A 141,564-nucleotide genomic window follows, 5' to 3' on the forward strand; every position below is an offset into this window, starting at 1 on the left:
CCGCGGAAGGGAAAACCAGTGCGATCTGGAGGCTGATTTGCTTGAAGAAAAAGGGACGAACTGGAACAGATGCTAAACTTTCAAGCCATGTAACATGACGAGAGACAGGGAGCACAGGAGGAATTATCTCTTGTCGGGATCAAAGCATGCATTTCACAACGTTGAAAGCCTGACGGTCCTACAAGCAGAGTCAGCATGCTTCAAAGATTTATTTAACTTACTGGCAATCGAAAGAATGCAGAAACACTTTGGAGGATGATATGAACAATCGTGGAATGTGTATATATGTGTGTGTCTATGTGTGAAAAAAAAATGGGATACGATTACTAGGCTAGTTCCAAAACTAGCTGATGCTGTACAGGACATAAAATGGTTGCCTCTGTGATTAACTAAAGCAGAGAGAAATCATTTTCATCTCTATCAGGACAAAGTGAAGTAAGTCAGACAAAGACAAATATCATATGGTATCACTTACAGGTGGAATCTAAAAACTGAGACAAATTAATCCACAGAATAGAAACAGACTCTCAGAAAAACAAATTTATGGTTGCCAAAGGGGAAACGCAAGAGGAGGCGGAGGGATAAATTAGGAGGTTGGGCTTGGCACAGACAAACATATATAAAATAATCATCAAGGACCTGCTAGACAGCACAAGGAACTCTACTCAATATTCTTTAATAACCTACACATATGGGGAAAGAATGTAAAAAAAGAATGGCTATATGTATAGCTGAATCAAGTCAGTGCACCCCTACAACAAATGTCACATTGTAAGCCAACTATACTCCAGTGTGGAAGAGAAAAATGTTTAAACGCCTCCCATACCCCTCAGTCCCTGGTGACCCAGGCTGGCGTCACAGCCCTGGAGCCTTGGGTCCCAACGATGGACCGTCAGGAGACTCAGGGAGCCGGGGAGGGTGTGCCAGCAAATGAGCCCCGCTTGGGCATGGAGTGCACAGTCCTCTCTGGTGGGACCACAGTCTCCAGATTCAGGCGGGCCCTCCTCCAGCTATACCAAGCCAAGGGCACCCTCCAAATGGTGGATGCTCTGGGCCGGAAGAGCTCTGAACAGTCACCCCGTCTCCACGTGACCTAGCGCCAAGTTCCCACCTCCAGCCTCCTTCCCTAGAGCGGCCCCACCTATGGACAACCGTGCCGTAAGTGTAGCAGCTTTACAGGGGTTGCAGTTTGTCTACAAAAGGGTGAAAGGGGAAAAGGTACTGAGACACATCCTTGGGTTTTTGTTCTGGCACATGCCACCCTAACTGACAACCCAGAAACTCGACTTTTCCTAAGGCTCTGACTGCCCCAACTGACCTGAGTGGGCAGAAGAAACGCTTCTGCCTTGTGGCCATTTCCCATCATTGTTCAGTTGCTCAGTCATGTCTGACTCTTTGCGACCCCACGGACTGCAGCACACCAGGCTTCCCTGTCCTTCACTATTTCCCAGAGTTAGCTCAAACTCATGTCCATTGAGTCAGTGATGCCATCCCAACCAACTCATCCTCTGCTGTCCCCTTCTCCTCCTGCCTTCTATCTTTCCCAGCATCAGGGTTTTTTCCCTGATGAGAATGAGTCAGCTCTTCGCATCAGGTGGCCAAAACTAGTGCTTAGGGGCACTTCCTATTCACAAGGCCTGTGGGGCTGGAAATGACACCTGCCCTCAAGAAATGTCCTATGGTAGGTCACGAAAAGCAATTCAAAACAGGGCTGACTTTCAAGAAGTAAATTTCACTCATACTTATTGAAAAAAAATTTTTAATGGAAAATATGCTCCACACAGCTATTATTAAGAGACATGCGAATCAGAACTGCAAGGAGGTATCACATTGTGCCAGTCAGAATGGCCGTCAGCAAAACATCTACAGACAATAAATGCAGAGACCCCGAGGAGGAAAGGGAGCTCTCCTTCCAGGCTGATGAAAATGAAAATTGGTAACATGCAGTCTGGAGAACAGTGTGAGGAGGTTCTTCACAAACTAAGAATAAAGCTAGTTGATGATCTAGCCACCCCAGTCCTGGACCTACCATCAGAGAATCTGAATCTGAATCAGAATCTGAAAAGGCGCACCAACATTCAGTGCGGCCCTGTGTACAACATCCAAGACACAGGAGCCACCAGTGTCCACTGACAGAGGAACCGCAGAAGAGGGCGCGCCACATGTACCGGAGGCGGCGATGGCAGCCCACTCCAGTGCTCTCGCCTGGAGAATCCCAGGGACGGGGGAGCCTGGTGGGCTGCAGTCCGTGGGGTTGCTGAGAGTCAGGCACAACTGAGCGACTTCACTTTCACATTTCCTTTCATGCATTAGAGAAGGCAATGGCAGCCCACTCCAGTGCTCTCGCCTGGAGAATCCTAGGGACGGGGGAGCCTGGTGGGCTGCTGTCTATGGGGTCGCACAGAGTCGGACACGATGGAAGCGACTTAGCAGTAGCAGCAGCTACATATATACAGTGGGATACTGGCCATAAAAAAACAGATCAAGTGATGCCATCAGCAGCCACATGAATGGACCTAGACAAGATCATACTTAGTGAAGTAAATCAAACTGAGAAAGACAAGCATCACATGAGATCACCTACATTCGGAATCTAAAAATTGATACAAATGAATTAGTTTATACAAGAGAAAAAGACTCACAGAGTTAGAAAACAAATGCATAATTCTCAAAGGGGAAATCAGGGGCGGGAGAGATGAGTTAGAAGGTTAGGGTTAACAGATACACTGTCCTATATACAGAAGAGATAATCAAGAAAGACCTACTGTATAGGACAGGGAACTCAACTGAACTCTCCTGTAATAACCTATATGGGAAACGGATCCAAAAATCGAGACATCTACACGTGTGCACAAGCGAGTCAACCGGCAGTGGCCCTAAAACAAACACAGCACTGTAGACCGACTCCACTTCATGTAAAAGAAAAACTAAGACAAGCAGAGCCAGCCACACTCCCCACAGGCCTCAGGGACCCAGGTGGGCGTCACATCCCTGGGGCCGAGCAGGCCTGCGTCTGGAGGCTGGACTCTCATGGGACTGACGGAGGATGTGCAAGCAAATGAGCCCCCTTGGACCTGTACTGCCCGCTCCCCTCTTGATGGGACCACAATCTCCAGAGCCAGGCAGGCCCACAAAAAGCCACAAGAAGCCTACTTCACCCAAAGATCTGTGGATCCTCCCGGGCTGGAAGAGCTTTGTAAAGTCACCTGGTCTCCCCTCCTCCTCGCGTCCTGATGCTGGGCTCCCACCTCCACCCTCCGTCCTGAGTCCCCACACCTACAGACCACAGCACCCTTGGCAGAGCGGTGTTGCAAGGCCTGGCATTTCTCCATGGGGGGAAAGGTAACAGGGAAGGAGGAATGACATGCAGGCACCCCCTGAGCCTTTCTTCCCACGCATTCCGCTCTCCTGGGCAACCCGGGAACGCGACTTTCCCAAGCGTCTGGCTGCCCAGGTAACCAGATCTGTATGTGGGAAAGTGCTGCCGCCTCGTGGCCCTTTCCTGTAACAACACTTTAAAACCTGCAGTTCATGGGCACTTCCTATTCACAAACCCTGGGAGGCTGGAATTGGCACCCACTCTCAAGAAATGTCCTGCGGTAGGTCTTGGAAGAATAATGCAAAACAGGGCTGACTTTCAAGAAGCCAATTTCAACAGGCAAATTTCATTCACACAGTCTGAAAAGAAAAGTAGTGAAAAAGAGAACCCACTGGCTATTAACGTGCTGTGCTTAGTTGCCCAGTTGTCTCCAATTCTTTGCAACTCACCAGGCTCCTCTGTCTGTGCGGAGTCTCCAGGCCAGAGTAGTGCAGTGGGAAGCAATGCCCTCCTCATGGCTGTTAACAGAGAAACAAAAATGAAAACCACAAGGCCAGGCCTTCCCTGGTGGCTCAGGGGTAAAGAATCCGCCTTCCAATGCAGGAGACGTGGGTTCAGTTTCTGACCTGAGAGGGAATGACACCCACATGCCACAGAACTGGGCCCATGAGCCACAACTACCGAGCCTGCATACCTCAACTACTGAAGCCCGTGCACCCCAGAGCCTGTGCTCTGCAACGAGAGAAGGCACTGCAATGAGAAGCCCGTGTACCACAACCAGAAAGCAGCCTCCGCTCTCCACAGCTAGAGGAAAGCCCTCGCAGCAACGAAGACCCACAACAGCCAAAAATAAGTAATTTTTTAAAAAGAGCTGCAAAGATGCATCACCTCACATCAGTCCCAATGGTCATCAGTGAAGCATCTAAAACCATCAAAAGTGGAGACAGCATGGAGCAAAGGGAACCCTCCGGTGCTGCTGCAGGGATGTAAGCTGGCAACAGCCACTATGGAGAGACCTGCGAAGGCCCCTCAAGACCTAAAAATAAACCCAGCATATGGTCCAGCAACCCCACACCCGCACATACCTCCAGAGGAAACTGTAGTTTTGAAAGATACATGCGCCCCACTGTTCACTGCTGCACTATTCACAGCAGCCAAGACACGGAGGCAGCCTAGATGGCCATCAACGGACGAATGGACACACACACGCGCGCGCACACACACACACACACAGGCAGCCTAGATGCCCATCAACAGACGAATGGACACACACACACACACACACACAGGCAGCCTAGATGCCCATCAACGGACGAATGGACACACACACACACAGACACACACACACACACTCACGAATATCACTCAGCCATAAAAAAGGGACGAATGTGAGTCAGTTCCAGTGAGCTAGATGAATCTAGAGCCTGTTATCGGAGACGGCAATGGCAGCGGCAGCAGAGCCTGCTACAGAGAGTGAAGCAAGTTAGAAAGAGAAAAACAAATATCATATATTAATGCATATATACAACATCTAGAAAGATGATACTAATGAACTATTTGCAGCAACAGAGATGCTGACAGAGAACAGACCTGTGCACACACTGCAGGAAGGAGAAGTGAAGTGAAGTCGCTCAGTCGTGTCCGACTCTTTGCAACCCCATGGATCGTAGCCTACCAGGCTCCTCCCTCCATGGGATTCTCCAGGCAAGAGTACTGGAGTGGGTTGCCATTTCCTCCTCCAGGGGGTCTTCCCAACCCAGGGAGCATGGGATGAATTGAGAGAACAACACTGAGACATATATATACACACATGTATAACCACATGCAAAGGAGAAAGTGGGAATCTGCAGTCTGACACAGGGAGCTCAACCCTGTGCCCTGTGACAACCTAGAGGGACAGGATAGGGGAGGGGAGGGAGGCTTTAGTGGGAGGGAATATATGTATAATTAAGACTGATCTGTGTTGTTGTACAGCTGAAACCATCACCATTGCAAAGCAATTTTCCTCCAATTAAAACAAAAACAAAAACTAGCCTAGAGGCTAAGCAAATCATATCGTCAATCTCATTTCATTTACACCAGCAGAGGGCTGCAACGGCCAAGGAATGCTGCTGCTGCTGCTAAGTCGCCTCAGTCGTGTCTGACTCTAGGGGGACTCTGTGTGACCCCCTAGATGGCAGCCCACCAGGCTCCCCCGTCCCTGGGATTCTCCAGGCAAGAGTACTGGAGTGGGGTGCCATTTCCTTCTCCAGTGCATTAAACTGAAAAGTGAAAGTGAAGTTGCTCAGTCGTGCTCAGACCCCAGGGACTGCAGCCCAACAGGCTCCTCCGTCCATAGCGCTGCCTTTTTCTAGGGCTTCCGCATGCCTGTACATGCACTTAATTCCTCCATGGTGTTTGGGGGGAAAAAAGACTACAAAACTCAGCCTCCTTGCTCCCGTATCAGTTGGGTATTTAATTTAGGACGGTTGGATTACTTGGGAGGGAGATGTGATGGAGAAAGGTAAAAATCACACCATACCCAAAAATAAACTCAAAACAGATTAAAAGACCTGAAACTATAAAACTCTTAGAGGAAAACATAGGCATAACACTCTCTGACCTAAGTCACAGCAAGATCCTCTATGACCCACCCCCCACAGTAATGAAAATAAAACCAAAAATAAACACGTGGGACCTAATTAAACCTAAAAGCTTTTGCCCATGAAGCAAACTATAAGCAAGGCGAAGCAACAGCCCTCAGAATGGGAGAAAATAAAAGCAAATGGAAATGAAAGATGAAGAATTACTCTACAAAACACACAAGCATGTCATGCAGCTCAACACCAGAAAAACAAACAACCCAATCAAAAAATGGGCAGATGAATTAAACAGACATTTCTCCAAACAAGACACACAAATGGTTAATACATAAGATGCTCAGCATCGTGCATTATTACAGAAATGCAAATCAAAACTTCAGTGAGGTATTCTGATATTCTGACCTCATACCAGTCAGAATGGCCATCATCAAAAAATCTACAAAAAATAAATGCTGGAGAGGCTGTGGAGAAAAGGGAACCCTCTCACACTGTTGGTGGAAGTGCAAAATGATAGTCACTATGGAGAACAGTAGGGAGAGTGCTTTAAAAACTAGGAATAAAACTACCATATGACCCAGCAATCCCACTTAGGGCATATACCTTGAGGAAACCAGAACTGAAGAAGACATATGTACCCCAGTGCTCAGCACAGCACTATTTACAGTAGCTGTAAATAACTGGAAGCAAGCTAGATGTCCATCGGCAGATGAATGGACAAGGGAGCTGTGGTAGTTGTATACAATGGAGTATTTTGCAGCTATAAAAAGGAACGCATCTGAGTCGGTTCTAATGAGGCGGATGAACCTAGAGCCTTTTATAGACAGTGAAGTCAGTCACAAAGAGGAAGACAAGTACCGTACATTAACACATACGTATATATGGAATCTAGAAAGATGCTACCAACGGTCCCGCATACGGGGTAGCAAAGGAGACAGATGTGAAGGACAGACTTTTGGACTCAGTGGGGCAAGGAGAGGACGGGATGATTTGAGAGAACAGCACTGAAACACATGCATTCCACATGTAAACCAGAGGACCAGAGTTTAATGTATGAAGTAGGGCACCCAAAGCTGCTGCTCCACAACAGCCTAGAGGGATAGGGTGGGAAGGGAGGCAGGAGGGGGGCCGATTCATACTGACGCATGGCAAAAACCATCACAATACTGTGAAGTCATTATCCTTCAATTAAATAAGTTTTTTTTAAAAGCTTTGATTGCTTAGGGAAAAGAGAAGTCCAACCTGGCAATGTGAATTACAGGGCATCTCTGCCATTACAAGGCCACCACAGACTTGGCTCGTACTGAGAGTCAGTACAGAGTACAGAACACAGGTTTCCACTCATCATCAATTAAATCCTAGTGTTTGAAAATGGGAAGCATTAACAGAGGTTCCCAAAGCAAACACACAACCGCAAGATAGCCACTCTCTGCAGGCCACATTTTGTTTCATCTTCCCTGTGTTTCTGTCGTGGAAAGAGACATATGCTCTCCTGGAGCTGCTGCATGTCAGTTTACAGAAATCAGCCTCGTTTTGTGTTTTAAATAATTACACTGAGTGGCCATACCTCAGTTCATCTACCCCATTTCCCATGAAGAGGCCTTTAGGTTGTTCCCAATATTTTGCAATTAGCAACAATGTTGCAGAGATTAACTGCGTGAATTTTATTTTCGTATCCTCAGATATATACCTTTGGGGTAAGTTCCCAGGTTAGGTGGTTACTGAGTTTGCATAGTTTGGTTAAACAGTGCCAGTTTCCCTCACCAGAGGTTGTACTGTTTTGCACTCCCAGAAATAGTGCAAACACCTGTTTCTCCGACATCTCCCACAAAGTGCAATCTCAAGCTTTGAATTTTTTTCATTCAGATAGGGAGAAACAATATTTAGTGTAATTTTAATTTGCATTTCTTCCTGAGAAAAAACTGAATGTATTTACATATGTTCAAGAGCTACTTTTATGTTTTACTTGTCTGTTCATGTTTCTTGCCTGTTTACATCCTACAGGGATTCTGGTTCCCCTACCTCTATTTTAAGAATTCTTCAAATATTAGGTATATCAGCTCTTTCTCTGTGGTATAACTTCTTTCTCTTAAGCTTTCTGCCTGCTTTTTGCTTCTATTTATGGTGTTTTTTCCCATCATGCTTTTTTTCCAGGTTATTTTTAGATAGCTGAGTATACAATTTTTCTTTAATTGCATGTATACTGAGTTAAAGTTAGAAAGCCTGTCCCCATTTGGATACAAAAGAATTTTAAGGTTTCTTTTAGTACTTGTATGGGTTCATATTTTACATTTAGGTTTGATATACCTGGGAGTTGATTCTTGTGACTGATATCAGGGATGGCTCTAATTTTACCTTTACAAACAGCTAGCAGTTGGTCTAATACCATTTTATACATGTGTATGTATAAATACATATTTATATATATGCATGTGTATGTTTATATATGTAAATATGTGTATATATACACACATATAAACATATAAAACTGTTTTCTTGTAGAAACAAGCACACAAGACAGTGGGCTTTTCAGAAATGGTCAATTACACTAATACATTTAGAGCAGATAGCCAAAAGTGCTTGAATAATTGTGGGACTAGTATTTAATGACTTTATGCAAACTAAAATTCCTTCCCTGGTGGCTACTAACATTTAATTTACGTAACACTTTACAGTTTAGAAAAGTACCCCCACATCCTCAATCTGGTTTACCCCATCGTAACTCTGATCCCGAGCAGGTTGTCCTCAACACACAGAGGACGGGGCTAAGGCTACAGAAGAGCAGATGACTTACAGAGGCGTGCACTCGGTGAGCGCAGTGACCCAGCTCTTCTCCCTCTTGCCATGGTTCTCCACAGAACCGGCACCACAGTGCTTTCACATTAAGATAGCTGTGGCTTTACAAACTCCATTAAGAAGGTGGTGGTTAAGACGCTCAAGTATCTCTTGCAAGCCAGGGTTGGATTAAGACTTTACTTGAAGGTTACACCTCTCAAAATACTGAGCATCTCCGGCAGCTAAAGAGCAGCAAAGTATTTGGGAGTATAGCAAAAGATGTGGCTATCCAGCAATTCCACTCCTGGTATGTATCCAGAAAAACCAAAAACACTCATTTGGAAAGACATATGCACCCCAGTGTTCACAGCAGCATTCCTTACAACTGCCAGATATGGAAGCAACCTCAGAGTCCATCAACAAATGAATGCATAAATAAGATGTGGCACATAAACACCATAGAGTATCAATCATAAACATGACTGAAATTCTGTCATCTGCTGCAATATGGATGGAGTTGGAGGGCATCAAGCTAAGTGAAATAAGTCAGACAAAGACAAATACTGTATGATATCACATATATGGAACTTTAAAATGACAATAAACTAGACATAGAGAAGCTGTAACCACGAGAGAAGCTAGTGGTTACAACAGTGGGGGAGTGGGAGGTTCAAACTAGCGGGTGTGAGACAGGCCCAAGGATGTACTGTACAACATGGGGAATGTAGCCAGTATTTGGTAATGACTTAGTGGAAAAGTACTCACTCAAGATGTATTAAAATTTTTTTAAAACTAAAAAAAAGTTGTGGTTATTATCTACCATCTTAATAGTACTTCCCATCTGCACAGAATTTGAAAAGTGCACACAGACACGAAACAGAGGGGCAGCCCAACCCAGTGAACGATGGTGAAGCTGTAGCATTAAAGACAGAACACACCTTAATAAAAGATGCTTGGAAGAGCCACATCCTACAGGATGCCAACTCAAATTTCTGACCCAAAACCTGGCTTTAAATTCTACGGCAACAAGGGGGAACATCAAATGACTAATTTGGCTACTGAGTTATAACAGCAGTTCTGAGAGCGATCAGAGGACCCCTGGAGGTCTTGAGAACTTCACAGGGATTCTGTGAGGTCAGAACTACCCTCCCCCTCCTCCTAAGAGGCCATCCGCATTTTTCACGGTGTGATTATCGGTTTGCACTGCATATGGACTGCAACCAGGAGCACTCTAGCACAAGGCAGGGCAGTGGAAGCGAGCTGAACCTGTCGTCACTCTCCTCTTCACCACTCTGGGAAAACACAAAGCAAATTCACATAAGAATCCCCTCGATGAAGTAGAATTTTATTAAGTTGCACCAACCAGTACCAGTTCTTGCAGCTCTGTGAGGAAATGGAAAGACACATGTACATTTCTGCTGCTTACTGAAGTGTTTCTGTACTACTGAGTGATAAGCTGATCTAGCCACTTCTTTCACCTACTTGAAATAATTACTTGAAAGAATTACTTATAGACCAGCTGGTACTTCAGGCATATCTGGGAGACATTTTCTCAATAATGAATGAAGTGATCCTATCAGTACAAGCAATATAAACTGATAGTATCTGTTGCACTGACAGAACCTGAACTTTCCAGAAAAAAATTAGAATCTTGGAAAATTTGTATTGGCCACTGAGCCTGACAGTTTCCCACCACTGTAAACTTTTCTAATGAGATTTAATAATAACTAAAAATATGTTTTTTGGGGAGGAGACATTTTATAATGGGACATGTTAGAATTTGGAAGAACCTGGAGTTCACCAAACTGATATTTTCTAAATGCAATGAATAATGTTACAGAAGTCACACAGGGGTAAAAACCCACTCCAGGTGATAGACAGACCAATGGTTTTCTCCTGCAAAAAACAGTTGTCAAGTCTTGGCATCGAAAGAGAAAATTCACAATTCTCTGGAAAAGCTATTAAAATACTCCTACCTGTTTCCACCTATGTATTTCTTTTTTAAGTTTTTTATTTTTTAAATTTTAGTATCTTTAATTCCTACTTGCGTTCCCAAACATGACACCTATGTATTTCTGAGGCTGCATTTTCTTCCTGGAATTCAGACAGCATTTCAGATCAGAAGGAACACAGTAGATGGGAGAACCCAGTTGTCTTCCATTAAGCCAGACACTTGAGAGTTTATAAAAATGTAACACAATGGCACCCTTCCACAGACTTTTTTTTAGTTTCACAGAGTTGTTTTCTGTAAAGTTATGCTAACATAAAATGGATTTACTATCGCTACTTATAAATGAAAGAATATTTTTAAATTTTCAGCTTTTATTTACCACATGGCAAATACAGATAAGTCACCACATTAAAAATAATTCTTTGGCATTCTTAGTAAGTGCAAATATAAAGGAATCCTGGGAATTCCCTGCCGATCTAGTGGTTAGGACTCCACGCTTTCACTGGCCCAGGTTGGGGAACTAAGATCCCACAAGCTGCAAGCAAAAAATAAATAAAATAGAAGAGGAATCTGTGACCAAAAATTTTGAAAATCGTTGTATGTAAATTTAAAAAAAATAAATTTTATACCAAGACAGAAAAGAATTGTCACCAACTAGTTCTAAAAAGTTTTGGTAATAAAACGAGACCAAGGTACAGCTCTGCCCCAAACCTATGTGTGGTAGTGTGTGTGTGGGTATGTATTACTCTCCCTCCAATTATATATAATCGTATTTTGAGAAATTGGAGGCATCATTATTTTATTGTTTCTTAAAAATATAACTATCTCCATATATGCTCTATCTGAAAAATCTTTTAAAATATCCTTGAATTTCATGTACTTCTTCTCATTAACCACTTCCTGTATTTTTTTACTTTATGTGTATATTACAGTTCTTCCTGTAATTCTCCAAAGTGATCATGATCACAGGATAAATCCCACACATACAGTGAGAATTTCCTATCACCGTCTACAATCCTATTTCAGCATGGGGAACCACTATTTGATAAACACATTAACAACAGTGCTACGTGAAGGAGGAATTCCCATATTCTGGCATTTTGCCAACTTCAGAAGCAAGTACTTTCTGTAAAGCAAAAGCCCACATAAAAAACTGTAAAGGATACTACCATTTGGGCTACTGTTGAGTTCCATACTGGGCCTCATAAATTGGTATCCGATAGCTTTAAAGAAGCAAAACTAACAAGTTCTACATCAATCTTGGGCTTCCCTGGCGGCTCAGTGCCAAAGAATCCGTGCCTGCCAAAGCAGGAGACGGGTTCAATGCTTGAGTTGGGAAGATTCAAGTGGCAACCATTCCAGTATTCTTCCCTGGGAAATCCCAGGGACAGAGGAGCCTGACGGGCTGTTACAGTCCATGGGGTTGCAAGAGTTGGACTCAATTTAGTGACTAAGCACCACCACCACCAATCTTACATAAACTCTTTACAATGAATACAAAGAGGGAATACTCCAAAACTTGATTCATGATGTCAAACATAAACTTGATATCAAATACGGACAAGTCCATGAAAAGTACAGGCCAATTTTTCTCGGAAGCATAATGTAAAATCCGAACAAAAGATGAGCAAACCAAATTCAGTTTTATCAAGTTAAATCTATTTCAGAGACACAAAGTTGGCTTAATATTTCTAAGAGGTAATGTAACCAATAATCATTAACAGCAAAATTATCTCACTGTATAAAAAATGTTTTATAAAATTTAATACCTGTCCATGATAAAATTTTATAATATAAACTAACTAGGAAAGAAGAGAACTTTCTGATAGAGCATCTACAAAAGGCACGCAACAAATAAACTCAACAGTGAAATACTTAAAGCTTTCACTCAGGAAGCAAGATAAAGATACTTCCACTTATTGGTCCCAGAGAATCCTACATTGGAGCGTGGGTGTCACAAAGCAAAACAACTTTAGAAAAGAAGAAATAAAACTCGTTATTTACAGATGACATAATTGTACTAGAAAAATGTAAACGACAGATGGTGCACCTTTCCATAACCCAATTTGTAAAGCAGAAGACTGTAGACCAGATGCATGTATAATAAACTACAGATGAATTATTATTACATTAATAAATGGATTTTAGCAAGGTAGCTAGGTAAGATCAATATAAAAAAAAAAGTGTATTTCTACATATCAGCAACAAAGTAACATTTTAAAAGGATGCCATTTAAAATACCATCAAAAAGAGAATGCTCTGGCAGTCCAGTGGTGAGAACCCCTGGCTTTCACTGCTGAGGACCCAGGAGTCTGGGAACTAAGATCCCACAAGCTGTACAACGCAGCCAAAATAAATAAACAAGTAATAAAATAGCATTAAAAAATAGCTGGAAAAACATCTACTGAAAGAAGATGCAACCTGAAATACAAGTGCACTCGACACTACAAACACCGCGAGGAGAGACTGGAGACCTATATAAACACCAAGACGCTCCTCTGCAAAGTCTTGGAGGATATAAAAATCATAATCATCCCCAAAAGGATCTATCAACTCAATGCAATCTCAATCAAAATGCCACTTTTTTTGCTGTGGCAATGGACTAGTTGACTCTGCAGTTTATATGGAAATGTAAAACGTCAGGAATAGCTAAAATAATCGTATGGAAATACATTAGAGGAGGGCTTGGGCTGCCAGCTAAAGGCTTCTTTTTTTAACTACAGAAATTGAGAAGGTAGTACTAGTACAGGATAGACAAACCGGCATTATGGATAAGACAGAAAGCCCAGAAGCAGACGCGTGCAGCAGGACGGTCCAATTACGACCAAGGTGACACTGCGGTTCAGAAGGACGATGCCCTCCCCCAGCCAACGGAAGGAAGGCTGCGACCAACCCAGACAGCATGCTCAAAAGCAGAGACACGACTCTGCCAACAAAGGTCCGTCTAGTCAAAGCTATGGTTTTTCCTGTGGTCATGTATGGATGTGAGAGTTGGACCGTGAAGAAAGCTGAGCGCCGAAGAATTGATGTGTTTAAACTGTGGTGTTGGAGAAGACTCTTGGGAGTCCCTTGGACTGCAAGGAGATCCAACCAGTCCATCCTAAAGGAGATCAGCTCTGGGTGTTCTTTGGAAGGAATGATGCTGAGGCTGAAACTCCAGTACTTTGGCCACCTCATGCGAAGAGTTGACTCATTGGAAGACTCTGATGCTGGGAGGGATTGGGGGCAGGAGAAGGGGACGACAGAGGATGACATGGCTGGATGGCATCACTGACTCGAAGGACATGAGTCTGAGTGAACTCCGGGAGTTGGTGATGGGCAGGGAAGCCTGGCGTGCTGAGATTCATGGGGTCACCAAGAGTCAGACACGACTGGGTGTCTGAACTGAACTGAATGATAACAAATTAACTGAACACATTAAAAAAAAAACCCTTATCCCCTACTTCACACCACGTACAGAAATCAATCCCAGATGAACTGATGAACTGTAGAGAAGTAAAACAATAAAGCTTCTGGGAGAAAAACAAACCTAAGACTATCTTCACAACCTTTAAAAGTGAAGTCACTCAGTCGTGTCTGACTCTTTGAGACCCCATGGACCATAACCTACCAGGCTCCTCTGTCCATGGGATTTCCCAGGCAAGACTACTGGAGTGTGTTGCCATTTCCTTCTCCAGGGTATCTTCCTAACCCAGGGATCAAACCCAGGTCTCCCACATTGCAAGCAGATGCTTTACCGTCAGAGCAACCCCTGAGGACAAGCAATAACGTCTTCAGAACAGGTACAAAAAAAATAGTGAAAGGGCCAAACCACAGAATGAGAGAAGATATTTGCAATGCATATCTGACAAAGACTAGTATTCTGAGTATGTGAAAAATGAGTCAGAAAGAAGGCGAATATTTCCCTGTTTTTCTGAGAAGGGGAAAAAAGAAAAGAGTCTTAAGAGTCTCAAACAGGTACATTACAAATGAGGATAACCAAATGGCCAATAAACATGAAATGTGCTTAGGTTCATTAGTTATCAAGGAAGTAAAATTAAAATCACAATGAGATTCTACTGTGTAAACAAAAATCCCTCCAGAATGAGAGACAATATCAAGTGTGTACAAAGATGGAGAGCAACTGGAACTCTTGTATATTGCTGGAAGTAACGCAAATTCCTTTTTGAAAACTGATACATAACTCGCGTATTATAATTCACCCTTCTGAAGTGACAAGTCTTTAGTATATTCCCAAGACTGAGGACTGTATCATTTCAGAACTACTGTTATAACCCTCAAAAGAAACCCTATACCATTAGCAGTCAAGCCGCACTGCCCTCTCTTGCAACCACTAAGATGTCTCAGAACTGGCTTATTCTGGACATTTCATATAAACGGAATCACACATTCTGATTTTTTGTGACTGGCTTCTTTCACTTAACATGTTTCCAAAGTTCATCCATGTTGTAGTAGATATCAATACTTCATTCCTTTTTTTTGTTTTTCTGGCCATACCACCTGACTTGTAGGATCCTAGGTCCTGGAGCAGGGACTGAGCCTGGGCCCTCGGCAGTGAAAGCACAGAGTCCTAACCACTGGACCACCAATTCCCCATTCCTTTTTATAGCTGAAAAATACTCCATCGTATGGACAGGCCACACTTTGTTTATCCATTTGTCCACTGATGGATGTCTGGGTTTTTCTCCCCTTTTAGCTATTATTACTAGCTGTAATACCTGTACTGTTATACATAACGCCGCCATAAACATCTGTATACAAATGTTTCTAGGAGGACATGCGTTCTCATTTCTGCTGGGTATACATCCAGGAGCGGAAGTGCTAGGTCTTACGGTAACTATATGCTTACCCTTTTGAAGAACCACCACACTGCTTTCCGAAGTAGCTGTGACACTTTACATTCCCAACAGCAACACACAGGTGTCCTAATTTCTTCACGTATTTGCCAATTCTTACTTTTCATTTTTGGCTCTGAGGTGGGATCTCACTGTGGCTTTGTTTTGCATTTCCCCAGTTATCAATACTAATGACATCAAGCGTCTTTTTATGTGCTTGTCATTTGTGTATCTTCTCTGAAGAAGTATCTACTCAAGTTATTTTGTTCATTTTAACACTAGGCTGATTTCCTATGAAGTTTTAAAAGAGTCTTCCTATATTCTGAATACTAAACCCTTATCAGATATATAATTTGCAAACATTTTCTCCCAGAAATGCAACCTCGTGTAACTTTGGAAAAACTGTTTGGCTAAACATTTAGTATCTGCTAATGTTGAACACACACACAGCTTATGAATCCAGCAATCCAGGTCGACACACACCCCCAACAGAAAGGAGGACACATTTTCCACAAGACACCCTGAAGCCTGTTCATGACAGTACAAGTCCTAAGAGCAAGAGGAAAACTGAATAGCCACCCAGGTATCTGGCAGGAAGCGGATGCCGGCCCCCGAGGATGCCCCTGTCCTAATCCCTGGCGCCTGTGTACACTACTTCTCTTGGTAAAGGGGCTCCACAGGTGCAATCAGGATTCTGAGAGGGGGAAATCAGACTTCCATATTCTTGGAAGTCATCCCTCCATCCTAATAAGTAAAAAAGCTGAACACACTGAGAAAAATAAACAAGTCTCCTTGGATCTGTCAGAGAAGTGAGGGGATAGGGCCAACGGCACTCCCCCAAACTGGAGAGACAGGTGGGTGGACACAGAGAACCACAACTTACTGAAGCACAAACTTCCAGGCAGAAACCTCTAAGGGAGACAACACTGGGGTGAGAGGGCCTGGACTGTGACTAACAGATTGCTGGAGCTCAGCATGGACAAACCTGTGAGTTAAACACTATGGGGATCATAAGGGGATCCCCACAGTTTTGAGTTTTACGTCCAGGAATTCTACTAGAGTCTCAGAGGGAAATTCAGAGAAAAATCCCCTGGTGCTTCCGGCAGGGGAAGGAAGAAAGTAACCATTTTGAAAAAAGTCCAAGTCATCTGTTTCTAACAAGGCCTGCCCTCAGCAGAAATTACTTTATTAGAGGCTGAACATACTGGTAGGGAAATCCCCAACTCCAGCTCCCCCTAGAGAACCACTCGTGAAGTTCAGAGCCCAGGGACACAGGCTTACTGAGAACTGATCACAGGACTACAGAAAGCTTTCCCCCCAACACCTCACCATCACAGCACTAAAAGGTCTATTCACTGGAGCGCCTTTTACCCAGTACATCACGTTCAGCTAACAACAGAAAATTACAAGGCAGAGCAAAAGGCCAAAAAAAAAAAACAAACCACATCACAGTCTGAAGAGACACAACAAGCATCAGAATCACATTCTAATATTTCTTGGTAGAACTATTAGAACTATTAGACCGTGAATTTAAAACAACTGTGATTAACATGTTAAGGACTTTAACAGTAAAAGCAGACAACACACCAAAACAAATGGGTAATATAAGTAGAGAGATGGAAATTCTAAGGAATAATCTTTTTAAAAACCAGACAGAAAACTAACAGAAATGATTAATGCTTTCCATGGGCTCATCAGTTGACTGGACTTGGCTGAGGAAGAATCTCTGAACTGGACAACAGGGTAACAGAGACTTCAAAAACTAAAAAGCAAAGATAAAAAAAGACTGGAGGTGGGGTGTGGGAAAAAAAGAGGAAACAATACCCCAAAACTATGGGACAACTACAAAAGATGTAATATATACATGAGAATGCTGAGAGAGAAAAGGACGGAAAAAATATTTGAAGCAACAGTGACTAAGAATTTCCCCCAAGTTAGTATTATTGAGAATTTCCCCCTAATTAATGTCAGATACTAAACCACAGACCCAGGAAGTTCAGAGAATACTAAAGATAACCACTCATTCACCCCCACCCCTAGGCATATCATATTCAAGCTGCATAAAATCAAAGATTTTTAAAATCTCAAGAGAAGTCAAAGGGAAAACACCACCTATGGAGGACCCAAGGCAATAAAATAACACTCAATTCCTCTTCAGAAACCACGCACGCAAGGAGAGTGAAGCGTTGGGGGAGCTTACAGCGGATTACTCACGTGGGCCAAGTTTAATCCCATGGATGCTGATATGCAGAAGCAGCAGGGTCAGAGCAAGAAGCGGTGTGCTGGAAGCAGAGACCAGAAGATGCAACACCGTTGCCTTTGAAGATGGACAGGGGGCCAGGAACCAAGGAATTCAGGCAGCCTCTAGAAGCTGGAAAGGAAGGAAACAGACGCTCCCTGGAGCCTCCAAAAGAAACCAGACCTGCTGACACTTTAACCTAGCACAGCTGGTTTCGGCTTCTGCCCTCCAGAATGGCATGATAGCACATTTGTGTTAAACCACTAAATTCTGTCAGTGTCTTACAGCAGCAATGGGAAACTAACATACCCTGTCAACAGCATACTAGAGATGTGAGTGTTTTTGCACGACCAAGTGTGATGTGATGAGAATTAGTAACTATTGGTACAGGCAACGAAATGGAGGCACCCCAAAAAACTGAAAGAAGCCTGACGCAAAGAAATATAAATGTTAAGAGTCCATTCATATACAGCTTAAATACAAGTAAAACTGATCTATGGCTTTGGAGGAGAGGGCAGGAGTAACTTGGTAGGTAGGAGGACTGCGGGGGGCACGCAGGAAATACCAGTAACGGTGTCTTTCTTGATGCTGGTGCTGGTTGTATGTGGTCACTTTGTGGTATTTCAAACCATACACCTGTAAGTTGTCTACTTTTCTGTACTGTGTACTTCAGTTAAAAACGGCTAAAAAAAATTAAGTAGTTTAAAAACAAATTTCCTTGCAAAAATTGGGAACAAAAAAGGTTTAAATTCTAACCACAATAAACAAAAGATCTTCAATTAGTTAAAACTGAACCTCATATAAAGTGAACAGTTATAATTAATTCAGGTAACAAAGATATTCTGAGGGTTTTCTAGTATATCTCCAATGTACACAGAAAAAAAAAAACCCATGAGTTGGTCTAGACATGCAAACACGGTAGACCACGGTATATACCACGAAGCACAGTCTGCAATCTTCATCGGTTTCACTTACTTCAAGTACAACTAGTTTAGAAAAACTGGCCTTTACAACACCAGAATTGCAGAATCATTAGGATTTTACCAGCGGCATTTTCCCCCTCATATTTTATCAATCAAAATGTTTTTGCAAATTAATTTTTCCATGCCCACAAACATACTAAGTTTTTCCCACAATGAAACAAATTATAACCCTCTCATATATTTTAGTATTTACATTCAACCATTAGGAGCCAAACACTACTATAAAACTAAACAGATTTTAAAGTTATAATGAAAGAATTACATTTGAAAGTAGAGGTATTGTCCTCAAATATTTTGTGGGGAAAAAAGTCTTTGGAATTATAAAGTTATAACAAAGACCAATGTAAATAGTAGTAACCATTTTCCTTCAATTATCTGAAATTAAGCAATAGGTCAAATGTACGTATGTTCTTTAGTTGAACATCAGTAGGAAAATCTAACTGTTCTTACAAATGTTTCAAAACTGAGTATCAAAAGGTGAAACTACCCCCAGGTGGTCTGACCTGGAAGGACCGGAAAGAGTAGCCGTATGAATTTGCCGAACTTTTAAAACAGTTTCTGCCCATTAAATAATGATAAAAAGGGCTTTATTTTTTTCTACTAGGAATGCTGACATAAGATTTGATAATTCAAGACATGCTGATAGGGAAGATGTACTAATCAAGGTAAATTCCTAATTTAAGGAGACTTACAGGGTAGTAATCTCAGGTACTTACTTGTCTCTTAGAAGAGTAGAAAGCTTAATAATCCTATGAAGTTAAATAAAATACTGACAAATCTTATTCATTGTATGATAAATATAGATTTACATATAAAAGAACGCAACAAGTTATTTGAACCTGAATGCAGAGAATAAATACTTTATTAACTGATTACAGTTGAAAGTCACAAACAAAAAAGGGGTATATTAAGGCAGTGTCATATATATATATATATATATAGGTAAATATATATATATAGACAAATCCAGACTGTTATACCTCTTTACATTTTAACCTCTGCATTTTTCTTTTATCCATTTAGGCAGTGTGCTTTCTTTTTCTTCTCAGTTAAAGAAACAAATCTTGACCAATGTTTCTAAATCACGTTTTGATAACTTATAGGACCATGGATTAAGACAGTGACTAGTGTGTCCAATGCTGACAGTTTTCTCAGCATATTCCATGTGTGGTGGTATAGTTACGGTGGTGTGGAAAATCTGACAACTGATCACCTCCTCTTTTCCAGCAAAACTAATACATAATTTTTTAAAAGATTTCTTAACAGTCTTAACTAAAATAAGCTTGGAGTTCCAAGTCAGTCAAATGCCCAAAGCGTATTATTTTTCTGTCCTTCCCAAACCCTCCTAGGTGTTTTAAGCAGCCTTCAGAATATGATCCCATGGCTGTATTTCAGATCTATAAATTTGAGTTTTTCAAAATCCAAAATTACTTTCTTATGCAAAGTGGCGATGCAAATAGCAATCCTACATAGTGTAGAATAATTTTTTCTGTATAGTTCCCTTTTATTAAAAAATGGGCAACCACACACACACAAAAAGGACATAAATTTAGTCCATCTGAAAAAGCACTCCAGCTCCCTAATTCTGCTTTTGAAGGAGAAGGCAGAGGCAAGTTTACATTATCCCAGAAAACTGAATAGATGGCTTTATTTGGCATCTTCAAGAAGCTTCTCCTTCTGCAGGAGATGGAGGTGTTGTAGCGGAAACCGTCACTGGTTTCCGTGCAATTCTGTCCAGTTCCGCATGAACATCTGAGAGGACGGGCTTCTGGCCTACAGTGAAGGAAGGAAACTACGATTCAGACACAAGGCAAAATATCTCTGACACCAATGCATCTTCATGTAACAACTGCCCATGGTTTCATTAACTCTATCTAACACACATACAAAAAACATACATAAACATATATTTAAAACACAAACATATCTCTAAAACTTTACACATATATATCTAAAACTTTATCTAAAGCATATATATATATATATAAACATCCTAATTTAAACACAAATTCCCTCATTTTCTTTTTTAATTTTTTGGGGGGGGGGTCACATGGCATGTGGGATCTTAGTTCCCTGACCAGGGATCAAACTCACAGCCCCGGCAGTGCAAGCAGAGTCTAAACCACTGGACTGCCAGGGAGGTCCTTACAGTCCCTCGTGTTCAACTGCAGGGTCTGTGACCAAATGAAAGGAAGACTAGCACCTACCATTCCATCTCATAAAGGTTTTTCTTTTTAATAAAAAGGCACAGAACAAACATAGAAAATAGCTAACAAAATTTTGTAATCTGGAAAGATGCTGCTGCTATTGCTGCTAAGTCACTTCAGTCGTGTCCACCTCTGTGCGACCCCAAAATGAGTGTGTGGTAACTAAATTAGCAGTCCTGAGACAGGTAATCTTTTCCACACTGAGGGTGACAGAAGCCAGAAACTAATTCAGTTTATCCTCAGAAATCTGTAAGATTAAAAACGGTAGCAGCAGGTACCTGAGAAAAGGGTGGCAAGACGGTGTGATTAAAACAGTAGAATAGGTTAAAGTCTGAAGAGCACTTATACAAACAAAAGGAAAAAACACTTCATCAAAATTTAAAAATTCTGTGTTTCACAGGACGCTCTTAACAAAGCGACCGACACAAGAATACTTGCAAATTCTATGTCCTTTACATAGGGGAGACAATACTTGCAAATTCTACACTTGAAAAATGTCCAATAAACAGAATATATAAAAAACACTCAGAACTCAATAATAAAAAGAAAAACAACCCCATTTTAAATGGGCAAAGAATTTGAATAGACATTTCACCAAAGAACAGATAAAAGTGGTTATTAAACATGTGAAAAGATTTTCAAAATCATTAGCTATCAGGGAAATTCAAATCAAAACCACAATGAGATACAACTTCACAGCTGAAATGATGTCTCTAACCAAAAAGATGGACAAGTGGTGACCATTTTGTAATGTATAAAAATATCAAATCAGGGACCTCCCTGGCAGTCCAGTGGTTAGGACTCTGAGCTTCCACTGCATAGGGCAGGGGTTCGATCCCTCGTTGGGGAACTAAGATCCCACATGCTGTGTGGTGTGGCCAAAACAAATCAAATCACTAGGTTGTATACCTGAAACATAGTACTGTTCATCAATTATATTTCACTCTAAAACACAGACACACATGCAAAAATACTCTAACAAAGAGACATTCTGGACTTGGTTAAGCAAAACCAAAAGAAAAAACAACGAAAACCTGAAGTGGTGCAGCATTTTGGAAACTTTAAACGCAGAGGTACTACGTGACCCACCAATCCCACACTTAGACACATACCCAAGAGAAATGAAAACGTGTGCGCGTGAACTGAAGAACGGATAAATAAAAGATGTATGCAGACCCACGCAATGGGATTTTTTCAACAGTAAAAAAGTATTGATACGTATGCTACAACATGGATGAAACTCAAAAACATTACTTTAAGTGGGCATATACTGTATGACTCCCATTTATATGAAATCTTCAGACAGGCAAATACAAAGAGAAAGAAAACAAATCACTGCCTAGGAGGACGGCAGGGGAGGGAAGGGTAACTGCTAATAGGTTGGATTTTTTTTTTCTTTTTTTAATTTTTACAATGTTGTGTTGGTTTCTGAAATTCAACAACTCAAATCGTCCATAATTATACATACATCCCCTCCCTCCCTTACCTCCCTCTTCTCCCGCATCCCACCCTTCCAGGTCACCACAGGGCACCAGACCGGGCTCCCTGCGCTCCCAGCAGCTTCTCCCCAGCTGTCCGTGCGGCCTGCTGGTGCGTACATGTGGCTCGTGCGTACGCACGGCTGCTTCCTCCACTCGTCCTACGCCCTCCCCCCATCACTGTGCACACGGCTCCATGCTCTGCAGCTCTTTCCCTGCCCTGCAAGTAGGTTCATCAGCATCACTTTATTCCAGAGTCCATATATATGCGCTAATATAGTGTACTGGTTTTTTCTGACTTACTTCACTCTGTATTATTAGGCTCTAGGTTTAACCATCTCACTAGAACTGTCTGAAATTCCTTCTTTTTGATGTGGATTTTTTAAGGAGATGAAAATGTTCTAAAATTAGATTAAGGTCATCTACGTCATGTTTTGCGTGGATTCCCTGGTGGCTCAGCAGTGAAGAAGAATCCGCCTGCCAGTGCAGGAAGAATCGGTTCGATCCCTGGGTTGGGAAGATCCCCTGGAAAAGGGAATGGCAACCCTCTCCAGTATTCCTGCCTGGAGAAGCCAGGGACAGAGGAGCCTGGGGGGCTATAGTCCACGGGTATCAAAGAACCAGGCATGACTGAGCAACTAAATAACACTACCACAAAGGTTTGTGTAAGTCTGTAAATACATTACAACACTGAAATGCACACTTTAAATGAGCAATACCGCTGCTAAGAAAGGAAAGCCCCAGTAAGTACCTGACTTTTTGGCAGACGGTGGTAAACTGCCGCCTCCGCCTGCAGCCCCACCTCCAGGGCTACCACCACCAACACCAGGGCCTCCTGGGGAGCCAGTCTTTTTACTCAGCAAACTGTTAAAGAAATTTGCCAGGACACCTTCACTTGTAGCTCCAGCTATTAAAAAAAAAAAAAAAAAAAAGGATAAAAAACATACTCAAAGCTTTCAACTTTTCTATAAATTATTACAGTAATGATACACAGAAAATGAATCACACACAGAAGATGTTCCAAATCCAAGCCAAGTTTAATCTTTTGAGGCTGGGTAACTTCTCTAATCAATCATATATAAAACAAATATGAGTCAGTGTTAAGAATGTAATTATTAAAAACTTAAGAGTGTTATTTTTTTCCTTACATTTTATTTCTTTTTTTGCTGTGCTGGGTTCATTGCTGAAAGAGGGTAGAGTGTTATTTTTAAAAGGCCAAAAGCATTTAAAACAGATGCTACTTGTGAATATATATCCCCTTTGAAAGGGGTTCTTCAAAAATAAAAATAGTTGCTTCAAGTATTACACAAAGCTGTCCAATCTGATATGAAAATCAGCAGAAGCTCTAAGAGATTAATGGACAAAGGAGGGCAATAAACAATTCACAGAAAAATACAAACAGGAAGGAAATACTAGGGGCGGTGTGAGCTCTTATTAGTTAATATTTACAGAATGCTGATTAGGTGTAGGCAAACTGCAAGGCTCCATGTTGATGACAGGTAACCTGACCAGTTGAGAAACATCAGGAAAGGGCATAAAAAGATACGAAGTCTCACCTACTAATCCCACGCAGGGCAATTATTCCTGTAGAAATAACTATAATGCATACAGTTTTTTTCTGCTTGTTAACTGCAAATAACCCATTTCAGGTAAAACATGAATTTCTCCAATGACCTATAGGTATAGTTTAGCTCAGTCACTTAGTCGTGTCTGACTGCGACCCCATGGACCGCAGCACGCCAGGCCTCCCTGTCCATCACCAGCTCCTGGAGTCCACCCAAACCCATGTCCATTGAGTCGGTGATGCCATCCAACCATCTTGTCCTCTGTCGTCCCCTTCTCCTGCCCTCAGTCTTTCCCAACATCAGTGTCTTTTCAAATGAGTCAGCTCTTAGCATCAGGTGGCCAAAGTATTGGAGTTGCAGCTTCAAAATCAGTCCTACCAATGAACACCCAGGACTGATCTCCTTTAGGATGGACTGGTTGGATCTCCTTGTAGTCCAAGGGACTCTCAAAAGTCTTCTCCAACAACACAGTTCAAAAGCATCAATTCTACGGCCCTCAGCTTTCTTTATAGTCCAACTCTCATATCCATACATGACCATTAGAAAAACCATAGCTTTGACTAGATGGACCTTTGTGGACAAAGTAATGTCTCTTTTTAACATGCTGTCTAGGTGGTCCTAACTTTCTTTTCAAGGAGTAAGCGTCTTTTAATTTCATGGCTGCAATCACCATCTGCAGTAATTTTGGAGCCCAGAAAATAAAGTTAGCCACTGTTTCCACATCTATTTGCCATGAAGTGATGGGACCGGATGCCATGATCTTTGTTTTCTGAATGTTGAGCTTTAAGCCAACTTTCTCACTCTCTTCTTTCACTTTTATCAAGAGGCTCTTTAGTTCTTCACTTTCTGCCATAAGGGTGGTGTTATCTGCATATCTGAGGTTACTGATATTTCTCCCGGCAACCTTGATTCCAGCTTGTGCTTCTTCCAGCCCAGTGTTTCTCATGATGTACTCTGCATGTAAGTTAAATAAGCAGGGTGACAATATACAGCCTTGACGTACTCCTTTTCCTATTTGGAACCAGTCTGTTGTTCCATGTCCAGTTCTAACTATTGCTTCCTGACCTGCATATAGGTTTCTCAAGAGGCAGGTCAGGTGGTCTGGTATTTCCATCTCTTTCAGAATTTTCCACAGTTTATTGTGATCCACACAGTAAAAGGCTTTGGCATAGTCAATAAAACAGAAATAGATGTTTTTCTGGAACTCTTGCTTTTTCGAAGATCCAGCATGAGTAAATATAACACAAAGCTTTTATAAAGTGCACACCATAGAGTGTATGTTAAAACTACACTGTAAATGGTTCACAGTCTAACTCACTCTGAGTTTCTATCTCTATAGATACACAAAGACAAGATACTACTGCATAAAAAAGAAAATAGCTAAGGCAAAAGGTGGGATGACAGTAGGAAGATTTCTACTGTGAAATACGTTGTGTTGTTTACTCTTAAAAAAAGAGAAATGTACCTTTCATGTTTGGATCGATTTTTTTTGACCCAGCAGGGATGGGTGACACGCTAGCAACATTGGATGACACAGATCTGTTTGGTGTTCGAGGGGAGCCTCCTGGGACTCTTGGTGAGGCGTCCTAAGTAAAAAGATGAAAGCCATATTTATAAAACCCTGAAAGCTCAACTTCACAAAAATTATCATATAAACAACTCCTCTACAACTGCCCCCCATCTCTTCTACTGGTCCCTTCATACTGCAAGCCCTGAGCAAAAGTGTTTAGCAATCGTGTCCTCATTATTAGAATACCAGGGACCCCTCACATTTTAGCATACAAATTTTCCTTTCAATGGAAAAAGGGAAACACATAGAATAATGAAGTGTGGTTATGAAGAGAAGCGTGGGAGTCAGATCCAGACTCCAATCTGGACTTGCATCCCATTTCACCAACTGTATAATCTCAGGCAAGCCATGATGTCCTAAAAAGCCTCCATTTCCCCCCCTGCAAAATGGGGATAAGGATAGGACTTGCTTCATCCGGCTATTGTGAGGATTTATAAAACAACACACAAAAATGGTTCAGCCTAGTAATGGATACAGGACAAATGGATCTTTATGATTTCAATATTCTAAAAGGAAATGAAAGTTTATCTTTTAAAATCTCACAAATTCCAGGGGCATTCTTAATTCAACTTTATATCCAAGTACACCCGTAAGAGACAGACATACAATCAAAGACATTAAAGAACTGAAACAAGATGCACTGATTTCAATCACTTAGTCAAGATCTGCAATACTGACCACAGGCCTTCCAGCTGCAGTTGGTGGCTGCTTTGCTAAAAGGGACTGAAAAACACACAAAAATTCTAGGTTAGACATTCAGTCATGTATTGCTGCTTTTAAAGAAAATGTGTACAAGAACCGTTTAATCATTAACCGTACTAAGTCTGCTTCTGATGTAATTTCATACCTGTAGCTTCATAAGAAACACTTGGTCATCTTCCGCCACAATTTCCTTCTCATGCACAAACTGAAATGAGCAATGTATAAATGAACAAGTCATTATGCTAAAGTCATTCATAACTCACTCTCTAGGTTAGCACAATTTTTAAAAACACCGAGAATATGAATATTACCTGTATCACATGTACATGGGTAGACTGCCCTCCCCAGGGCCCTTCAGCAGAGCTGTCCAATACCGATCTGCACTAATATAAATGTCCTGTATCTGTGCTGTCCAACGTTAGCCTGAGGCTACTGAGGAGCTGCAATAACAGCTAATGTGACTGAGGAATTGAATTTTCCATTTAGTTGCACTTAATTTATACTTAAGAGCCATATGTAACTAGTTCCTACTGCTCTGGACAGCACAATCCAAGAGCCACACGCATATAAAATCTTATAAGATTTACACACGCTTGTAAAATCTGCGCGACTCAGTGGTAAAGAATCCTCCTATAATGCAGGAGACACAGGTTCAATCCCTGGGTCAGGAAGATCCCCTGGACAACAGAATGGCAACCCACTCCAGTATTCCTGCCTGGAGAGTCTCATGGACAGGGAGTCTGGTGAGCTACAGTCCACAGGGTTGCAAAAGAGTCAGACAAAACTTGGAGACTAAACAACAACAAAAACAACAGTTAGGTGTTTTAAAAGGGCCAATAATATCCCAGTTGAGAGAAGAGCAACTTGCTCCTGGTTTCCTGAAATAAAAATACAATATCTCTTCTATCTGCTGAATAATTAGGAAAAAAAGGCGGGGGAGCTGCCCATGCCTCCTGCTCCTCCTTTTCCTCTGCAAGGCAGGCCTTCGCCCAGCAGGCAGGGCGATCCTTTGGAGAGGTTAAGGCAGACTGGACCCCACCCTCACTCCAGCTTGCCTGCCAGTCACTTTCCATCCCACTGAGCATGAAATCCAGAGTCCCGCCTGCAGCCTAATGCTGAGGCCCCGCAAGACCCTAACCCTGCCTTCTCCCCTCTGCTCTGGCCCTCCAGGGGGCTCTTCCCAGCCTCTGCAGCCGCCCTACACACTCCTGCCTCAGGCCACGTGCACGTTCTCTTCCTGTGGCTCTACATCCCCCCCTCTCGTCAGACCTGCCTTCCCCATTCTGGACTGTAACCTCCCACCCACCCACTCTCCCTCCCTCACTGGGCTTCCTTCCTAGAGCACAGATCACCACCTGAGTGATGGCATGTACAGATTCACTACCTCATCATGGTCCTGTTTAGCACCTAATGCCTAAATGGCAGCGCAATAAATATTTGTGGAATGAATAAAAAACCGTTTGAAGCACAATCTCGCTGTTAAGAGAGAATGGGGAAAAAATTGTTTTTAAAGTGTGCGTTTCTTTCAATAGACATTCAAACCGAATAACGCACCGAGTTTTCATTTGATGCTATATTTCTTATTTGTAACTGCTCTGTAAATGTTTGGATTTTTAATTAAGAATCTTATTCTATGCTGAAACAACATTACTTTTTCCTGAAGCGTGTTCAAATTAAAAGTCAGTGAGAACGTGCTAAAAGCGAACACAACTTCATACAGCTTTTCAGGAGTGTCTATACTATCTAACCATAAAACACCATCCTTAGCGAAAGACATATGAGAGCAGAGTATCATCTGGAATCAGATTTTAAAATCTTAAGGATGACATGCAACAATACAGAATAAAGCGGAACCTGGCAGCCCCTGGATCTGCTGTGTGCTAGTATGAGCAACTAATGACCAGGAAGAAGAGGCAAGGTCTGTCTCAAGAGACAAACGCTACTACTACTTATTATTCCACCAAGGTGTTCTTGGCTTCTGATGGAGCCCCAGGTTGTAAAGTTCACAACTTGCCTTTACCTTACTCAACCCCTTACCTTTCTACCTACAATCTTAAAATAATGGACTTCCCCCTCAGTTTAAAAGACTAGTAAGACTATACGCTAAAATTTACCTTCCGGACAGGTGGTTTAGTTATGATGTCTTCAAAATTATCTTCTGCTTTTAACGTTTGAAAGTTTTCATGTAATATTCCTATTTTCTTATCATTATCCCACCCTGCTGGACTAGAAAGAAACACAGATGATAAATTCTCAACCATTTATACAGTCATTCTTTCATTCAACCCATGATCAGATTAAAGTGAACATTTTTTATGAAGTTAAATTTGACCAATTATGGAAAATTAATCTATTACAATACTCAAGTTAAAGTTTACTAATTTCTACTTAAACTTATCAACTTTCTTGATTTTAGAAAATCAAGGTTTTTTTTATTTGAGAGGAAATAATCATTAGTGTTACCTCCCAATTTATTCAGATAACTTTTCAAAGCATATCTAGGTTATACATTGGGTCCTTTATGTACCATAATCAATTAAAGAACAGGTACACTGACTGATACATGCCCCCAGTAGGTAAGTTAGCTATAACAGCAGCCTTTCAAAAAGGCTCAGGCCAGCAGTAAATCTAAAAGGCAACAGTAATAGATCAGAGCATGTTATAAATAAAATAATCTAGGAACAGATTCTCACCAACTCTTGATGGAAAAGTTTACTGGTCTCATTTCAAAACCGAAAATGATATCGCATCAAATTGCAGCAACAGTACATGACAGAACAATATACTCAGGAGTACAGCAGGCCTTTCCTGGTGGCCCAGTGGTTAAGCCCACGCACGTCCAAAGCAGGGGGCAAGGGTTCGACCCCTGGTCGGGGAACTAAGATCCCATGTGCTGCATGGCACAGCCAAAAAATTAAAAAAAAAAAAAAAAAAAAGGCATACTTACATAAATACTGCATCTTTTTCCACAACAACAGCAGGAATCTTATAAGGAAATCCATAGAGTTTCTGGACGATGTACTTATATACTAAATCTATATTTTTATTTTCTTTTACTGAAGTGTATATAAGTGCTGCACCATCTGAATTAACACCGTTAAAGAAATTTTTGGACAAACTCCATGAAGAGGTACTGTTAAAGTCTGTGTTCTCAGCTTAACATTTATACATATTAGTTTCAAAAATAATTTCCACGGATATAATTACATGGTAACCAAGAATTTCAAAACCATAGTATTTCACACAGGTTAAATTCAAATAAAGCAATCTCTACATAACTGATTGAACTCGGGAGGGAAAAACTCTCGTTAGCCAAGAAAGTAAAGGTAATTAACTGAGTCGAATATTCACAGCACATGAAGACAAGATTTGGTTTTGCTTTTTACCTTCTTTAACTTCATGAAGGAGGGATATTATTTATCAAAACAACTGTCTTGCCTTTTCAACAAAGGTAGTCGGCAGTAGCATCTCTTATAGTTTTTACTAGTCTCAGGAATCAGGACTTTGGGGAGAAAGCTCAGGAAAGCCACCGAACAGAGAAGATGAACCCTCAAGAACCATCAAGGAGCTTTCAGGAACAATCCACAGCAACCGTGACCAAAATGTGATATAACGCAAGCCTACATGAAGACGCAGTAAGCAACGCAGATTCTGACTCTGACCTTTATTCAAATGACCTGGTGGACCAAAAGATCAAGAGACGCCTGTGGAAAAAGGGGCCGTGTGACTCCTGGCGGACACTGTGGTGGGAGCGGCTGACGGGATTCTGACCACTGCTGAGGGGCACCTGCTAGCACGTGATGCTGTCCCAGGAGAGGCGGTGACTCAGGCCAGGAGGGAGCGATGAGGCTGCTCTACCCTCTGAACTGCGACATTCACATTTTCTAGGACACGAACCAAAGCTTGAGAACCTTACAGTACGATTGCTAAACATACTTCACTTGTCATAATACTTAATTTGGTAGAAACAAACTTCATAATCTTAAGTAAAAGCTTAACTGTGTGAACTTGTCAACGATCTTTCTCACAACGAGAACCAATTTAGAATAATTTGGAAGATTTACACAGCTGGAAAATTTGCATTATAATGAAAAATTTTTTAATTTTAAAGGAAACATGATTTTCACTCCCTGGTGGGTTGGACAGTAAAGCGTCTGCCTGCAGTGCAGGAGACCCGGGTTCAATCCTGGGTCGGGAAGATTCCCTGGAGAAGCAAATGGCAATCCTCTCCAGTATTACTGCCTGGAAAATCCCATGGACGGAGGAGCCTGGCAGGTTACGTCCTTGGGGTCGCAAAGAGTCAGACATCACTAAGTGACTTCACTTTTCACTTCGGTTCACTCACTCACACAGACACACACATGCACACACAACTCACTCTCCTGAAGTGCCATATTTTGTATCCCTTTAAAATCAGCCAGCTTTACTACAGGTCTGTCACTATTTTAGTGGACAATCTTCCTGATTACATCTCTCTATATACATTTTCAAGTGTAGTTTTAAATAACCATTTAAAGAGAGTGCTTGTTCTCAAATTTTCTAATCTGCAAAGATAACAAAAAAGGCCATAAACACCTAGCTTCAATTCTCCCACTTTTCGTTTTTTTTTGGCAGGCCAAGGCCCTTTAATTGAACCCAACTAACCATCATGCGGCAGGAGAAGAGAAAGGCAGCAGAGGACAGAGTCCTGAAGGAAAAGGGGGAAAGGGAGGCTCCCGGTGTCAAGCGGTCTTATTCACTATTCGGCCAGGCTTTCTCCAAGCGGTCTTTAAGTCAGCGTCCACTAATGACGATGAAAACCTTCGGACACTCTAGACATGTGTCCGTCACCTACTCTTCCTATCTAGTCCTAATACCTATCATTTAGTCACTTTTCAGACCCACAAGCTTTGATTCGGGAATGCAACTGCACAACAGCCCAGGGAGGGCCGAGTGAGCACACTGCTCCAGGGCTCTAAGCCGTCTGAAGCTTTCGACAGGAAATTCTAAGAGCATTCACTCACTGATGCACTGTATCCTTTGCTCAGCTGTGACTGTTATTCACTGGCTCATCTAATCCTTGCAACCTAGACTACACAAGATTCCTATGACTGGTTTTCTAACCTTGTGATCATCAAAATCACCCAGAAAGCTTTTTCAGAATTTAGCACAGATTATCCAGCCTTCCTTTTGAATGGTCCAATTCAGTTAATTCTTAGATGGGCACACCCAGATTTAAAAACCATTTAAAACCATTGTATCAGACTATGCAACGGAGATAAATGCATACTCTGGAGATGATTAACATACTAAACATATTAAAAGTAAGAACACACAAACCCAAACACTGATCTTGCCCTACCACCCACCCCCAAGTAATGAACACTAGTTTTAAATGAGAACATTTACAATGCTAAGTTGTTAGAATTTTCTGCGTAAGTCTGAGAATTATTTTTCTTAATCACAGTACTTTAAACACATCAAATCAAAGTTACATATTTCAGTACTTGCTTTTGTATCTCAAAATACCAAGATACTTGGGAATTAAAATGAAATTTCTGACCAGAGGTAAGAAGGTAAAAGTTTATGGAATTTCTAAGTTCACCAATTTACTCAACTTAAATAAACAAACAAAATATTGCACCAACCAATGTATTAAAAGGATACACTGTAAACAAAACTTCCGGATATGTGACTGAATAAAATCAAAATGCTCATCTCTGTAGTCATGTTCTTTCTCCAACACACTAATGGCATCACACTAATGAGTTAAAATAATTTTTAAAAGAACAATATTAACTTTAAATAATAATATAATGATTTAAATTCAATTTTGGGTGGGAGAATATCACGAAACTACAACTCTGACATGGTGACGGATTGGTAGGACCTAGCATATCAATTACTCCTATCTGTCTAGAGACTTTTAGTCAGTCTTGAGACTAACGAATACTTTCATTACTTAAAGAGGTACTTTCATTACTTAAAGAGGTACTAACTTCTATGATATACTCATCTCTTTGGTGATAAGAACACCAAAGAGAAAGTTTTGGTATATAAAGGAAGAGTAACAGGACAAGCTTATAAAAGGCGGTTATACTCATTAACTCAATGACTTACATTCTAGAACAAGTCCTCTAAAGCACTCCGTATATCCAGGGAGTCTGTACCGCACACCATTTCCCCTTTGTTCTGATTATCTGACAACTCTAAATTGACCTTCATTACTTTTCTGGTGCTTTTATTCACTCTCACTTCAATTTTACCAACAGCAGAAAAGGGGAATTACAGGGTATTCCTGAAATGTCACCAGTACAGTCAATGAAACAAATCTGATTTCTACTTGCAACAAAAGAATGTTAGGAAGAAAATTAAAGCATGCTCCAAACATGACATCCAAGTAACGTCACCAAAACTTCTGAATTGGAAGCTTATGAAATCGAAAAATAAACAAGTATTAATTTGGGGTCCAACCCGTCATTTTTTGTCATGCATATATAAAATATATCATAGAACGGTTTCCTTTATAAACACCATTTAAAATGTGGCATATCTGTCCATTCTATAGAACTGAGAGCATTTCAAATTATTAAAGATGCATATAATTTCTATGACACTTGGCAAAGCACAACAGTTTACTAAAGATATTTTTAACTGAGCTATGAGGATGTGGCAAGTAACAGTCTGAATCTCAATTTCCAGGGTCTTTAAAACGAGCTGAGTAACCCATCTAATCTGAGACACACATTCTCCCACACCCACATACTTTAAAAGCTCTTAAACTCAAGTAGAACTGATGGTGCCTTAGATTCTATGAAATACTATAAATGATCTCTTCTGGCTTGAAAATTTTATGAATCTATGACTCATCTGATAACTGATTCAGGTCCCTTTCAAACTTAACATTTTTTTCATTCAAACATAAGAGCTTTTATGAGGCAATCTGCAGTGTAAAAACAGGAAAATATCTGTCGATAAGCAGCTGTTTGCCAAACAAAATCAAAACAAATCACACACAAAAGGATTCTATTGGGAGAGCTTAAGCACAGATTTATAGAAAAGGTATAAGAAACACTTCTAACTACACCAGAATCACCATTTGAAAAGCAGGCAACAAATTTTGACTTAATTCTTTTAAATCGTATCCCCATTCCTTTGTTATTGATAATTTTTGCAGTGTTTAAAGTAAAACTTAAATTATATTTTAAATTTTATCATTTTTATTCCAAAGATGAATTCCATACCCTCTTTCAATTATATGCACAAATTTCACATTACTTTTTGATAATTTTAGATAGCAAAAGCATTTATATGTTCTATAATTTTCTTAACTAGTCCATGGCTTACTAAAGTAAAAACACACTACTTAAGACCAAACAGGGAGAAGATGAAGTATAAATTATTTTTTAAAGGAAATCTGATTTTATTATAAAGTGTATATATCCAGTGACAGAATGAAATTAACAGAATTTTAATAACAGCAACCCTACCAGAATCTCTTTAATAAAAGGCTTTTGATAGATGCGTATCAACTTTATATAATGAGCACTGATGGGTCTTTAAAACCAAGTCTATTTTATACACATAATCTCCTAATATATCAAGATATCAGCATATGAAACTCAAGGCAGGAAAATATTTTACAAACTTGATAACCATCATCTTACCTGTAATTCTTTCTATTAAACTGACTACACAATTTGAAGTCTAATCAGAATCAGGAAAATGAAACTCCATCACAACAGAACATCTAAAGTAACTTTCCTTCAAAGAAAACTACCATTTAGATCACAAAGCGAACATGTGAACAGCATTCAATATTTTAAACTGTTACTTCTGGTTTGGAAGTTACCTAGAAAAACTAATGCGTCCGCTCCACAAGGAGCCTAGAAATAAACAGTTGTTCATCCCGGGTCAACATCAGCAGCAGAGTCTACAGCAAGCAGACTAACCTTTGTGCAAACCACCAGTACTGGAACGCCCAAGTTGTGTGTGAGTGTATCCGCACCCAGCGGCAAGAGCACACTGTCATCTTTGTCCTCCTGCGACGTGGTATTTCTTCTCTGAGGGGAAGCTGGGAAATCTTCTCCTGGTTCTACATATTCTTGAAAATCTCTAACCACTGAAAATCAAAGTGAAGTAATTTAATACATAGTTTAGAAACAGCTTTTCATTTCAGTAGGTAGCTTTTCCGCCATGATCCAGACACGTATTTTTTACTACAGTTCATACTTGGTCTTGTAAGAAACAAAAAGAGTTTGAGAAATCTGCTTCAAAGACAGTACATAAACACTGGGCGGTGGACCCACATTAATTATCAGGTGGCAGAATAAACGCTGAGTGGTTCCAAAGAGTGGGGTTCAATGCAGGCCTGGCTCATCTGGGCAAATGGCTGTGGGCAAGCCACAACTGAGCTTTGTCCCTCTTCCTCTCCACCTCACTTGACAGGATACAGGAGAAGATGACTGTGTGTCGGGGAGGGGGGTCCGCAATTTAAACGATGGTTCCAGGTGACTTTCTAATAGTAACTTCTCTCTAAACATTTTATTCGTGTCTTTCTATCTAGGTGCAATCTTGAGCCATATTTATTCTATCACTCCCATAGGAACTAAAGAGGTATTACCAAAACTGATAAATGTTTAGAACTCATCTGCAAAACTATCAAACCTTCACTAAAAGAAAAGCTACGGTGAATATACCAAGGGCCTTAACAAAGTATACTTTGATTCAGTAATTCCTTGTCGAAGAATTCTTAAGGAACCAATGATAGATACACAAAGGGATTTCCACATGACTGATTTTCATGTTTAAAGCCAAACGACAGCACAGGATAGTAAGTGTATGACGGAATATTATACAGAATCACAGAGGAGGGAAACGCTAACAGACATGAGGTCAAAGAAGAGGGTATCCTGAAGAGCTCATCGTGGCTCCTGCAGGAACGCAGGGGCACGTGCACACCTCTGTGCATGCGTGCTCAGCTGCTTAGTCAGGTCCGACTCTGTGCAACCCCACAGACTGTAGCCTCACAGGTTCCTCCATCCGTGGGATTCTCCAAGGCAAGGATACTGCAGTGGGTTACCACGCCCTCCTCCAGGGGATCCTCCCGACCCCAGGGATCGAGCCAGCGGCATCTCCTGCATCACCGGTTACTTCTTCACTGCTGAGCTACCCGGGAAGCCCACGCACACCTGTACTGCCCTCCAAATCAGAGGCTGCAACCTCACAGTGGTTCTCAAATTTGAGCACGCACCGGAAGTTTCTCACTCAGCAGTCTACAGTAGGGCCTGAGAATGCGTGTTTCTAACAAACTCCCAGCTGTACTGTTGCCGGTCGTGGGGCCACAGACTGACAACCACCTTATGGCAGAAACTTAGAGGCAGGAAAAAGCTCCATAGGCAATGGCCAAAAAGAAAAGAAAGGTATAGATTAAAAGCAGTTGGATATCTTTCCCAATGATTCAGGATATACATTCTCTTAAGTTTGTACTGTTTCCATGCATATAAATTTCAGTAAGATGTCCAATTTCCCCTAAAAGTTATCAGCTAAGGACAGCAAACAGCAGCAGCGTACCATCTGTATATTTCCTTAAACGAAGGGCAACATTGACCTATGAAGCGCTCTCAGTGAAATAAAGAATTGTGACTGGCCTACAGCTTGTCAGAAATGACCCATATTATTTTCATCATTTCCATGAAAATTTCCAATTTATGTGGGCACATACAAAATATATTATGTACTTCATAAACCATAAAAACAGCTTAACATCTTTATGTTATAGTGCTAGCGTCCTTGTGGACATACTTCATTTTGACAAGGTTAAGAAGATTGTTCCACTTATCAAGAAACTAAACTACTGAAAATGAGCAGCTGCAGAAAGACTCAGAATTTATCCTGAAATACTGCTCTTCAAATGAGCACATACGGCCTTTTGGCAAAGAAGAAAGGGCGCCTCTTCAGAAGAGTCTGCCATCATGCGTATGTCTCCAGTGTAAAGCTATATTAAAACCTAGCACGTCATCCAAACTGAATTTCAAAGGCGGCACTCACATTATGTTTCCCTTCGTCAAACCTTTTTCAAACTCAAGAATTCCTAACAATCACGAAAGTCAACTGGGAAATTTTGTCTCCGAAATCTGTATTGTCTAGACTACTCACACTTTTGTTCCATTTCTTTCATTTCTTCAGGAGGAACTTTCAATTTGTCAATATGTTCTCTAACAACACTTGCCCATTTTTGTAAAGAATCCAAAGCAGTCCATGGCTTTGACATGTCAACAACCAGCATAACTAAAGTGTCCTTCAGAGAAATGGCATCCAATGAGAATTTAAGGAGGCCTTTGTGATAGGGGTCTCCATCCAAGATCCATACATTACATCTTGTTTGATCTGCAAAAGACGAAGAAGGTTACCAAGGCAACAAGATAAAGTCATTTCATCATCCAACTCACAATACTACTTGGCATTTTAGGGAAGCTCCACAGGAGAGGTTTCCTTTGGCAAGGTTCAACTACTTAGGTGACATCTACCAATTCAGTTAATTCCTAATGAATACTCAAGAAAATGATTTAACTGCCAACACAGAAAACAAGCATCCTCTCCTTCGAATTTCTCAATCCCAAGCCACAGACTGAATCGCTGTTTCTATTCTCACCATCAGAAGATAGAGCCATGCATATTCAAGACACTATATACAAAAATGAGAAAGCAGACGCAAAAAGCTGGGAAACAGGCGACATTCTCTCGTCAGAAAATGAGAAGACAGAAAAGCGAGGGCAGAACGTTCACAGAAGACTTATTTCACTAAACAGGAGAGAAAAGGAACTGAAAACGGATTATTCAAGGTCAGCGAGAAAGCTAAAGTTCACATACCAATACCTTAAGATGTTTAAAAATACCACCCTATGAATCCCAATCCCAAACCAATAAAAGTATGCCCTAAACTATTCACAGACTGGCATGAAATACGGATCCTGGTAAAATAAATGACGCTAAGAAAAGTCGAAGACTAATCTTCACATGGACAGCAGCGCAACCTGAAGAAAGACACCAGGAAAATCAATTACAAGTGAACGACACTCACCGTCCCTGTCTTCATCATGAACATTTAAGTACAAATATTCCAATCCTCTTCCTTTCTTGTACTCCTCTATTCCCTGAATTTTTCTTATTAAGCTTGTTTTTCCAGCTCCATCTTCACCTGTAAAAAGGATAGATCTTTAAAATTATAATACGGACTATTTAAGGGTGCTTCCTAGTGTGATGAGTGAAAAACCCAATTGGAACTAGCTTCAACCAAGAGGGTGATTTGCCAGAAGATGAGTAGGGAACTATACAGGAGAAGATGCAGACTTCACCCCGTGATTCTCTGTCCATTATCTCCACTCTTCTTGCTAAGCCTCTATTTCTTCTATTACAAATGATCTCCTCTGTGGCCATATTTTAAGAAGCTTAACTTTTACACCATCCTCATTCAAGCTACAAGGAATAAAACACTCTCTCGGTCAGCTTTCAGTCTGAAGACTCTCAGGTAAAGATGTTTAGTTGGTCCAGTTGGCATCACATGCACACACCCAAGGGCCACTCATGAAGGAAGGTAATAGAAAAAAACTGACCAGGACAGGGACCTGTGACTGGCCTCAGCCAAATCATGAAGCCCTAAGAAATAAGTAGCAAAGGAGAGGGGTGAGTAACTTGAGGGTAGTGAGGTGAGCAAGAACAAGGGCAGAGAGAATGTAGAATAGATAAAAACTGCAGGCTTAAAAAATATTAATAGCAAGAAATCATGCGACTTAAACCTGGCACAAATTTCAGAAGCTTAAAACCAGGCCAGCTATTTGATGGTTTGGTGGGAGGTTTTTTTAAAAAGTTTTTTTTAATATTGGGGCTTTCCTGGTGGCTCAGATGGTAAAGTGTCTGCCTGCAGTGTGGGAGAGGCAGGTTTGATCCCTGGGTCAGGAAGATCTCCTAGAGAAGGAAATGGCAACCCACTCCAGGACACTTGCCTGGAAAATCCCATGGTTAGACACAACTGAGCAACTTTACTTACACTTTCTTTAAATACTACATGTTACTATTTCATGGACTTCTTTTGTAATTGCCAATATCATGTTATTAGTACTTAATAAAAATGAATTTCTTGGATTTAAGGACTTATTTCTACAGATTCGTGAGTTCTCTGAGAATTTCAAAATTATTTTCAATTTTCATGTTAAGCATTTAAGAAACTATTTATCTCCTGGGTCTTCTAACTATCTTTAGCTGTCAAAGCTGTCAAGAAACTGCAGTAGCCACCTGTGCATCGGGGTTCACCATCCTACTGGTGCCAAGCTAAGGCCAAGTGACGCAGACAGAACAGAGCGGAGTGGCCACAGGGGCAAGCCAGACTCACAAGAAAGTGGCCCAGGGAAGTCAGTGCTGCTTTCAGCTGCACTGCTCCTCTTGGTTTTACACCATTTCTCAGCACTTCACAGCGTAAGTGTGGCCTTTGCTATTGTTGTTCACTCGCTTCAGTCACGTCCGACTCTCAGGGACCCCGTGGACTGTGGCCCGCCAGGCTCCTCTGTCCATAGGGTTTTCCAGGCAAGAACACTGGAGTGGGTTGCCATTACCTACTCCAGGGCCTCTTCCCCACGCAGGACCCAAACCTGTGTCTCCTGCATTGCAAGTGGACTCTTTACTGCTGAGCCACCAGGGAAGCCAGCATTTAAACAGATGCTTGGGAAAAAACCTGTATTTAAACAGATGCATGGAAGAAAACTATTTTCAGGAGAGCAGTCAGTGTAGCCTTAACTAAGCAATAAAGAACTTGCCATTAAAAAGAGTACTTATTTTTCAGTGCTATTTTTGCAATACACTATTAAAATGATCCACCAAGGGAATCTCCTGGTGGTCCAGTGTTTAGGACTCAGTGCTTCCCCTCCTGAAGCTGGAGTCAATCCCTGGTCAGGGAACTGAGATCCCATAAGCCACGTGGTGCAGACGAAACAACAAAATAAAGAGTCCATCAAAATAGCAGACTGGGTTGGAAACAGCATAACTATGATAATGACATGCATTCCGTGATGATCACACTTAAAAATCATAAATTCAATCAGTGAAAATGAAAACACAGACTTCAGTTTACTATGAAACTTATTTAATTTCAGCAAAACATCGTTCGTTATACTGATTACTAATTTGAATGTTATCAGTTTTACAGTTTTTATGGCATTTACTTTATATACATATATTTTTTTGGTTGCATCGTGCATCAGGGATCAAACCCACACCCTCTGCACTGAAAGTGTAGAGTCTTAACCACTGGACCGCCAAGGAAATCTCTATATATACAAATTTGCTTTTGTAGTTCAAGAACTATAAAACAAAATTTAAGAATTTATATCTAGTCAACTAAGTGGGCACGAGCAATAGACATAAAGCAGCCTACATCACAGTGAGATCTAGGAGAACTTGCTTTAAAAGAGGGTCCTTGGCAAGATCAGCAGACTTTCAAGGCAGTGAGACTATTCTGTGTGGCACTGTAAGAGTAGATACAAGTCATCAGGCACTATATTTTCAAAGTACATAAAAACAGGCAGTAATTAGTGAGGTAAAACTTCACTTAATATGACCCAGGATTTAGCTTATCTCTTTAATTTCCATTTTAGATGTTAGAAAGTGAAAGGGTATGTTTAGAAGGGTCGAAAAACTTGAGTTAGTTTCAACTTTTTTTAAACATTTCAAATATATATAAACATTTCTGAATAAAAAATACATATATGTACTTGTAGATGATCTTAAGCATAAACAAAAAGAATAAAACCACAATAACATCAGTTAGAAAGAATCACTGATAATTTGGTCATCTATGGTGAGATGATGAGTGATTCCTTAAGTTGTAAGTTTTTGTCTTCCTTTTAGTTTATCTAATTCTAACTTTAAAGGCTTGTAAATAGTATCAGGTCAGAACTCCAAATTCATGATACTGTTAGGTAGTCAGAATCGGAAAACAGTCCAAAACGGCGGTGGCTAAAAGACGAAGAAAGGAAAGGCCCAAGAAAATGAACGGAAGAAACTCCGAGGACCAGAGTGAGAGCCTCAGGTGGAACAAACAGCCCTCCTGGCTAGGCCACTTTCACACAGCAGGCTCGGGGGAGAAGAAACATATACACAGAGGCGCCAAACTGAGCCCCTCTTCTGGGTCGGCCCACCTCACACCTCAAGGATGTATGTTCCTCTGCTTACCAAATAAAACTGAGCGGTAACTGAGCTGTAACAGTGGTCCGCCAAATAAAGCTGAGCTGTAACCGAGCTTTAACACCGGTCAGCCATTTCAAATTTTTGGTGCAGTGAGACAGACCCGAGGAAATTACACACTCTCCCAACATATCAACAATATTATCAATTGTGGGATTTTCCCTAACAGTCTATTGGTTATGAGAAGAGTGAAGATACCAAGAATCGACTCAGTGGAAAACACCCTGATGCTGGGAAAGACTGAAGGCAAAAGGAGAAGGGGATGACAGGGGATGAGATGGTTGGATGGCATCACCGACTCAACAGACAGGAGTTTGAGCAAACTCTGGAAGATAGAGGAGGACAGAGGAGCTTGGCATGCTGCGGCCCACGGGGCTGCAGAGTCAGGCATGACTTAGCAAGTGAACAACAACACCTAGTGATTAAGACTCTGCACTTCCGATACAGGGGGCACAGGTTCGATCCCTGCTCAGGGTACCAAGATTCCACATGCCATGCAGAGAAGTCAAACAAATGAAATAAAAATATACACACACGCACATACATATACTGTCAATCATAAGGACATATGCTTACAATTCTAAGTTCTTGCAGCCACTACTATAGTGTGACTGCTTCCTTTTTCTAAGGTCTGTATAAAAGTGGAAGGGTTCAGAGTTTGTTTACCATCATTCACTTCACTGGATTAATGGTTCTTAAAAATGCATCAGACTCCCTCCCCTGGGGGGCTTGTTAAAACACACTGCTGGGCCTCGCCTCCTGGCTTCCTGGTTCAGTAAGCCTGGGGTGGGGCCCACACATCTGCATTTCCAACAAGCCTGGGAGCTTGTTGCTGATGCTACTGGTCCAAGGACCACACTTTGAGAACCGCTGCATAGACATTCACTACACTAAGCCAAGCACCAGGAATACAAAGATCCACAGGTCAGAGCTGCTGTCCCACGAGCTCATAAACTGGAGAGGGAAAAACAAACAGAAGAGGATTTCAAGACACTGTCACCAGGACTACACCAGAGATGGGCAACCACCAGGAAGCCAGCCCGAAGAAGACTCTGGTTTTGCCTAGAAGTCAAAAAGGGTTTTGAGAGAAGGTAATATTTCAGTCAAACCTTGTAGTGTTCATGAACCATACTGAGTTACTCATTCCAAGAAGTAGGGAAACACATGCTGAGCCTGGAGGCAAAGAAGTGTCCTCCTAGAAAAGACAGATAATTTGAATGCAAGAAATGTACGATGTGAGAAAGAAAGGGGCCAGAAAGTGAGTACAAAGAGGGAATGTGAGATTATGAAGGGCATCCTACGCCAGTCTGGTAGTTAGACTTTATCGTGAAGAGTCCCTGGTGGTATTTAAGCATTTTAGAAAGACTGCTATCGGAAACGTGTGGAAGGGTGACTGAAAAGGTAAGTCTGAGAGTAAGGAGACTAGATACAGTAACCCCCCTACATACAAACCTCCAAGTTGCAAACTTTCAAAACTGTGGGTGTGTCTTCCATCAACATCAGGCTGAGTGAAACTGCAGCCTGCTCCCTGTCTCCCATCGCCAACATTCTTCAGCTCTACCATCTCCCACCTCCTCTCCCTCCTCCAGCCAGTAACTCTTACTGCCTCCTCACTCAGTGCCAGACCCTGCACTGCACCACTGTACAGGGGACAAGGATTAGTCAGTCGCTCAGTCGTGTCCGACTCTGTGCAACCCCATGGACCGTAGCCCGCCAGGCTCCTCTGTCCATGGGATTTTTCCAGGCAAGAACACTGGAGTGGGCTGCTGTTTCCTTCTCCAGGGCATCTTCCCAACCCAAGGATTGAACCTGGGTCTCCTGCACTGCAGGCAAGGTACTGTACTATAAGATTAAACGTTTTCTTTATTTTGTGTGTTTATTTTTTCCATACATATAATTTATGTGAAAAGTATTATAAACCTGTTACAGCGCAGTCCTCTATAGACAACTTTGTTAGCTGGGTACCTAGGCTAACTCTGTTGGACTTAGGAACAAACTGAACTTATAAACGAGCTCTCAGAACAGAACTTGTTCATACGCAGGGGACTTACCATACTGGACCATTAGTGGAGTGCTAGCGAGAGGCGGGCGGGGGTGGGGCAGCTGGACCCAAGGCTGCGCTGGCGGGGCGTTGGCAGAGAGAAGCAGACGCAGAAGGCAGAGAAGCCTGTGCCGTGCCCCCCGCTGCTCTTGTCCCACCTGCCTTCAGCGGTCGGCCCTACGTTTGTGTTTCCCAGGGTTCCTTCTTCAGAGCCCAGTTCTCCTCATTCTACATACAAGTCCAAGAGAATCTCCACACAAGACTTCAATACCACCTATAATCCAGTGACTCTCAGATTTCCTTCCAGTCTCAGCTGCTCAACTACGTATTGTTCATCCCCATTTAGAGGTCCCATGAATAACTCAAGGGGCAATATGCATAAAAGCAGTATTCTTATCTTGCCACCTAATTATTCACGTAACATTCCAACCTCGAGGCTTTGATCCACTGTTCCCTCCTATTCAGAACATACTCTTCAGAAATTTATGTTAAGTTTGTTACCTAAGCTTCCTCCCAACCTCCCTCAAATATCATGTCCTCAGGTAAACTGTTCCTAACCACTGTATTTAAACTCACAACCTTAGGGGGGAGAAATTACAACCTCTCAACACTCCTCCTGTGTTTTATTTTTCTCCACTGAACTTACTCACATAATATAGGTTGGGTTTTTTTTTGCTTAGTCTCTCTCTCACCCAAAACTCCAGAGGACCAGGCATTTTTGTGTGCTGACGACTGCCACGTCCCCGGTACGTACTAACTCGTCACAATGGAAGGTATATTCCTGAGCCGCCTGCAAAGCAGCCACTGACAAATTGTCACAAACAAGAAAAAATGCGGCAAAATAGTAACACAACTTTCACAAACCCGAGAATGAAAGATACAAATTTTGTCCTCTTAACCACAGGGAGGGTTTTTAAACTTTATTATGTACTGAAAGTGAAAGTCGCTCAGCCGTGTCTGACTCTGTTGCGACCCCACAGACTATACAATCCAGGGAATTCTCCAGGCCAGAATACTGGAGTGGACAGCTCTCCCCGTCTTCAGGGATCTCGCCAACCCAGGGGTCCAACCTCAGTCTCCCACACTGCAGGCAGATTCCTCACCAGCTGAGCCACAGGGAAGCCCATGTATTACTATTTACTGTGTATTAATGGCTTTGAAATGCAAAAGCCTCAGAAGTTAGGATAGAAAAGGGGTGAAATTTCAAGCTCATCAACACGCTCCTATGTAAGAAAAATTAAGACTGTCATTCACCTTTGTTCACCCACATCCTGAGCAGTCAGAACCATCAGTAACCTCTGCCTCCGTCTCCATGGAAGCAGCAGCGGCAGCAAACACCGATGGCCGACTGTACGCGTCTCGGTCGGCTCAGTCGCTCAGTCGCGTCCAACTCTGTGACCCCGTGGACCGCAGCACGCCAGGCCTCCCTGTCCATCACCAACTCCCAGAGTTCACCCAAACTCACGTCCATCGAGTCGGTGATGCCATCCAGCTGTCACGCGAGTGTATGCTCCTTGATTCTTTGTCTCGTCACAACAAAGATTTGGAGGGACGGACATTAACGCCCCCTCGGCGTGTCACAGCTCTCAGGTCTTGGATAGACCGTGTTATAGCTCTCAGGTCTCGAATGGACCATGTTATAGCTCTTAGACAAATCAGTGTTACAGCTCAGTGTTACAGCTCTATTTTATTTAGAAGATGGCAGGAAAATCCATCTTCGAGGGGTGAGGGCACGTCAATCTAAAGACACGAGGAGAAGAGGGCCCCAGCGCGCGGAAGAGCGAGCTGGCTCTGGCTCCTCTATTTATATGTTCATCTCTCCCTGGGCCTGTCCTGTGTAAATTGGGCCAGCCAGGAGTGTTGTCTGTTTTACCTGAGGTCCTCACTCCGGTCCCCGGACCTTCTTTTGTTTCATTTTCACGGGCTTTTCCCTTCCTTGTCTTATAGCCACTGCCATTTCGGACTCCTTTTCCCTGTTCTACCTACCTAACACAACTATCTCATCCTCTGTCGTCCCCTTCTCCTCCCGCCTTCAATCTTTCCCAGCATCAGGGTCTTTTCCAGTGAGTCAGTTCTTCGCATCAGGTGGCCAAAGTATTGGAGTTTCAGCTTCAGCATCAGTCCTTTCAATGAATATTCAGGACTGATCTCCTTTAGGATTGACTGGTTGGATCTCCTTGCAGTCCAAGGGACTCTCAAGAGTCTTCTCCAACACCACAGTTCAACAGCATCAATTCTTCAGCGCTCCACTCACTTTATGGTCCATCTCTCACATCCATCATATGCATTTAACCAACAGTCTAATTCCAACACAGCCACATCTCTGGGGGCATGATGGTTACCTCCCATCTGAGGATGCTAGGGTTCAGAACTATTAAATGTCTTATCCAAAGTCTCAAATAGTTAGGAAATGACAAGGTCAGGGTCTGAAGTGATAAAAAATTGAACTCCAAAACACCCTCTTTCCTTGGGACTTCCCTGGTGGTCCAATGGCTAAGACTCTGCGCTCCCAGTACAGGGGACCTGGGCTCCATCCTTGGCTGGGAACTAGATCTCACAAACTGCAACTAAGAGTTCACATGCCAAAACTAAAGATTCCAAATGTCACAACTAAGACCCAGGGCAGTCAGATATTTTAAGTGTCCACTTTCCAATATACTACACACACACACACACACAAACTAAATCTTCAGAAAACAATTAAACATACTGCTTATTATTTGTCTCATGACAAAATAATAAGGTATTCCTGCTTCCAGGGGCCATTTATTTTCAGAAGAAAAGCAATTTAACGCATTCCTCTCTCTCAACTGCCTTTGAGTGATGGGTGGTTATGTTCCCACTTTCCTGATTCTACGTCTAAGGACCAGGAATGACGTTTGTTTTACTATACTGGTAATTTCTTTTCTCCTGTAATTTTAAACCTTGGGGATTCATTTTAAGAAAAATTTTACATTAAATTTGAAAAAGAGAATACTGTCAAATAAACGTACTATGGTAAATATGGTAGAGATTTCCCCACCACCCCCCGACCCTGGATTCTGAAATGTCTCATTTCTGGTAATAAATTACAAGTGCTCACAATGAGAATAAAGAACATTAAATAAACACACACAGGCTATAAGGAACTCCAATGACATCCTCTCTGCTTACATGAGGAACAGGCCAGCCCACAGCCACAAACACCGTGGGGCACAGTGACAGCCGTCCAAACCTCCCCAGAGAAGGCAAGTCAGCCTTCTCAAAAGCGCGACTTCCCTGGCGGTACGCTGGTGCAGCATCCACCTGGCAACGCGGGGGTCATGAGAACTGAGCCTGCCTGCCACAAATGCCAAAGGCGAGCACCCAGAGCCCAGGCTCTGCAACAAGAAACACCACCACCACAAGCACCTCCACCGGAGAACAGCTCCCGCCCACCGCCACCAGAGAAAGCCCTCTCACTGCGACGGCCACCAGAGAGAGCCCTCCCACCGCCGACGGCCACCAGAGAAAGCCCTCTCACCCCCGACGATCCCAGAGAAAGCCCTCTCACCGCGACGAAGGCCCAGGACAGCAAAAATAACCTTTAAAAACGAGAATATTCTAAATCTAAGAGAGAAGATTCTCAAGATGTTTGAAGATGCACTTTGCTTGCTAAAGAAAATCTTTTCGGGAACAAAATTTCTCCCCTCATCAACATTAATGACATTTGGAAGTTAAACAGCTGGCTGAAAAAGTAAATATTAATATATTATATGTTTTAAAATAAATCTTAAGCCTCAATTATAATGACCATTTTCTGCTGCTGTCCCTTTTGTTTAAAATAAATAAATAAATAAATGAACTCTGATATGATTTGTCTTGGTGACAAATGTGGACAACTGAAAACAGATTTCCTAAAAAGAGCAATAAAGGCACATGTAAACAAAATCTCATTTGTTCCCTAGTATTTCCAGAAAGCTCAACTGGGGTACAGTCTTGTTCTAGGGTTCTACCCATTTTCCAATCACATCCATGTTAGACTGCTTTTTCTCCCTTAACCCACAGCCACCTCCCAGCTCTCTCCTCTCACTAGATAAACCTACCACTCCAAAGTGAACATTCACCAAGTTCATACCACACTCTAATCCATTCCACATCCTACAGCTGAGTAATCTTCCCAAAACAATCATGCCACTCACTCTCTTAAGACCCTGAAAGGGATTCTAGTTAACAGCATTTAGAGGGAAATAAGCCAATATGTGCGATTTACTTTGAAATGAATTTTTTCTTCATGGTTGCATGGTTATATGATAAGGCAAAAACAGTTCAATATTAATAGCAGAATCGGGTTTGGGTACATAAGTACTAACTGTAAAATGCCTTCAACTTTTCTGTTATGTTTGGAATTCTCATTAAAATGTCAGAAAAAAATCCTTAAGGGTCTTCCTGCTATCCTCACAGTACAGAGCCAACAGGAAAGGCCACCATCCCTTACAAAGCCCCCTGCCCTTTCCTGCCTCTCTCTCATCATGTCCCACCACCCCCACGTGAGGCTCCAGCCACCCATAACTTCTTCCAGGGCAGCAGAGAGGCCTCGTTCTCGCAACTCTGAAGCTTCACACGCGCTGTCACTTCTTTCCAGAACTTCCCCGCACCACACCTGGAGAACCCTACCTTATCTCTCTGGTCTCAGCTTAGTATCCTCTAGACTCCCGCCTCCAGAATTCTGGTCAACAGCCCCCTCTGTCCTCCAGCAACACACGCCCACGTCACCGCAGTGCGTTGGCCTATCTGTGTGCTTCAGTGAGTCACGTCCGCCCCCTTCTTCCAACATCCTCTGAGCAGGTTCTCCCAACAGCAGTAGGGTATGAACTCCTTGCATTTAAGATGCTTACAGGAAAGAAATTACCCCATTCTTACCAGGCACTGTCCGCTGGCTCATCGAAACCAGGACTTCGCTGGTGGCACAGTAGATAAAAATTTGCCTGCCACTGTAGGTGACCCAAGTTCGATCCCTGGTCCAGAAAGACTCCAGATGCTGCAGAGTAACTAAGCCCACACTCCACAACCCCTGCGCCACGCTCCAGAGCCTGCAAGCTGGCACTGTTGAGCCTGTGTGTCGCAACTACTGAACCCACTGTGCCTAGAGACTGCGCTCCACAACCGGAGAAGCCAGTGTAATGAGGGGCCTGCGCATAACTCCCAGCGGACCGCACGCTCTGCACCCAGAGAAAGGCTACACAGAGCAGTGGAGACCCGGCACAGCCGAACGTACACACATGAGAAACGCCACACGCTCTGCACCCAGAGAAAGGCTACACAGAGCAGTGGAGACCCGGCACAGCCAAACGTACACACGTAAGAAACGCCACACGCTCTGCACCCAGAGAAAGGCTGCAGAGAGCAGTGGAGACCCGGCACAGCCAAACGTACACATGTAAGAAACGCCACATGCTCTGCACCCAGAGAGCGCCTACACAGAGCAGTGGAGGCCCGGCACAGCCGAACGTACACACGTGAGAAACGCCACACGCTCTGCACCCAGAGAGAGCCTGCACAGAGCAGTGGAGACCCGGCACAGCCGAACGTACACACGTAAGAAACGCCAGGAACCACATCTCCGTCTCCTCAGGCTGGGTGACTTTTCAACAAAAGACATTTAACAGTTCTTGAGGCTGGGAAGTCCAGGGTCAAGATGTTGGCGTGTCTGTCTAGAAAGCCTGGCTTCCTGGGTCAGGAACAGTCTTCTCGCTGTGTTGGCGTGTCTGTCTAGAAAGCCTGGCTTCCTGGGTCAGGAACAGTCTTCTCGCTGTGTACCCTCATGGCAGGAAGGGTGAGACAGCCCTCTGGCATTTCTTTTGTAAGGATGCCAATCCCATTCACGAGGGCTCCACCTTCATAAGCTAATCATCTGCCAAAGACCCCCACCCCCTAATGCCATCACACTGGGGTTAGACTCTCAACGAGAATTTGGGGGGACACATTCACTCCACAGCATCGGTCCTGGTCACAGAAGATCCCTTAGCACCGTCATCCTTTTCCGGTTGCGCTGCATCTGCCCTGCTACACATGGGCTCCCTCCAGCTGTGCAGAGCAGGGGCTGCCCTCCAGTGGCGGGAGACGGGCTGCTCGCTGCGGTGGTGCTTTTGCTGAGAGGTACCGCTCTAGGCGCACAGGCTGCAGTAGCAGCAGCACGCGGGCTCCGGAGCTCGCAACGACACTCTTATCTTACAGCCACGTGGAGTCTCTACTTCCGGAACTACACCTCATCTGTCATCGCTTATCCTGAGCCTTTACCACAATCCACTACGATGTTTGACTATTACCTATAAAACTCATCAGTAACAGATCCTAAAAAATACCTCCTTCACTAAACTTAGGAAAACTTTCCAGTCACTGTACAGAGCCATCAGTATTCAACTGCCTGGCTACAGCCAAGCTGAAATAAGTTTGAAGATACTAAGTCCATCATGAACTTTCTCTCTTTATTGTATTATGCAATTAGAAGGATCAAAGTGTTAAAATTCAGGATGCCTATCAGAATTGATGAGACATTTAAAAATCATCTTTAATGGCCAAACTATTCAAGAAACATGTCACTAACCTCCAAGTTATTTTTGGAAAACAAAACACAGAGCCTAAAAGAGTAAAATAGACGAAAAACTACATACATACTTCACTGTATACAATCAGCATCTTTCAAGTGGCAAGAAGGACAACGGGGCCTGTGTGGCTTCAAACAGTGCTGAAAGAACGCACCTACCTGTCATCTACGAACTTTAAGAAAGACTTATCTTCACTTCCTTGGCCTTCAACTGGCGGCGAAACACACACCAGCATTAAGTGTGCCAGCCAAACAGGTTATGATCTGTAAACACAGACTTGTACAAGAAGAGAGTTCCTACTGAAACAGACTAAGATGAAAGTCCTTCTATAAAGCACTCCTTAGTGATGATATTAAAATTATTCTCTAAATAGTTTATATGAACTTGCATTTACACACTAGATTCTTAGGGGTCATATTTCAAAGGAGTTCTGAAGACAAACCAGGAAATTCCCTGGCAGGCCAGTGGTTAGGACTCCACGCTTTCACTGCCAGGCTCAATCCCTGGTCAGAGAACTAAAATCCCACAAGCCAAAAGGTATGGCCAAAAAAAAAAAAAAAATCCCCAAAAACAAAACGTAACTGGAGCTTCTGAGAAAAGATGGCAGAGAAGGAGGACATGAGTTCATCTTCTCTTACGAGAATACCAAAATCACAACAGCTGAAAAACCATTGACAGGAAAAAACAAACACTGGAACCTATGCAAAAAGATAATTCTGCATCCAAACACACAGCGGCAGCCACAGTGACACAGTAGGAAGGGACACCATCATAGTAACACCAGATCATATGCCCGCCAGGTGGGCAACCCACAAAATAGAGAATAATTGTAACCTGACGTTCTCCCACAGGAGTGGCAGTCCTGAGCCCCACTTCTGGCTCACCAGCCTGGGGATCTGAAAATGGGAGGAGGAGCCCCCAGGGGTCTGGCTTTGAAGGCCAGCAGATGCTGACGGCTGCAACTTCAGAGGACTGAAGGAAACAGACTCTACTCTTCGAAGGCGCACACAAAGTCTAGTGTGCGCCAGGACACAAGGGGAAAAGCACCGGCCTCAGAAAGCCTGGGCCAGACACATCTGCTGGCATTGCAAGGTCTCCTGCAGAGGCGAGGGGTGGCTGTGGCTCACGGCAGGGACAGACACTGGTGGAGGTAGCTCTGGGGCTACTTAGTGGCAGGACCCCTCCTAGAAGCCGCCATTTTTTCTCCAGGACCTGGCCCCTCCCAACAGCTTGTAAGCTCCAATGCTGGAGACCAGCAGCGTGGGAAAATAGTCCAACCTATCAGCAAAAACACAACCTAAAGTCTTTTGAAGGCTGCCCACTAAACATATCCCCTGACACAGCCCTGCCCACCAAAGGACAAGCTCCAGCTCTACCCACCAGTAGGCAGGAACAGGTCCCTCCCACCGGGAAACCTGCACAAGTCTCTCAGTCTCACCCACCACGGGGCAGACGGCAGAAGCAAGAACTACCTCTCTGCAGCCTTCAAGACAGAAACTGCAATCACAGAAAGTCAGATAAAATGAGACAGCAGAATACTTCCCAGGTGAAGAAACAACATGAAATCCCACAAGAACCACTAGGGAAACAGGCAATCTATCTGAGAAATAATTCAGAGTGATGGTGCTAAAGATGATCCTAAGTCTCAGAGAAAGAATGGAAACAGGACACCCCTGGCGGCGCGGTGGAGAGGAATCCACCTGCCAATACACGGGACACAAGTTCGATCCCTGGTCTGGGAAGGTTTCATGCCACACAGCAGCTAAGCCTGTGTGCCCCAGCAGCCACCAAGTCCACACGCGTCACCTACCCCACGCACCTGGAGCCTGTGCTCCGCAAGAGGCCACTGCAGTGAGAAGCCCACACGCCTCAGTATGAGCAGCCCCCACGTGCTGCACCAGAGAAAGCGCCTGCAGAGCAATGAAGCCCAGCACAGCCAAGTATAAACTGACTTTCTTTAAAAAGAGAATGAAGGCACAGATCAAGATACAAGAAATATTTAACAAAGACCTAGAAAAAACTAAAGAACAAACAGAAACAAACAATAACTGTAGAAAAAATACACTAGAAGGAGCCAACTGCAGCATAAGGGCAGGAGGCACAAGAATGGAGAAGACAGCAGAATGGCTAAAACACTGCCTCAGAACAGAGAACAAGAAAGAAGAACAGGGCCTGAGAGACCTCTGGGGCAACTTCAGATGCACCAACATTCGCATTATAAGGTCCCAGAAGGAGGAGGAGGAGAGAGAGAGGACCTGAGGCAATATCTGAAGAGAGAGTAACTGAAAATTTTCCTAACATGGAAAAGGAGACCACCACCTGAGTTAAGGAAGCACAGACAGCCCCAGGCAGGATCAATCCAAGGAGGAATATGGCCAGACACAGAGTAATCCACCAACAAACACTAAAGACAACGAAGAAACATTAAAAGCAACAAGAAAAAAGCAACAATTAACAAAGAAGGAAACTCCCCTAAGGTTATCACCCGATTTCTCAGCAGAAACTCTGCAGGCCAGCAGGAAGTGGCAAGTTGTATTTAATGTGATGAAAGGGAACAATCTACAACCAAGAATACTCTACCCAGCAAGGTTCTCATTTAGATTCGAAGCAAAAATCAAAATCTTTACAGAAAAGCAGAAGCTAAGAGAATTCAGCACCACTAGACCAGCTTTGCAACAAATGCTAAAGGAACTTCTCCAGGCATAAAAGAAAAGGCCACACAACTAGAAACAAGAAAATCACAAGTGCAAAATAACAAGTGGTAAAGTCTAACATACAGTAAAAGCAGGAAATAACCCACATACAAATACGATATCAAAACCAGCAATCGTGGGACGTCCCTGGCCGTCCAGTGGTTAAGACGCTGCACTTCCAATGCAGCGGCCACGGGATCCATCCCTGGTCAGGGACCTAAGACACCACACGCTGCACGGCACAGTCAAAAAATTAAAACTTATAAAACTAGCAATTGTGAGAAGAGGAAAGTATACCCGCAGGATATTGGAAATGCAGTTATAATTAAAAGACCAGCAACTTCGAACAATCTTGTTTATGTACAGAATGCTCTATCAAAACCTCAAGGTAGGGCTTTCCCGGTGGCTCAGTGGTAAAGAATCTGCCTGCCAACACAGGAGACGTGGTTCGATCCCTGATCTGCAAAGACCCCACGTGCCCTGAAGCAGCTAAGCCCAGGTGGCACAGCTACCAAGCCCGTGCTCTAGAGCCCAGGAGCTGCCACTACTGAGCGCTCAGCCCTGGACTCCTAAGCGTGTGCACCCTAGAGCCTGTGCTCGGCAACATGAGACCCGCCAGAATGAGACGCCTGCACGCCACAACTCGAGTAGCTCCCAGCTACTGGAGAAAAGCCACGCAGCAGCAAAGACCCAGCACAGCCAGAAGCAAATAAATGTACTTTAAAAAGCAACTTCAAGGTACCCACAAACCAAACATCTACAGTAGATACACTCACACAAAAGAAAACAAAGCCAAACACAAGGCCAGAGTTAGTCATCAAACACAGGAGAACAAAAGAGGGAGGAAAGGAAAAAACCTACAGAAAAACTCAAAAGAATTAAGAAAATGGCAACAGAAACAGACATCAATAATAATTAGCTTAACTGGAAATGGACTAAAACCGATGAAAAGACAGACTGGTTAAGTGAATACAAAGACATAGATAAATAAATGAACACAAAAACAAATGAGACGTGTATATATGCTGCTACAAGAGACCCCACTTCAGATTTAGGGACACATATAAACTGAAAGTGAGGAGATGGAAAAGGTATTCCATGCAAATAGAAATCAACAGAAAACTAGAGAAGCAATACTCATATCAGACAAACAGGCTTTAAAATAAAGACTGCTACAAAAGACAAAGAAGGACACTACATAACGACCAAGGGACCAATCCAAGAAGAAGATACAACAATTGTAAATACATACGCATCCAACACAGGATCACATCAATATAAGGCAAACACTAACAGCCGTTAAAGGAGAAATCGACAGTAACACAGCACAGCAGGGGACTTTAACACCCCACTTTCATCAATGGACAGATCACCCAGACAGAGAATCAGTAGGGAAACACAGGCCTTAAATGACATATCAGATCAGATGGGCTTAACATTTACAGAGCCTTCCATCTAAAACCAGCAGAACACCCACTCTTCCAAATGCACATGGAATATTCTCCAGAACTGATCACATGCTGAGCCACAAAGCAGGCCTCAGTAAATTTAAGAAAACTGAAATCACATCAAGCATCTTTTCTGGTCATAATGCTATGAGATCAGAAATCAACTACAAGAGAAAAAAGACTACCAAAATCACAGACATGGAGAGGCTGAATAATACGCTACTAAACAACCAATGGATCACTGAAGGAATCAAAAAGGAAATCAAAAAACACCAGAGCAAAATGAAAACAAAGGCACGAATATCCAAACCCTAAGAGGTGCAGCAAAACCAGCCCTAGGAGGGAAGTTTGTAGCAGTACAGTCTTACCTCAGGAAATAAGAAAAGAATCTCAAAAGCTTTTACATACACATATACATAAATAATATGTACATTTTAGAAAACTTATGAATTTTTGTCTAACTAAAAAATTTATGAGATTTTTTATTTCACTCATTTGACTTAGCATGACTAGAATGCTAGATTTCTAATAAAAAAAACAGATATGCAACAAGCAACAAAGATTTACTGTATAGAACAGAGAACTATAGTCAATATCTTGTGATAACCTATAATGGAAAACAATTTCAAAAAATATATGCATACATGTATAGCTGAATCACCTGCTGTGCACCTGAAACACTGTAAGTCAGCTCCATGCCAATAAAATACACATATTAAGCTTAAAAAAAGTTAAAAGAAATAATAAAAATCTCAAACAACCTAACCCTTATCCCTAAAGCAACTAGAGAAAGAAGAACAAACAAAACCCAAACTTAGTGGAAAGAAGGAAATCATAAAGATCAGAGCAGAAATAAATGAAACAGAGATCAAGACCACCAAGACTAAATGCTGGTTCCCTGAAAAGACAGGCAAAATTGATAACCTTTATCCAGGCTCACCAAGAAAAAAAGGGAGAGGGCCAAATCAGTAAAATCAGAAAGGAGGAGCTACACCAGACACCACAGCAGTACAAAGGTTTGGGACTTCCCTGGTGGTCCAGCGGTTAAGAACCTACCTTGCAATGCAGGGGACATGGGTTCAGTCCATGGCTGGATAACTGAGATCCCACACGCCAGAGAAAATAAGCCTGCCTGTCACAACCACTGCGCCTGTGCACCACAACTAGAGCGCTCACGTGCTGCAGTGAAAGGTCTCGAGTGACACAACCAAGGCCCGGCGCAGAAAGCGAGGAAAAATATTTTTTTAAAAAGAAAATACAATACAAAGGATCATAAAAGCAACAGGTACAAGCAACTACATGCCATTAAAATGGACAACCTAGAAGAAATGGAGAAATTCTTAGAAAGGTACAATTTCCCAAGACTGAACCAGGAAGAAACTAAAAATATCAACAAACAAATCACAAGTACTGAAAAGTGAAACTTGAGATTTAAAAAGGCCCAACAAATCGAAGTCCAGGATCAGATGGTTTCATAGGTAAATTCTATCAAGCATTTAAAGAAGAGATAACACCTCTCCTGAACTCTTTCAAAAAACTGCAAAGGAAGGAACACTCCCAAATTCACTCTAGGAGGCCACCATCACCCTGATACCAAAACCCAACAAAAATAACATAAAGGAAAGAAAATTACTGGCCAGTATTACTGATGAACACAGACACAAAATTCCTCAACAAAATACTAGCAAACTAAATCAAACATTAAAAAATCATACACCATAGTCAAGTGGGATATAACCCAGGGATGCAAGGATCTTTCAATATCTGCAAATCAGTGTGATACACCACGCTGCTGCTGCTAAGTCGCTTCAGTCATGTCTGACTCTGTGCGACCCCATAGACGGCAGCCCACCAGGCTCCCCTATCCCTGGGATTCTCCAGGCAAGAACACTGGAGTGGGTTGCCATTTCCTTCTCCAACGCGTGAAAGTGAAGCGTGAAAGTGAAGTCGCTCAGTCGCATCCGACTCTCCGCAACCCCACGGACTGCAGCCTACCAGGCTCCTCCTTCCATGGGATTTTCCAGGCAAGAGTACCGGAGTGGGGTGCCATTGCCTTCTCCCACTTACCACTGCAACAAAAAAGAACAAAATAACTAGGAATAAACCTACCTAGGGAGGCAGAAGAGCTGTACTCAGAAAACAAAGGCAGTGATCAAAGAAATCAAAGACAACACAAACAGATGGAGAGATGTATCATGTTCCTGGATTGAAAGAATCAATATGGTGACTATGTCTGTACTACCCAAAAAGTGGAAGTGTCAGTCGCTCAGTCGTGTCTGACTCTTTGCAACCCCACGTACTATAGCCCACCAGGCTCCTCTGTCCATGGAATTCTCCAGGCAAGAATACTGAACTGAGTAGCCATCCCCTTTCCAGGGGATCTTCCCAACCTGGGGATCGAACTCAGGTCTCCCACATTCTAGGCAGATTCTTTACCACTGAGCCACCAAGAAAGCCCAAAGCAACCTACAAACGCAATGCAATCCCTTTGATATTACCAATGGTATTTTTCACAGAATTAGAACAAAAATATTTTAAATTTGTATAAAAATACAAAAGACCTCAAATAGCCAAAACAATCCTGAGAAAGAAGAACAAAGCTGGAGGAATCAGGCTCCCTGACTTCAGACTAAACTACAAAGCTTCAGTAATCAAAACAGTATGGTCTGACACAAAACCAGCAATATTGATTGATGGACCCAGAAATAAACCCATGCACCTGCAGTCATCCAATCTATGACAAAGGAGGCAAGAATACACAATGGAGAAAAGACAGTCTCTTCAATAAGTGGTGCTGGGAATACTGGACAGCTACATGTAAAAGAATGAAATTAGAACACTCCCTAATACCATACACAAAAATAAACTCAAAATGGATTAAAGACCTAAACATAAGGTCAGACACTATAAAACTCTAAAAAGAAAATATGGGCAGAACACTCTTTGACAAACTCTAACAAGATCTTTTTCAACCCACCTCCTAGTGTAATGAAAATAAAAACAAAAATAAACAAGTGGACCTAATTAAACTTAAAAGCATTTGTACAGCAAAGGAAACCATAAACAAGATGAAAAGACAACTCTCAGAATGGCAGAAAATATTTACAAACCAAGCAACTGGCAAAAGACTAATCTCCAAATATACAAACAGCTCAGAACTTCCCTGGTGGCCCAGTGACTAAGACTCCACATCACCAGTGCAGGGGACCCAGGTTCTATTCCTGGTCAGGGAACTAGATTCCACATGTCATAACTAAAGATCCCAAATGCCCCAGTGAAGATCAAAGATCCCATTAAGATCCAGTGCAGCCAAATAAATAAATGTTTACATACATATATACGTATTTATATATATACATATACGTGTGTATACACACACACAAGACACAAACAGCTAATCCAGACCAAAAAATCACAAAACTCAACCAAAAAATGGGCAGAATACCTAAACAGACATTTCTCCAGAATAAACATACAGATGGCCAAACACATGAAAAGATGCTCAACATCTCTAATTATTAGAGAAATTCAAATCAAAACTACAATGAGGTAACACCTCACACCAGTCAAAATGGCCATCATGAAAACAATCTATCAACAGTAAACGATGGAGGGACTTCCCTGGCGGGCCAGTGGTTAAGAAGCTGCCGGCCAGTGCAGGAGACAGACCCGATCCATGGCCAGGGAACTAAGATCCCACGTGCTACAGGACAACGGAGCCTGCGCGACACCGCTACCGCGCCCACGCCCCAGAACCCGCATCCCAAATCTGCTGAAGCCCACACACCACAGAGCCCACGCTCCGCGGCAGAGGAGCCGCCGCAGCGCAGAGCCGGCACAGTGCAGCTACAGAGGAGCTCCTCGCCGGCCAGGACGAGAGAAAGCCGCTGGGCAGCAACGAAGGCCCGGAAGAGTCAAAATAAACACAGTACTACTTTTAAAAATTAAAAACTAAATAAATGCTAGAGCGAGTGCGGAGTAGAGGAACTCTCTTACACTGTTGGTAGGAAGGCAAACTGGTAACAGCCGGTAGGAAGAACAGTGACATTCCTTAAAACACTAAAAACATTAATTACTCCATGATCCAATAATCTCATTCCTGAGCATATACCTGGAGAAAACCATAACTCAAAAAGAAAACCTGCTCTCCAATGCTCACTACAGCTCAATTTACAGTAGTCAGGATATGGAAGCAACCTAAGTATTCATCAACAGAGAAATGGATAAAGAAGACATGGTACATACGTAAAATGGAACATTACTCAGCTATAAAATGAAATGAAACTGTGCCATTCACAGAGACATGGATGGACCTAGAGACGCTCGTACAGAGTGAACTCAGAAAAATAAATACCACATTAACACATATGTGGAATCCAGAAGAACGGTACAGATGCATCTATTTGCAAAGCAGAAACAGAGACGGGCACAGAGAACAAACACACGGACACCAAGGCGGAAGCAAGGGTGGGATGAATGGGGAACTGGGACGGACACACACACCGCTGTGTGCTGACAGGGAACTAATGAGAAGGCCACTGTGCAGCAGAGGGGACTCTACTCACTGCTGTGTGGCGACCTAAAGGAGAAGGACACCAACAGTACCTATGGACAGCTGTGTGTGTACAGCTGGTTCCCTTTGCTGTACAGCAGAAATTATCACCTGACCTGCCTCCTGAGAAACCTGTGTGCAGGTCAGGAAGCAACAGTTAAAACTGGACATGGGACAACAGACTGGCTCCAAATCAGGAGAGGAGTATGCCAAGGCTGTATATTGTCACCCTGCTTATTTAACTTATATGCAAAGTACATCATGAGAATCACTGGGCTGGAGTAAGCACAAGCTGGAATCAAGACTGCCAGTAGAAACATCAATAACCTCAGATATGCAGATGACACCACCCTTATGGCAGAAAGTGAAGAAGAACTAAAAAGCCTCTTGATGAAAATGAAAGAGGAGAGTGGAAAAATTGGCTTAAAGCTCAACTTTCAGAAAACTTAGATCATAGCATCCAGTCCCATCACTTCATGGGAAATGGATGGGGAAACAGTGTCAGACTTTATTTTGGGGGGCTCCAAAATCACTGCAGATGGTGACTGTAACCATGAAATTAAAAATGGTTGCTCCTTGGGAGAAAAGCTATGACCAACCTAGACAGCATATTAAAAAGCAGAGATATTACTTTGCCAACAAAGGTCCATCTAGTCAAGGCTATGGTTCTTCCAGTAGTCATGGATGGATATGAGAGTTGGACTATAAAGAAAACTGAGTGCTAAAGAATTGAAGCATTTGAACTGTGGTGTTGGGGAAGACTCTTGAGAGCCCCTTGGACAGCAAGGAGATCCAGCCAGTCCATCCTGAAGGAAACCAGCCCTGAATATTCCCTGGAAGGACTAATGCTGAAGCTGAAACACCAATACTTTGGCCACCTGATGTGAAGAACTGACTCGTTGGAAAAGACCCTGATGCTGGGAAAGATTGAAGGTGGGAGAAGGGGATGACAGAGAATCAGAGGGTTGGATGGCATCACTGACCCAACGGACATGAGTTTGAGTACGCTCTAGGAGTTGGTGATGGACAGGGAGGCCTGGCGTGCTGCAGTCCATGGGGTTGCAAAGAGTTTGACACAGCTGAACGACTGAACTGAAATTGAAAAATTAACACATTGTAAAGCAATCATACCCCAATAAAAATTTTAAAATAGAAACAAGTAAATAAAATAGATAACCAACAGGGACCTAGTGGATAGCACAGGGACCTCTGTTCAACATTCTGTAATAACCTAAGTGGTAAAAGAATTTGAAAAACAACACACACATGCAGATGCATAATTGCTTCATTCTGCTGCACACCTGAAACTAACACAACCTTGTTAACCAACTACACCCCAAATACAAAAATTTAAAAACCCCTAACCTACTTTGGCCACCTGATGCGAAGAACTGACCTCCTGGAAAAGACCCTGATGCTGGGCCAGACTGAAGGCGGGAGGGGAAGGGGACGACAGAGGGTGAGATGGTTGGATGGCATCACCGACTCAGTGGACATGAGTTTGAGTAAACTCTGGGAGTTGGTGATGGACAGGGAGGCCTGGCGTGCTGCAGTCCATGGGGTCACAGAGTAAGACACAACTGACCGACTGAACTGAACATGTTTAGATCAAACTCTATCATAATCAAGTTATTTTCACGTCCTCATCCAGGCTCTGGGCACCTTTTTCTGTAAGGGGCTAGACAGCAATACTTTAGGTTTTGCAGGTCACATAAGGTCTCTGTCACATATTTACCTTTGGGTTCCGCCTCCCCAACTCTTCAAAAATGTAAAAAACAAACACCGTTCTTAGATTGCTAGCCACAGAACAAGCGTCTATAGGCCAAATCCTGTCCTAGTGGATGGACCAAAAGGAGGAATTCGTTAATCCAATTACAGTGAAATTCTCCACAGCAAGTAAGCCTGTATTTCAAATTATTCATCTGAACCTGTTCAAGTAAATCACTCTCTGTGAGCCAAGTACAGGATCCAAGCACTTAAAAGAACTTCAGTTTTACCATAAACCACCAACAGTCATCAATTCTCACTTCAAAGCTCAAATTTGAACACCAAATTAGGGAAAAAAACTCCACATAAAGTAACCAAAACAGCATCAACATAAACATGTGCTCATGTTGTTGTTTTATCTCAACAGATCTCTAGTTTAACACCAGGATGTAATGCCCATAAACTTTTTAAAAATCTGATGAATGAATTAAAAACATAAAGATCTAGAAGATGGGACTTCTAGTAACTGTAACCTTGTCCCCATCAGTTGTGTGAACCAGGACAAGTCAGATAATTTCCATTTGCTCCCTTGTCTTCTAAATGGAGGTAGTGAAGTTGTTCAGTTGTGTCCGACTCTTTGCGATCCCACGGACTGTGGCCTACCAGGCTCCTCCATCCACGGAATTTTCCAGGCTAGAGTACTGGAGTGGGGTGCCATTTCCTTCTCCAGAGGATCTTTCCAACCCAGGGATTGAACCCAGATCTTCTGCACTGCAGGCAGACGCTCTACCGTCTGAGCTACCGGAGAAGCCCCTAAATGGAGGGAGAGTGGAGTATAAGACCAGACAGTCTCCAATCTTTACAGTGACGGATTTAAAGTTCTAGGACTATCAGAATCCATACCTTCTCCATCAGTGATATGACGCACTGGGGTTTTTCTTAGACACTGGTGTTTTTTTAAAAAGAAAACAAAACCATGACTCGTGAAAATGAGCGGCTGAAACCTAAGTACACACTGTACTAGGTTAGGAACAACTTGAACCCTTCCCGTGTATGCCAATGTTTGAAGCGTTTACAAACAGTATCTCACATAATCCTTACACTAATCCTCAAAGGTAAACAGTATAATCTGAAAGATTAAGCAACTTGCTGAGGAAGGGTCAGGATTTAAGTCCAGCAATGCTCCTCCACTCTATTCTGTCACTGTTAGGCAGCAGGTTCTAGCATTGTCCCCTCAGCTCCAGACAGACGGGCGAGAAAGGGAAACGTGAGCGGCGCTCTGCCTCCCTCTCCTCCCAGCTTCCTCTCCTGCTGCCGTGGAAGGCTGAAGCATAGCACACTCCCTGCTGGGCACGGGCTGCGTCTCTGACGCCTGCCTTCTGTACAGAGCTTCGGTTCACACTTCCACATACCTCCGTTGGAAACTTTATGGTCCACAGCATCATGATACTAATCATAACAGAGAATTCCAGCCTGCCATATTCCTTCTTTATCCGAGTAAGATACCAACACTGTAAAATGAGCACCTCTGATTTGGCTTTGCATGATGGAAAATGAATTACTGGGCTTCCCTGGTGGTCCAGTGGTTAAAAATCCGTCTGCCAACGCAGGGAGCACAGGTTCAATCCCTGGTCCGGGAAGACTCCAGCCGCTGCGGGGCAACCAAGCCCACGCACCACGGCTACCAAGCCTAGAGCTGGCGCTCCACAGGAGAAGACACCACGACGAGAAGCCCGAGCACCCCACCTAGAGAAAGCCCACGCGCGGCACAGAGACTCAGCACAGCCAAAAATGTTTTTATTAAAAATAAAAAAATAAATCATCCTTTTCATCTGAAAGCTCTGCTGACAAGGGCCACACGCAGTCACCACCGGAGCTACCTCTGGGCGTGGACCGTCCACATGGCTTCCGTGAGTTACCTGGATGACCCAAGCAGGCTGGGGGGTTGGTCTGCTCTTCGTCTGCAAAGAGCATCTCTCCCCTGCCTCAGCCAGCAAAGGCAGGGAGAAGCTACCGACCAGCCATAGGGTCTGCAGCCACTGCTTCAAGACCACCTCCCTCCAGCGTGTCGAGGAGTGCGTGCGGTGGAGAGCCAGCCCTGAATCCCAGCTCAGCTGTGCACCCTCTTCCACAAGACAGGCAGCATGCTCCAGAGAAAAGCACCAGCGGAAGACTCGAGTAACAGGCACAGCACACCCCATCGTTGGTCCTAGCCCTACCTGTGAACACCATTCAGCCATCTAGGTGACGGTAAAAGCAAAACTTATCCTTTACCGTTTCTCTCACTAGACCTGAACTGAACAACACTGAGTTTACTGCAATAAACACTCACCAAGGCCAATAAATGCTGAGCCCAATGGTATTAACAGTTCCTAGGCTCCAGACGGTCAAAGTCACCCTAATGCAACAGTTCTTAATGAACAAGCAGAGTATGTATTCTACAACTAAGCTGCCTTTAAATTAATATGCCGGTTTTTAACCTGCCTACCAGAGAGGCAAAGATTGACATGAACAGCCCCTGGTGTCACCAATGGTGTTGGACAAACACGTGCTTTCACACACTGATGGTGGGACACGTAGAACAGGACAGCCTTCTGAGACTACTGTTTAATAATGTTCAAGAAGACTCTGAAGGTACATACTTTCCATTGGTGAGTGCTGAGATGACAGCATTAAGTCCTTCTAGGGACAGGTCTGGAGCCTACGAGAGTTTCTCATGCTTTCATCCCTTCCAGCACATATTCAGCTTTGCATATGAAGGAGGTGCTCCGGAAACACCTGTTCAATGAATTCTGACAAACAGTATACCACAGGTTTCCACCAAGCCCTTGGTTAGATCAGTTTTCGACTCAACAATGTTTCTATATAGAAACAACATGGGAATCTCACAGGAGAGAGGCAGATCTCCTTTACGTGATGAGGACTGAAGTCCTTTTATGTGCAGGTGCCATCTGCCACTTCTGTGTACTGCTCATTTTTCCACATATAATAGGTATCTGTGTTCTGAAATTGTCCCAAATGGTAATACTTTAGTTTATTAAGTGGCATTTTCAGGGGAGTTCTTTTTAAAGATTCTTTGATTGCTGGTTTTATTTAAGATCAAAGGAAATTTTTAAGATTGGGAAAAGAAACAGCTGAAACTTTGGTTATTCCATTTGTAAAATTGAATACCTTAAACTCATCATATCATTTAGCTTATTAGTACTCTTATTTTGTACTTGATAAACTGTTTCAAGTTCTCCCTAATTAGTAGTTCTCGAGATGACTTTTACTGTCTTAATATTTGATACCGTGAACTTGCTGGTCTGTTCAGGATTTCGTTGAGGACTTTTATTTTGTATTTACTTTTACCTTTTACCCATACTCTGAGGAAAGAGAAGATTTTAAGAAGTGCTTTAACAGCTCATGCGCGCTGTAAAAGTTATACGTGGCTTATTTTCAGTTAGGCAGAATCATGGAAGGAATACTTTGCAACAGTTGGATTTTAAAAGAATACTTTTTACTGAAGTATAGTTGATTTAAAATGTTGTGTTAGTTTCTGTTATACAGCAGAGTGATTCGGTTACATATGTGTGTGCGTACTTTTTCATGTTCTTTTCCATTATGGTTTATCCCAAGATCCTGAATATAGTTTTCCATGCTCTCCATAGAACCTTGTTGTTTATCCACACTATATACTAATATGGCAGTTTGTATCTGCTAATCCCAAACTCCTGATCTGCCCCTCTCTCACACCCTGTCCCCTGTGGTCACCTTGTTCTCTGTGTCTGTGAGTCTGTTTCTGTTCTGGAAGTAAGCTCGTTTGTGTCGTATTTTGGACTCCACCTGTTGGGTGGTGTCATGTATGAGCACGTGTATCAGGATCATTCTCCTTTCGTATGATGGTCCCTAGGTCCATCCACGTCGCTGCAAACGTCATTCCATTCTTTTTTGTGGCTGAGTAGTATTGCATTGGAGAAGGCAATGGCACCCCACTCCAGTGTTCTTGCCTAGAAAAGCCCATGGATGAGGGAGCCTGGTGGGCTGCCGTCTATGGGGTTGCACAGAGTCGGACACGACTGAAGCGACTTAGCAGCAGCAGCAACTCAACCTGTGGGAGTTTATCCCAAAGATAATACCTGGTAAGCGGAAAATGGGGTGTAACAAGAATAATCTGTTTACCTATCAAGTATAATTTTATGACAGAACCATATGTATTATTCAGTCACTAAAGGGGAATCCATATCCACTACCACACCAAAAAAAAAAAAACACCTTCCGATACATAAAAAGAAAAAAAAATCTGATTTCAAAATATAAGGTATGAGCCTATTTTGTTTAAAAAACAAATATATACATAGAGAAAATGAAGACTGATTACCTCCAGGTGGTGAGATCACGTGTTATTTTCATTTTTCTAACTCATAAGTATTCTTTCTCTCTGGCAAGAAACATGCATTACCTTTATCACTTAAAATAAGCAGAAGGTGTGCTACACATCATTTTAGTTCTTTGAATCCCAGGAAATCTGATACACTCTCCCCTGAAAGGCCAGGGGGCTGAACCCTGCCCACAGGTGGCGGAAGGGCTGACTCCGACACCAGGGCCTCTGGGTAAGGGCCCCCACCCGAGCAGCTCGGGACTTCTCACCAGGCCTTCGGCTACAGCCACAGGCCCCCGCCGTCCTGCGGTGCCCCCCTCCCCACCCTACTCGCAAAAGTTTCCTCAGACACCACCTTTCCCACAAAAATCTTATGCAGTCTGATTAGCAATTACTTCCGACTGACACAGCTGACTTTTTACCATATGCCGTGAGTCCTTCCCCACTGGAGGTCACAAGCTCCTGGAGGGCAGGGACCAAGTCCTAGCGAGCCTGGCTTTCTCCAGAGGACCCAGCAGAGCATGTTGTGCACAGCACGCTCTAACAAATGCTTGATGAACAATGAATAAAGAGGTTACCTGTGAGGTTTTTCTAACACCACTGCCCTCACTTTACAAACAAAAGAAGGACCCAAAAGGCTAGTCCGTGGTTTCTTTCTTTCCTTTTTGGCATCACCACAAAGCATGCTGGATACAGCTCCCCAGCTGGGGACTGAACCCACGCCCCCGCACTGGAGCACAGTCTTAACCTCTGGACCACCAGGAAGCTCCCTGGCCACTCACTCAATAGGGACACAGTCCCATGCTCAACTTGGATCTTTCCTTTTCCTAACTCAAGGCTCCCGTTCTGCATTTTCAAAGGGTTTTTGCTGATCTTCCTTCATGTCTTATCACCTGACATCTTTATTTCTCCCAGCTCTGTTTTGTTTTTCACAGTAGCTCAAGAAGGAAATAGATGAGCGTCTCTTGACAATTCTTAAACTTGTGTTCAGACTATACCTCTAGCTGGTATAACAATGAACCTTTAAGCAAAAGATGGTCAACATTCATCCAACAGTTATTTACTGAGCACCCATTAGGGGCCAAATATTATTCGGTTAACCAGAAAGCTCTATTAACCGGCTCCTGGCGTTATTGATGAAACTGACACCCGTAACATTCTAAAAAGAGGGGCTACAAACTTCTGCCCAAAGGCCACATCTGGCCTGCTGCCTCTTTCTGTAAATAAAATTTTACTAAATACTGCCACCTCCATCCACGAATGTATTCTCTATGGCTGTCTGGGGGCTACGAGGGCAGAGCTGAATAGTTACAAGAGAGACCATATGGCTCCCAGAGCCTAAATTATTTACTATGTGGCCTTGATAGGCTGCTGACCATCATAAAATACCAATATGCCACTGGACTCTCAAAACACTTTATATTTGGTATATTGTATAGCAACAGTAACATAATAGGCAATAGTTTTGCTAATCCTTCGAAAATTACCAGCCCAACAGCATCGCTGTGACAGCACTGTCGCTTATATCACATTCCTATAATCACGCCAGAAAACACCGCCCACCGGACAAAAATCTGTTTCTCCCAAGTCATACAACTTTGGGGATCTTTAATCCCACTTTCTCTCAAACAGTTTCTGACTAAACAATTTCATTCTTTTCAGAGTCAGCCCTTATACAGAAAACCACTCACTTCCTTGACAAGTTACTACCCTGAAAAGATCTCTAGTCCAATGTGTATCTTGAGGCCTACTACTTGCAATAATTCAAACATAAAAGAAATGAATTTTATTTCTGATAATGCTCAGTATTTTGTGAGACTTTTTTTTTTTTGGCTGCACACTATCCTGAACTAGTAATGCCTTCAGGGGTAAAAAATGCAGACTCCATTTCTTCCAAGTGGAATCAAACTGTCCACATATACAAAGAAACACTTCATTAGTTTAAACACAATTACACCATGTTTTCAAAACATTTCTTCAAAAATATACAATTCACAAGCTTTACACTTTGAAATAATTATAGAATATCAGAGGAGGTACGACTTCAGAGATCACCAAGTCCAAGTCTCTTAATTTACAGATGAGAAAGGTGAGGCTTACATGGGCCAACCAACTACTTTCACTAATTCACGATGGCCTCAGAACAGGAAGCGATACTAATGTCTCATCTATCAGCCAGGCACCGTGCTGGCGTCCAAAGCTACGTATGTATCTTCAGACAATTAATTCAATTAATCGTTATCAATGAGATTTTTTGCAGTGAGGCAGATTACATCAGGAGAACCAAAGAAAGTTCCTTAATAACTGCTAAACATCTTTTACTTTTCCTACAAAGAAAGCTCTCTTTTCTTGAAGAGAGACTGCCCGGTGTATAGATTGAGAATACTGGCTCTGGAGCCAGGCTGCACAGTTCAGAATCCTGACATTGCCCCTTTCTGACTATGTAACCTCAGGGCAATTTACCTAACAGCTCTTTCTTTCCTGATCTTTACAGGGATAATCTCGGTATGTAAACAATCCTAATGTGCCTGGTACACGTAAGTGCCTATAAATTTGTTGCTGTTGTTATTTTCCTTAGGTAGTCTTATCAAGACATGGTTAAGTAACCCAAGGCACAGAGAAAGTGCCCTCAACAGCAGCTATTAAAATTCATATAACTACAACCACTGTAGTAAAGTTTGATTAAACAGTAAGGGTAAAGAAAAAAAAAGTTATTAAAAGGACCATTTGTAAGTTAAATCCTACTAAAAACATACACACAAGAAGTTCTGCCTTTTAATATCAAGAACAGACAAGTTTACTCTCAAAATCTTTCAAGCAAAAATGACTGAATGCTAACGCCAGAGTGTTTCTGGGTTTCACAAGGGGCCAGACGTAAGTGAATGACTTCTTCAGCACAAACACCATGACAACAGAAGCTACATCCTAGAATCCAACAAATATTTGGATTTTACTTTAATTATTAGTATTTTCACTCCAAGATAGCCTTTTTAAAAAGTTATGCGGTAGGAAGAGTAGGTGGCACTTTCTCCCTTGAAGGAATTTCTATCAAAAGTCCAAAATCCTCACCAAAATCAGAGGGCAGGGTCTTTACAGCTGTGTGGCCTTGGAAAACTCACTGAACAGCTCTCTAAAATTCAGTATCTTATCCACAAATCAGCATTCACATCTACACCCCAGTTTGGGGAAGCTGGGAGGAAGAGGGGCAGAGGAGGCAGACTAAGATTTGTATGTAAATGCTTTGAGATATGATCCAGCGATCCTACTCCTGGGCCCATATCAGAAAAAGTGTAATTCAAAACGACATACGCACCCCAGTATTCACTGCAGCACTCTCTGCAACACCCAGGACATGGAAGCAGCGTAAAGGCCCATCAACAGAGCAACGGGTAAAGAACATGCGGAGCACATGCACGACGAGATACTAGTCAAGCGAAGCCATTCAGTCGTGTCCAAGTCTTTGTGACCCCCTGGACTGTATACAAATAGCTGTGAAAAGACGGGAATCGAAAAGCAAAGGAGAAAAGGAAAGATACACCCATTTGAATGCCGAGTTCCAAAGAATAGCAAGGAGAGAGAGGAAAGCCTTCCTCAGAGATCAATGCAAAGAAACAGAGGAAAACAACAGAATGGGAAAGACTAGAGATCTCTTCAAGAAAATTAGAGATACCAAGGGAACATTTCAGGCAAAGATGGGCTCGATAAAGGACAGAAATGGTATGGACCTAACAGAAGCAGAAGATATTAAGAAGAGGTGGCAAGAATACACAGAAGTGTACAAAAAAGATCTTCACGACCCAGATAATCACGATGGTGTGATCACTCATCTAGAGCCAGACATCCTGGAATGTGAAGTCAAGTGGGCCTTAGGAAGCATCACTACAGGGGTTCAGGATGGGGAACACGTGTATACCTGTGGCAGATTCACGGTGATTTACGGCAAAACCAATACAATATTGTAAAGTAATTAACCTCCAATTAATATAAATAAATTTATATTTAAAAAAAAAAAGAAGCATCATCACTACGAACAAAGCTAGTGGAGGTGATGGAATTCCAGTTGAGCTCTTTCAAATTCTGAAAGATGATGCTGTGAAAGTGCTACACTCAATATGCCAGCAAATTTGGAAAATTCAGCAGTGGCCACAGGACTGGAAAAGGTCAGTTTTCATTCCAATCCCAAAGAAAGGCAATGCCAAAGAACGCTCAAACTACCGCACAATTGCACTCATCTCATGCGCTAGTGGCTTCCCTGGTGGCTCAGAGGTTAAAGTGTTTGCCTGCAAGGCAGGAGACTGGGGTTCAATCCCTGGGTCAGGAAGATCCCCTGGAGAAGGAAATGGCAACCCACTCCAGTATTCTTGCCTGGAGAATCCCATGGACGGAGGAGCCTGGTAGGTTACAGTCCACGGGGTCACAAGTCGGACGCGACTGAGCAACTTCACTTTCACGCGCTAGTAAACTAATGCTCAAAATTCTCCAAGCCAAGCTTCAGCAATACGTGAACCGTGAACTTCCAGATGTTCAAGCTGGTTTTAGAAAAGGCAAAGGAACCAGAGATCAAATTGCCAACATCCACTGGATCATCGAAAAAGCATGAGAGTTCCAGAAAAACACCTATTTCTGCTTTATTGATTATGCCAAAGCCTTTGACTGTGTGGATCACAATAAACTGTGTAAAATTCTGAAAGAGATGGGAATACCAGACCACCTGACCTGCCTCTTGAGAAACCTCTATGCAGGTCAGGAAGCAACAGTGAGAACTGGACATGGAACAACAGACTGGTTCCAAATTGGGAAAGGAGTACGCCAAGGCTGTATATTGTCACCCTGCTTATTTAACTTATATGCAGAATACATCACGAAAAACGCTGGGCTGGAAGAAGCACAAGCTGGAATCAAGATTGCCAGGAGAAATATCAATAACCTCAGATATGCAGATGACACCACCCTTATGGCAGAAAGTGAAGAGGAACTAAAAAGCCTCTTGATGAAAGTGAAAGAGGAGAGTGAAAAAGTTGGCTTAAAGCTCAACATTCAGGAAACTAAGATCATGGCATCCAGTACCATCACTTCATGGCATAGATGGGGAAACAGTGTCAGACTTTATTTTGGCGGGCTCCAAAATCACTGCAGATGGTGACTGTAGCTACGAAATTAAAAGACGCTTACTCCTTGGAAGGAAAGTTATGACCAACCTAGACAGCATATTAAAAAGCAGAGACATTACTTTGGCAACAAAGGTCCGTCTAGTCAAGGCTATGGTTTTTCCAGTAGTGATGTATGGATGTGAGAGTTGGCCTATACAGAAAGCTGAGCGCCAAAGAATTGATGCTTTTGAACTGTGGTGTTGGAGAAGACTCTTGAGAGTCCCTTGGACTGCAAGGAGATCCAACTAGTCCGTCCTAAAGGATATCAGTCCTGAGGACTGATGTTGAGGGTGAAACTCCAGTACTTTGGCCACCTGATGCAAAGAACTGACTCACTAGAAAAGACCCTGATGCTGGGAAAGATTGAGGGCAGGAGAAGGGGACGACAGAGGATGAGATGGTTGGATGGCATCATCAACTCAATGGACATGGGTTGGGTGGACCCCGGGAGATGGTGATGGACAGGGAGGCCTGGCGTGCTGCAATTCATGGGGTCGCAAAGACTCGGACATGACTGAGCAACTGAACTGAACTGGACTATAGCCTGCCAGGCTCCTTCGTCCATGGGATTTTCCAAGCAAGAATACTGGAGTCGGTTGCCATTTCCTTCTCCAGGAGATATTCCCAACCCAGGGATCGAACCCAGGTCTCCCACACTGCAGGCAGACTCTTCACCATCTGAGCCATCAGGGAAGCCCCTGATGAACTCTCAGCCATTAAAAGGAGTGAAATAGCGTCATCTGCAGAGACATGGATAAATCTAGAGACTCATACAAAGTGAAGTCAGGAAGAGAAAAAAGCATGTAATACTACTTATATGTGGAATCTAGAAATGATACAGATGAATGATACAGATGATACAGAGATGTAGAGAACAAACCAATCGATACCAAAGTGGGGAGGGGAGGCTGCAATGAGCTGGGAGATTGGGACTGACATACACATACTACTATATACAAGTTATATAACTAATGAGAACCTACTGTATAGCCCAGGGAACTCTACTCAATGGTCTGTGGTGACCTAAATGGGAAGGAAATCTACAAGAGAGGGGTATATGTACAGCTGGTTCACTTTGCTGTACAACAGCAACTAACAACAATGTAAAGCAACTATACTCCACTGAAAAGTTTTAAAATAAGAAAGAAAAGGAAATGTGTTGAGGATGGCTCACACATAGGCAAATATTGCCAGCTTTGAGTCCTTCCACTCCAGGCAGTGGGAGGGTAGGCTGCAGAGCAAGGTAAAGCTCAACTGCCATTTGTGTTCTGGATATATGATGTTTGATCACTGTTCCTGTTTTACGTATAAGTTGGAAATGTAAAATCCTTTTAGTCTCAGATTTGGTTTTTTTAAATATGGGACTCTAGAGATCACCATAATTCATATTATGAAAGACATACTAGAGCCAAGCATTCTTTGCCTAGCACCTTCAAACTCATAACAAAGAAAACCACAATCCCATTTATACATTCTCTTCCACCAGCATAAACTAAAGGCAGTAATACATGATGGTAAAATGTGATTAAAAAAATCTTTAAGAGGTATTCCAGAAAATTAAACCTGGTTATGCAATCAGTATAAAAATCTGTTGTCAGCTTTTCCCCAAAGTTGAAAAGGACTTTGATGAAATCCCAGTAGAAATAGTACCCCCCCAAAATTTTTTTAATTATAAACTTGCATAACTTGGTATCAGGTGGAGCTGGAAAAGCTCATATAAAAGGAATCTATTCTACAGCAGAGAAGATATAGAACAATCTATTCTAAGTTTGGAGGGATGGAAGTCTAGGGCCTCTAAGTATATTCAGTCTTTGACGCAAAGACAAGTTTAAAAAAGGGTTTAAAACGCATGGTGCAACCTCAGTGCAAATTAGACACATCAAGAAATGAACAAAGCTGTCACTTTTGTTTCACTAAAAACAGAACCATGTAAGTTAACATCTAATGCACTAAGGATTAGTTGCGAAGAACTTCTAAAATGAAAACAAAAATCAGGATCTTATCTTAACAGCAGCAGCATTTGAAAAGAAGTCTTGAGAGTATTCAAAAATACAACCCACCTCAATGAGGTCAAGCTGTGTTAGGCACATTTTAGTTTAAGCACTTAATAGAAATTTGTTTAAGCTAGTAGATTGAAAACATCTTCTGGATTTTTTTCCTTTTTTTTTTTTTTGCTTTTGGATTCTGTCTCTGGCCTATATTACCACTTATGTAGGTACTAACTCAATTTTTAAAATAAAAATATTTTCTAATGCACTTAAGAGATTCACAAAGAGTCACTGGGCTGTTATCAGTTCACAAACATTATCTCACTCAGTTGTCCCCATAATAATAAGTAGGTATTATTTCTAGAACGTCAATTTTAAGAAAGAAGAAACTGAGGGTCACAGAAGTCAAAGAACTTGCTTCAGATCATAGGACTAGTATGTGATAGGGCCATGAGGGAACCCAGGTGAATCTGCAGTAGATACTCTCAATCACATTAAAAACAAAGGTAATACTAATTTTTCAAATAGCTTCATTAACTTATTAACGCCAAGAATCACACTGCAGACTGGCAGCAGTTCATGAAAAATAATGTTTTTATTTAAACATTCCCATTAAAAGCAGACCCTGACAAATAGATTTGAATTCTGTTTCCTTTCCTGTTTTTAAATGCACATAAAAAGTCTTGAGGCATCAATACCAAAGTTTTAAAATTTAACCGTCATCTTATGAGCCAAACCAAATTTTCACATCGGAAGAGTATGAAAGAAATCTCTCCTCTAAATGACTTTGGAGCTAAGCCTGCAAAAATGTGAAGCTGTGAATTGTTCTCCACGTCCACCCGCAGACTCAGTAAAGAAACAAATACCTAACTCCCGGAGAGTAGAGGGGATATAGAACAATCAGGACACATTAGACCATTTCTCCTTATTACACCCATCTGGCCAAAGGGGCTGAACAAGAGAGCTGTTTACTGCCCTATAGGTGTCAGCGAAAAAGGCAGCTGCAACACGAGCCCATTGTACCTATAAAAACTGACTCAAATAAGAACATTTATCACAACTACCAGGTCTCCTTTCTAGCGTCTGTCAATTACACAAAGAGCTTGCTATTAAATACTGATGGCATGCTATTTGCAACAGAACTCTGGCGAAGAGCCTCCTGCTACCAATTTTTGTTATGAAAGAAAAACCGTCCTTATCTTCGACGTAAAGCCCAAGCCACGAGCTCTCTCCGCTGGGCTATCGCATTGTCCCTCCCAGGGGAAGCTGTCAGGGCCACCCCCACACACCCAGGGGAGGAGGCGGGTTCTGGGGAGGGCGGGTCCCTGCAGGTCTCGGGGCAGGGGTCCCAGTCTCTCTCCTCCCCAGCTGTCAGCGACAGGTCGGAAGGTGGGGCGGGGCCCGGCCAGGCTGTCCGCACAAAGCCAGCCAGAGCGCGGCGGGCAGACCCGGACCCAGGCCCGGGAGGACGCCGCGCAGGGCGGAGCAGGTGGGGGCACTTACCCAGCAGCAGCACGTTCTTCCCCGCGGGGAGTTTGGAGCGCGAGCGGGTGGAGACCTCGCTGAGGATGCAGGACCTGGCGGTGAACAAGGCTCACGCTCAGGCCGGGGCCCCGCGCCGGAGGGGCTGCCCCGGCCTCCACGCCCGGACGGGGGCGGCCGAGAACGCGGCGGCCTGGGCCGGGCGCCGAGCCCCGGCGGGCACGCGACCCTGGACCATCCCCGGGCCGGCGTTGCCGGCGGGGACCAGGGAGGGGTGCGATCCTTACCAAAGGTTCTGTCCGTCCTCGTCGTCGCCTGCCGCGGCGCCGCCGTTGCCCGACGCTAGCTCGTTGGCCAAGGGGCCGCCTGTGTAAGTCGCGGTTATTCCTGGCGGACAGGAACCAAAAGAACCGACTCTCCCCACGGCCGCCATCTTGGTCGGGAATCACTCGGCTCCCGGCAAAGCTGAATGAGCGCAGCGGCGGCGGCGGGAACCCGGATATGGAGCGTTCGGCGCACGGGAGCGGGGCGGGGCCTGTGGGGGTGGGACCCAGGCTCTGCAGGGACTGAAGGAGTAAGAGAGGGCCAACTGCGCGTGCGCTGCAGGCTGGCCGGCGCGGCGGGGATGCGCCTGCGCAGGTTATCCGGCCGGCCGCCCTGCCGCAGCGCCAGCCCTAAGCTCTGCGGGTCGATTGCCGCCACCGCCACCCCCACCCTTCCCGCAGTCCTGGGCTGCAGCCGGGCGCCTTGGGGTGTGTCAGGGGAACAATGCTCTCTCTCTCTCTCTCTCTCTCTCTCTCTCTCTCATTCTCTCTCTTCCCGCCCCCCCTTCGGGCCCACAAACCTCGCAGCGGGTGTGAAATTCCTGCACTGTCACTACTGCCTCGGCTGCTGCAATTAGAGTTGGTTGTTCTGTTTACCTAAGACACAGCTGTCATCCTGCAATCTTTCGCCATTGTTGTGCGGATTCTGTTTGCCTCATTCCTGTGTCTTTTTTCGTATTTTAGTGGAGAACTTCCTCCGTTGGTTTTATGAGAAAAAAAAATCGGGTATGGCTATGTTTTGGGAGACCTGTATTCAATCAAGTTCCAGGTGAAAGCTTAATGAAGGAATGATTGATAAAGGCGTTAATGATCTTAAGAGAGATGGGGTTAGCAAGAGCAGGAAGATTTAGGGCTGAAGGGAAAAAGGAAGGAATGTTCACTAGAATCCAGAGAGCTGTAGCGATAAGAAAAGTGTTGATGAGCAAGATCTGTGGCTTTGAGTAAATGAACACAGCACTGACCTCTCTCCTTCTGCCCTGAGGTATCCCACCAGTGTCACATTTGCCAAAGCCATCAGAAGCCAAAGGCAAGAGAACTCGAGCAAAGGAATCCATGCAGGTTTACCTATCTGAGCACAAAAAGGGATAGAGAAAGGATCAGGAAGAGCAAACAGAAGATAGCCAGCTCACCTTGTCTGTTTGAAAATGCAGACAGTCTATACCCAATGATAGTTTGGCTGGGTATAGAATTCTTAGGATGCAAATTATCTTCCCTTAGGTTTTTTTAAGGCCTTTACCCCTTGTCTGCTAGATTTTAGTGCTGTCACTGAGAAATCCAAAGCCATTCTGATTCCTACTCCTTTGTTATGTGGTCTTTTTTTTTTTTTTTCTACTTGGAGGTCTTTAGAACTTGCACAGATTTCCACTAACACACATACCCCTTCCAGTTTCTGCACTATCACACTAATTATCCTGCCAAGTATCATAGACAAATAATTCATCAGTTCAGTTCAGTTCAGTCGCTCAGTCGTGTCCGACTCTTTGCGACCCCTTGAATCACAGCACCCCAGGCCTCCCTGTCCATCACCATCTCCCGGAGAAATAATTCATACTCTTATACTAAACCAACAGCCCCACTTCTGCACTAGATTCCATCTCCTCTCCACCACTCAAGAACATTGCTCCAACAATTCTCCCCCCCACCTTCTCTGCTACTGCTGCTAAGTCACTTCAGTCGTGTCTGACCCTGTGCGACCCCATAGACGGCAGCCCACCAGGCTCCCCTGTCCCTGGGATTCTCCAGGCAAGAACACTGGAGTGGGTTGCCATTTCCTTCTCCAATGCATGAAAGTGAAAAGGGAAAGTGAAGTCGCTCAGTCATGTCTGACCCTCAGCGATCCCATGGACTGCAGCCTTCCAGGCTCTTCCGTCCATGGGATTTTCCAGGCAGGAGTACTGGAGTGGGTTGCCATTGCCTTCTCCACCCCTTTCTCTAGATAATCATTTATTGATTTCAACTGGATCATTTTCTCTTGGCCCTCCCTACTCTTTCACCAGCTACCACTACATTTCTTTCCTCCCTTTTGCAGCAAAACTCTTTAAGACAGTCGTCTTTACATGCTATCTTCAATTCCTCTTCCCCTTCGGCCTTAGAACTCACTTCAATCAGATTTTTACCCCATGACTCCACAGAAACAGCTCTTATCCTTGTAGTCAATGATCTCCTTACTACTAAATCCAATGGTAAATTCTACTTCCTCGTCTTTTTAGCCTTTCAGCGTCGTATTCTATAACTGATCATCCTTGCTACATATTCTTCTTTACATGGCTTCCTGTGTCACTAGCTGCTGCTCCTCAGCCTCCTCCACCATTTCCTCATTTTCTTGACCACTTAATGGCTCAGGGCTCAGTATCTGTTCCTCTTCTCTATCTATACCCAATCCTTTGGTGATCTCATATAGTCTCATTAAATTCCATCCGTATGCTAAATCTCCCAGAGTTTTCTCTCCAGCCTAGAGCTCCATCTAGAACTCCATATTAATACATCCCAACTGTTTCTTCCACATCTTCACTTGGATATCGAACAGCAGTCTCCAACTCAGCATGCTTTAAACTGAGTATCTGACCTCTCTCCCCAAATTCTGTTTCACCCATCACCTAACCTAGTGATCCCCAACCTTTTTGGCATCAGGGACCAGTTTCATAGAAGACAATTTTTCCATGGATAAGAGAGAGGGGTTTGAGTGATGGGGAGCAGTTGTATATACACATGAAGCTTCACTTGCTTGCCTGCCACTCACCTCCTGCTGTGTGGCCTGGTTCCTAACAGACTACAGACCAGTACTGGGGGTTGGGGACCCCTGACCTAACCCACTAGGTAGCAGTTCCTTACTGCCTAAGGTTATTCTTGACTCCTCCTTTCCCTTCACACAGCACAATTGAATACATCAGGAATGCAAAAGTCTTTACCTTCAAAAAATACCCACAATCCAACTTCTTAACACTCACCCTCTGATACTACTGTGAGCTATCTTCTCTCGCCTGAATTGCTATAAAAGGCTCTTCAATACAGCAGCTGGAGGGATCTTTTAAAAAAATCAGCCAGGAGTACCCTGGTGGTCCAGGAGTTAGGACTCAGGGCTTTCACTGCTGTGGCCTGGGTTCAATCCCTGGGCAGGGAACTCAGACCTCACAAGCTGGCTTTTTTTAAAAAATCATATCATTTTACTCTTTTACTCAAAATCCTATAGTGGTTTCTCATTTCAATCAGAGTAAACGCCAAACTCCTTACAATGACCCACAAAGTCTACAGAATCTGGCCCCCATTGCCTCTCTGGACTTTTCTGCTCTAATTGGTCCCTCAGTTTCCCTACTCAGCCATACTGGTGCCACTGTTGTTCTTTAAACATATTGTGTATCCCTTTGATTTAGCTGTTCCCTCTGCCATGAAGGAGATATTGAAAGTGAAAATGTTGGTCACTCACTCATTCCCAGCTCTTTGTGACCCCATGGACTGTAGCCCACCAGGCTCCTCTGTCCATGGGATTTTCCAGGCAAGAATACTGAAATGGGTTGCCATTTCCTCATCTATGATATCTTTCTGAACCCAGGGCTCGAACTCTGGTCTCTCACACTGCAGGCAGATTCTTTACCATCTGAACCACCAGGGAAGCCCATGAAGGAGATAAGAAGCTGCCAAACCAATATCGTCCCCCAAACAGCCAGCTGGCTACCTCCCTCTCCACGTTCAATGTCTTTGTTCAGTTCTCAGCTTCTAGATGAAGTCCACCCTGACTACCCCATTCAGTGCTGAAATTTAAATCTTCACCTCTGCAATTCCAGGTTCTTCTTACCTTGCCTGCCTTTTCGTCTTCTGTAACACTACCTTCTGACATGGTATAACATGTACAGATTATTACTTCGTAACCTACTACCATCATCCTCTGCAGGGGATTGGTTCCAGGACCCCCAAACAAATATGAAACTACATGGATGCTCAAGTATATGAAATGGGGTACTTTTGCATTAACCCTTCACACACCCTCCATATACTTTAATCATTTCTTTGTTGTTTAGTGAGAAGTCGAGTCTGCCCCTATGCATTTCCATGGCCTGTAGCCCACCCGACTCCTCTGTCCCTGAGATTCCCTAGGCAAGAATCCTGGAATGGGCTACCACTTTATTATCCAGGAGATCTTCCTGACTCAGGGATTAAATCTGTGTCTCCTGGACTGGCAGGCAGATTCTTTATTGCTGAGCCACCAGTTCAGCTCAGTTACTCAGTTGTGTCCAACTCTTCGTGACCCCATGGACCGCAGCACGCCAGGCCTCCCTGTCCATCACCAACTCCTGGAGTTTACTCAAACTCATCTCCACTGAGTCAGTGATGCTATCCAACCATCTCATCCTCTGTCGTCCCCTTCTCCTCCCACCTTCAATCTTTCCCAGCATCAGGGTCTTTTCAAATGAATCAGCACTTTGCATCAGGTGGCCAAAGTATTGGAGTTTCAGCTTCAAATTCAGTCCTTCCAATGAACACTCAGGACTGATGTCCTTTAGGATGGACTGGTTGGATCTCCTTGCAATCCAGAGGACTCTCAAGAGTCTTCTCCAACACCACAGTTCAAAAGCATCAATTCTTCGGCGCTCAGCTTTTTTTATAGTCCAACTCTCACATCCATACATCACTACTGGAAAAACCATAGCCTTGACTAGACGGACCTTTGTTGCCAAAGTAATGTCTCTGCTTTTTAATATGCTGTCTAGGTTGGTCATAACTTTCCTTCCAAGGATTAAGCGTCTTTTAATTTTATAGCTACAGTCAACCATCTGTAGTGATTTTGAAGCCCCCAAAAATAGTCAGCCACTGTTTCCACTGTTTCCCCATCTATTTCCCATGAAGTGATGGGATGAGATGCCATGATCTTCGTTTTCTGAATGTTGAGCTTTAAGCCAACTTTTTCGCTATCCTGTTTCACTTTCATCAAGAGGCTGTTTAGTTCTTCTTCACTTTCTGCCATAAGGGTGGTGTCATCTGCATATCTGAGGTTATTGATATTTCTCCTGGCAATCTTGATTCCAGCTTGTGCTTCATCCAGCCCAGCATTTCTCATGATGTACTCTGCATAAAAGTTAAATAAGCAGGGTGACAATATACAGCCTTGGCGTACTCCTTTTCCTATTTGGAACCAGTCTGTTGTTCTATGTCCAGTTCTAACTGTGGCTTCCTGACCTGCATACAGGTTTCTCAAGAGGCACGTGAAGTGGTCTGGTATTCCCATCTCTTTCAGAATTTTACACAGTTTATTGTGATCCACACAGTCAAAGGCTTTGGCATAACCTTTATATAAAACAGAAATAGATGTTTTTCTGGAATCCTTTTGCTTTTTCAATGATCTAGCATATGTTGGTAATTTGATCTCTGGTTTCTTTGCCTTTTCTAAAACCAACTTAACATCTAGCTGAGCCACAAGGAAGCCCTTAATCCTCTCTCAGTTTCTTATAATACCTCATAAGTAAGTGTTAGTCACTCAGTCGTGTCCAACTCTTTGCGACCCATGGACTGTAGCCTACCAGGCTCCTTGGTCCACAGGATTTTCCAGGTAAGCATACTGGAGTGGGTTGTCACTTCCTTTTCCAGGGGATCTTCCCGACCCAGGGATCGAACCCAGGTCTCCGGCATTGTAGGCGGACACTTTAAACCTGAGCCACCAAGGAAGCCCTTAATATAATGTAAATACTGTGCAAATAGTTGTAAATACAATGTAACTGTTATACTAATAGTTGTAAATGCTATTTAAATAGTTGCCTGAACAAGGCAAATTCAGGTTTTGCTTTCTGGAATTTTCTGGAGCTTTTTTCCCAAATATTTTTTTTCTTGGCCACACCAATTGGCATATGGGATCCTAGTTCCCAGACTAGGCATCGAGCAGGCAAAGAAGAAAAGGAAAGATATACCCATCTGAATCCAGAATTCCAAAGAATAGCAAGGAAAGAGACGAAAGCCTTCCTCAGTGACCAATGCAAAGAAATAGAGTGCAATAGAATAGAATGGGAAAGACTAGAGATCTCTTCAAGAAAATTAGAGATACCAAGGAAACATTTCATACAAAGATGGGTACAATAAAAACAGAAATGGTATGGACTTAACAGAAACAGAAGATATTAAGAAGAGGTGGCAAGAATACACAGAAAAACCATACAAAAGATCTTAATGACCCAGATAACCACAATGGTATGATCACTCACCTAGAGCCAGACATCCTAGAATGGGAAGTCAAGTGGGCCTTAGAAAGCATCACTACAAACAAAGCTAGTATGGTGATGGAATTCAAGCTGAACTATTTCAAATCCTAAAAGATGATGCTATTAAAGTGCTGCACTCAATATGTCAGCAAATATGGAAAACTCAGCAGTGGCCACAGGACTGGAAAAGGTCAGTTTTCATTCCAATTCCAAAGAAAGGCAATGTCAAAGAATGCTCAAACTACTGCACAATTGCACTCATCTCACATGCTAGCAAAGTAATGCTCAAAATTCTCTAAGCCAGGCTTCAACAGTATGTGAACCGTGAATTTCCAGATGTTCAAGCTGGATTTAAAAAAGGCAGAGGAACCAGAGATCAAATTGCCAACGTCCATTGGATCATCAAAAGAGCAAGAGAATTCCAGAAAATAAATCTACTTCTGTTTTATTGACTACACCAAAGCCTTGACTGTGTGGATCACAACAAACTCTGGAAAATTCTTAAAGAGATCGGAATACCAGACCACCTTACCTGCCTCCTGAGAAAGTTGTATGCAGCTTTCAAGAAGCAACAGTTAGAACAGGACATGGAACAACAGATTGGTTCCAAATTGGGAAAGGAGTACGCCAAGGCTGTATATTGTCACCCTGCTTATTTAACTTATATGTAGAGTACATCATGCAAAATGCTGGGCTGGATGAAGCACAAGCTGGAATCAAGATTGCCAGGAGAATTATCAATAACCTCAGATATGCAGATGACACCACCCTTATGGCAGAAACAAAGAACTAAAGAGCCTCTTGATGAAAGTGAAAGAGGAAAGTGAAAAAGCTGGTTTAAAACTAAACATTCAAAAAACTAAGAGCATGGCATCCGGTTCCATCACTTCATGACAAATAGATGGGGAAACAGTGGAAACACTGAGAGACTATTTTTTGGGGCTCCAAAATCACTGCAGATGGTGACTGAAGCCATGAAATTAAAAGATGTTTGATATTTGAAAGAAAAATTGTGACCAACCTAGACAGCACATTCAAAAGCAGAGATATTACTATGCCAACAAAGATCATCTAGTCAAAGCTACGGTTTTTCCAGTAGTGATGTGTGGATATGAGAGTTGGACTATAAAGAAAGCTGAGCACGGAAGAATTGATGTTATTGAACTGTGGTGTTGGAGAAGACTCTTGAGAATCCTTTGGACTGCAAAGAGATCCAACCAGTGCATCCTAAAGGATATCAGTCCTGAGTGTTCATTGGAAGGACTGATGTTGAAGCTGAAACTCCAATACTTTGGCTACTTGATGCAAAGTGCTGAATTTGAAAAGACGCTGATGCTGAGAAAAAGTGAAGGCGGGAGGAGAAGGGGACGACAGAGGATGAGATGGTTGGATGGCATCAGTGACTCAATGGACATGAGTTTGAGCAAGCTCTGGGAGTGGTGATAGACAGGGAAGCCTGGTCTGCTGCAGTCCATGGGGTTGCAAAGAGTTGGACAGGACTGAACAACTGAACTGAAGCATGTTCTTGGTAGTCCTGTAGTAGAAGTGTGGCGTCCTAACCACTGGACCACTAGGGAACTCCCTTTCCAAATATTTTTAATCTGAGGTTGGTTCAATCTGTGGATGTGGAACCCACAGATACAAAGGGTGGACTGTATAGAATTTACTTATTTATTACAACTTAATCTCTGTGGGGGCTTCACTAATGTAGCCTTTTGTGCCTAGAACACAGCACAAGATTTGTTGAAGGTATGAATAAAGGAACAGATTTACTCTTCGTCACCAGGTTTCTAACATTTCAGGATAATGATGGCCTGGATAATGGATACTGATGATGATGGTGGTGTTTGTGCATTTCAAGAGGGAAAAGGAATTTTAAACATTCTTTAATACTTGAAAGCAGGAGCTCTCTTTTACAATATGTTAGCCACTTTTTGATATGTATGTGTGTGTGCGTGTGAACATTCAGTTGTCTGACTTTTTGTGATCTCATGGACTATAGCCCACCAGGCTCCTCTGTCCTTGGGATTTTCCAAGCAAGAATACTGGAGTGGGTCGCCATTTGCTACTCCAGGGGATCCTCCTGACCCAGGGATGGAACCTGCAGCTCCTGAGTCTTCTTCATTGGCAGGTGGATTCTTTACCACTGAACCAAAATCCTTCTAAAATGTATTCCACATCCGCTTGCTACTTTAAGATGCTGCCTGAATACTGATTTACCGTTTCTTAAGAGGTTCTGGGCCTCTCTACGTTTCTCAATAATAGTATCCTGCTGTTGTATGAGGAAGTCTTAGATCCTGCTGCGATACCCCGGGGTGTACCCCAGATATCCTTTTTAGTTTGGCTTCTAATTCAGCTGAGCCACGGAGCCTGGAAGTGGGAAATGGGGCACTAGTTAGACAGGAAACAGCTCCCCTCTCCAGCTTTCCATCAGGGAGGAGCTATGTCTCCTCTCTGTCAACCATCATCCCCTGCTTACTCATCAGCTTCCTCAAGGCCATATAGTTAGGGATTATTTTTCTCAAGAAAAGTGATTATTTGTCAGGCACAAGAGCTCTGCAGAAAACTGGTTAGGGAAGAGAAGCTTCTGGAGGGCTGAGGAATGGAGGGCTGAGGTGGGGGGTGGGGCTGGCGCAGGTCACTTCCTCTTTCTGCCCCGGGATGGCTCCCTCTGTGTTTGAGAACTGGGACAAAGCAGCCACCCCTCGAGCTGCTTCCTCTTGCACCAGCTCCCACCGGCTGTCTCTGGCAGACTTTCAAATAAGACTTGCTTCACCCACTGCGCCAAATGCTGGCAATCACAGTGGACACAAATGCCAGCTGAAAAGCCAAAAGAAAAAGGAACTAAGCAAAGCTGGGAGTGACCCTTAGAGGCTGACTCTATGCACAATTCAAATAATAAAAGAAGTTCAACAGTCCTCTCCATAATATATTATTTTTTTTTTGGTAACACCCTGATGTTTGAGAAAAAAACAGTAATTCTAGAATTGGCAGAGTCTCTGCTTACAAACTTTCCCAGCAGGAGATCCAAGGACCCAATTAGAGGGAAAATATGCCTAATCTTGCTTTTTTTGCTTTCCTTTGAGTTGTGTTTATCTCATTCTAAGTACCTCTGTAGAATGAATGCAATGATGGGTATTTAATTCACATTTCAGTCACCAGTCCCTCTAAATTACACACCTAACCTCTCTCCTACCACTCACCTAGGACTTTTACAGGTGAGCCCTGAAAGAACTTCATGTCTTAGACAAAGAAAGAGAGGGGGAAACAATCTGAGAGGAGAAAACAGGAACAGACTTTCTTAGGTGTTTTTTCCCCCTTCATGGAAAACACCTGAAAAAGAATGACTTCTATTTCTGGGTCGAAATTGAAATCCATGCCCTTCTTTCTTTAAAAAAAAAAAAGGTGCTTGTGTATGCATATGTGTGTATAAAGCATGCCTGAGGATCACAGTTTACAAAGAAGAAACGCTTCATTTGCTTTGAAATATATCATTGAAAAATATTATGCTCTGAATGTTTTTTAAAATTCCAGAATAAAGCAGTTATTAGAACTGTCTTTTCATTTCAGGCTGAGCTCCTCCAGACAATACCCACGTTCATCCCTGGAAAAATGGGTGATGAATGAAAGGGTAAAAACCTGTAAATCAATCCATAGTCACATGGAGTAGATGCTTGGTGACACACAGGGAAAACAAAGGGGCTTCTCCTTTAGGCTAGAGGAATGTTTATCTAAGCATTTTAATTATCTACTTATACATTTTTAATACCGAATACATACGATTTTTAGAATGCTTAGTTGTCACTGTTGTTTTAATCTGTTCTTTACCACAAAAAAGAAGAAAGAGAAAGGTCCACTGATTCATGTATTGCCAGCTGGATACTTATTACATTTGTTTTTGGAGGATCTCATTTCCTTGTAATCAGATGCTCTCAAGTTCAAGTCCATTACCTTTTTTAAGGAATAGAGATTTCACCGTGGCTTACTTCTGAGCTTTCCAGAATTACACTCTGCCACTCTAACTCCCTAAAGGAGAATATATTTAATAACTGACTTTATAGATTGAGATCTGCCAACATTAGATCATCAAGGTCATTACATTTTTCTACTCTGGGGGCTCTACCTGAGGCAAAAAATAGGAAATTCCATGGCATTCCCCCCTCTTTTTATTCCATGGCACTTTTAGAAATGTGCTGTCTTTTGGGGCTGCAGGTGATTTCATATTCATAACAATTTAGTCTACTTTATTCTAGAGCTAATTATGGTTTCTTATTGCTTTGAGTAAAAGTAAGCCTAGGAGTATAACCTATTATATTCTGCACCAACAAAAACATTATGTTCATTTCTTTTTTCCCCACATGGGAAAGAGGATGAAAGAGGTGCCCAGTGGGAAGTTTCTAATAAGCAAAATGAATCAGTTATTTTACACCATGTAAAATTAAAGAGTTGTTTATTTGCAGGTGTTTGAGATTCTTAATATAGACTGTAGACCATCAGGCTCCTCTGTCCATGGGATTCTCCAGGCAAGAATACTGGAGTGGGTTGCCATGCCCTCCTCCAGGGAATCTTCCCAACTCAGGGATCAAACCCACCTCTCCTGCATTGGCAGGGGGGTTCTTTACCACTAGCACCACCTGGGACACCCTTGCTGCTGCTGCTGCTGCTGCTGCTGCTGCTGCTGCTAAGTCGCTTCAGTCGTGTCCAACTCTGTGCGACCCCATAGACGGCAGCCCACCAGGCTCCCCAGTCCCTGGGATTCTCCAGGCGAGAATACTGGAGTGGGCTGCCATTTCCTTCTCCAATGCATGAAAGTGAAAAGTGAAAGTGAAGTCACTCAGTCGTGCCCCACTCTTAGCGACCCCATGGACTGTAGCCTACCAGGCTCCTCTGTCCATGGGATTTTCCAGGCAAGAGTACTGGAGTGGGTTGCCATTGCCTTCTCCGTGGGACACCCTTAAGGAGATTCTAATGATCTTCAAATTTTATTCTTCTAATACTATTAGTATTCTTCTAATACTACTAGAAAACAGAGGGACTTCCCTGGAGGTCCAGAGGTTAGGACTCAGTGCTTTCATTGCTGGGGGTGCAGCTCTGATCCATGGTCAGGGAACTAAGATCCTGCATGCTGCTCAACCGAAATAAATACAGGAAACAGAAAATTAGCGTTCCTGAGTACTATAAAGGTGACATCAGGAAGTAGAGTGTCCTATCCGATTCCTCCTCCGTAAATCTCAGGATTGCTTCAAAGAATCAAATTTATCTTATATTTCAGTTCATTGGTAAATGGAATAGCCAGATAGCCTAATAGAATTTTCACTCTGGTATACACACATATATATATTTTAATATACTGGCTTTAGTCTAAGAAGTATATTGACCATATGATCTCATGGTTTAAAATTTTGCTTTAAATACAGCAATATTAATAATGAATCTGACATTTTAGATTACTGTCCACATGATCCAACCTAAGTACTCAATTAAACAACGTTAATGAAAAATAGAGAGAACTAGATAGCATATCTGCATCATTCAGATGAAATAAAGTGTTTGGATGAGGTGTTCAGAGTGAGGTCGGTGCGGTCATGGGTTACAGTCCGGGCTCCAGAGTCAGATCAATTTCACTTCAAGTCTAGACTCCACCACTTACTAATTGTGCAACCTTGGAATTGTTTCAAATCTAAAGCCTCTAATAGAGTTATGAGTGGTAAACAAACAAAATCTGACATATAGTGAGGATTCAATAAACATTGGAAATATTTACTGTTATTTGAAATAAATTTATCAGGTGTTTGTACAGCAGGGTTTCTCAATGTTGAAATGGTTTAAATGTGCACATGAATTCCTTGGGAACCTTGTTAAAAAGCAGATTCTGATTTAGTAGGACTGGGATGGGGTCTGAGCATCTACATCCCTAACAAGCTTCCAGATGGGTATCTCTACCACTGGACCACATATCAAGGATACGTGGCAAAGAACACATACTTTGGATTTATTCCTCTCCAGACTAGAATCCTGACTCCAAACATGTCAGCAATATGACCTGGGCAAGGTCAAGCTTTCTCGTTTTTACCATGGAGATGATAACATGTATTTCTAGTTAAATCAATTTTTTGAAAATAAAAAACAGTGAATTCAGGGACTTCCCTGGTGGTCCAGTGGCTAAGACTCTGAACTCCCAATACAGGGAGCCCAGGTCTGATCCCTGGTCAGGGAGCTAGATCCCACAAATGCCACAACTAAGAGTTTGCATGCGGCAACTAAAAAAGATCTCACGTGCCACAACTAAAGACCCTGCATGCTACAACTGAAAAAATACATATGTATCCAGCATGCCGCAGCAAAGGCTGGAAATCCCACGTGCTGCAACAAAGACACATTGCAGCCAAATAAGCAAATAAACATGTTTTGAAAATAGTGAAACTGAAGCAATACCTGCCATTTTATAGGTACTTAACAAATCTGAGTTCATTTTTTTCCATAAGACATGCTCTACTGGTTCATCCAATAAGGAAGGCTATGGTAGCCTTCCTTCCTGGCAAAGCTGAAAATTCCAATCTTCTTTGAAAACATCTTAGAACTTGATCATTATGAAATCAACTTCAATGCTGATTTAAAACTTTGTCATTGCATGGCAAGCAGATCAATTCAGACCAGATGTTGTGGTAACAGATCAGGAAAATGCCCCAGGCAAGTGGTGGTCCGCTTCACTAGGTACCGACACACGGCCAGTCTTAGTTTAGTTTGACGCTCACCCTCTTCTTCCATCTCTGAACCACGATAAATCAAATCCAAGACATAATATCATTTCACCCATAAGTATTTCAATACATATCTTTAAAAGCTGAGGGGTTTTTCCTTTAAAGACACGACCGTGATACCATTATAAAAATCATTTCAAACAAAATTGCAGCTATTGAATTTTTGCATGTGTGCACGCTCAGTCACTCAGTCATGTCTGACTCTCTGTGACCACATGGACTGTAGCCCACCAGGCTCTTCTGTCCGTGGGATTCTCAGGCAAGCATACTGAAGTCGGTACCCATTTCCTTCTCCAGGGGATCTTCCCGACCCAGGGATCGAACCTGCATCTCCCGCATTGGCAGGCAGATACTTTACCACTGAGCCATCTGGAAAGCCCATTGAATTCATAGCATATGTAAATCACCATCCAATTTTTACTACGGTTCATGAGATTTGAATGCATGTTAAAGTAGAATTCAAAACAGCCCCACACTTACGAACAAAGGAAATATGCTTCCTCCCTAGATGCTGCGCTTGTCAAAGAGGACAGGGCAGTCATCGGCTTACCTGCATGACTGACACCCTCGGCATCCCTCTCCTCTTGGCCAGCTTGAATCGCTCTGCCAAGTCTAGGTGGGGATTTCCTCTGCACATTGTCCTCCGTACTCTGAGCAGTCCCTGCTTCATGCTCTCCATCTGACAAAGAGACTGCTTTTAACCTTTGCCAGGAGCACGCCCCTCTGCACACGCTGATCTGAGTTCTAAGCTCACACAAAGAGCTTAGGGTTCTAGGAGCTCATAAATGTTAGACCTGGAAAGGCTAACCAGGTCTAACAGCCTAGTTCAGCCACTAGATCTGAAAACTGAGATGCAGGAGTGATAAGCCGACTTGCCCTGTTTCAGTATTCTCTCAGAAGCTCTCAAGGGCAAATCATTGCACATCTGATCTTTCCATGATGATAAAATTTCAATCAGGGAGTTTGATCTGTTACTTTATAACATATTTTTTGTCTTGGAGATTAAGATATATATGATTACAGCAAAAACATGTCATTAAAGAAGATGAAAGGTTTTTCATCATTGTCTGAAAACCCATGGGTTCTTTCTGAACCCATATAAAATTTCTATTTAAATTTCTAATTATAAAATATTTCAAACATAAATATAAAAATCAATATATATAGTTATATTGATATGCATTAATAATATGCATATTATATAAAAGTAACATATTACCAAAGATATCCTTCCTGCTTAGAATTTTTTATTGAATACATTTAATATACAAGACCATAAATTTAAGGTATATAACCTTAGAATTTTTAAAAGAAAGTCCACTCTACTCTCATCCTTTTCAAATTCTTTCTTTAGAGGTAGTCTCATCTTAAAAACAGGTGAATTTCATTCTCATGCAGATACATATTTATATATTCAACTGTATGTTTTAAATTTTTACATGAAGGCTATATACTATATGTACATTTTACAAATTGCTTTTTTCACTCAACATTATTTTTTTCAAGATTGAGTCATGTAGATATATAGGAGGGTCTTGGATCATTCATTTTAATTGCTATACTATAGAATTCTACCATACGAATAATCCAGTTTATTTAATCCATTCTCCCTCAAAAGAAGAGCTAAATTGATCTGGTAGGTATCTTTTATCAGACTTATCACAAAGTACCCTATCTCTTGGAGGAGGACATGGAAACCCATTCCAGTATTCTTGCCCGGAGTATTCCATGGACAGAGGAGCCTGGTTGGCTACAGTCCACAGGGTCCCAAAGAGTTGGAAGTGACTGAAGCAACTTGGCACACGATACCCTATAGTTGTGGTAAATATGCTCGATGGCATTGATTCATTTGTTATTATTTATTAATGGAATAATAATAAAGGTTATGAACTTGTTGGTTGCAGTTAAATCAGCATGCTATTGCTGTTTGTATATTAATCCCATATCCACCAATTTTGCTGACTATTTTATTCATTTTGAGATTTTCTTGTGGGAGGATGGTATCGTAGCCCACCACCTTCCTCAGTACTTCTCACTGTCACAGGCAGGATGGGCTTCCCTGGTGGCCCCGTGGTAAAGAATCCACCTGCCAATGCGGGAGACTCAAGTTCAATCCCTGGGTCGGGAAGATCCCCTAGAGAAAAAAGTGGCAACCCACTCCAGTATTCTTGCCTGGAGAATTCCATGGATGGAGGAGCCTGAAGGACTAGAGTTCATGAAGTCACAGAGCCGGACACGACTGAGCAACTAAACGACAACTGTAATAAGTCAGAGAAATTGGATTTAGCAGAATTTTAGGGGAGAGGGTGACTGAAAGCTAGAGAAACAGATGGCTTGGTGGGCCTGGTCCTCCTGCAAGCAGCAGCCAGAGCTGGGGACTGCCCATCCAAGGCTTCATGTACAGAGGGTGTCGTGGGTTTGAAAAGGGGGGTGACCTGAGGCACCGCTCAGGGACCTCATGAGATAGTGGAGGTTGCATTCTTAGTGATGTGATCCCCTCCTCTGTGTCTTAACACATCTTCAGTTGAAAAAAGAGAAAAGAATCACAACCTTCATCTCACTGATATTTTTGCAGGAACCACTGAGAAGGTGGAATTTTGTATCTGGACATGATGCAGGGACATAGGAAACGAAGCTGCCAGTATCCAAACAAGCAGGAGGAGGGGGAGCCCATGGTCCTGGGGAGGCAGTGGCAGGGGGGCCCCCACTCCACCACTCGGGTGTGCAGGAACGGGTGGGGGACACATGGTCCAAAAATAGGATTCACTTACCTTTTTTGCCAAAACTTCTTCTTTTGAAGTCTGAGTTTGCTAATTCTTTGGCCTCCTTAAAATGAAAGTGTGATCTACGGGACATGAGAAAAAAATATCACCTTTACATTATCTCCTTAGTGACTTGTCACAGGGCAAAATTCCATCCTTAGATTCATTTCTTCAAGGCCATCTACACACATAATGAGTTATGGCCTTCTGGTACCTGAGGAGGCAATAAACCAATTCTGCATGACTAATGTTAATGTAGATTTGTTGATTCATTTAACCCACCAATGAAAAGGAAAAGGCAATAGGAAAAGCTTGGATGTTGGGTCAAACTACCAGGGTTGAATCCTCCCTGTTTTAAGATTAATCCTGTGCTGTTTGGGGCCATCACTTAGATTCTGTTGCCTCAATTGCTTCATCTATAAAATGGACATGAATAAACAGTGCTTACCACATAGGATGGCTATGAAAATTAAGTGAGTTCAACTTCGTCAAGCACTTAGAACACTGTCTGCCTCATGCTGCTGCTGCTAAGTCGCTTCAGTCATGTCCGACCCTGTGTGACCCCATAGACGGCAGCCCACCAGGCTCCCCCGTCCCTGGGAGTCTCCAGGCAAGAAACTGGAGTGGGTTGCCATATCCTTCTGCAATGCATGAAAGTGAAAAGAGAAAGTGAAGTTGTTCAGTCATGTCCAACTCTTAGTGACCCCATGGACTGCAGCCCACCTGGCTTCTCTGCCCATGGGATTTTCCAGGCAAAAGTACTGGAGTGGGGTGTCATTGCCTTCTCCACATCTACCTCATAGAAAGCACTATTTAGGACTTTCCTGGTGGTACAGCAGATAGGAATACTCCTAGCAATGCAGGGGATATAGGTTTTATCCCTGATCCAGGAAGATCCCACATGCCGCAGACCAACTAAGCCCACTGGCCACAACTACTGAGGCCCATGAACCTAAAGCCTGAGCTTTAGAAGAGAAGAGAAGTCACTGCAATGGAAACCCCACGCACTGAAACGAGAGAGTAGCCTCTGTTCACTGCAACTGGAGAAAGCCCACGCACAGCAATGAAGACTCAGAACAGCCAAAATATGCAAATAAATAAATAAAAATTATCCAAAAAAGAAAGCACTATTTATTACTAGCTTTGATTACTAGCATCATTAGAGAGGAAGCAAAACTCTGCTTTTTTGAGGAATGGCCCAAAGAGCAGCTCATTTTGAGGAAGTAAAAAGGATGGAAAAATCTACCCACATAGTATGATTGACATAGTATGATCTTCCAACAACACAAGAGAAGACTCTACACATGTACATCACCAGATGGTCAACACCGAAATCAGATTGATTATATTCTTTGCAGCCAAAGATGGAGAAGCTCTATATAGTCAGCAAAAACAAGACTGGGAGCTGGCTGTGGCTCAGATCATGAACTCCTTATTGCCAAATTCAGACATAAATTGAAGAAAGTAGGGAAAACCACTAGACCATTCAGGTCTGACCTAAATCAAATCCCTTATGATTATACAGTGGAAGTGAGAAATAGATTTAAGGTACTTCATCTGATACACAGACTGCCTAATGAACTATGGACAGAGGTTCGTGACATTGTACAGGAGACAGGGATCAAGACCATCCCCATGGAAAAGAAATGCTAAAAAAGCAAAATGGCTGTCTGGGGAGCCCTTACAAATAGCTGTGAAAAGAAGAGAAGCGAAAAGCAAAGGAAAAAAGGAAAGATATAAGCATTTGAATGCAGAGTTCCAAAGAATAGCAAGGAGAGATAAGAAAGGCTTCCTCAGCGATCAATGCAAAGCAATAGAGGAAAACAACAGAATGGGAAAGACTACAGATCTCTTCAAGAAAATTAGAGATACCAAGGGAACATTTCATGCAAAGATGGACACAATAAAGGACAGAAATGGTAGGGACCTAACAGAAGCAGAAGATATCAAGAAGACGTGGCAAAAATACACAGGAGAACGGTATAAAAAAGATCTTCATGACCAAGATAATCATGATGGCGTGATCACTCACCTAGAGCCAGACATCTTGGAATGTGAAGTCAAGTGGGCCTTAGAAAGCTTCACTACAAACAAAGCTAGTGAAGGTGATGGAATTCCAGTTAAGCTATTTCAAATCCTAAAAGATGATGCTGTGAAAGTGCTGCACTCAATATGCCAGCAAATCTGGAAAACTCAGCAGCGGCCACAGAACTGGAAAAGGTCAGTTTTCATTCCAGTCCCAAAGAAAGGCAATGCCAAAGAATGTTCAAACTACCACACAATTGCACTCATCTCACACGCTAGTAAAGTAATGCTCAAAATTCTCCAAGCCAGGCTTCAGCAATACGTGAACCGTGAACTTCCTGATGTTCAAGCTGGTTTTAGAAAAGGCAGAGGAACCAGAGATCAAATTGCCAACATCCGCTGGATCATGGAAAACGCAAGAGAGTTCCAGAAAAACATCTATTTCTGCTTTATTGACTATGCCAAAGCCTTTGACTGTGTGGATCTCAATAAACTGTGAAAAATTCTGAAAGAGATGGGCATACCAGACCACCTGATCTGCCTCTTGAGAAACCTGTATGCAGGTCAGGAAGCAACAGTTAAAACTGGACATGGAACAACAGACTGGTTCCAAATAGGCAAAGGAGTACGCCAAGGCTGTTTATGTCACCCTGCTAATTTAACTCCAATACTTTGGCCACCTCATGTGAAGAGTTGACTCATTGGAAAAGACTGTGATGCTGGGAGGGATTGGGGGCAGGAGGAGAAGGCGACAACAGAGGATGAGATGGCTGGATGGCACCACTGACTCGATGGACATGAGTTTGAGTAAACTCTGGGAGTTGATGATGAACAGGGAGGCCTGGCGTGCTGCGATTCATGGGGTCGCAAAGAGTCAGACACTACTGAGCGACTGAACTGAACTGAAATGAACTGAGTATGATTGAAAACAAAGAATCGGGGGCAATGGAGAGCAGGGACATTGAGAGTGAAAGGAGGCTTTAAAGAAGAGGGACTCAGGACTTCCCTGGTGGTGGAAATGGTGGCTCTTTTGAAGTTTCCCATAGAACAATGTCTAGATGCCTGGTCCTGGCATTTGGGGAATTATAAAGTTTTTCGCCATCTGTACCCTCCAAAGCGATCAGCTTTTGTTGCAATAATGCTGCATGAAAAGGCAGCCTGTAACTCAGTGCAAACGACACCAAGGATGCATTCATGGGTCTGCAGGTCAGCTGAAATTGGTTCTGGACTGTGGGTCTGCTCCACAGGGCTCATTCTGTGGTACAGGCTGAGGTTCCTGTTCTTCTCCTGGTGGAGGTCAGAAGAGGCCTGGGAGCAGAGCTCACACATACACACACACACACACACACGCACACAGTTGATGGTATATAGCTCTGCCCACACTCCATTGACCAAAACAAACCACATGGCTAAGCCCAGCATCCATGGGATGGGGAGGTTCTGTTTTCCCATCCATGGAGGTAGGTCAGAGGCAGTAGAAACACATCCTGAACAAATTCTCACTTTTCACACCTTCTATCTGAGATTTTATGGTTTCAATTGTGTCTCCTCTCAGCCTTTCATTTCTTTCTGCAGCATGCAGGGTCTTAGTTTCCCAACCAGGGTTCAAACCTATGCTTCTTGCAATGGAAGCATGGAGTCTTAACCACTGGACCACTGGGCAAGTCCCAGCCTTTTCTTAGACTCAAGAATTTACATCTTTTTCTTCTCTCCTGATAAAGACATCACTCCCTTCTGGCTTTGCTTTCACCCTTGGTCTCCTCATCTTGTTAGACACGAACCATTTTGTTGGTGTTCTTGATTATATGTCCACATTGAACTGTTGGGCTTCTGAGTAAAGCTGGAAATGTTGGGTTGGCCAAAAAGTTCATTCAGATTTTTCTGTACTCTCTTACAGAAAAACCCAAAAGAACTTTTTGGCCAACCCAATAGATGCCAGTGTTCTTTTCTGGGATCAGGATAAATAAACAAAACTATAACATTTTTGGAATCAGTCGCATGCCAGGTACCAATCTAGACATTCTTCATTCCATGTCAGCGATACTCATACACTGTTTCTTTCTATCCTCACAGATCAAGCACCTCTAGGGGTTAGGCAGGCACCCAAGTGAAGTGAGTGGGAAAGTGTAGTTTGCTCACATCAGATGTAACTGCATTGCACGGCAGTATCATTTACTTTATTCACAATCGAAAGGAACTCCTGTTGAAATGTAATCACAATTCTTTACTTAATAACTTCTGCAGCAGGCATCTTGCTCTATACCCATCATAATTCTTCCTATGGGTCACTTTGGAATAGCATGTTACATTGTCTTCTTTCCACTCAGACATACTTTATTCTCTTTTTAACTTTCCGTCTTTTTTGGCCATGCTACTTAGCTTGCAGGATCTTAGTTCCCCTACCAGGGATCAAACCAGGGGCCCCAGCAGAGAAGTGCTGCCCTAAACACTGGACCTCCAGGGATTTTCTGACTATACACACGTGTGTTCAGTTGTTTCAGTCGTGTCCAACTCTTTGCAACCCTATGGATTGTGGCCCACCAGGCTTCTCTGGATTCTCCAGGCAAGAATCCTGGAGGGGGCTGCCATTTCCTCCTCCAGGGGATCTTATGCACCCAGAGATCAAACCCCTCTCTTATGTCTCCTGCATTGGCAGGCCGGTTCTTTACCACTAGCGCCACCTTGGGAGCCCTGACTATATACATAGTTTACAATTCAACATTTAGACTTCTCTTCCACAAATCTGAAGAAGGAAATGGCACCCCATTCCAGTACTCTTGCCTGGAGAATCCCATGGAGGGAGGAGCCTGGTAGGCTACAGTCCATGGGGTCGCAAAGAGTTGGACACAACTGAGTCACTTCACTTCACTTCACTTCCACAAAGAGAACAACTCTTTTATAATTTTCCTTAAATATACAGCTCTCATATATTTAATTTTCTAATTTCTGTTAGGGATATACACTCAGAGATAGTTCACTTTCCTCTTAGGTATAAGAAAATGACTACACAAGAGTGATGTCAAGTGGCAGCTGACATTCAGCTATATCGTCAGGGTTTCCTTCAGGAAATGGGGAGGACTGGGGTGAAATAGTGCGTGCCCACCCACGCACCATCCCTCAGCTCTGAACAATTATTGCCATTTAGGAATTCAAGCCCCCCAAATTCATACTTTTCATATAAAAATTCCCAATTTTTAAGTGTCACTAACCATATTAGTCAGGATGAAAGTGAAGTCACTCAGTCGTGTCCAACTCTTTGTGACCCCATGGACTGTAGCCCACCAGGCTCCTCCATCCATGGGATTCTCCAGGCAAGAATACTGGAGTGGGGTGCCATTTCCTTCTCCAGAGGATCTTCCCGACCCAGGGATCAAACCCGGGTTTCCCGCATTGGAGGCAGATACTTTAACCTCTGAGCCACCAGGGAAGCCCAAACAAACCCTCAAATGTCATTGGCTTAGCACAAACTCAGATGCAGGTCAAGAAGATTCTCTTATCTGGTGACTCAGGGAGCCAGGATCCCTTAATCTTGTGATCCTGCCACCTCCATAGATGGTTTCCAGGACTACCACTGCGGGGAAGAAAGAGATGCAAAATGCACACCAGCTCCTAAGTGCCTTGGTCAGGCGATGACGCACATCATTTCAGTTCACAGTCCACTGATCATATGGAGTTGCTTGAGTCCAAAGAAGACAGGGAAATTATGGGGAGCAGTTGGATATCTGATGACCCCTCATTGCCCCTACCATAGCAATTAATTCAAAGCAAATGAACAAACAAGAAAAATCCCCGGGCATGCCCAACAAAATGCAGTTGCAGTCTAGGATCCAATCCAGGGACTAAAAATTATTTTGCAGTTATAAACAACGAGGGCTTGGGACTTCCCTGGCGATCCAGTGGCTAAGACTCCATGTTCCCAGCGCAGGGACCCTGGATTCAATCCCTGATCGGGGAACTAGATCCCACATGCCACAGCTAAAGATCCTACATGCTGCAGCTAAGACTCAAAGCAGTCGAATAAATGAATAAACATTTTTTTGAAAAAAACCAACTAGGGCTCAAAGAGATTGTGTCTTGCCCAAGCTACATAGTTAATAAATGGCTGGACTAAGCCCATATTCTTTTTCCACACCATGCTACTATTATTGATTGAATAGTATAGATGGATATCCAGGTTTCCTAAATAAAAACTCTTCTCTCTCTGGCACTAAATAGAATTTCACAATTAACAAGAACCTTATTGACTCTAACATGTGATTTATAGGCTTTGCATAGTCCAGTGGTTTCCAACCTTGAGTGAGCAGGAGAACAGGCTGGAAAGCCTGCTCACACAGAGTACTGAGCCCCACCCCAGAGTTTCTGATTCAGGAGGTGTACATTATATACCTTAAAAAAGATCGTTTGACAACTTATTTATTTATGTGTTTTTGGCTGTGCGGGTCTTCACTGCTGTGTGGGCTTTCTCCAGTTGTGGTGAATGGGGACTACTCGCCGACTGTGGTTTGTGGGCTTCTCATTGCAATGGTGTCTCTGGTTGTGGAGCATGGGCTCAGGAGTTGCGGAGCATGGGCTTAGTTGCCCCACGCATGTAGGATCTTAGTTCCTGGACCAGGGATCAAGCCCGTGTCCCCTGCAATGGCAGGTGGATTCTTCACCACTGGACTACCAGGGAAGTCCCACATTATACACTTTAATATATGTATACTGGCCTCAGTAAAAAGGTCTACAACATACTTCTTGCCAAAGAAAAATTTAATGGTTTTACAGTAATTCTAATTTTTATCTTTAGTGGGATACAGCTACCATAATTTTTTTATTACCTTGCATAAAAAATACCCACCAAAATAACCAAAAGTGATGGAAAATAAAGTTGCAACATCCACAGGTTTGTGCATGTAGGGGATATTAAAGTTTCTGCCAGAGAATTCCCTGGCAGTTCAGTGGTTAGGACTCCATACTTTCACTGCAGAAGGCATGGGTTCAATCCCTGTTCAGGGAACTAAGATCCTGAAAGCTGCAAAGCACAGCCAATAAATAAATACTACTTCCTGGCTGTGTGACATTGGGCACATTGCTTAACCTCTCTGAATCTTAGTTCTCTCCTCTATAAATGAATGAGTTGAATAGGGCTCATAGGGCTATTGAGGATTAAATAAAACTAAGTATGTATAGGGGATTCCTTAGCTAGAAAGCATAAAACAATTAACTATTATCATTCATCAGCGTAATCTGGAAAATACTTTTAAGAGGGACTTCCCTGGTGGTCCAGTGGCTAAGACTGCGGTTCCAATGCAAGGGGGCCTGAGTTCAATTCCTGGGCAAGGAACTAGACCCTACATGCCTCAACTAAAGATTCCCCATGCTGCAAGGAAGACTGAAGGACCTGTGTGCCAGAGCTAAGACCCAGAGCAGCCAAATAAATAAATAAAAATATTAAAAATAAGTAAATGAATAAGACAGAAGCTTTTCATAAAAGAAGTCTGAACATACACAATATATGATAAAGTATATGGAGAGTGAAAAAGTTGGCTTAAAGCTCAACATTCAGAAAACGAAGATCATGGCATCCGGTCCTATCACTCCATGGGAAATAGATGGGGAAACAGTGGAAACAGTGTCAGACTTTATTTTGGGGGGCTCCAAAATCACTGCAGATGGTGATTGCAGCCATGAAATTAAAAGGCACTTACTCCTTGGAAGAAGTTATGAGCAACCTAGATAGCATATTCAAAAGCAGAGACATTACTTTGCCAACAAAGGTCTGTCTAGTCAAGGCTATGGTTTCTCCAGTAGTCATGTATGGATGTGAGAGTTGGACTGTGAAGAAGGCTGAGCGCCGAAGAATTGATGCTTTTGAACTGTGGTGTTGGAGAAGACTCTTGAGAGTCCCCTGGACTGCAAGGAGATCCAACCAGTCCATTCTGAAGGAGATCAGCCCTGGGATTTCTTGGGAAGGAATGATGCTAAAGCTGAAGCTCCAGTACTTTGGCCACCTCATGCGAAGAGTTGACTCATTGGGAAAGACTCTGATGCTGGGAGGGATTGGGGGCAGGAGAAGAAGGGGACGACAGAGGATGAGATGGCTGGGTGGCATCACTGACTTGATGGATGTGAGTCTGAGTGAACTCCGGGATTTGGTGATGGACAGGGAGGCCTGGTGTGCTGTGATTCATGGGGTCGCAAAGAGTCAGACACGACTGAGCGACTGAACTGAACTGAACTGAACTGATATGATACTTTATCAGTATATCCAAGCTGATACAGTAATTACACTATATCTTCTAGGACACACTGCTGCTGCTGCTGCTAAGTCGCTTCAGTCGTGTCCGACTCTGTGCGACCCCATAGACGGCAGCCCACCAGGCTCCGCCGTCCCTGGGATTTTCCAGGCAAGAACACTGGAGTAGGTTGCCATTGCCTTCTCCAATGCATGAAAGTGAAAAGTGAAAGTGAAGTCGCTCAGTCGTGTCTGACTCCTAGTGACCTCATGGACTGCAGCCTACCAGGCTCCTCCGTCCATGGGATTTTCAAGGCAAGAGTACTGTTAACTGACAAAAAATCTGATGGATGATAACTATCAGATTATCTGGATTTATGAAATAGTATTAAAAGATCCAATCCCAAGGACTCTGTAAGCTTTTTTTTTTTTGAAGACTTATTTAAAATATAACTATTTTGGTACCTGATTTAAAAAATAAATCTAATATAAAGGCTAGTCCACAGACAAAATGTAGCCCTGCTTGAAATCCAGCCAGCAGCTACAAGCACTGTTAAAAGCTCTGGTAGCCATTGTGACCTTGCATTAAGAGGCCGCATGTTTTCAACACAGGTATGCTTTAGCTTAATGAACATTAAGATTTAGTTCTAAAATCTGAGGACACAATCCACAAAATAAAATCATAGGAGTTTTTCCTTCTGTTACAATGATCCAGTTTATAATTCCTCCTTGTTAAACTACCTTTCCAGAACAAATAGAAATTATCACAAAATCACTTCAAACATTCAAAACTAGGACACACTAGTAGTAAAGAATTCACCTGTGAAAGCAGCAGACACAAGGACTCAGGTTTGATCCCTGGGTTGGGAAGATCCCCTGGAGTATGAAATGCCATCTGACTCCAGTATTCTTACCCAGAGAATTCCATGGACAGAGGAGCCCGGTGGGCTACAGTCCACAGAGTTGCAAAGAGTCAGACATGACTGAGCACATCAACCCTAGGACATAAGCTTTCATCTTTCTGTTCTACTGTCCTCAGCCTATGACCTCCATTCTCAAGGTCAACTCATGTCCCAAGATGACTTCTAAAGGCCAATCATGATGTCCATGTCACAGGCACCAGTTAGGAGCAAAGAGGAAAGAAGGATATACCACCTGGTTTTCAGAGCCCTCCCTTTAGTCTCATAGACAGTTCCTCCTACCTGTCATTGATGAGAATCTCACAGCCTCGTCTAGCTACAAGGATACTTGGAAAATGTGGTCTTTCAGGCAGGTGTACTGTTTCCCCAAATAAAATTACAATCTGTTATCAGGAAGGCAAGGAAGGCACTTCCAAGATGGTCCAGTGGATAAGACTCTGTGCTCCCAATGCCGGGGGCCCAGGTTCAATCCCTGGTCAGGGAACTAGAACGTACATATTGCAACTAACAGTTCACATGCCACAGCTAAGACCCAGCACAGCCAAATAAGTAAATAACAAAAAAGGAAGGCAAGGAAAAGGACGTTGGGGCAGGCATTTCTGCTGCAGCAGCCAAATTATTATCATTAGGCAGCTGGATGAATGAACAAAGAGAGCTAGACTTATGATTCATGATTTAAGATAATAGTTAAGGCTGAGCTTCCAAACTTCAATGTATATTGAATCACCAGGAATCATGTGAACATGCAGATTCTTATTCAGACTCTCAGAGGTCAGGATGGAAATTTTCTATTTCCAACAAGGTCCCAGATGATGGTCTGTGGACCACACTTTGAGTGAAAGTGAAAGTTACTCAATCATGTCCAACTCTTTGCAACCCCATGGACTGTAGCCTGCCAGGCTCCTCTGTCCATGGAATTCTCCAGGCAAAGACACTGGCGTGGGTAGCCGTTTCCTTCTCCAGGGGATCTTCCCAACCCAGTGATTGAACCCTGCCCTCCCACACTGCAGGCGGATTCTTTACTGTCTGAGCCACCAGGGAAGGGCCTAGAGCATCGTTCCTAACGTTACTGGCACTTTCTCCAACAACTGGAGGAAAACAGCTGACTCAGTCGGAGTATTACATGGGGACCCAAGGGCTAGGGATGCTTTGGCGCCTGGATTTGGAGTGAGTAGAAGCTGGCTAAAGCAGAATGCACAGTTTGCTTCAACTGAACTTACTATGGCAACTTTTCCCATAGTTTCTGCCCTGTCCGCAGACAGACTGAAATCCCCTTCAGATCTGGGTTCCTAGGGCACTGTGATAGGCTTGAATGACCTACTTCTGAACTTCTCGATATATGAGAAAAATGTCTTTATTTGGGACTTACAGTCACTTTCCATGGAGGTGTTGGGCTGGGCTGGTGCTCCAGTCATGATAAACAGCAGTGACATCGGTATAATCCTCACTGAAGAAGCTCTCCCCGTAAATTGAGTTGTAATCGTGTGTGGCCTCCGTGACTTCTTCCAGGAAGCTGGGAGTGTTTGATGCCACTGGAAAGCCTGTGTCTTCTCCAAGGACCAGTCAGGGGCAGAGTTTAAATCAGTAGTGAATCCTACAGCAGTGGTCAAGTCCAGGGCCGGTGTGGGGAAGGTCATAGCCAGGGTAGACAAGGCAGAGAGGATCAGGGCTTTCCTGGGCATGGTGCAGAGAGTGTGTGGAGTGCTCTCCAAGGTAAGCAGGAAGGCCACCAGGCCCTCAGTGTGATCCCCTTTCCAATCCTCTCTTCACCTTCCCCGCTCTTCACCCCTTTCTTTCCCTCCTTGCGTGGATCCCCACGTGTCCGCTTGCATCACCGTGAAAGCCCATCACAGAGCAGTGATTTGCTTTGCCAAGACAGCACCAAGTCATTGCTTAATCCCCTCTGACGTTTTGAGCAGTTGCTCTGGAGGTAGATGAAAATACCCCCCCCCCTTTCAGCTTTTATAACCCATTCAGGAGTGAGAATGCTATTTTTAGGGCACAATCATCTTCAGAGCTCTGGCCTGGAAAGAAATGTCTCCAGTGCTTTAGGGAAACGAAGTCAGTTCTCTTTTTCTCTTTCAGCTGGTATCCAGAATGGGTTCTTTCTTTGTAGCAACAGGAAACAATTCGTTGTTCACATCCAGCTGAGAGAGTTTCAAACCACTGGAATGTAGGGTACTTTCCTGCTTTATGGCCTATGCAGTAAATGAACTTGATATCCCCAATTCCACCTTGGTGTGGGAGGGTAAAGGTGATTATTTTGTTCCAAATGACTCAGAGTGTTGTCAGGTATGCACGGAGTGAGGTTCTCACAGCGAGGCAAGGGTTTTAGTGCATGAGGTTTATTGAGGACCAGAAGGCGAGAGTGGAGAAGAGAGGATGAGGAGACAGTGGAGCAGATGCTCATCAGCAGGTCTCTATTGCGGCTCCTGGGCTTCATCCTCTGAGGACTCTGAAGGTCTGCTGGAACATGTCTCAAAGACATCCCACTGAGGGCGGAGACATGGGCTGCGGAGACACTCACTCCCATCCCTCAGGGATTTAGGGCTTAGCCTGGGGCGTTAAACCATCTGATACCCCTGGCCTGCCCTAGAGTGGACTAAGAGCCCCACTTCCCAGGATCAGAGACCGTCTCAGCCAGAGAGATGAGGAAGCCCTCTAGGACAGCAAAGGATGTGTGGACAGCCCCTACGACAAGGGTCAGAGTCTGAGTTGTAAATGAACCATGTGGCCCACATTTAAAACATACAGTACGGGGGTACTTCTTGGTGGGCCAGTGGCTAAGGTTCCACATTCCCAATGCAGGGACCCCAGTTCCATCCCTGGCCAGGGAACTAGATCCCACATTGCTACTAAGAGTTCACACGCCATAACTAAAGATTTGCACGCCACAACTAGATCTCATGATCTGGCACAGCCCAATAGATAAATAATTGGTGTATATACACACACATACATATATATATATGTATATATACACACACACAGTATGGGGACGTCCCTGGTGGTCCAGTGTTTGGGACTTGGCGATTTCACTGCTGAGGGCCTGGGTTTAATCCCTGGTTAGGGCACTAAGACCCCGCAAACCTCTTGACCAAATTAAAAACAAAAATCAAAAACACAGTTTGACCTTCTGAAGGACCACTTTTGCCTTGCAAGGCCTATTTTGCTTTTGAGTAAAGAAGCAGAGAATCCAGCCGTAGGTATTGGCTATGCAGCAAAAGCACATTGGAACTGAAACCTCACTACACGCAGCTCCCAGCCCCCTTCTCCAGCTCCACCCAAAGTAAATGAGGTCACCCTCTCCCTGTGGAGTCAGCACAAGTCTGGGCAGAAGGCGATGGCTGGCCGACTCTCAGCTGAAAACCGAGACAGCAGCATTTGCAAGAGACAGGAAGGAACAGGGGCTTGGACTCCATCATCGCTATCTAGACAACACAGGGAAGGATGCTCAGTACCTGAGATGGCCGTGACAATGAAGCCCAGTGTGTCAAAGAGGTCCCGTGGATGTCTATGCCTACGCCAGAGCTCTCGCAGACAAATCAGAAGGCCCACAGAGGCACTGTTGCAAATACATCTGTTTTCTCTTGTTCATAAAAATAACATACACTTCTGGTAATTGGAGAAAACTTAGAAAATACGAGATAGGACTTCCCTGATGGTTTAGCGGCTTAAACTCCGAATGCCCAACACAGAGGGCTTTGGTTTGATCTAAGCATGGGAACTAGATCCCACATGCTGCAACTGAGACCCAGTGCAGCCAAGTACATAAATATTTAAAAAGGAAATGCAGAATAAGGTAAAGAAGGGGAAAAAATCAACTGTAATTCATGTTCTGACCCTGTACAAATAGATAAACAAAATAGATAAATTTATCAATATATAAAGAAAATCAGATATTTTATAATATAATCATATATTAGAGCCATCTTTTTACATACATGGCTTTGTATCCTGTTTTTCATATAACATATCATGGGCTGTGTGAATCTGAATGTCACTGACAATTCCTCACCATCTCTCTGCCATCTGAATCCTATTCCATCATCTGGATGGGCCATAAACCATTTGACTATTCTTCTATGAATTCTGGGTGAAAACCTTTGTGCTGGGACACCCCTGATGGCTCAGACAGTAAAGAATCTGTCCACAATGTGGCAGACCAGGTTTGATCCTTGTGTCTGGAAGATCCCCTGAAGAAGGGAATGGCAACCCACTCTAATATTCTTGCCTGGAGAATCCCATGGACAGAGGAGCCTGGCAGGCTACAGTCCATGGGGTTGCAAAGAGTCAGACATGACTGAGCAACTAACACTTTCACACTTTCACCTTGGTGCAGACTGCCTCACCTCTGGGTATTTTGTCAGGATTTCCTCTCAGATGTGTGACTACAGAGTCAAAGGGAACGAGGCCCAATGTCTGGGGCCTGAGCGAAGGGGCAGCCTCCACCCAGCCGTCCCTGGAGAGGATCTGTGACATACAGAGAAAACGCCCCTGGCCATAGAGTTGCAAGTCAGGCAGGGTCCTCGAGCTTGCAGGTACCCTAGAGACGGCCCCCTCCCACACCCTACTTCTTATTTTGCAGGTCCCCCAGGGGTTAAGTCACTTGCAATTCTTGACCACTTGATAATGGCCAAAAATTGCAAGTGACTTAACCACTTCTGGCACTTCTGCCACTTCTGGCATATGTGTAAGCCCTCAACAAGCCTCTCTGAGAGCAGCCCAGATGGACCAGACTTGGCCAGGCCATCAGGCTCCAGACCTGGGTTGTTTATAGAAATTAAATTACATCATGACACGGAAGATGGAATGGCCAGGTGGCTCACTGCCCAGCTAGAGGGAAGGCTATGTTCTTCTGTTGTTCAAGAGCCTGAAAGGATACCTCCTTCTCCATCAGCTGACTACACATAATAGGATAAAATATCTCTGCCTTCATTTGGAAGGACCACAAAGTTTGGTGGAATGGCTAGGAACCAGAATAAATCAGAACGAACACAAGGCATTGGGTCAGACTGAGTCAGGAAGCCACGCTGGGAAAGGCAAGTACTTTCCTGACCGCAGCTCATTTTTCCCTTGTTTGCAGAATGAAGACTTGAACTCCAGGTCTGGTGTATGGCAGACAAGTCAGAGTCCTGCCCATATTCCCTCCACACACACAGTCGCCAAGTATATTAACCACTTCCTACTACAAGCACGTGAGAAGTGTACCTGGAGGAACTTATCTAGCTACAGGAGTCTGACTCAGAGCTACCTGGACAGGCAGGATACAAGTGCAAGAAGCCTTCTCCCAGAGCAATCCTCAACCAATGACCAATGGGAGTTGGTGCTTAAAAATCTCTGTTTCCAGGACTTCCCTGGTGGCCCAGTGGCTAAGACCTTGTGTTCCTAATGCAGGAGGCCCAAGTTCAATCCCTGGCCAGGGAACTAGATCCTACATAAATTAAAGATCCCGCATGCTGTAACTAAGATCTGGTGCAACCAAATAAATACTTTTTATAAAACTGAATGAAGAAAGTGATGATGTTTGATTTCTGGAACTATACAATAAAAGGCGCTAGGGTTTTCTCCTCTAATATCACACCTTCTGTGGGAAGTCAGCTGCCATGTTATAAGGATGCTGAAGGAAATCAATGGAGAGGTCTTTGTTTTATGAAAATGAGGTTTCCTGTCAACAGCCAGCAAGGAACTAAGAACCTTCTGCTAAACAGCCATGTGAGTGACCACTCTTGGAAGTGAATCCACCAGGAGCCCTACCCAGTGTCTTCACTACCACCTCATAGGAACTTCAAGCTATAACTACCCATCTGAACCACTCTTGAATCTCTAACCAACAAAAATCGAGATAATAAATGCATGTTGTTTTAAGCTGCCAAATTTTGAAGAAATTTTCTACACAGAAATAGACAACTAATAAAAACATTTCACCAACAGTGTGCAAACATATTTTTATCCTAAGATCCCAAGTAATATCAATTATTATGTTGTAAATTTAGTAAGAAAAGTGGAACCTAAATAAACATGAGTCATGCTTAAAAAAAAAATGGAAGAGACAAAACCCTAAAATTAAAAAAAAAATCTCCATTGCCTTGTAGGTAGGATATCTTTGTTCTGTGCCATCTCACACAGGTCCCAGCGGGAGTGGGTCCCAGACACTCACAGCAGTAACCTGCTCGTTAACACACCCTCCATTGGTTTGCTTTCCTTCTAGCTTACTCTCCTAATCCCCTCCCAGATCTCCTGTTACTCAGTTCAGTTCAGTCCAGTAGCTCAGTCGTGTCCGACTCTTTGTGACCCCATGAATCACAGCACGCCAGGCCTCCCTGTCCATCACCAACGCCCGGAGTTCACTCAGACTCACGTCCATCGAGTCAGTGATGCCATCCAGCCATCTCATCCTCTGTCGTCCCCTTCTCCTCCTGCCCCCAATCCCTCCCAGCATCAGAGTCTTTTCCAATGAGTCAACTCTTCACATGAGGAGGCCAAAGTACTGGAGTTTCAGCTTCAGCCTCATTCCTTCCAAAGAAATCCCAGGGCTGATCTCCTTCAGAATGGACTGGTTGGATCTCCTTGCAGTCCAAGGGACTCTCAAGTCTTCTCCAACACCACAGTTCAAAAGCATCAATTCTTCGGCACTCAGCCTTCTTCACAGTCCAACTCTCACATCCATACATGACCATAGGAAAAACCATAGCCTTGACCAGACAGACCTTTGTTGGCAAAGTAATGTCTCTGCTTTTGAATATGCTGTCTAGGTTGGTCATAACTTTTCTTCCAAGGAGTAAGTGTCTTTTAATTTCATGGCTGCAATCATCATTTGCAGTGATTTTGGAGCCCCCCAAAATAAAGTCTGACACTGTTTCCACTGTTTCCCCATCTACTTCTCATGAAGTGATGGGACTGGATGCCATGATCTTCGTTTTCTGAATATTGAGCTTTAAGCCAACTTTTTCACTCTCCTCTTTCACTTTCATCAAGAGGCTCTCTAGTTCCTCTTCACTTTCTGCCATAAGGGTGGTGTCATCCGCATACCTGAGGCTATTGATATTTCTCCCGGCAATCTTGATTCTAGCTTGTGCCTCTTCCAGCCCAGCATTTCTCATGCTGTACTCTGCATATAAGTTAAATAAGCAGGGTGACAATATACAGCCTTGACGTATTCCTTTTCCTATCTGGAACTAGTCTGTTGTTCCATGTCCAGTTCTCACTGTTGCTTCCTGACCTGCATATAGGTTTCTCAAGCGGCAGGTCCCTCCAACTCAAATCCTTGAGTCTGAATCTCCTGCTAGGGGAATCTAATCTAAGGCAATGTAGCCCTTTGAGGATGAACTGTAGGAAACCCTGATATAAGAAACTTCAATCAGGGGAGTAGACACAAACTGATATAGATGTTAAAACTGACAGACAAGGACATTAAGATCACGATTATAACTGTCCTCTGCATTTTCAAAAAGCTAGAGGAAAGATGGAACATAATAAGATAAGACATGGAAGATGTTTTAAAACCCAGTGGAACTTCTAGATATGAATTAGAGAGAGGAAGGCAACCCAAGATAAATATAGGTAATGGATGAGGATCCCAGGGTCCTTATCAAATTATAATATTAGGATTAGGTTCGGATACATAAAACAGGTGGAGGGTGGTAATTAGCAGCACCTTAAACAAGAGAGAAGCTTACTCCTCTCTCAACTAAGAGAAATCTGGAGGTAGCCACCGCATAGCTGAAAGGGGAGTTCCATTATGCCATCAGATTCAGTCTGGTCTGTCTGCCTTCCTTCCTCTTCTTTCTTCTGGCTGTGCCAGGCAGCATGCAGGAACTTAGTTCCCTGACTGAACCTGTGCTCCCTGCACTGGGAACATGAAGTCTTAACCACTGGACTGCCAGGGAAGTCCCCATCAGCCTGATCTTTCAACCCTACTATCCTGTGTGCATAGCTTTCATCCTCTCAAGGCCCAAGGTGGTAACCAGAGCTCCAGCCACTACATCCACATTCTAGGCAGCAGAAAGAAGGGAGAGCAGATGAGCGAACAGGAACCTTTCCTAGTAGGTCAATTCCATTTAAGCAGTGTGTCTGGAAACGACACAGAACTCTTCCATTTAGATCTCATTGTCTAGAACTTCTTCATGTGGCAGCCTGGAGCTGCAAGGGAACCTTACAATTATAAATCTTAGCTGCTAAAATCAAAGTTGTGTTACTAAGTAGAGAGGAAAGAACAGCTGTTGCATCAGATAACCAGTATTCTCTGACTTACCAAGAAAGATCTGGACTTCCCGGTGGTCTAGCGGTGGTTAAGACTGTGCTTCTTAACAGAGACTGCAGGTTCCATCCCTGTTCAGGGATCTAAGATCTCATATGCTGTATAGTGTGGCCAATAAAAAAACTCCAAAAATCCAAGACTTAGAGATGTTTGATGTAGAGGGCTGCAATGGGAAGGACAGAAAACAGAGGTTTGATGAATGTTTTAGAATCACCAAACCAGACAGAGCTCCACTTTGCATCTGCCTCATACATGTGGGACACAGGCAATCCAGACCAAAAACAGTTTCAGGCTCTCCATTAGCTATCATGGCTGTACAAGAAACCAGACAGGCATAAAATAACAATCGTTTCTCATTTCTCACAGTTCTATGGATTGGCTGCAGTCAGTTGGCAGCCCCCTGGGTCTGAGGAGGTCTGAGATGGCCTGTGGCCTTGGATTGGCTGTCACTGTGACCCCTCTCCGTACAGCCTGTCATCACTCAGTAGTCCAGCTTGTGCTCCCAAGAAAAGGAAGGCGAAAGCTGCAAGGCTTCTTGGGACGAAGGTTCCAGAATGTGCAAAATATCACTTCCGTGGCATCAATTAGCCAAAGCAACTCAAGAGGCCAAATCAGGTCTAACAGGCAGAAAACAGACTTCATCTTTAGATGGAGGAGCTGCAAAGCCAATGTTAAAGTGGCAAAGACACCGGGAGATTTGATTCATTGAGAACCAGCCTGTTAACAAGCTACGTAGACTCTAAAGAAACTGAATAAACTGCCTGAAGGACTCTCAGAATGAAGCCATCCCCATTCTGGAATCTTGAGATCTTATCATCTCAAGGCCTACTCCCTTCTTGCTCACTCTAGAGCAAAATCTATCAATAAACAAGCCCTTCCCGCCTCACTTCTCAGCTGCGGAGGAAACCAAAAGCAAGAGAATGACACATACAGCAGCAGAGGGGATCAGTACCAACTACGTTGAAAAACCTATCCAGGCTCTTGGGTATGTACAGTTATCAAATGAAAAATAAAACGACCAAGTCAAAGGAAGAATTAATCCCAGAGGAAATGGAGATAAATCAGAAAACAGAAGAAAGTGTAATCTAAAAAACAAACGCAGGGAGCTCCAATCAGTGCTCGGTGACAACCTAGAGGGCTGGGGTGGGGTAGGAAGTGGGAGGGAGGTTCAAGAGGGAGGGACGCGTGTGATCCTATGGTGGCTTCACGCTGATGTATGGCAGAAACCAACACAAGATTGCAAAGCAATTATCTTTCGATTAAAAAGAAATTGAAAAAAATTTAAAAAAACAAAAAGCTTAAGTGACTTCAAAGAGATTTGAGAAGCTATTATATTTATAAAACAAGAACACAGTACCGTGGGGAAAAATAACAGTCCACAGCACAAGAAAAATCTTTGGAAGTATAATGGGAGATATAAAAAATTCAACAGAGAGTCTGAAAGAAAAGGAAACATCCCAGGAGATGGAAGAAACAAATCAAAGAAATGGAAAATAGAAGATATAATGAAGATAGAAAACTAGCCCAGGAAGTTCAACATCTAAATAATAGGAAGTCAGTAAAGAGAGAAGGTGGAAACCAAAGGAAGGAATTTATTAAAGAACTATGGAACAAAATTTCCTGCAAAGATATATGCCCTTACTTTGAAAAAGCCTTCTGAGTTCCTGACATAGTAAGTTAAAAAAAAAAAAAAAGAAGAAGTATAGATACCAAAGGCAAACTTTAGAGGGTCGTGGAGTAAGAGAAGACTAAATCCTCCTGGGAGGGTAAGAAACAGCAGGTTACCAACAAAGGAATAGTTGAAGCATCCAACTTATTACCAAATGTGAAAGGTTTAGAAATTTTCTCCCTCAAGTATCCTTCCTGCCAAAGGAAGATGTGGTATATAGGACACAAGGGAACTCGCCAAGGATTGCTATGAAAAGAAACTCCAGCTTATCAGCTGTTTAAGCAGCCTGAACACAACGAGTTCACCTCAGATCAAAGACTCAGTGAGCTCTCACAAGAATATTTTTAAGAAACGTGGAGTACATTTCAAACAACAGGAAAAGGAAGAAGAAGCTAAATGATATGTCATGTAGCAGAGAAAGCAAATGTTTGATCTTTCAATGGCAAAAGAGAACCAATTAGAAACACTAGAAAATAAATGTACAAGATGTGTGAAGCAATGAAGACTCACAGCATGATTCTGAAGAACTGGGAATATAAGTGTAGCAGACAGCGCATTAACGTTATTCCATTGTAGGATTATATGTTATACATTTTTCTGTTGATGGACTTTTGGTCTGTTTCCAGTTTGGGGCTATTGTGAATAAAGTTGCTGTGAAAATTCTTGTCTTTGTCCATGGTGTGAAGCTCACTTCTCTGTATGTGTGTGTGAATCTCATTCTTAACTCGGGTCTTTTTCACTTGCTGTTTTCTCTGTCCGGACCACTTTACTTTTAGATGTTTACAAGAGTGGCTCTTTGCCACGGTTAGCGGTCAGATGGTGGCAGGAGGGGACAGGCTAGTGGCTGGAACACTTGGGGGCTGGCTGAGCACTTCTTTCTCTTATAGTTTCAGGGTCTTTCTGTGAGGTTTCTCTTTGTGTGCTGGTTTTGTTAGGGGAGCCACTGACTGAAACCGCCAGCCCTGGCCAGGCACCATAGTAACCGCTCGCATGAGTTATCTTAAACAGGAGGCCCTGGTAAGGAATGTGGAACTAACAAGCTACCACCAACTGGAAGAACTGAAGAAGGGTCAAAGGAGAGAGGAGACTCCAGCCCACATGTCCTACCGATCTCCCAGAATCCTTCTGTCTGGAATCTATCTTGGCTCAGTTGTGACACCAGGAAGCCCCTTGAGTCACAGTGATTGGCCAGAGACAACCTGGAAACTAATCCCATCACCATAAAACCTGAGACTGTGAGCCACATGGCAGAGCAGTTCTCCTGGGATCCCTTACCCTGCTGCTCCCTGCCTGGGGCACCCCTTCCCAATAAACTCTCTTGCTTTGTTAGCACCTTCGTCTCCTTGGACAGCTCATTTCTAAGTGTTTGACAAGGGCCCACTGTTGGGCCCTGGAAAGGGTTCCTCTTCCTGCAACAGTTTGAGCTTCTTTCCAGCACGGCCGCCTCAGGGCAATTGGACTGCTTTTCCATGGCAGCTTTATCAATTCTTATGATCTGGCCATGGAATCACACAGCATTGTTTCTGCTGTATTCTGGTTACAAGCAAATCACCCACCCACTCAATATAAGGGTAAGGAAAATAGTCTTGACAGATGAGTGATAAGACTCTAGGTCTTGATAGATGAGCATGTGGGAGTTTTGTTTCGTTTTTGGTCTTGCAGCATGTGGGATCTTAGCGCCCGGACCAGGGATTGAACCTGTGCCTCCTGCAGGAAGCACAGAGTCTTAACCACTGGACCACCAGGGAGGTTCCCTGGAATGGGACGTATTATTACAGCCAATTTTTGGAAAATGCACTCAGCCATACTATCCATACTCTCTGTGGTTTCCTTGTAGAACTTATTATTTTCAGATATTATTGTATTTCTTTCCTTGCTTGTGATCTACCATCACCCTTTACCAAAACATATGCTCCAAAAGGTCAGGAACCCTCTCTTCATTATTCTCTATCCTCTCATCAGTCCCTGAATGCTGCCTGTAAAACCGAATCCTCCTAAAATCAAATTCCCCTGCTGAGTTTATAATTTATCCATCTAAAACTTCATTCCCTTTCTTGTCCTGTCCCCGTTCCCTTCAGGATTAAAGAGTAGCAAACAAAGGGGAGGACTGAAGCCAGGCAGGATCCTGTAGGGCCTTCCCATGCAAAAATGTCCCTCTGTGGCCCCTGTTTCTTGTTTGGGGGAAAAAAAAAAAAAAGACTTTAGTCTCCTGGGCCTTCCCTGCATTCCAAAGAGCATGCTCAGGCTGTTAATGACTAGGATAAGAGTCGCAGGACTTGTAGTTCCTCCAGAAGGGATAGACACAGCAATCTGGTGCATATCTTACAGTTCTTCAGCAAAAGTTAAGACTCCCACAGAGGTGGAAGATGGTGACTGGATGCTGACCACAAGCACACAGACCCCAGAGTAGCTGGAACCAGAAGACTGAGATTCCTGAAACATCACCCTGTTACTTCACCACCAACCAATCGGAAGAGGGTCCATGAGTTGCTCACACATCCTCCCACCCTTAACCCTGTCTTTAAAAACCCTCACCTGGGGTCTTCCCTGGCGGTTCAGTGGTTAGGGGTCTGCCTCGTGACACAGGAGACACGGGTTCAATCACTGGTCCAGGAAAATTCCACATGCTGCAGAGCAACTGAGTCCATGTGCTCCAATCCCTGAGGCCACGTGCTCCAGAGTCCATGCTCCATGATGAAGAGTAGCCCCCATTCACCACGACTAGAGAAAGCCTCCATGCAGCAATGAAGACACAGCACAGCCCAAAATAAATCACCAAACAGTTATCAAAACAAACAAACAACCAACCAAAACCCTGCCTGGAAGCCTTTGGGGAATCTGGGGTCTCTCGAGCACGAGCTGCCCATTCCACTTGGTTAATGTCTGCAGTAAACCCTCGCAGTTTGCTGCAAACACTTGCTCATGTCTCGGCCACAGAAAAGCAGAGTGTCTTGGTCATTTACTGTTACACAACAAACTATCTGACTTAAAATTCACTGACTTAAAACAATCACTTTTGTCATTTTTCAAGAGTTCCAGGGGTCAGGGATTTGAGCAGACTCAACCCCATCACCTCTGCTTCACGTGACATCTGTTGGGACATAACATCCACCACGTCCGATGTCTCAGCTCAGATTGCTCACCAGGCTGAGGGGCAAACGGGAATGGTTATGTTGGGGTTGCCTGTCTGGGGCTTTAGCTTACTCTGGACGATGAGTGACTGGCTTTTCTTCCATGTGGTCTCAGAGGTTTTTCCCTCACATGGTTTCTCCGGCAGGGTGGTCACTCAACTTGTGTGGCTGCATGGCTCCCAGGAACTTCTGCCCGGAACTCTGACTGCGTCCTATTGGCTATAGCAAATCAGGGCCCAGCCCAGATGCAAGGGGCAGGGGACACACACACCAGGCACAAACACCAGTAGGCATGGGTTCTTGGTGGCCACCAAAGAGTCAGCAGGATATACATGCAAATCCTGGCTCCTCGGCTTGCTAGCTCTATATCCTTGGCTTAATTTCTACGCTTCTCTTAACCACCATTACCTTCCTTATCTATGAAATAAGCAGGATACAATTCCTTCTGGGCAGAATTACTCTAGGCATGAATGAGAAAAACGTGTATTATGCTGGACATAATCACTGCATGGGGTTTCATAGGAAGACGCGAAGCATCAGAAAGATGTGTAGGGGACTCTCCTGGTGGCCCAGAGTTTAGGACTCTGTGTTCCCAATGCCGGAGGCACAGGTTCGATCCCTGGTCGGGGAACTAAGATCCTGCATGCCACGTGGCGAGGTCCAAAAAAACAAGAAAGAAAGATGTACAAACCGTATACTTGACAGAGCCGTGAGAACATAAGCTCTTGGTGAGCTAAAGAAATCTTTGGGAGGACATTAGACTTCCAAGCAGCCAGAAGTTAGAATCTCAAAAAATTAAAAAAATACAGTGATTCCGGTATGGTTCCACTGGTGAAGAATTTCTTCTCTCTCTTTTGTCCTGAATTACTTTCTTCTCTTTGCCAACTTCTTGGATGTATTTTAAATTTAGCTTTTCTCTTCTTAGCTCTCTTGTTGACTAATTTCCTCTGCCTAGTAACCCCTTGTTCCATCCAAAAACCTGAAGCCTTACAAAGCCTTTCCCATGGTCATCCGCCTTCCCCTCTAGAAATCTCTTTAAGCCTCCCCTCTAGAAGAGAAATCTCTTTAAGCCTCATCCCTGTAACTCTGTCCTTTCTCCTGGCCTCCCGCATTATCACTTCCACTGTGAGGCTCCTCCCCAAGGAGAGATTTCAGAGCAAATGACCTTTAACCCACTGAGAGTCCCTCTCCTGCAATCTCCACTAATCTTCTTAGGTGTTAATATTTAGCCTTACCTGGTAATACCCAGGTGCCCACAGCCTCATCAGCAGAACCTTTTGAAATCTTTCCCTTGTTTCTTGCGTCTGCTCATTTGATGGGAGATTTCTGTTCTGGCAAGAGGTCAGTAGAAATGACAGCTTTTTCAGTAGAAAGAATACACTGTTTTTTCGCTTTTTTTCACTTTGTTTGGCTGCACCGCTTGGCATGTGGGATCTTAGTTCCCCAACCAGGGATCGAGCCCGCCCGCCCTCTGCAGTGGAAGTGCAAGGACTGCCAAGGAAGTTCTGAAAGAACACACTTTGAAAGTCAAAGATTTGATGACGGGGACAGAAACTGTTTCTCAGAGGTGCTCTGAGATAAGTCACAGCATAATTAGCACTTTATCAAAGTCATGTGATGAACGTACAGTGAGAAAGGTGATCAGTTCTCCCCCAACTTTAGAGGGCAGGTCTGGAGAGGAGCCTTAGTTCCTGCTTGTCTAAGATGCTTCCAGAAGATGGTGATCCTGCTGATCTGGGGACCACACTTAACCAGGAAATGCTACTAAGAAGACAGGGAGGAGGGACAAGCCACGGACATCTTCCTACAACTCTGAGAGGCAGTAAACCACCCTCCTTTTATTTCCAGGCATTTCCTTGCAACAAAAATTCTGGGCTTTGAGGACAGATAGAGCTCTCTACCCACTGGGTAGTCTTCAGCAAATCACTTAACCTCTCTGAGACTCAGTTCCTCATTTGCAAAGAAGGAGGTGGGGTTGGATAAACAATAAGGTCCTACTGTACAGCACAGGGAACTCTATTCACAATCCTGTGCTGAACCATAATGGAAAAAAATATATTAAAAAAAGAAAGTCTATGGGACTTCCCTGGTGGTCCAGTGGTTAAGAATCTGCCTTGCAAGGCAGGATATGTAGGTTTGATCCCTGGTCAAGGAACTGATTCCTCATGGTGCAGGGACAACTAAACCCATGCAGGGCAACTAGAGAGGCCCCCACTCCCACAGCTTAATGAAGACCCAGGGCAGCTAAAATTAAAAACAATTTTTAAAAAATAATGTTTATACGTGACTATGCTAAAACCTTTAACTGTGTGGATCACAACAAACTGTGGAAAATTCTTTAAAAAATGGGAATACCAGACCACCTTACCTGGCTCCTGTGAAACCTGTATGCAAGTCAAGAAGCAACAGATACAACCGAACATGGAACAAAGGAGTATGACAAGGCTGTTTATGTTGTCACCTTGCTTATTTAACTTATATGCAGAGTATATCATGTGAAATGCAGGGCTGGATGAAACACAAGCTGGAATCAAGATTGCTGGGAGAAATATCAATAACCTCAGATATGCAGATGATACCACCCTTATGGCAGAAAGTGAAGAAGGACTAAAGAGCCTTTTGATGAAAGTGAAAGAGGAGAGTGAAAAATATGGCTTAAAGCTCAACATTCAGAAAACTAAGATTATGGCATCCGGTCCCATCACTTCATGGCAAATAGATGGAGAAACAGTGGAAACAGTGACAGACTTTTATTTTCTTGGGCTCCAAAATCACTGCAGATGGTGACTACAGCCATGAAATTCGAAGATGCTTGCTCCTTGGAAGAAAAGCTATGACCAACCTAGACAGCATATTAAAATGTAGAGACATTACTTTGCCAACAAAGGTCCATCTAGTCGAAGCTATGGTTTCTCCAGTAGTCATGGATGGATGTGAGAGTTGGACCATAAAGAAGACTGAGCACCAAAGAATTGATGCTTTTGAACTGTGGTATTGGCGAAGACTCTTGAGAGTCCCTTGGACTGCAAGGGTATCAAACCAGTCAATCCTAAAGGAGATCAATCCTGAATATTCATTAGAAGGACTGATGTTGAGACTGATGCTCCAGTACTTTGGCCATCTGATACGAAGACCCGATTCACTGGAAAAGACCCTGATGCTGGAAAAGACTGAAGGTAGGAGGAGAAGGGGACAACAGAGGATAAGATGGTTGGATGGCATCACCAGCTCAATGGACATGAGTTTAAGCAAACTCCAGGAAATAGTGAAGGACAGGGAAGCCTGGCATGCTGCAGTCCGTGAGGTCGCAGAGTCTGGTCGGGACGGAGCAACTGAACAACAACAACATGTGTACAGAGACATACATGTCACTTTGCTGCACAGCAGCGATCGGCACAACACTGCAAATCAGCTGTGCTGTGCTCATTCACTAAGTTGTGTCTGACTCTAAGCGACCCCTTGGACTGTAGCCCACCAGGCTGCCCTTTCCATGAGATCTTCCAGGCAAGAATACTGGAGTGAGTAACCATTCCTTCCTCCTTCCCTACCCAGAGATTGGACTTGAATCCCATGTGTCTCCTTCATTGTTAGGCAGATTCTTTACCACTGAGCCCTACATGTCAATAAAAATAAATAAAATGAAGAAGCGGGTAGGGTTCATACCAGCCCTGCTGAACTGTCTGGGGGATTTGAGACACGGCATGTAGGAGGGCCCAGCAGTGTCTGGCACAGCTAGGTCCTCAGTGAATGGGGCCGAGCCTCACAACTGTTAGGGCAGAATCAAGAGACCTAAGCAAGAGCCTGACGTCTTCAGTTTTCCCGTGTTCTTAGTGAGGATGTGGCGTTGTTTTCACATGTCCCACGTTAGTGAGCAGCAGTGTTTGTGGGCGTGCGCCCAGTGCTCCACCAGCTGCTCTGCTGGGATGGGTACCCTTGAGCCTCCTTCGGGCAAAATGAGGTAATACTCTGGAGTCACAAGTTGAAAGCCTCTTTCTCATGAGCTGTCACACCCTCCAATGGGAAGGCGTCCGTCATAAGATTGTTTTCCATTATAACATTCCCATGACACCTTTGCCATAGATCCTTCTTAAGCGGCAGGAAATGAAAATATTCCACAGTTCTTATGGGTGCACGTCCATTTTCTTCTCCTGCACCCACAAAAGCATTTTTTTGGAAGAATATGCTTGGGATACTCCATTCCCAAGCTGCTGGCTTTCCCAGATGTCCTCAGTAAGCAGCAAGACCCACAAATCTGTCAAAGGACTGATTCTGTTTGCTCGAACCTTCAAATCGCTTTGTGGTAACCAGAGACTGCTCTGCTGACAAACAGGAGGGAGAACTACCAGACTTCTCTCTCGAGGTTTCTGCCTGTTTTGACTGTTGCAGTTGACACCCACATGTTGTCTAACGTATACTGGTGATTCAACGGAAGCCACTACAAGTAAAACCAGTTGTTTCATGCCAGAGAACAGCCTTCACCTGAGCTGACTTTCTATGACGACAGCGACAACTTGATCTCTGGAGGTGAAATTTCTAGCTTTCTCTCTCAACAGGCCTGGGAAGAGCACACAGCTGTATGGTTCATTCATTACTTTATATCCCCAAGTTTATTTCTCCTACTTAAAGAGTTAATTTGTTTCATCCGTGTTAAAAAAAAAAAAAAACTATATCACGAGCACATTTTTTCTTCATTTAAGCAAAATTCCTAAACTGCAGTTGCTACACTTTCTAGATCAAAACTAGATGGTGGGAGATGTAGAGTTGTTTAAAAAGAAAGAAAATCAATGGAGTAAGGCTGGATAGTGACTTGGGGACATCAAAGATACCAGGACTTCCCTGGTCGTCCAGTGGTTAAGACTCCATCCTTCCAATACAGGGGATGCAGGTTCTACCCCTGGCCACGGAACTAAGATCCCACATGCTAAACAGTGCAGCCAAAAATAAAAATAAAAAAGTAAAGATGATGCCCAAATAGTTCACTTCATTAGCTGGGAATATGTATTCACCGGCACAATATGTATTTCAGAAACCTCCTAAGTTCAAGTCGAGTTAAGATTTTTACCTTAAAGCTATTTGATACTAATCAATATATTAAATATTTAATAAATAAAAATAGTCCATGAGATAGACTAATTAGTTGGGAGGACACTGATGAAGAAAAAAATATGAGCAGAAGCAAGAGGCATGTAAATTCATTTTTCCTGTAGAGACCATACATACTCAAGAAAATTGATATAATCTCCACATTTTCAAGCCTATGCTGTGCTATGGTTAGTTGCTCAGTTGTGTCTGACTCTTTTCAACATCATGAACTGTACCTGCAAGGATCCTTTTGTCCATGGGATTCTCCAGGCAAGAATACTGGAGTGGGTTGCCACACCCTCCTCCAGGGGATCTTCCCATCCCAGGGATCCAACTCAGGTGTCCCGCATTGCAGGCAGATTCTTTACCATCTGAGCCACCAGGGAAGCCTATATATTTACCCAAATCATACAGAGAGGTAGACAGACAGACAGACTGCTGGATGGATAGACGGATGGATGGATGGATGGATGGATAGACAGATAAATTCAAGGTACTCTTCTCCTCCCTACAGAGACCTGCTTGTCGAGGCAGCAAACATTTCTTGAGTGTCTAATCCATGCTGGGCTCTAAAGGTGCTGGAGGCTGTGAACAAGACAAACAAGTAACAGTCATTCATTCCACGTTCTGACATAGGATAATAGTTAAGACTCTTCTGGTTACAAGAAATAGCGACTCTAACAAATGTAACAGAGAAGGCAATGGCACCCCACTCCAGTACTCTTGCCTGGAAAATCCCATGGACGGAGGAGCCTGGTAGGCTACAGTCCATGGGGTTGTGAAGATTCGGACGCGACTGAGCAACTTCACTTTCACGCATTGGAGAAGGAAATGGCAACCCACTCCAGTGTTCTTGCCTGGAGAATCCCAGGGATGGGGGAGCCTGGTGGGCTGCCGTCTATGGGGTCACACAGAGTCGGACAGGACTGAAGTGACTTAGCAGCAGCAGCAGCAGCAAATGTAAGCAAAAATGGGAATTTATTGGAAAGCTACTACTGGAAGACCTACACATCCAAGCCCTGGATAGGGGGCAGAAGCAGGAAATCACGGACCTTCCCCTTTGGGCAATGATGTCATTATGGTGACTCAGCCCCAACAAGTCCCAACCACTGCATCTTTCAGTTCAAGTTTCTGAAGAGAGAAACTGATTGGCTCAGGTTGGGGGAGGTGTCTATCCCTGCTCCAATCAACCACGGCCAGAATGGCAGGTTCATGTGGTTTGAACCTGCCCCGACACACTTCAGTCTTCCCAGAAACTGAAAGATTTTGTGAATAGAGCAGACACTCTATTTAGGTTCTATATTTTGTAGCCCTAATATTTAAATAGGTTCAGGGATATACTCAAAATATTTAACAATTGATATGCAGATGACACCTCCCTTATGGCAGAAAACGAAGAAGAACTAAAGAGCCTCTTGATGAAAGTGTAAGAGGAGAGTGAACAAGTTGGCTTAAAATACAACATTCAAGAAACTAAGATCATGGCATCCAGTCCCATCACTTCATGACAAATAGATGAGGAAACAATGGAAACAGTGAGAAAATTTATTTTCTTGGGCTCCAAAATCACTGCAGATGGTAACTGGAGCCATGAAATTAAAAGATGCTGGATCCTTGGGAGAAAAGCTATGAAAAACCTAGACAACATATTAAAAAGCAGAGATATCACTTTGCTGACAAAGGTCTGTATAGTCAAAGCTATAATTTTTCCAGTAGTCATATATGGATGTGAGAATTGGACCATAAAGAAGGCTGAGCACCTTTTGAAACTGTGGTGTTGGAGAAGACTCTTGAGAGTCCCTTGGACTGCAAGGAGATCAAACCAGTCCAGGAAATCAGTCCTGAATATTCATTGGAAGGACTGATGCTGAAGCTCCAATACTTTGGCCACCTGATGCAAAGAGCTGACTCATTGGAAAAGACCCTGACGCTGGGAAAGATTGAAGGCAGAAGGAGACGGAGATGACAGAGGACAATATGGTTGGATGGCATCATCAACTCAATGGACATGAGTTTGAGCAAGCTCCAGCAGATGGTGATGGACAGGGAAGCCTGGCATGCTGCCATCCATGGGGTTGCAAAGAGTCAGACGTGACTGAGGGCCTCAACAACAACAACAATGACCCAGGCAGTGAGTAGCCAGAGCAATGCTGTAGCCTAGAAACAGGGTCCAGGAGGGTCCCTGCTGGATCAGGTATTAACCCTGTATAGTTATGAGGTCATGAGACGATATGAGATATCCTATGTGAGGGGCCAGGGTGGCCCTGGAGAGGTGGGCCTTTGGGGAATTTTCCTAGAAGTTCAGGTGCATTGCAATAGATTCCAAGATATAGATTTATGTGGAAGTGGAAGTAAAGTCGATGCTGTAAAGAGCAATATTGCATGGGAACCTGTAATGTTAGGTCCATGAATCAAGGCAAATTAGAAGTGGTAAAATAGGAGATGGCCAAGAGTGAATGTTGACATTTTAGGAATCAGCAAACTAAAATGGATTGGAATGGGTGAATTTAACCCAGATGACCATTATATCTACTACTGTGGGCAAGAATCCCTCAGAAGAAATGGAGTAGCCATCATAGTCGATGAAAGAGTCCAAAATGCAGTACTTGGATGCAATCTCAAAAATAACAGAATGATCTCTGTTCGTTTTCAAGGCAAACCATTCAATATCACAGTAATGCAAGTCTATGCCCCAACCAGTAATGCTGAAGAAGCTGAAGTTGAATGGTTCTATGAAGACCTACAAGACCTTTTAGAACTAACACCCAAAAAAGATGTCCTTTTCATTATAGGGGACTGGAATGCAAAAGTAGGAAGTCAAGAAACACCTGGAGTAACAGGTAAATTTGGCCTTGGAGTACAGAATGAAGCAGGCAAAGGCTAACAGAGTTTTGCCAAGAGAATGCACTGGTCATAGCAAATACCCTCTTCCAACAACACAAGAGAAGACTCTACACATGGACATCACCAGATGGTCAACACCAAAATCAGATTGATTATATTCTTTGCAGCCAAAGATGGAGACGCTCTATACGGTCAGCAAAAACAAGACCTGGAGCTGACTGTGGCTCAGAACATGAACTCCTTAATGCCAGATTCAGACTTAAATTGAAGAAAGTAGGGAAAACCACTAGACCATTCAAGTATGACCTAAATCAAATCCCTTATGATTATACAGTAGAAGTGAGAAATAGATTCAAGGAATTAGTTCTGATAGAGTGCCTGAAGAACTATGGATGGAGGCTTGTGATACTGTATAGGAGGCAGGGATCAAGACCATCCCCAAGAAAAAGAAATGCAAAAAGGCAAAAAGGTGGTCTGAGGAGGGCTTACCAATAGCTGTGAAAAGAAGAGAAGTGAAAGGCAAAGGAGAAAAGGAAAGATATAAGCATCTGAATGCAGAGTTCCAAAGAATAGCAAGGAGAGACAAGAAAGCCTTCCTCAGTGATCAGTGCAAAGAAATAGAGGAAAACAATAGAATGGGAAACACTAGAGAGCTCTTCAAGAAAATTAGAGATACCAAGGGAACATTTCATGCAAAGATGGGCTTGATAAAGGACAGAAATGGTAGGGACCTAAAAGAAGCAGAAGATATTAAGAAGACGTGGCAAGAATACACAGAAGAACTGTACAAAAAAGATCTTCACAACCCAGATAATCGCAATGATATGATCACTCACCTAGAGCCAGACATCCTGGAAGGTGAAGTCAAGTGGGCCTTAGGAAGCATCTCTACAAACAAAGCTAGTGGAGGTGATAGAATTCCAGTTGAGCTATTTCAAATCCTAAAAGATGATGCTGTGAAAGTGCTGCACTCAATATGTCAGCAAATTTCGAAAACTCAGCAGTGGCCATGGGACTGGAAAAGGTCAGTTTTCATTCCAATCCTAAAGAAAGGCAATGCCAAAGAATGCTCAAACTACTGCACATTTGCACTCATCTCACATACTGGTAAAGTAATGCTCAAAAGTCTCCAAGCCAGGCTTCAGCAATACATGATCCATGAACTTCCAGACATTCAAGCTGGTTTTAGATAAGGCAGAAGAACCAGAGATCAGATTGGCAACATCCTCTGGATCATCAAAAAAGCAAGAGAGTTCCAGAGAAACATCTATTTCTGCTTTATTGACTATGCCAAAGTCTTTGACTGTGTGGATCACAATAAACTGTGGAAAATTCTGAAAGAGGTGGGCATACCAACCACCTGATCTGCCTCTTGAGAAATATGTATGCAGGTCAGGAAGCAACAGGTAGAATAGGACATGGAACAACAGACTGGTTCCAAATAGGAAAAGGAGCATGTCAAGGCTATATATTGTCACCATGTTTATTCAACTTATATGCAGAGTGCATCATGAGAAATGCTTGGCTGGAAGAAGCACAAGCTGGAATCAAGATTGCCGGGAGAGATATTAATAACCTCAGATATGCAGATAACACCACCCTTATGGCAGAAAGTGAAGAAGAACTAAACAGCCTCTTGATGAAAGTGAAAGAGGAGAGTGAAAAGTTGGCTTAAAGCTCAACATTCAGAAAACTAAGATTATGGCATCCAGTCCCATCACTTCATGGGAAATAGATGGGGAAATAGTGGAAAGAGTGAGAGAGTTTATTTTCTTGGGCTCCAAAATCACTGCAGATGGTGACGTGCAGATTGTGCAGCCATGAAATTAAAAGACGCCTGCTCCTTGGAAGAAAAGCTATGAATAACCTAGAAGTATATTAAAAAGCAGAGATATTACTTTGCCAACAAAAGTCTGTCTAGTCAAAGCTATGGTTTTTCCAGTAGTCATGGATGGATGTGAGAGTTGGACTATAAAGAAAGCTGAGCTCCAAAGAATTGATGCTTTTGAACTGTCATGTTGGAGAAGAATCTTGAGAGTCTATTGGACAGTAAGGAGATCCAACCAGTCCATCCTAAAGGAAATCAGTCTTGAATATTCATTGGAAGGACTGATGCTGAAGCTGAAAGTCTAATACTTTGGCCACCTGATGTGAAGAGCTGACTCATTTGAAAACACCCTGATGCTGGGAAAGATTGAAGGCGGGCGGAGAAGGGGACAACAGAGGATGAGGTGGTTGGATGGCATCACCGACTCAATGGACGTGAGTTTGAGTAAACTGTGGGAGTTGGTGATGGATAGGGAGGCCTGGTGTGCTATAGTCCATGACGTTGCAAAGAGTAGGGCACGACTGAGCAACTGAACTGAATAGATTTATTAGAAATATGATCCCAGGGAAGGCGATTAACAAAGTGGATGAGCACCTCCCTGGCAGTCAATGGTTCAGGAGATGGGTATTTGATCCCTTATCCAGGAAGATTTCTGGAGAAGAGCATGGCAACCAACTCCAGTATTCTTGCCTGGAAAATTCCATGGACCGAGGAGCCTGGCAAGCTACAGTCCATGGAGTCGAAAAAGAGTCAGACATGACCTTGCCACTAAACAGCAACGCATCACACAATCAGGGGTTGGGTGAATGCATAGATGTGGAACCGCGGGCTGACCACTGGACTTGAGCATCTGCGGAGTTTGGTATATGTCGGGGGCCTCTGGAGCATCAAGGAAGGAACAAATCATGCTTTCTTCTTTTCTTAAAATTTTATTTATTTATTTTTATTTTTGGCTGTGTTGACTCTCTGTTGCTTTGCTCGGGCTTTTCTCTAGTTGAGGCAAGCAGGGACTGCCCTCTAGTTGCCGTTCACCGGCTGACTTCTCTTGTTGCAGAACATGGGCTCTCAGCATGTGGGCTCAGCAGTTGCAGCTCACAGGGTCTAGAGGCCAGTGGTTTGGGCACAAGGGCTTAGTTGCTCTGTAGCTAGGGGGGGTCTTACCAAAACAGAGACTGAACCAGTGTCCCTTGCAGTGCACGGCAGATTCCCAACCACTGGACCAACAGGGAAGCCCCCAGATCATGCTTTCATGATAATGAAAACTGAAATTCCCACCATCTGCTGCCTGCAAGCTAGAGATCCCAAAAAGCCAGTTGCAGTCAGAGTACCTGAGAACCAGGGGAATGGGTGGCATAAGTTCTAGTCGAAGTCCGAACATCTGGAAACAAGGCATCAGGCCCTGTTCTTGGACAGGAGAAGACTGACTGCCTAGCTGGAGCAATCCGACAGAAACAGAACTTTCCCTTCCTGTCTCTTTGTCTGCCGTCCTCTGTTCTACTCAGTTCCTCAACAGACTGAATGAGGCCCACCCACACTGGGGAGGCTCATCTACTTTGCTCTGTCTGCCTATTCAAATCCTAATCTCACCTGGATATATCCTCACAAACACACCCAGAATAATGTTCAATCAAATATACGTGAGTTGGACCATAAAGAAAGCTGAGCATCAACGAATTGATGCTTTTAAATTGTGGTGTTGGAGAAGACTCTTGAGAGTCCCTTAGACTGCAAGGAGATCCAACCAGTCCATCCTAAAGGAGATCAGTCCTGACTATTCATTGGAAGAACTGATGCTGTAGCTGAAGTTCCGGTACTTTGGCCACCGGATGCAAAGAGCTGACTCATTAGAAAAGACCCTGATGCTGGAAAAGATTGAAAGCAGAAGGGGATGACAGAGGACAAGATGACTGGATGGTATCACCAGCTCAATGGACACGAGTCTGACCAAGCTCCAGGAGATGGTGAAAACAGGGAAGCGTGGTGTGCTGCAGTCCATGGGGTTGCAAAGAGTCAGACACGACTGAGTGACTGAACGAACAACAACAACAAATATCTGGGCCCCTCTCGTATCTCCGTCAGGTTGACCCTTAAAATTAACCATCACAGATGCCCTCAGGGAAAGCTTGAGAGGGTAGCTTTACCGTGACCCCAGAAGGCGCTCTGGGGTGTAAGCCACACTGCATAATTCTCCCCACCAGCGGCAAGAGAGCCAGCCTCTGATATCTCAGCACCTCACAGTCACTGTTTCACAGTCATAGAAGACAGGGCTCTCCTCCCCGGCATGTCTGACTCTCTGTGCCTGTGACTGAGCAGCTACAGGTGCTGGAAGTGAAACCACCTAGACAGTCCAGTGCAGGATGCAACCCTGACGTCATCTGCACCAGTGGGATCCGGGCAGGTTGCCAACTAAGTGTTTCCAAAGTATTTCAACTTCCTTGGCGGTCCAGTGGCTAAGACTGCACTCTCAATGCAGGGGGCCCGGGTTCAGTCCCTGGTTAGGGAACTAGATTCCACACGCTGCAGCAAAGAGTGAAGATCCCGCGTGCCACAACCAAGACTGGTGCAGCCAAATAAATATTTTTTAAAATAATAATAGTAAATAAATAAACAGGGGGCACTCCCTGGCAGTCCAGTGGTTGGAACTTTTCACTTTCACTGCTGATGACATGAGTTTGAACCCTAGTTGGGGAACTAGGATCTTGCAGGCCATGTGGTCAGCGAAAACAAGAAAAATAAATAAACGGTTGAGGTAGATGATTTTACCCCCAATCTTTTGTAAATAATTTCTCCCCTAATAACATTAAGAAACGTCTTTGCTGTCTCTGGACTATCCCTAGATTTTGAGACTCAAAGATAAATACTATATACAGTGGATCCTCGGCTTTTTCCCTTGGCTTCTAGACTCTAACCTCACTTTCCTATTTGCTGCCCCCACATCTGGGGTCTTAGTGGAAAGTCGTGGCAGCATCGTAAAAGGAAGGTACTCGCTGATTAGCTCCAACCCAGACCAAGGGCTTGAACCTCTGAGCTGCGGTGTACCCTCTCCTAGAGTTTGGAATTGGGAGTGAGTAATACCTGGAGGAGATGGTCAGGAAGTCACTGCTTGCATGCAGCAGAGCTTGCTGACTACCCACTTCTCGAGTGTGGGCTCTGTTGAGGTTCCTGACACGTGGCTCGGAACCCTCACGCAACCTAAGGGCTGCACATTTTCCATGCCTGGCCATACACACTTGGTTCTCTATAAAATAAGCCATGTGATTTTTTTCAAAAACTCTCTTCTGAGATTTTATACACAGGTACCTGAACAAACAACTGTGTTTCTGCCAAGATTTTTTTCCCAAATATTGATGAAGAGATTCATCTATAAGCCTCTTTCTCTGTCCGGCTCTTTATCCAATACCACTTTGTTTACCTATGTGCCGTGACCTAGTTTCCAAGCATAAGGCTGAGTTACCCAGGTCTATTGTTTTAGGCAACGTTTATGTGCATTGTTTTCTTTTGTTCTTTGTGGATAAAATGTCTTAATAGCCATAAGATGAGAATCTGAAGCAGCAAAAATCAACATCTTGAGTGGTCTTCCATCCATCTCCACTCTCAGCAGCACCCAACAAAAACATTCCAAACTGATTAGCAGATGCAAACTATTATATTCAGAATGGATAACCCACAAGGTCCTACTGTGTAACACAGAGAGCTATGTTCAATATTTCATGATAAACCATCACGGTTCAGAGGAAGGAACATGTAACAGAATACATATATGTCTAACTGAGCCCATTTGCTGTGCAGCAGAAATTAACACAACATTGTCAATCAACTATACTTCAATAAATTTTAAAATTTTTAAATAGATAAAAACCTATTTGCTTTGAAGACATGCAACAAAGAAGCTGAAAGAAAAAGGAGTGAAATAGGTGTGCCAAGCAGGAGAGAGTCTTCTGTCTTATACTTTTTAAAACATAAAAAATGAACTCATTATTTTCCCAAAATTTCCTGAGGCAGAAATTCAGGCACCTGATTATTCTATAAAATCCAAGTGACAGCATCCTAGGAGAAACAGTTGCCTGGCAACTCGGAACAAAGGATTGTCTTCAGATTCCTCTGGAATCTTGTGTATCTATTTTGGTTTTTCTGTTGAGCTCATTTCCCTCCCTACAACCCCCAGACTGAACAATTTTGGAGGAAAAATTCCACTCATAAGAAAGTCTTTTTTCCTCCAGAAGGTATTTTTAAGAAGTACAGCTATCTTTACACAGTTGAATCGCTCTATTTTCAGGACTGGTACATGAACACACAAGAAAGAAAAAGAAAATGCATTAACACGTAAGAAGAAGAAAAATGTCAATTGAGAGGTTTCAGACAGAGATGTATGTTTTGAGGCTGAAAGCCAGACATCAGCTTTCTAACAGAAGGTATTAATTCAGAATCTCACCTAAGACCAAAGTATAATTCAGCCAGTTGAGAGATGCTTTGCAAACTCCTACTTCTTGGTTGGAACAAGAAAAGCTGTCTGGGTAAGCTCTTATTCACCAAACTCAGAAGCCCTACATCTCCCCTCTTCTGAATTAATGATGTAGTCCCAGATCTTTTTCCTTTCTTCAGTGAGATAAAGAGTAAGGTATCTGCATCCCTAATGATTCTTTTGCTTATAAGCAAGATAACCCGAGTGAGAGATCCTCCACAAAAGGGAAACTCCTGGAAGGACTGGGATAACTCACAAAAGGCCAACCAAATAACTTGGCAGTGGGAGGAACTACAGTGCTAGAAGTTAAGAGGCAGGAACCACAGAAAGGTCGAGAAGGAGAAAAAGGCAAGCAGAAGCCCATGATAACACTGAACTTCACATATCCTGGCAGTGCTCACTCAGCATCCATAATCCCTGGAGAGAATGTCACATTGGCAGAGTTTAGATCAAAAGACCAAGCTGGCTGTCCCAAACCAGGGAGAGGAAGAATCTCTACTAGGAGGACCTTCCGCAAACCCCTGCAGCTCCCATGACGTAAGGGCATATAGATTCAGTCACATACAGATGGTCCCCAGGGCTTTCCTGGTGGTCCAGCGGCCAAGGCTCCAAGCTCCAGGGGGTCCAGGTTCAATCCTTGGTCAGGGAGCTAGAGCCCACATGCCGCAACTAAGGGTTCACATACCCCCAAGAAAGATCCCACCTGCTACAACTAAGGTCTGGTGCAGCCACATAAACAAAAATTTTTTAAGTTAAAAAAAAAAGACCTGCCACTATAGGGTGATGGGAAGGTCATTTCCCTAAAAGAAACTCTAGTGCTATTTAGAAAGGAGAATGAATGCTAAGAAGCAAAAAAAAAAAAATTATCATTGTCTGAGTTTTGTTCCCAGAAGCAGAAACCAAGGCAGGGATTCTTATACTGTTATTCTTCAAGAGACATCCTGAAGTTGTGCTTTCTGGAGAAACTTGTAAGAAAGTAGAAGCAGAACAGAGCAGGGAAAGAGGCTAAACCAAGATGAAGTTCCAGGTGAGGTCTAATTTCACTCTGACCACAGTTCTGGAATGTGAATGACGCCACAGAGTTGTGCCCTTTGAGGCAAGGGGGCTCAGTTTTTTTATCCTCATCTCAGTCAGTCACTGGCTACATGATGCCCTGAGGTGAATTATTAATAGCACCTCCCAGGCATTTCTCAATAAGGTGGATCCCCCTGGCCAAGGATAATTCTCCCGAGAAGGGTATCAGCTTGAGCCATTAGCAGCATCTCTGGGAATAGCTGGGCAAAGGGATGCTAACACAGCAAAGGACCCAAGTGTCTACTACAATCATAAAAATAAAGGCAAGGTAGTTGGATTTGATTCACAACACCCAGGGTTTCCCATCTGTAGAGCTGGTGCAAGAATCCTGGAGCTGCCAGTCATCCAGATGAAAGGGATTGATTACTGTGGGACTGTCTCAGTGGGGATAATAATGTAATTAACAGAAAGATACCAGCAGAGTCAGAAGAGGTAAAAATTTCCTAACAGGAGAAAGATAATGACAATCCAATCAAAAAATAGGCAGAAGATCTAAATAGACATTTCTCCAAAGAAGACATACAGATGGCCAAAAAGCACATGAAAAGATGCTCAACATTACTAATTATCAGGGAAAAGGAAATGAAAACTACTCAGAATGGCCATCATCCAAAAAAACCATAAACACTGGAGGGCTTCCCTGACAGCTCAGTGCTGAAGAGTCCATCTGCCAATACAGGAGACACAGGCTCGATCCCGGTACAGGAGGCTCCCACATGGTGCAGAGCCGCTGGGCTCGTGCACCACGCAGGCTTGATCCCGGTACAGGAGGCTCCCACATGCCGCAGAGCCGCTGGGCTCGTGCACCACGCAGGCTCGATCCTGGTACAGGAGGCTCCCACATGCCGCAGAGCCGCTGGGCCCATGCACCACACATACTGACGTCCATGCCCGAGAGCCTGGAAACCACAACTATTGAGCCCAGATGCTGAAACTACTGAAGCCCTCTTGGCCTATTGCCCGTGCTCAGCAATAAGAGAAGCCGCCCCAACGAGAAGCCCTCACAATACAACAAAGAGTAACTACCTCTCTCTCCGATCCCCACAACTGGAGAAAAGCCCTCGCACCAACAAAGACCCAGCACAGCCAAAAATCAATGAAATAAATAGATAATTATTTTAAACAATAAGCCAGAGGGGGTTTGGAGAAAAGGGAACTCTCCTACACCAATGGTGAGAATGTACAACGGTAACAGGCACTATGAAGGACAGTGTGGAGGGTCCCTAAAACACGAAAAACAGAGCTATCATATGATCCCTCTCCTGGGGGTATATCTGGAGAAAACCACAATTCAAAAAGATGCACACACCCCAGCGTTCACTGCAGCACTGTTTATGATAGCCAGGACATGGGAGCAACCTGAACATCTGCGGACAGATGAATGCATAAGCAGATGTGGTACATACATGCGACGAAATGTTACGCAGCCATAAGGACAAAACGATGCCATTCGCAGCAACGCAGCTGGACCTAGAGGTGATCACACTAAGGGAAGCCAGGCAGAGAAGGACAAATGGGACGTGATTTCACTCATGTATGGAATCTGATTTCTTAAAATGGTATAAATGAACTTATTTACTAAACAGAAACAGACGCACAGATTTCAAAAACAAGCTTACTGTTACCAAAGGGGAAATGTGTGTGGAGGGGATGATAAATGAGGAGTTTGCGATTGACATACAAACACTGTTGCTGCTGCTGCTGCTGCTGCTGCTAAGTCACTTAAGTTGTGTCCGACCCGAGAATCAGCAAGGACCGACTAATACAGCACAGAGAACTTTACACAACATTCAGTGATAACCTACATGGGAAAAGAATCTGAAAAAGAATGAACATACGCATATGTATATGAATCACTTTGCTCTACACTTGAAACTAACCCATTGTAAACAAACACTGTAAATCAATTATCCTCCAATAAAATAAAAAAGTATCAGTTTTCACCAGGTAAATGGTGCAGCTAGCTACAAGATCCAGTACATGAATTATTGGAATGAAACAGAAATGTACCTCAAGCCTCAGTTTCCTGTAAAAACATAACTTTTTGTCAATATAACTAGTAGTTATTATGAGATAAAACAAGGTGGAAAAATATAGAACAATATTGAGAAATAAAATGTCTGTCTTCAAATTGAGTACCTCTTCATCTTATCCTCTGAGGCCATTAATTGCCACTTTAACCTCATCTTGGTCTCCCTACTCATCTATAAGAATACTTAACTTTCTTTTGGTTTTTCAAGTTTCAAAAATGTTTTCAGCCTGGTATAGAGTTTTTTCAGAAAATCACTTCTAACTCTTCTCCTGCTGATCCATCCAATAACCCTATTTAGGTTTTACTGGAGGAGGCAAAGTGTCAAGTGTTTCATCACCTCTTTAGTTCTAGAGGCTAATAACAGAAAAATAAAGGCTCCTTCAGAAAAATAAACCATTAAACAAAAAAAAAAGACAATGAAGCTTATGGATATAGTCAAAGATCTAACACTAAAGGAGAGTTAAAGGAACAAGATCACTGGAAAAAAGAAAAAAAGAAACTGATTTTCTAATGCACTGAAGAAATGCATCAGAAAAAATATGGAAAAGAAGTCTTACAGACCTAACAGAGAATTTGACAATGATTCATGATATATGCATAGAAAACCAAGCAAACAGACAAAACACACTATTGTTAATTACAAGAAAAACAAAACTGTACAAGAAGAGAAACATAACTATGATTAACAACATTTATAATACAAATAAACAACATTTCTCATTATGATTAACAACATTCATGAGCAAATATTTCTACATTCTCAGTGACCTAAATATAAATGTAAATAAAATGTGTCCCTGGAGGAACAGAATCCATCTGCCAATGCAGGGGACACGAATTCAATCCCTGGTCTGGGAAGACCCTACAGGGCTTGGAGAAACTAGGCCCATGCGCCATGATTGCTGAGCCAGCGCTCCAGAGCCCACAAGCTACAGCTACCGAGCCCGAGCGCCACCACGACTGAAGCCTGTGCAGTGCAGCCTGAGCTCTGCAGGAAGAGACGCCACCAGTGAGAAGCCCATGCACCACAAGCCACAGTAGCCCCCACGCGCCACAGCTAGAGAAAGGCCACGCAAAGCAACGGAGGACTCAGCGCTGCCAAACCAGGTGAAGAAACCCTGGAGACACCTCTCTCTCTTTCCCTCTCCATTAAACATATTAACACATAATATATACCTTGTATTATATATCACATGATATATACTTTATAGTTACATAGCATATATATTTGTTGTTCAGTCACATAGTTGTGTCCGACTCTTTGCGACCCCATGAATGGCAGCATGCCAGGATTCCCTGTCCTTCACTATCTCTTGATGCCATCCAACCATCTCATCCTCTGTCGCCCCCTTCTCCTCCTACCTTCAATCTTTCCCAGCATCAGGGTGTTTTCCAATGAATCGGCTCTTCGCATCAGGTGGCCAAAATATTAGAGCATCAGCTTCAGCATCAGTCCTCCCAGTGAATATTCAGGGTTGATTTCCTTTAGGGTTGACTAGTTTGATCTCCCTGCTATCCAAGTGACTCTCAAGAGTCTTCTCCAGCACCACAGTTGGAAAGCATCAATTCTTTGGCTCTCAGCCTCCTTATACATACATACAAATACATATATATGTATAATATATGTACACACATATTTGGCCATTCATGTACATATATATGGGCTTTCCTGGTGGCTCAGATGGTAAAAAATCTGCCTGCATTGTGGGAGACCCAGGCTCTATCCCCGAATCGGGAAGATCCCCTGGAGAAGAGAATGGTTACCTATTTTGGTCTTCTTGCCCGGAGAATCCCATGGACAGAAGAGCCTAGCAGGCTACCGTCCATAGGGTCCATAGGGTTGCAAAGAGTCAGACACAGCTGAATGACTAGCACATGTATGTGTGTGTATGTATGTGCATGCATGCATACACACACACACACGATACCAGTAGTCTTCACTCAGTTTTGGGGGGAAAAGAAAATCTCCAAATATTGTCAGAACATTGTCAGATGCTTCCTGAAGAGCAAAATCCTCTCAGTTGAGAACTACTGTTCTAACATATTTATTACATTTTCTCTACTAAACAGCATGATGAGGATTTTATTTCTCTGACTTGGAACTGACTGATTCAGAAAGCCATAAATTATGTAAAAATTCAATAAACAAGATATTAATATAATTATTTAGAAATATACAACCAATAAAAGAATAAACAAAGTATTAAATGCAATTCCTCCCAAAGAACAGAACTGAAGGACAAGGAGGGGTGATTTTGAACTTTTTAACATGATTTTGTTGTCTTAATGTGTACATATATAGCTGACTAGGTAGCTGATCAGGTAGAAGTCTCCAGAGACAGACTCAAAAATTCTCGTAAGAGATGAAAGAAGTGTTTATTCTGATCTTTTGTCTAATCTCATCTAAACCACATTCTCTTGCATTTTGCCCAGAGGTAAGTATGGCTGTCATCTAGCTTGAATTATATGCTTGTTTCTTTTCCAAGATGACTCTAATCTGCCTCCTCCCTAACTGGGTGGAGAACTGGCTTACCTGGTTGTAATTATGCAGTAGTCAGAAGACAGGAAAAAACACTCTGGTAAAGGTTCTTATGAACACTGAAATAATAACATTAGAATCCCTAGATCTGCACAGATTGTCTCCCTCTAAAAACGAGGCAGTGGAGGAGGTGAGGGCGGTTGAGACTGCTGGGATGGGTGTCGATGCTACTTTCTTTTCTAGACTGTCTTTCCCCAGTCTCCACCCAGCCCATCTCCCTCACATTGTACCCCCAGCACTAGCTCTAACTCAGCCTTGCCTCCCCCCACCACAACAAGTGAAGCAGTCTTGGGACTGAAGTTCTTATGTACTCCCTGTTAAGTCGCTCAGAGTGGGACGTGACTGAGGCGACGCAGCAGCAGCAGCTGTGTTAAGTACATACTACATTTCGTTTATCTGTGCATCTGTTGATGGACATTGGACTGGTTCAACCTTTTGGCTATTATGAATAATGCTGTTATGAACTTGGGTGTACAAATACTTGTTGAAATCCCAGTTTTCAATTATTTGGGCTATATGCCATAGAAATTGATCATATGGCCTGTGATTAGCTTATTTTTTTATCTTTTTATTTTTTTTTTATGATTAGCTGTTTGAGGAACCACCTACTGTTTTCCACAGCAGCTGTAACATTTTACATTCCCACCAGCAATGCACAAGGGTTCCAATTTCTTCATATCCTCACCAACACTTGCTATTTTCAGTTTGCCTTTTTTTAAAAAATACTAGTCATTCCAAGGTGCATAAAGTGGTATGTCATTATTTCAATCTGTATTTATTTCCCCACTGGTAAGTAATATTGAGCATCTTTTCTTGTGCTTATTGGCCATTTGTGTATTTTCTTTGGAGAAATGTCTATTTGACATCTTTGCTGCTGCTGCTAAGTCGCTTCAGTCGTGTCCGACTCTGTGTGACTCCATAGAGGGCAGCCCACCAGGCTCCCCCATCCCTGGGATTCTCCAGGCAAGAACACTGGAGTGGGTTGCCATTTCCTTCTCCAATGCATGAAAGTGAAAAGCCAAAGTGAAGTTGCTCAGTCGTGTCCGACTCTTTGCGATCCCGTGGACTGCAGCCTACCAGGCTCCTCCGTCCATGGGATTTTCCAGGCAAGAGTACTGGAGTGGGGTGCCATCGCCTTCTCCGATTTGACTCCTTTACCCACTTTTTAAAAACTTTATCCATTTATTTGGCGGCATGGGCTCTTATTTGTGTCATGCCAGACCTTTTTTTTGCAACTCTCTGGATGTGGTGCATGGGCTCAGCAGTTGCAGCTCAGGGGCTTAGCTGCTTCGAGGCATGTGGGATCCCAGTTTCCCAGGCAGGGATTGAACTCACGTCCCATGCACTGCAGGGCAGATTCTTAACCACTGGACCACCAGGGAAGTCTTCTTTGCCCACTTTCTTTTTTCTATGCCAGTATAAAGTGAAGCTTTATTCTTGATGATGTGGTCAGGTATCTTGGGTCAGAAAACAAACAGAAACATCCTCCTTCATCAATTTTTGAAATTATATTTTTTTTGTTTGTTTTGTATTACCATTTTAAAATTATATTTTTAATTGGAGGACTGCTCCCTTTTTAATCAGGTTGTTTCTATGTTGCTGAGTTGTAGACACTCTTTCTATATTCTGGATATTAATCTCTTATCAGATATAATTTGCAAATATTTTTCCCATTCCATGACTTGCCTTTTCACTCTGTTGACAATTGTCCTTTAATACATGAAAGTTTTAATTTTTTATAAAGTACAATTTATCTATTTTTTTTCTTTCGGTGTCATAACCAAGAAATCATTACCAAATCCAGTTATATAGTCTTTCCACTATGCTTTATTCTATGTGTCTTACAGTTTTAGCTCTTACATTTAGGTCATTGATCCATTTTAAATTAATTTTTGTATGTGGTATAAGAAAAGGATCAAACTTCATTCTTCTGCAGGTGGATATGCAGTTTTCCTCTTCCACCCTTCTGTTTCAGCTTTTTATATTTAACTCTGGCTTATTTCAAAATGATTTCAAAGTTTAATATTGATTAAAGGTCTAAATAAATTTTCTTCTCAAATTACTATGCCATCTTCCAAAGCAATATACTTGCCTTCCTCAGCCATTATTTTGTAAGAGCTTTATTGAGATGTAATTCACCTACCATAAAATCTACCCACTTAAAGGATACAATTCAATAGTTTTTAGTATATTCACAGAGTTTACAACGATAACCACAATTTTAGAATATTTTCATCACCCCAAAAAGACACTGTGTATACTTTAGCAGTCACCCTCATATTCCCCCAGCCCCTGAGTCTCAGGCAACCACTATCTCTATAGACTTGCCTATTCTGGATAATTCATTATTATTTCATACTAAAGAATATGTTGGGTTTTTAGATAACTGACTTATTTCACTTGGCATAATGTTTTTAAGGGTCATCCATGTTGTAGCTTGTATAAATATCTCACTCCTTTTCAAGAATAATTATTTTATTTATTATCGTTCATTTTTGACTGCGCTGGATCTTAGTTGTGGCGTGGGATCTAGCTCCCTGACCAGGGATGGAACCTAGGCCCCCTGCATTGGGAGCACAAAGTCTTACCGCTGGACCACCAGGGATGTCCCTGAACGTTTCACTCCTTTTTCTAGCCAAATAATATTCCATTGCAAAGACACAGCACATGTCATTTATCTGTCCATCAGTTGATGAGATATGTGGGTTGTTTCCACTTTTGGGTGCTGCTGTGAACATTTGTGCATAAGTTTTGTGTGGACATGTGTTTCCAGTTCTTTTGAGTATATACCCAGGAGAGGAATCGCTAGGTCAAATGGTAACTCTATATTTAACCTTCTGAAGAACTGCCAGACTGTTTTCTAAAGATGGTACACCATTTACATTCCCACAGTGTTATTTCTCCACATCCTAGCTGACGTTTATTATTATTTTTATTATTATAGACCTGCTAATGGATGCAAAGTGGTATCTCATCGTGGTTTTGATTTTCCTGATGGCCAGTAATGCTAACTATCTTTCCATGTGCTTATCGGTCATTTGTACATTTTCTTTTACCCAATTATTTTTAATGTCTTCTTTATCATATCTGTCTATCCTGTTCTTTTTACCTGTCTATCCTCTCACCAGAACCATACCTTTCTTTCTTATCCTATATGTTTTAATATGTGGTAGGACTATTCTCTGAACTCCACTCTCCTTCCATTTCCTTTACTTTTTCTGAATTGTGTTGGGTATTGTCTCTTATTAATTTATGGCGAGAACTTTAAAAACTGACACATTACCATGCTAACAAAAGAGACAACTTTCTTAACAACCATTCTTTATATATTTCCTTACAGTATTCTGATGCCAATCATATGTGCTCTAAACATCCATGGTGATTTACACCAGAAGTAGTGTATATGCAATTTGTGACTTTAATGAAATACTATTCCAATAGCTTTAGAAAAGCAATTGACACAAATGAAGTGTTAACTTGAGTCAAGTGATACCAAGAGATAATGCTTGATTTGAAGAAAGAGGTTTCCTTGAAATATTTCTCCTAGCTGTCCCTTAGCAAAGTAAGACTTAGTAAGCTAGTCTCTTTGCATAAATTTCAATTCTCTAGCATTTGATTAAGCATGACAATTGGGATTCTCCATGGAAACAGTGGAGCAAGATGCTATACCTTCCCAAAAGCATAAAAATAATGCTCTCTTATTTGTTGCCTGGCAACAATACTCCTTGCACTTATTCACAGGGAAATTTATTTTTGCTGCTTGGTATAACTTTGGCAGGGAAAGGAAAGGAAAAAAAATAGTTATTTCAAGAATCAAACATCAAGAGGACAGTTTAACCTTTCCCTTCTTTTAAAGACCCGTGTGAGGTCTTCATAACTTTAAGTAACATAAAAGGCATATACTATACAAAAGCATAAGGCATAAAAATATAAAGGCAGAGTGAGCATGATCAGAGAGGAGCCTTCATTAAGAATCTTTGAGGTGGGGGCCCAAGTCCTTCTGATCGAGGCCCAAAAAAAAAAAAAAAAAAAAAAAAAGAATCTTTGAGGGACTTCCCTGCTGGTACAGTGCATTAGGATTCACCTGCCAGTTTGATTCCTGGTCCAGGAAGATCCCACACACCCAGGGCCACTTAGGCGTATGCCACAACTACTGAAGCCCGCACGCCCTGGAGCCCAGCAATCAGAGAAGGCACCGCAATGAGAAGCCGTGCACCACGACTAGAGCGGCCCCGACCCGCGTAACTAGAGAAGGCCCGCACGCAGCAACAAAGACTCAGTGCAACCAGAAACTAATGAATTATAAAAAGAAAACAAGAATCTTTGAGGACAAAAGGTCTTTGATTAAGGGACACACTAGATGAAGCCCTTGAGGTTCTCAAGCGGCATGGGTTCAAACTGCACTTCTAAGGCTTATTGACAATGAGGCTCAGTCTCGATTTCACTTACCTCCCATCCCAGTTGGTCCCGGTGGTAGATAGTAATTTTGTTCATGATTCTTTCTTCCCTCCCCATCCTCGCTATGGCTTATCATGGAAGAGAGTCGGGCTGAGTAAAAAGTTCTGACCTTACATTTTTATACTACTTTAATATAACTGAAAAAAACTCCCAGTGAAAGATATGAAAGAATTAGTTAGACGGAAGCTGATGAAGATGATGTGGAAACTGTAAGGTCCCACACTTCCAGATAGTCCCTGGCCCAGACAATGTCTATATTAAGTGTATCTATAAATACACAGAGAAGGGCTGGAAGCACAGACACCGAAATGAATGAGAGTTACAAATAGAAAGTGGAATCTGAAAGAATCCTGACCTTCTTCTTTATATCTTTCTGTATTGGTTGAATTTTTTGCATTGAATGTATAGTCAGTTCAGTTCAGTTCAGTTCAGTCGCTCCGTGTGACCGACTCTTTGTGACCCCATGAACCACAGCACGCCAGGCCTCCCTGTCCATCACCAACTCCCGGAGACTACCCAAACCCATATCCATTGAGTCGGTGATGCCATCCAACCATCTCATCCTTTGTCGTCCTCTTCTCTTCCTGCCCTCAATCTTTCCCAGCATCACGGTCTTTTCAAATGAGTCAGCTCTTCGCATCAGGTGGCCAAAATACTGGTTTCATCTTCAACATCAGTCCTTCCAATGAATACCCAGGACTGATCTCCTTTAGGATGGACTGGTTGGATCTCCTTGCAGTCCAAGAGACTCTCAAGAGTCTTCTCCAATATCACAGTTCAAAAGCATCAATTCTTCAGCACTCAGCTTTCTTCATAGTCCAACTTTCACATCCATACATGACCACTGGAAAAACCATAGCCTTGACTAAATGGACCTTTGTTGGCAAAGTAATGTCTCTGCTTTTTAATATGCTATCTAGGCTGGTCATAACTTTCCTTCCAAGGAGTAAGCGTCTTTTAATTCCATGGCTGCAATCACCATCTGCAGGGATTTTGGAGCCCAGAAAAATAAAGTCTTTTACTGTTTCCACTGTTTCCCCATCTATTTCCCATGCAGTGATGGGACCGGATGCCATGAACTTAGTTTTCTGAATGTTGAGCTCTAAGTCAACTTTTTCACTCTCCTCTTTCACTTTCATCAAGAGGCTCTTCAGTTCTTTTTCACTTTCTGCCATAAGGGTGGTGTCATCTGCATATCTGAGTATATTACTTCCCCCTAAACCAATGAAGTTATTTTCCACACAAAAAGTAAAAAGAATCCCACTGACTTCCACTTTTTAATCAACTGGTACCCCCGAATTCCCCAACTTCAGTTCTTCACTATGTCTTCCCCACTTTTTAGCTTCAATCAGTCCGTGAAAACAACCAAGTGTCAAAGAAACAACATGAGAGATCTTGTCTGGTGGTCCAGTGGTTAAGACTCTGTGCTTCCACTGTAGGGGGCCCAGGGTTCAATCCCTGCTTGTGGAACTAAGATCCCACAAGTCACATGATACAGCCAGAAAGAAAAAAGTAAAAGAAGGAAAAATAAAAAAGAGAGAGAGAGTTCTGCTCTGATTCCAGTTCCAGCCCTTCACCTCTCTGTTAGGACCTCGGCCTCCAATCTGCAAAGGGAACGGTTGGTCTAACTAGGAATTAGGAAGTTATATACCTAGAGAAGCCAAGGAGGGACAAGTGACGGGAACCACTGGGGCTGTTCTGGACCCAGGAACCTGCCCAGCCTCAGGGAGGCACCACTGCAGGCCCCGGTTTCTCCAGACTGGAAATCAGGTGTCTATATGAAATCTGATTTTTTAATATTAGCAAATACATTTTTAAACCTTTTGGCAGTTCCCTGCAGGCCAAGTCAACCTCACCTATGACTCCATCTGGCACGTGGTGAGCTGACTCTGAGTCAGAAGCTCTTTAAGGCTCCTTGTTTCACGCTCAGTCCACTCGGGCGCCATCTAGTGATGGTGACTTGTCACAGTTCCCGAGAAAAGGACTTTTTTTTTTTGTGGCTACACAGCGTGGCATGCAGGATCCTAGTTCACCGACCAGGGATCAAACCCACTCCCCCTGCAGTGAAAGCACGGAGTCTTCACCACAAGACCACCAGGGAAGTCCTGAAAAACCTTTTTAAACAGATTGATTAGAAGATAATTTACTTGTGTGCCCTCAAAATTAGTTTTTCTAAGTGATTTCTTAAATGGTCTCTCAGGTATAGCTAGAATATAATCAGATAGATCAAAATCATACATGACTCACACTTCATGGGGAACACAGGATTATGCAAGTGAAGAACATTTATTTACCACATTCCAGGTGCTGTTCTGTTTTAAAGTATTTTATTTAATCCTCCCCATAATCCTATGAATTAAGTACTATTACTACCCTGATTTTTCAGATGGAGACACTGTGGCCTAGAGAGATTGTGTAACTTACATGAAATCACACAGCCACTTACTAGTGGAGCTGGGATTAGAAAGCAAGCAGCCTTAGTCAAGAGGGTGTGTGCTTCTAAACAGATGCTAGATTAGGGCATCACCATTGTAATAGACACTTCAGCTGCAGATGACAAAAACAAGGCATGGTGGGGGTGGGAGGATTTCTGGCTGTGGAAATATCTGGAGCTCAAACAACAGCATCTCTCCCCACTCCCCCACACAGTTCTGCCTTCTTCTGATTTGTCTAATCTCAAGAAGACACAGGACAAACATGGTACCTTCCAGCTCCACAAAGCAATGGGGAAACAGTGGCTATTAAGCAAAAGGTCCTGGGGATAAAAAGGCTCATGTTTTGGAAAATAAAAATAATAACTGGATCCTTACCTTACACCACATACAAAGATGAACTCCAACAGACTAAAGACCTATATGTGAAGATAAACGTAAATATTTAAAATGAGAAAACGTGAGAGACTATGTTAAGAAGGACTTCGATGAAACTCAAAAGCACACGCCATGGGAAAAAACTGATAGAACTGATGACCTACTTATGTTCAATGAAGAAAACTACAGAAAAAGCTAACAGACAAATAACAAGAATAGAAGACAACTGTAACGTCTAAACCAATGGGTAACTAATATCTAGGAGGTACAAGAGATTCCTGTAAATCAACAGGAAAAAGAGAAGGAATCCCACAGGAAAATAAGCAATTTACAGGAGACAAAGCAAAAAGGCTAACAAGCCTGTGTTGGATGATCAAGCTCACTAGGAACTAGAGAAATGGGAAACAGCACTGAGAATTCACTTCACATTATTTTAGACTGGCAAAAATTAGAAAGATGGATAATGCCCCATGTTGGCTGGGACTGGGGGCATAGGGTCCTACAGGCCCTGCTGGCAGGAGGGGTACAGACCTTCTGGAGAAGAGTCAGGCACTTTTTAGTGACATGAGAATATACACACCTTGAAAGTCAAAGTGTTAGTTGCTTAGTCACGTCCAACTCTTTGTGACCCTATGGACTGTAACCTACCTGGCTGCTTTATCCGTGGGATTCTCCAGGCAAGAATACTGGAGTGGGTTGCCATTTCCTCCTCCAGGGGATCTTCCTGACCTAGGGATCAAACCCAGGTCCCCTGCATTTCAGGCAGATTCTTCGCCATCTGAGTCACCAGGGAAGTCATACACACACCTTCAGTTCAGTTCAGTCGCTCAGTCGTGTCCGATTCTTTGCCACCCCATGAATCGTGGCACGCCAGGCCTCCCTGTCCATCACCAACTCCCAGAGTTCACTCAAACTCATGTGCATCGAGTTGGTGATGCCATCCAGCCATCTCATCCTCTGTCGTCCCCTTCTCCTCCCGCCCCCAATCCCTCCCAGCATCAGAGTCTTTTCCAATGAGTCAACTCTTCTCATGAGGTGGCCAAAGTACTGGAGTTTCAGCTTTAGCATCATTCCTTCCAAGGAAATCCCAGGGCTGATCTCCTTCAGAATGGACTGGTTGGATCTCCTTGCAGTCCAAAGGACTCTCAAGAGTCTTCTCCAACACCACAGTTCAAAAACCTCAATTCTTCAGCGCTCAGCCTTCTTCACAGTCCAACTCTCACATCCATCCATGACCACAGGAAAAACCATAGCCTTGACTAGATGGACCTTAGTCAGCAAAGTAATGTCTCTCGTTTCGAATATACTATCTAGGTTGGTCATAACTTTTCTTCCAAGGAGTAAGCGTCTTTTAATTTCATGGCTGCAATCACCATCTGCAGTGATTTTGGAGCCCAAAAAAATAAAGTCTGACACTGTTTGCACTGTTTCCCCATCTATTTCCCATGAAGTGATGGGACCGGATGCCATGATCTTCATTTTCTGAATGTCGAGCTTTAAGCCAACTTTTTCACTCTCCTCTTTCACTTTCATCAAGAGGCTTTTTAGTTCCTCTTCACTTTCTGCCATAAGGGTAGTGTTATCTGCATATCTGAGGTTATTGATATTTCTCCCAGCAATCTTGATTCCAGCTTGTGTTTCTTCCAGTCCTTGGGCTACAGCATATATCCCCAGTTATATGTCCCAAAGGAATTTTCATCTTGGCCCATGTGGAAACCAAGATGAGAGTATTTATCATAGTCGAGTTTGTGCTCACGGGTAGCTGAACACGATTTGAGTGTTCAATCTTGTGGGAGTGAAAACACAAAACACAGTCAAGGACTTCCCTGGTGGTCCACTGGCTAACACTCCACGCTCCCAATGCAGGGGGCCCAGGGTTTGGTCAGGGAACTAGATCCTTCATGCCCCGACTAAAGATCCTACAGCCACAACTAAGGATCCTGCCTGCTGCAACAAAGATCAAAGATCCTACTTGCTACAACCAAGACCCAGCGCAGCAAAATAAATAAATATACTAGAAGACACACACACACACAGCAGAGGCCCACCCAGCTGATGCCAGGGCAGAAAGCAAGAGAGACCCACAGGGCAGGAGAAGTGCCATCAGGCTGCACTTGCTGTGGCAACTGCTGGAAAGATGGGTGGAAAGGGGGAAACCAGGACAGCAGGAGGGGGCAGCCACCATCTGGGGTTGCCAGACTGAGTGAATTGAGGTCCCCTTGTTTTCACCGCTGAAAATGAACTCGGAGCTGTGGATTTTTAAAACACTTACTTATTTATATCTGTGTTTGTATTACATGGCTTGTTGGATATTAGTTCCCCAACCAGGGACTGAACCTGGGTCCCTGCCAGTGAAAGCGTGAGTCCTAACCACTGGATCACCAGTGAATTCCCTAAACCTTTTATTTATTTTATTTAAAAAAAAAGAAAAAAAAAGGACCAAGGAGCTCTATCCCCCTGCCTGGAGAACCCACACAGAGGAATGATATGTAATATCTGCACAGAGGCTCCCTCTTGGACAAGCTTCCCTAGGTGGTAATTGAATTCCCAGAATGCTAGGCCCCTGGAGCGAGGGCCTGGGCTGTGATGATCCTGCTCTTTAGTGACGTTGACTCTACCTTCCTTGTGTTTCTGGATATATAAATGAAAAGCATGAACTTGCCTGAGTTTGAATCAACTCCACCCTTCACCAGCTGTGACCTCTCTGTGCCTGAGACATCAAGTCTCTAAGACAAAGATCAAAACACAACCTACATCATAGGTTTTTTCATGAGGAGTCATGAGTTGGTGGTGCTATAAGTATTTAAACAGTTCCTGGCACCAGGTAAGGGCTATAAAAAAAAATACTGGCCATTGTATCAAGACCACTTGGGATTTCTGCTTCTTGGTCCAGATTAAGCCAGATCTATTCCATATCTGCCAACACCAGCTATCTCTGGTCCTAATCTACTTCCAAGTTGCACACACATGCAGTTCAGTCGAGCCAGCCTCCTTGGATGGGAGGGAAAACTAGTGTGCGGCCAGCTCCTGAGGATTTAACAAAGCCAGAACCTGCTGCCTTTTTCAAATTCCCCCCAGGACAACGTGTAATAAATACTATTATTAATATTATTCCTTTTTTAAAAATGGGAAAACTGATGAAACAAAGAATGACATACATAATAAAACTCAAAGCATTCTCTGACATAAATCATTCCACTATTTTCTTGGGTGAGTCTCCCAAGGCAATAGAAATACAAGCAAAAATAAACACATGGGACCTAATCAAACGTACATGCTTTTGCACAGCAAAGGAAACTACTAAAAAAATGAAAAGAAAGCCTATAGAGTGGGAGAAAATATCTGCAAATGATGTAACCAACAAGGGCTGAATATGCAAAATACACAAACAGCTTACACAACTCAACAGCAAAAAACACAAACAACCCAATCAAACACATGGGCAGAAGGCTTAGACAGACATTTCTCAAAAGAAAACATACAGACAGTCAACAGGCACATGAAAAGACAATCCACATCACTAAGTATCAGAGACGTGCAAATCAAAACTAAAATTCTCACATCAGTCAGAATGGCCATCATTAAAAAGTCTGCAAATAATAAATGCTAGAGAGGATGTGGGGAAAAGGGAGCCCACCTACAGCGCTGACGGGAATGGAAGTTGGTGCAGCTACTACGGAACACAGAATGGAGGGGCCTCAGAACACTAGAATTACCATATGATCCAGCAATCCCACCCCTGGGCATATATCCAGACAAAACTATCATCTGAAAA

At 43.2% G+C, this 141,564-nt stretch overlaps 1 protein-coding gene across 1 annotated transcript; it reads right to left on the reverse strand.

Moving 5' to 3' along the window:
• Positions 1–20,295: 20,295 nt before the first annotated feature.
• DYNC1LI1 (dynein cytoplasmic 1 light intermediate chain 1) lies at positions 20,296–74,177 on the reverse strand. Its single transcript, XM_069561315.1, has 13 exons — positions 72,695–74,177; positions 72,429–72,502; positions 37,266–37,382; positions 36,341–36,571; positions 34,135–34,304; positions 31,850–31,943; positions 29,151–29,286; positions 28,318–28,429; positions 26,349–26,408; positions 26,180–26,224; positions 25,397–25,517; positions 23,118–23,273; positions 20,296–20,454 (listed from the first exon to the last, which is right to left on the reverse strand). Exons 1-13 carry the CDS (start codon positions 72,838–72,840, stop codon positions 20,342–20,344), a joined length of 1,575 nt encoding a protein of 524 aa, XP_069417416.1. The 5' UTR covers positions 72,841–74,177; the 3' UTR covers positions 20,296–20,341.
• Between the last annotated feature and the right edge of the window lie 67,387 nt (positions 74,178–141,564).

Source organism: Ovis canadensis, chromosome 19 (genome assembly GCF_042477335.2).
Source record: "Ovis canadensis isolate MfBH-ARS-UI-01 breed Bighorn chromosome 19, ARS-UI_OviCan_v2, whole genome shotgun sequence".
Lineage (NCBI taxonomy): Eukaryota > Metazoa > Chordata > Mammalia > Artiodactyla > Bovidae > Ovis > Ovis canadensis.

Bases quoted from the DNA above. Each gene is read 5' to 3' on its own strand.
- DYNC1LI1 (XM_069561315.1), bottom strand. From the start codon at position 72,840: ATGGCGGCCGTGGGGAGAGTCGGTTCTTTTGGTTCCTGTCCGCCAGGA. The intron at 28,430-29,150 runs GTAAGTATGCCT...GTTTCTTTCTAG, and splicing joins GAAAAAGATGCAGTATTTAT to TCCAGCAGGGTGGGATAATG. The intron at 26,225-26,348 runs GTATGAAATTAC...TGTGTTTTTCAG, and splicing joins TGTTTCTTATGAAGCTACAG to TCCCTTTTAGCAAAGCAGCC.